Source organism: Palaemon carinicauda, chromosome 22 (assembly GCF_036898095.1).
Source record: "Palaemon carinicauda isolate YSFRI2023 chromosome 22, ASM3689809v2, whole genome shotgun sequence".
NCBI classification, from domain to species: Eukaryota; Metazoa; Arthropoda; class Malacostraca; order Decapoda; family Palaemonidae; genus Palaemon; species Palaemon carinicauda.
Window position 1 is genome coordinate 99,418,225 of NC_090746.1, and position 144,179 is coordinate 99,562,403.

The following is a 144,179-nucleotide window of genomic DNA, read 5'->3' on the forward strand; positions in this document are numbered from 1 at the left end:
ATCCCCCACCACAGCTGCACTTCCAACTCCTGCAGCCGATTTGGAGCCATCTGTAAAAACATGCTTCCCATGATGTTGAGCAGCATGATTTAAAAACTCACTTTTCATAACCCTACTAGGTAAGGTATTTTTCCCTCCTGCCGTAAAACATACTTTAACAGGTGGATTACACCAAGGAGGAGACTTGGGATATCCTACCTCTGCTATCTGTGCTGTTAACAAGCCTACTTCTCTAGCATCATTTTTCAGCTGTACTTCCAAAGGCTTAGGCACTCTAGATCTGTTAGGAGCCCGATCTAAAGGCGCCCTAACATATTTACAGTTAGGATTGTTTCTCACAGCAAGGGACCTAGCTAAAAACCTCAAACTCAACTCCTCTCTGCGAATGGAAAGGGGAGGTATGCCAGAATCAACATAGAGACTGTCAATGGGAGATGTTCTGTAAGCACCTGTGCAGATGCGAAGCCCAGCATTGTGAACAATATCAAGTTTTCCAAGTAAAGTCTTTGTAGCTGACCCATATATTTGGCATGCATAGTCTAACTTGCTCAGACACAAAGATGTATAAATTCTAAGCAAAGTTGTTCTATCAGCACCCCAATCAAAATGCGATATCACTTTCAGAATGTTCAGTGACTTCTTAACCCTGATAGATAGGTCATTTATATGGGGACCAAATGTCATTTTCTTGTCGAAAATGACTCCAAGAAACTTGACACTATCCTCATATGGCAAAATACAATCATTTAAGAAAAGGGTGGGGATCTCTTCCCTTTTACGAGTACGAGTAAAGCGAATGGCTTTGGTCTTCTGAGGAGAAAACATGAATCCGCGAGAATTTGCCCATGCGGAAGCAGCATTTATTGCAATTTGAAGATTTTGGCATGCTTGTAGTGCAGATGATCCACTACAATAAATTGCAAAGTCATCGACAAATAGTGATCCTTGTATGCCAGGAGGTATGTGACTAATGAGACTATTAATTGCAACAGCAAACAAGGTCACACTCAATACGCTGCCTTGGGGGACACCTTCTTCTTGCATGTAGGATGAAGATAGTTCTGACCCTACTCTCACTTTAATGGAGCGGTTTGATAAAAATTCTTCAATAAAAGAGAACATATGTCCTCCTATACCCCACGAGGCCAATTGCTTTAAAATACCACCCCTCCATGTGGTGTCATATGCCTTTTCGAGGTCAAAAAAGACACCCACCACCTGGTTTTGGTTAGAAAAAGCATTTGAAATTTCCCTTGATAACATCAGCAAAGGGTCTAGAGTACTTCGGTTCTTCCTAAAACCAAACTGTCTGTTAGATAAAAGATTTTTTGATTCTAGATACCACACAAGTCTGTTGTTGATCATTCTCTCAAATAGTTTGCATATGCAACTGGTCAAGGATATGGGCCTATAACTAGATGGCAGTTCTGGGTCTTTACCAGACTTGTGGCCTGGAATTACAATTGAAGTATGCCAGGAATCAGGAGATGTATGGGAAGCCCATAGACCATTAAAGGTTTCTAATAAAAATTCCTTGGTATCCACTGGAAGATGTGATATCATTTCATACCGGATGCCATCCTCACCTGGGGCAGTTAAAGAAGAGCTGGAGATAGCATTTTGCATCTCCTCCATACTAAAAGGCAGGTTAAAAGCTTCAGTATTTGAAGAAGCAGGAGGAACAACAGATGTTGATGCTCTAATTTGTTGAAATGCTGGGGAATAGTTGTCAGCACTTGATACATAAGCAAAGTGCTTAGCAAGAACCTCTGCTACATCTTTGGGGTCAGATATATATCTATTATTTTCCCTTAATATTGGTAGAGGCTTAGGGACGAATTTACCTTGAAGTTTTCTAATCTTGTCCCATATTTCCTTTGAAGGAGTTTTGGTATTAATATTAGATATATATTTCTTCCAAGATGCTCTCTTTGCTTTTTTAAAAATTCTTTTTTGTTTGGCACAGGCTCTGAGATATGCTATTCTATCTGCTAAATAGTTTGTCCTCAAGTATCTTCTGAAGCAAGTTCGGGTCACTTTTCTTGCGTTGGCACATTCTTTACTCCACCAAGGAACTACAGAGCGATGAGGTAAACCGCATGTTTTAGGTATAAACTTGCTAGCATTATCATCAATAATATTTTCAAGATGTTGATAGGCATGCACTGGAGATGTAAATTCATCATATTCTTTATCAGTGTGTGAACAGTTTTCATAAGCTGCCCAGTCTGCCTCATCTATCTTCCATTTTGGTGGACACTGAGAAGGAAGATTATGGACATAATTTAACATTATTGGCCAATGGTCACTGCCATGTAGGTGTTCATTTACTGACCAAAGGTAGTCCAATCGAATGGATGAGGAACAGATTGACAAATCAATGGCTGATGTAGAGTTGTGGACTACATCATACCTAGTTGGAGAACCATCATTCATTAGTATTACATCATTGTTGTCGATTAATTCTTCAACAAGATTACCCCATCTATCGCACACATTTCCACCCCATAAAGTATGCTTTGCATTAAAATCACCCATTAAAATAAAAGGGGCAGGAAGCTGATTGATCAAGTCTTGGAGGTCAGAAAGTCTAAGCCTTCTTGGATTACCAGCATGATCTAAGAGGAAAAGTTCTAAGGATGGTTCAATATATAGCGAGCATAAAGTAATTTTTTTCCCGATATGAGTTCTAACTGCACATGCCTGTAGTGGTGTATTGAGTGGGATTGTTTCAAATTTTACAGATTTGTGAATAATAAAACCTGTACCACCTTGAGCTCTTGCAGCTTGCAAAGGAGGGGATCTACAAAAATGATAATTGATTCCGGGATTAAATGGTTTGTCACTGATCTTGGTTTCCTGTAGGCAAATTACCTTCGTGTCTGAGTCCCTGGTTAAAGTTTTTATTTGCTCAATGCTAGTACTTAGACCTCTGCAATTCCACTGGATGATAGACATTATCTTTTGTTATTATTTTTCTTTGTCTCATTTGTCTTTTGGGACTTTTCAGATGAAGCCATGTAAGGCCTGGAGATGGAAGGCTTTACTAGGCCACCACTCTTCTTTTCTTTCTTTCTAGGATCTTTATAAGAGTCAACCTTAGTATCATGAGCAGTAGGGCACTTACCTGACTTAGATGAAGGTGAGGATGATGGGGACCTTTTCCTCTTTGGAAGATCTTGTTTTCCAATCTCCATCAAATCAGGTAGAGATTCTGCCTGAGACAATACATTTAAGGTGGTGGAAGCCACATTGGCTTCCTTGGAGGATTGTGCTAGAACTTCAACAGTTCGAGCACTTAACCCAGAAGGCTGGGCTACTACCTCTAGGGGAGATGCTCCTATCGGTGACAATACTTTTGGTGTGTTGGACACCATATTGACCTCTTTGGAGGTTTGTGCTCTGGCTTTTATAGCCTGAGCACTTGACCCAGATGGCTGGGCTACTACCACTAAGGGAGATGCACCTGACGGGCCAGGTGCTGCCACTGGTCCCCCTGTGGTAGTAAGGGGTAGTGGATTATAATCTTTTGTTGGCATCTTAACCGCGCGAGCAAAATTAAGTTGCCGATTGAGTAAATGCTTTGCATAACCTACACTTATATGTTCAGCATTTGCTTTCAAGATTGCAGCTTCTTCATTCTTGTATTCTCTACATCTTTTATCATTTGGTTTATGATTATCTTTACAGTTTGCACAGGTTGTATCTCTGTTGCATTGGCCATGTTCTAACAAAGAACAGTTAATACAGATCTTCGTATTATTGCAGTACCGGGAAGGGTGACCGTACTTGAAACAATTAAAGCATTGTAAAGGCCTAGGTTTATATTCTCGAACACGTACTCTTTCATTCTCAATAATTATATGATCTGGTATAACAGGGGTTTCAAATGTTAAAACTACCATGCTTGTTTGAGGGATCTTACTTACTTTCCAAACATTAGCAGGGCACATGTCCAGAATTTCTGGTTCTGAGAATTCATATAGATCTTTATCAAAAACTACTCCTTTACCATAGCTGAAGCTCATATGTGGTTTAATATCCTTAATAGGATCAATTTCTGCAATCTTCATGCCACAAAGCATGTGAGCTTGAGTATCTGATTTTGCATTAATCAAAACAGATTGCTTACCGTATCTACTAATATCCTTACTTTTAATTAAACCAACTTTTTTTTGTATAAATTTACTAATCTTATAATAGTTATAATTATCTATCTTTCCAGATGCAATTATCCATGTTGGGGGCTTGGGGGTTCTTACTTCTGGAAGTCTATGCTCTATTTCTTTTTCCATCCATTCTTCTGGTTTATATATCTCTAGGTGTCTTGGTGCTTTATCACATAAAGCCCCAGAAATCAAACAATTGTCAATTTTTATGCTCTCTAAATTTTTATTTGCTTCTAAAGCAATCTCAAAACTTGAAAATGATACCCAAGCTTCCCAAAAGCCTTTACTACCATTAAGCTCCATTAAAATTTCTTTGATTGCTCCAAATCTACAGAAGGCTTCATGAATTATGTCATAGCTACAACCAATTGGTATGTTTTTTAAGTGGAGAATTTTCAGATTTTTTGTTGGATCTGGTAATGAGCCAGAACCAGAGGGTAAAGTATTACGGTCATTACAAGCATCATTTTCCACCAGTGCCGATAAATTGTCTTTAACAACACTGGTCAAAGAAGTATTGTTGGAGGAATCCTTTTTATTGCCGAGGTTGTCAACAGAGCTTTCCCTATTTAAACAAGCAGAAGTCGTCAACGGTGTCTGGGGTTCGCCATTTGATCCAGGGGTACGGGGAATATTAAGTTTACTCATTAATTATTTTTTCAGGGGGAGGGAAGGGGTCATAATAACAATGGAAAAAAAAAACAATGGAAAAAAATATAGTTTAAGGGAGAGAAAAGATTAAGACTGTCTGAAATTCCAAAGAAGACACCGTTAGCCTTTCCTGGAATTAATTTCTCCACCAATGACACCTGTGAAAGCTGCTTACCAAATGTCCACTCCCTACCCTACCACAAAGGGATGGTACCACTATGATTAGAGTGGCTCAAGTGTATGCCAAACCCGCTTGATGGGACTGAGAGCATTTCAAGAATACAATCATCCCCACTCTAATCATAGTGGCAGGCAAACCGGACAGAATGCCGAGAGTCCTATCTCTATAAAATAGCCAACCCCTGGAATCCGAAGGCAAAATTTCCTAAGAGATAGTTCCGCGTGCCAGTATGGGAATACTGACACTCCTAGGTGTCCAAACATTTTCGGGCAGTTGGCAAGACCACCACAGCTCCCACAATTGATTTTGAAATAAAAACCGATCATGGATACAATGTCCCCTCTAAAAAACCTGGACAGTGAAATGGGTAAAAGAGTTTTGACAGCAAGGTTGGAGACAGCTGATAATTATGAAGGAGGAATAAGCAACAAGAGGTAATAGAAAAAGAATGAGAGAAATTTAGAGTCAAACTGAGGAAAAGAAATTCCCCAGTTCGAGAGCCCTCTTGCCCGTCACAAGCCTTCAGCACGGGAATGATATGCCGTGCTGAAGCCCAATGACTTCATCAAGGCATTCTCTCGTTAAGAGGGATGGAGAGGAAGAGCGAGGTTGTGCTCACCCAGGATCTCGAAATACCTCCTCTGCTGAAGACGAGGAGGAGGGATGAGCTTGTTCCCGGCAGTGGAACGACTGGAGGAGGCAAGAAGTGCGAGCTGAGCGTTGGCCCTAGCCCTGGCACTCTTCAGCCCCCGAGACCAGGGCAGAGCCGCACTGGTCTTAGGGGCCTTCCGAACGTCAAACACTTCATCCAAAATCGTGTCTTTGCCTTCACGGGGGGCGATGACTGGATCCATAAGCCCGTTAAGTTGCCTTATCAGGCTTAGGACCTGCCAGAAGGCATGTTCGGATTCTTGCTGTTCTCCTCCCTGCGGGCTGGCAGCTAAGTCTCCTGCCCCAGGGATCTCTTCCTGGGGTGACATGTGGACATTCCCCTGGGTAGTCGTGGGTTCCTGACGAATCCTTGCAGAGGATTTGGGGACGGTCTTGGAGTCCTTGGATTCCCTCCTGGGAGAGATACAGGATCCCAACAACGAGGTTCGAGGGGCCCCTTCCTCACGAGACGATTCTCCTGCATGAAGCGAAGTCTCCCCCCCTGGTGCCGAGGGGAAGACTACCGCCCCACTGGACTCACCTGAGGACGGAAAGGCCTCGTCCACGGGAGAAGGAGAGAGCACTCGTGCAGGAGAAGGGACCTTCGCGACCAACCTCTTGGGAACCAACTTCGCCCTGGGGGAAGTCACCACGAAGTCCACTCCTCTCTTTCTCTTCAGCGTAGGAGAGACAGCCGTTGGTTTGTTACCCTGGCCGGCGAGTGCTGGTTTCATAACCCTCACTAACGCCCGTGCCAGAGGACCAAACCAAGTCTGTTGCTCCAAGGACACAGAGTCCGAAATCCTCGCTAAAGGGAAAGGGATCGGGCGATCCTTTGGAGTGGACACCACGGTACCTGCCTGAAAAGAAGGTGGGGAAGAATGATGTACTAACCTCTCCTCGTCCTGCACTACCAACCTGTGTTTGGGTGGAGGTGATCCCGAGTGCCGTCTAGGAGCACGCGTTCCTGCTACTACCACCGGCTGCGGAATTCGCCGAGGGCGAATGGTCGCGCGGGTGCGCGGGCGAGCGATCGCGCGGGCGCGCAGGCGAGCGGTCGCGCAGGCGAATGATCGTGCGGGCGCGCAGGCGAGCGGTCGCGAAGGCGAGTGGGCGCGAGGGTGGGCAGGTAAATGAACGCGTGTCCGAGGCGACGAACGCAAGCGTTGGCGCGACGGCGAGGAAACGCGCAGCCGCGAGGGTGAGGAAGACCGCTGGCGATGTAGATCCACAGGCGATCGATGATGAGCTGGTGAGTGCGGTCCCTCAGGTTGGCGATGGCGCGATGTGGCATGTCGACACGTTGGCGAGCGATGGCGAGCAGCATGCGCAGGTGAATGACCGCGCAATGGCAAGCGATGGCGAGCAGCATGCGCAGGTGAATAACCGCGTGATGGGGAGCGATGGTGATCAGCATGCGCAGGAGGGCGATCGTGCAATGGCGAGCAGCATGTGCAGGAGGGCGATCGCGAGCAGCATGCGCAGGAGGGCGATCGCGTGATGGCGAGCGATGGCGAGCAGCATGCGCAGGTGGGCGATCGCGAGATGGGGTGCGATGGTGATCAGCATGCGCAGGAGGGCGATCGTGCAATGGAGAGCGATGGCGAGCAGCATGCGCAGGAGGGTGATCGCGTGATGGCGAGCTAGAAGCTGGCGAACCATGTTCCTTCAGGAGCGTTGGAGAACGTTGGCGCGCCGGCTGTCGCTGTTGAATAGGCAATACTAAGATCGCCTGTGCGCGCTGGCAAGCAGGTGAACGCTGGCGAGGAGGTAATCGCTGGCGCGTAGGTGATCGCTGGCGAGCCGGAGATCGCTGGCGAGCCGGAGATCGCTGGCGAGCAGAAGGTCGACGCGTGTCATGTGAAAGAACAGGTGGCGCGGCAGGTGGCACGGCAGGTGGTGCGGCGCGTTCACGAGCAGGAACTGGAAGATCGCTGGCGCGTTGGCGAACATGTGTTTTTGACACAAGCGCAGCACGGTGTTGCGTAGCCACAGGACCAGGCAGATGGTGAGCAGGGAGCTCAGCAGGAACTATAGGGTGGTCAGAAACCGCAGGGCGATGGTCCTCAAATGAGCGCCGACGCTCAGAAGAGAGCTGACGAGCAGGAGAGTGCTGGCGAGGAGGGCGAACATCAGGAGAGAGCCGACGAGCAGGTGAGCGTCGGCGAGCAGGAGAGTCTTGACGAGCAGGAGATCGCCGACAAGCAGGAGAGCGCTGAAGATCAGGAGAGCGCTGAAGATCAGGAGAGCGCTGGCGAGCAGGAGAGCGCCTGTGCGCTAGCACTGCTCGAGGAAGGGAAGGATCCCTTAGCCCCGAAGGGACCGTTGCCCGTCGGGTGACGAGTTCTCCAGAAGGCGAAGATCTGGCAGGAGATGGTGAACGGTCTGCAGAGAGGTTCAAGGAAGGCGGAGCTGTAGGTTGAGGCTGACGAGGAGAGTCCCCCCCGGAGGATGAAGACCCAAAAAGGCGCCTCTTAGTCCCCCTGTAAGGGGAAGGGAGGCCCTTGTGGCGTAGCGGACGGTGAGCCTTACGGCGGAGGCGGCCTCGGGGAAGATCATCGGGACCATCGGTCCTCCGAAGGGGAGTCTCCGTCAAAGCACTTCCCTCAGAAGGAAGCTGAGCAGCAGCAGAGACCGAAGGACTCACTTCCCCCTTCGAAGGATGTACGGAAGGGGGAGGAGAGCCTTTAGCACCATCATCCGCAACAGCACCTGCGGCGGATTGCCCAGCCACGTCGGAGGCGTCTGTCACCACGACGTCGACAATAGACAGAGGGTCTACCTCTGCTACCGCCGGCGACTGCTTAACAGCGGCCCCCAACGAGACAAGGTCAATTAAAGCGACCCTGGAGGGCAAGCCCTTAAGCCCCAGGGACGACCAAATCTGTAAAAGATCATCATTGGTTAAGGCATTATCAATAACCTCCCCCGGAGGAGGAGGGGGAACCGCCTCGCTATGGGAGGCGACGCCCTCTCCCCCCACCGAAGGTCGGGAAACAGAACAAGGGCCTGCGCTCCCACTCGGCCGACTCTCCTTAGGAGGCGGACGAGGGGGAGCTTCAGAGGAGGTTTGGGCAGCGGAAGAAGAGTCCCGAGAACCTTCCTCCTTCAAGGCTAACCCCGGAGGAGAACGGTCTCTCTTGGACTTCTTCTTACGCCGACGGCCAAACCTCTCCCACTGGGAGGCAGACCACTCCCTGCACTCACGGCACATGTTCTCCTGGTCACACCGTCGGCCCCGACATTGAGGGCAGAGGGTGTGTGGATCCGTAGTTACGTCCGACATGAAAGTCCCACAAGGACGGCCGGCAACTCCAGGGCATGTACGCATTGTAAAGAGAAAAAAAAATAAAAAAATAAATAATGAAGGTCAACTTCCAACCAACACACACGCTGAAAAGAAAAAGCAGAAAATTAAAGGCTGTCACGAGGACGATGAGCAGACACGTCTGATCACCGCCGAGCCAAAAGTGAAGTGAAGCAAGTCACCGGTGTGTGGAGGGGGGAGGGGTAGCAAGCTACCCTTCCCCACCCCCCACTAACTAACGCGGGAGTAATTAACCCTCGTTAAAACTATTGGCTCGTCATTTCAGCTGCGCTAAAAGGTAAACCCTCTGTAAATAGCGTGGTTTGTATTTCGGTTACGGAACAAAAATAAATTAATAATAAAATTGCCTATATTTAACATTAACAGTAGTAGGTAGGCTAAACTTTCCTACGTTCGCCAGTAATAACATCATTTCTCCTAAAAGGGGATGCAAGCCATAATCCCGCCTAAACTTACATTAATAATCTTAATAGCTACACTTATTTTAATCAATTTAACAGTTTAACACTTACATTAATCAATTTATCAGTTCCCACTTATGTAAATCAATTTCACACTTACACATATATCAATTTAACAGTTTCATGCCTATATTTATCAATTTAGCATTTACCCATTTATAATAATCCAGTTAACACTTCCACGCTTTTATTTACCATTTTTAAACTAACAAATTTATATTATTAAATCTAACATTTTTACAATTACATTAGTGAATTTAACACTTCCACATTTATATTAATCAGCGTAACACCTTCACACTTATATCAATCAACTCAATACTTCTACACTTATACAGTATTAATCAAATTAACACTTTCACACTTATATCAATCAATTTCATAATCCAGGTATGATGTCAGGTACACTTCAGCTTCATGTAACCTTCATTAACCTGTCCCTATCAGTTGTCAATTAAATGAGATTTTATTCAGCCTTTGTATTTACCTTCATGATATTGATGATTCTGAGGTATCAAAATATTAACCTTTTCCAAAATTAAAACAAACCAAGTGAGAAAATTAAATATCACAAATACACCAACTCACCTTGGCATCTACTGTATTTCCCCATGAAGACACTGAAGTGGACATTGTTGGAATGCATCTTGCCAGAGACCCTCGGGGTCCGGGAATGGAGAGCTGTACAACGGGAGCCTGAAGCTCAGGGCCGTTGCGATCAGAAACATCGTAGGAGACCCCTGCGGCTTCGATACATGAATAAATCGATTCGATACAACCAAAGTTCAGATATTGAAAAAAAAAGGCTCTTTATGCATATAGAACCATTTGGCTATTATAAAAAGCTGTTCATTCTATGGCTAACATGCGTGTTAGATTTGCTCTACTGATACGATAATTAACAGTTAATGAGTTACCGTTTCAAATGTGAGCTTAAAATAGTGTTGAACTTAAGCGATATGGAATTTCCTAACGATTCACTGCAAACAAAAACGTTATATCACATTATTGAGAAATTTCAAAAAAAATATTGACGGTGAATGCCGTGTAGCGCCATTAACAAGGTCATTAAGGGGGACATTTGATGAAAGAGCTTATTTGTACAAATGAAAATTTCAACAACGACGCATTTTAGAAATTCTTTGAGTAGTTTCTTTTCATGTCATTAAACAATTACTCTGAAAAATCTAAAAGAATAAAAATATTCATAAAGATTTGCAAAGTGCAAAAAGAGCATTAGTTAAATTTCAAATAAAATTACAAAATTTAATCATTTTACAGTATTGTATTATACATACATACATACATACATACATACAAACATATATATATATATATATACAGTATATATATATATATATATATATATATATATATATATATATATATATATATATATATATATATATATATATATATATATATATATATATATATATATATATATATATATATATATATATATATATATATATATATATATATATATATATAATTTGCATCAATTATAAAAAACTAACATCCACTGATTTTGAATAATGTTAATTACCGCTCTATGACGAAGTAATATTAGTTGAATAATTGCTAATGGTTAAGCTAAAAACAATGCAGTTAATAACATCATATTAGCCCTGCAATATTCGCAACATTTATTTTATGGGACTGACTAATAGTTTTGATGCTTTATCTAAATTTATATATCCAAGATAGGAAAGTAGTGATTAAAAACTTGAGTTGTATCGAATCGAGTTTAAAGATGTACCGAGAGGACTTAGAGCCCTTTGGCTTTAGAGTGATGCCTTATCTGGAAAAGAAAATATTCTATAATTGTTGTTATTCATGGAAAGAACTCATCCTTAATGATATTTAAGATATATTTTTGTCTTCAGAGACAGACTTAAGGGAAGTACATAAATATATTTTGAGATTTAGTGTAATTTCTTGTATGTTGGCAATTCATTATAATGGAAATGTTCTCCGTTCAATATAAAACTAATGTTACACATGTAAAATTAAAAAATAACCACGAAATAATGCCTCAAAGGTTCAATTCTGACTTAATTTTTAGGGAAGACCAGCACATTTTCTACTGCAAAGCTTCTGTAAAGATTACCAAGACAAAAAAAAAAAATGGTGTCAATCATAAGGTAATTTATTATTTATAATTTACTTTTTCATAATGCAAGGATTTATTCATGATTTACTTTTACTTTGTGACCTGGGAAGGGGGGTCCGGCTAACAGTCGTGACCTGGGAAGCAGGGTCCGGCTAACAGTTGTGACCTGGGAAGGGAGGTCCGGCTAACAGTTGTGACCTGGGAAGGGAGGTCCGGCTAACAGTTGTGACCTGGGAAGGGGGGTTCAGCTAACAGTTGTGACCTAGGAAGGGAAGTCTGGCTAACAGTTGTGACCTGGGAAGGGAGGTCCGGCTAGCAGTTGTGACCTGGGAAGGGGGGTCTGGCTAGCAGTTGTAACCTGGGAAGGGGGCTCTGACTAGCTGTTGTGACCTAGGAAGGGGGGCCCGACTAGCAGTTGTGACCTGGGAAAGAGGGTTCGGCTAGCAGTTGTGACCGGGGAAGGGGGGTCTGGCTAGCAGTTGTGACCTGGGTAGGGAGTCCAGCTAACAGTTGTGACCTGGGAAGGGGGGGTCAGGCTAGCAGTTGTGACCTGGGAAAAGGGGTCGGGCTAGCAGTTGTGACCTGGGAAAGGGGGTCAGCCTAGCAGTTGTGACCTGGGAAGGAAGGTTCGGCTAGCAGTTGTGACTGGGAAAGGGGGGTCTGGCTAGCAGTTGTGACCTGGGAAGGGGGTCCAGCTAACAGTTGTGACCGGGAAGGGGGGGGTCGGGCTAGCAGTTGTGACCTGGGAAAAGGGGGCGGGCTAGCAGTTGTGACCTGGGAAGGGGCGTCCAGCTAATGATTGCAACCTGGGAAGGGTCCGGGGGCCTTGCCCTCCGGCTAAGGGTTATGACCTGACTGCAAGCCGGCCCCTGGCTAGGGGTTGTGACCTGAGAACTACTAGGTTAGGTTAGATGGGTTTGTTCCATTCTATAACTTTTTAAAAACCTTAAAAGTTAAATATTCACGTTTTGGCCGGTTTTCAGCCACTAACATGAACTATATATTTTTCCAACTATTTATCTTGTACTTATTTTGCATTTCTGACAACTATCATTGCTGGAAATCACTCGTATGTGATAATTCCCCACCCAAAAAACTCCGGATTCCCACTGGGGTCTCCCATAATTGTCATAATATTATGGGGTCAAAAACCTCATGAACGGGTGGTTTGCCCCCCAATAATTAGTCAGAAATGCATAAAACGAGAGAGAAAGTAGGGAAAATAAATGGTTCATGTATCTGGCCAGAAATTGAGCAGGACTATTATCATTATTACTTGCTGAGCTGCAACCCTTGTTGGAAACGCAGGATGCTATAAGCCCGGGGGCTCCAACAGGGAAAACAGCCCTGTGAGGAAAGGAAAAGAAAAAAACTAATTGTGACCTGTAAAGATGCCTATATAACTACCAATACCATGACACAGGTTAAATGGGCTTACTGATAATGAAAAATATTTGTTATCCACAACATATCGCCGGTATTAATGCGTACTTTATACAATTCTCTAATTACGGAAAAATTGCCTTTATTTACAAAATTTCGACAGACGATTCTATCCTAGGTATCAAAACCCACCATTTCCTTCTGTTGATGTTCACTCAAAAATGAAAAAAAAAAAAAAATATTCGAAAGGTGTAATGGCCGTCAAACATTTTGACACCTCACAGCCTTTTTAAAAAATGATTCAAAAACTAGAATTTCGAGACCTCGATATCCGTCTGACGTTTATAAATTAAAGAATATTAAGTAGTTACAAGTATAAAACAATTACAAGTATAAAAGAACCCTTTTTGTGCTACCACAATCCATTATCTCACCTCGACGTCGTTAATTCTCTTGGAGCTCCAGAGTTACACATTGCTAGTTGCTACAGCGAACGACGTGCTAGCAGTGTTGCCAGATATGCAAGTTTATCTCTAGTCTAGGGATAAACTAGATTTGGGGAATTTGGGTGTCTGATGGAGATATTCTGTACAAATTTCTATGAAGAAGAAACCAAGATGAGTAAACCTTTATATTGTTGCAATTAATTTACTTGCCCTAATATGAATCATAGTGTGTAATTACTATGTTTTAAATACCTACATGATCAGAAGAAAATATATTTGAGGAAATGGGGTTTTGGGGGATTTTTCATCATGAGTTTTGGGGGATTCACAGACTAACCTATTTGGCAACACTGATGACCAGTGTTACCAGATAGGTTAGTCTAAAAATCCCTAAAACTCATGATAAGGAATCATCACAACTCAAAAATCCCAATGCTCACAAATTCATTTTCTACTGATCCTGTAGGCTTTACTGATATAGAAATTTCTCACTATACTTCATATAAGTGCAAGCAAACTAATTGCAACAATATAAAGGTTTACTCATCTCTGTCTCTTCTTTATAGAAATTTGTACAGAATATCCCCCAAAACACCCAAAATCCCCAAATCTAACAATAAACTTCTAAATCTGGCAACATTGGACGTGACACGAGTGACGTCACATGGGTTTCAAGAATTGGTGCTATGACCAATTAGAGACCGCCGCCTTCCCCATCTTCCTATAACCTTCTTTAATTGGCCAATAGCTTCAAAAACTGGCAAGTGGCTTTAAAAGCCACTTGTTTAATTGGCTAGTGGGACCAGCACTATTTTTTTTAAGGAAGCAGTTCTCTATTCTAAGATTATAATTTCTAACTTTGAGTGTCTACTTTTAAGATTGGTTAACGGAAAATGCTTTATATAAAAAACTAGAAAATCAATACATTCATGAATAATGAATGCAGATATGAAAATATACTATTATGAGATGAAAATTTGAAGAAACGCAACCAAATGTGCTCAAAGATATAGTCTTTGTCAAAGACAAATTCACGCTTAAATTTTACACATATATACACACTATTACAAAGACACTTAAAATTTTCACAAATATACGTACCCGATTATACGTTATGCATTTCACGAATAAGATTGGAGGAGATGAATCAGACAAGGATGGGGAAAACAAGTAAAAATAACAGGTAGCTCACACAGTTTAGAAAAAGTTTTCAATTGATTATGTCAAGAAGGTAGGCTGCAGGTGGAACTACCCACATCATATATTGAAATGTGATTTGAACCTGAAATTTTAAAAGCTATTGAAGAAAATAATGATAGGTTTATGTTAAGGTGGGGAAACTTGGCAAGAAGACTCACCTACTTCTTCTATCTTGGTAGATATAGACGTCTGGAAAAAAAGGTGTCGTCCGGATATTTTTTTATTTTTTAATTTACGAGCTGTTTCCTTGGTCCTGTATCACACGGAAAATTTCTGTAGCCTACAGGACCTACAAGATTTTTTTCGTAATATTCTTAAGTATTTAGCTTACCACATAGCACAATGCGTTAATTGATATGTCAACGGTATCATAACAGATAAAGTTTGAATTTTTCTTGAATGGTTTTATATTATCTGTCCATCTGATGTCTTGTGGGAGTTTATTCATTATTTTGTCAAGTAATTATAAAGCTCTAGAACTTAATGTTGAGTTCCATCTTGACTCCAATAATTTTAAACAAGAAGTAAACTATTTTGGTGTCAACACGATTTGTTGGCTGCACGATGTGTAACAATTCCCTTAAATATTTGCGACGTCCAGTTCTGATAATGTGATGAGTAATTGCACATATTTTAGAATTATTCTAGCTTTAATAGGCAGCCAGTGTAGTTCAATGAGTAGAAAGGAATGCTACTAGCAAATGCAAAATGACTTAAAACTAGTCAATCTTTAAGCGAAATTGATATCATTATTCAATGGATATGATTACCTGAATTAAATTAAAAATTAAATTTTAAATAGTAAGTCTGTTTTAATAATCAACACAATTACCTCATTTATATGATTTTAATTATTAGTCAAATGGGGTTATTTTGATATCCATACATTTCTTGAAAAGAAATTGGACGAAATTCAATAGGCCCGCATGTGATGACCATGCTTATTACAACGCCCAAAAGTGAATATATTATATATATATATATATATATATATATATGATCAGCGCCCAAACCACCTCGCCACCCAAACTAGGACCAAGGAGGTTCAGGCAATGGCTGATGATGCCTCGGCAAGGACTATTCATTGTCCTGATACTTCCTCTATATTAACTTTACAATGAAGCCTTTTTATGAAAAGGCTCTCTGATTATATACACTTCCAAAAATAGCAGTTATGACAATGCTCTTTACATGAATGCACGTCCGATTGCAATGTCCACAGATATCTAATCTAACTATTTCTTATAAATAAAACTCAGTAAAATTATAGCTTAAAGTTTACAACAGGAAATTCAGTTTTTATTGATTTTAAATACCAACGTCTGTGAAATCAAATTGAAGAAATCAAAGGAAACAGGGGTTAAAACAAAATTTAACGATTGTATATGTATATTTTTCTATCCAAGGCATACATTCGTACTTGTCGATTATTTAAAGTAAATTATTTTTTTTTAATCCAAGACGTACATTTGTACTTGTCTGTTTTTAAAGTAAATCAAAACTACGGAAATTCGTATTGTCGAAGTTTCAACAGCCATTAGAAGCTTCCCAGTCTCCACCCTCCTTATTTCCAGTTCTGTTTTATACTCCCTTTCCAGTACCAGCTTTTTACAATTCCTTCAATATCACAATCTCATCGTGGTAGGCCTACTTTTCCTGATGTTTCGACGGACATTTCTCCATGCCCTCAAGCAGCAGATAGCCCGGAATAGGGCTATGCTCATACAAGCAAACTATATATGTTCTTGTCTGTACTGACGACACAAGTTACTAACTATTTACATTATTCTATCCAAGGCATACATTCGTACTTGTAGGTTATTAAAAGCAAATTAAAACTACGGAAACTAGTATCGCCTACGCTTCAACACAGCCATTAATTGCTTCAAAGTCTCCCTCTTCCTCATTTCCATTTCCTTTTGATACTTCCTTTCCAGTTCCTTCATTTCCAGCACCAGCTTCTTACAATTCCTCCGCAGTTCCACAATCTCGTCGCGGTACTTCTTCTCCCGCAGTTCCAGATATGCGCTGGACTCATGTCCGGTTTGAAAAATTGCATTGTCAGCACCTCGAGTGGAAATAAGGTATTTCGGGTACACCGTCCGTTGAGAACAAGATATGGTAATCCATTCTTCTGCAAAGCAGTCTGCTTTTAGTCCCTCGTGTTCAAATTCATTGTTGTTCTCCATAAAAGGAAAATTATTCAGGTATTTGTTGACCTTGTCCTTTTCCTCGAGATTTTTCGCTTTTCCGTTTTGTTGACCCATAGTTTCTTGCGGTACTTTGAATCATTTATGTTCTGCCAAAAATAAAAGTTAAATGTTAGCGACTTATTCAACACTGTGAGACTTAGCTCGATCAGTATTTACACTTATGAGAGAGAGAGAGAGAGAGAGAGAGAGAGAGAGAGAGAGTGGGTACATAGATTATAATTACAGATAATTCCTGTTTAGGATTCATAATAAGGATAATTTATATTTGTATACATGCATATATATACCGGTGTATATATATATATATATATATAACACATACAAATACATATATGCATACGTATGAATGTAAATAAATAAGTACATATATACATACGTATAAATATAAATAATATATATATATATATATATATATACACATACAAATACATATATGCATACGTATGAATGTAAATAAATATGTACATATATACATACGTATAAATATAAATAATTATATATATATATATATATATATATATATGATTCTAGAGATACATTAAGAATACAAAGAATCCTCTGTGATGACTTAAAAACTAACAAATTACAAATTACTTAAAAGCCAATTGTTTAAAAATTTTGTTTTCAGTAACCATCCAGTTTGTACATACCTGAATTGGTGTTTAGCAGATCTTCGAAATGTTCCTTAAATAAAAGTTTCAATGATATTTCGTTTAACAAAATTCCAAAATTTACGTTTTTTAGCAGCATTCATATTAATATGGTAGTTGCATTCATGCATATGCTGAAAAACACTGTTGGTAATGTTTCCCGTTCTTATATTACATTTGTGCTATTTTAATCTAGTTTCTAGTGTTTTGCCACTTTTCCTAATATATCTTTTATTACACTGAGTGCACGGAATTTCATAAATACGTTCACTTGCTTCGAGGAATTTTTATCAATATATTCTTGAGTGTGCTGTTTTTAGAAATTACGTTAATGATTGCAACCAAACTATTAATTGGAAAGCTGCTGAATGACTAATATTTTGCAAAGATTTTGTTAAACGAAATATGACGTTTGCATAGTACCAAAAATAGCATACATACATACATACATACATACATACACAAATGTTTAATGAGCTCAAAAGGTCGTATGGAATAATGGACCAAATTTCAAAACAAGATTCCACAGAACGTGATAAAATTGGTTCTATATCAAACATAGGGGAATTGACAAGAAACATAATGGAATTAAAGTAATAAGTTGTAAATGTCACATTAAGAAAACATTATTTGAGAGAGAGAGAGAGAGAGAGAGAGAGAGAGAGAGAGAGAGAGAGAGAGAGAGAAGGGGGGTATAATTGATTTACTTGTTATTGACATTTGCATTAGTTATATAAGTGTAACTACTCTCTCTCTCTCTCTCTCTCTCTCTCTCTCTCTCTCTCTCTCAAAGACACCAGCTGACAACTTATAATACCTGAATTTATTACCTTAAAGATGAATGGACGACGTCTGTACTGAGTGACACTAGACGTGTTGGCCTAAGTACAGCTTCGTTGCTAGTAATTTGAAGAGACTTCAAATGAACTAGTCAGCTTTAAGTATCAGTTCTCAAATTATTGTAGTTGTTAGGCAATAACAGGTTCCCGGTGTTAACACAGAAAACGGGTTTTCCTTGAATGAATTTATCTTAGTCTACCCTGATCTGTAGATAAAGTTGCCACTTTGTCAAAATTTTATGTACCGTTGGTTTGAACAAACCAGCTTCATTGCTAGTAATTTGAAAAGACTTCAGGTAAACTAGCCTGCTTTAATTTCAAACAAGCAGCTGAACAAACAAAGTACGAGGAATGACAAACACAATTGATAATGAACAAATATGGGACACCTGCTGGAGTTTGGATTTTAATCTCCCAGTGTCTTAATTTAGAACGAAATACTCTCAAATCTAGGGTAATTACATTAAAAGTGTGAGCAATAATCACGGTACACAAAAATCGTACCGCAAAAAAGGGAAATGTACCGATTTTTTTTTCGAAAAAGGAGGACCGTAGTACCATCAGCTTCGATTATTTTTTTTCTTTTCTTTTTTGTAAAATTATAGTACCGCAGGTGGCAGCACCACTCACTCCGCAAAATAATTTTGCGGGCACTCTATTATTTATTCGATATTTGCAAAGCTTCTAAGTCTAACCTTATATTTATTATCAATATTATCTTTTTTACCTGTACCATAAACAACATTATTAATAAACATCTTTATCTTTATTTTATTCCATTCTACCTTGAAATAATTTGTGATCATACCTTGCTTTCATCGGTTTGGACACCCTATTGTGGTAAGTTTAGTAATCTTAGATTTTTTTTATATGTAATTTATTGTCCTATTTATGTATACAACCAGATCCATGCTTGGATTTTGCACTTTGTCTTTTTTCATTAACTGTCCTAATTTTTAGCATAATGATAAATGTTCTGTATTATCTTCTTTGCATAGGTCACAAAAATCATCTGTATAGCTCCCTTTAAATTTGCTTATGGCTTGAATACATTTAACCTTGCTTTCATTAAAAGGATTTATTTATCCATATTCATTTCTCTGGTAGATGACTGTGAGTCATTTCCTTCAACGAAGCTCTTTTTTTATTTCTTCTTTTTTCAATTGTTTCATCTATATTTTCCATTACCCTTCTCTTAATTTCTTTTTTTTTCAGAGTTTTTTCCCACCAGCTTCTTATTTCTTCTATTTTTATTTCATATTTATAATAAATTTCTTTAATTCTGCTACTCCAGCAGTTTTTTATAAGGGTTATTCATAGTATTTGTCTGGATTTCTCCCTTAATAAAAAGTAATTAAAACTCAGTCGAGTTTAATATCTTAGATCAGTGGTCTGACGTATCGGAAACAATTATGATTACCGAAACGGAACGAGATATTTTTGTATAAAATATTCTTTTAAAAAATATTGTCTATGTACTAGAATGAACGAGTTTTACTTTTGATTACAATAAATGGTTACTAGAAATAAAAAAAGTAACCAAATATATAGTGTACTCTGTTTCACAATCACATGAAAACAGAAAATTTATTTTCTAGGTTTTTGTGGTATCGGTTAAAACCGACATCTCTCGGATTCTTAAGGTATCTGTGAAAAAGTTATAATAGTTCAATAGCTTTTATTTTTTTTTTAATTCATTGTTCAATTTATCAGTACTATCACTCAAAACTCTACTGATTTCATAGTAACAAAACTCTACCGATACTTTACCAATTCTATAGTATCATATGTCAAACTGTTCCGATATTTTCCTGATTTTATAGTATAAAAACCGATATTTCACTGATTTCATAGTATAAAACTCTCATATTTAACTGATTTGATAGTACCACGTGCCAAAATCACCGATACCTTCCTGATTTTATAATACAATCTGTTAAAACTACCGATATTTTACTGATATTATAGTAACAAAACTCTGATACTTTCCTGATATCATATAACAATCTGTCAAAACTCTGACACTTTTCTGATTTCATAACACAATCTGTCAAAACTACCGATATTTTTTTCTGATTTTATCATATCACCACTGATATTTTAACTGATATTATAGTAACAAAACTGACACTTTCCCGATTTTATGATACAGTCTGTCAAAACTACCGATATTTTACTGATATTATAGTAACAAAACTATGATACTTTCCTGATATCATATTACAATCTGTCACAACTCTGATACTTTCCTGATTTCGTAACACAATCTGTCAAAACTGCCGATACTTTCCTGATTTCATAATACAATCTGTCAAAACTACCGATATCCTTCTGATTTTATTTTATTATATCACCACTGATATTTTAACTGATATTATAGTAACAAAACTGACACGTTCTTGATTTTATAATACAGTCTGTCAAAATTACCAATATTTTCCTGTTCATAGTATAAAAACTGACTTTCTACCGATTTTGTAGCATAAAAACTGACATTTCACTTATTTCATAGTATTCAAACTCTTATATTTGACTTATTTCATGTACCCATACGTCAAAACTACCGATACCTTCCCGATTTCATAATACAACCAGTCAAAACTACCGATATTATCCCGATTTTTAACGTAACGTCCCCGAACCCGTCCGGGAAATTCCCGTTCGTCCGGATCATCACCATCGCACTGACAAACAAACCTTGTTTTCGTGGACATGTAAAAGCGAACGAAATAATTCCTCGAAGATGATGTGGCCCCGTGTGTTTCCATTCTTGTGTGTGTTATTTATTGTTACCGAGTCACTTAACACCGTGTTAAATCTAGACGAGATCAATTCCATACATTATGCCATCGATATCCTTAATAAACCCGTTATTAAAGACCAGGTAAGAGGCCTCTACCTTGATCAATGTCAGGGTTTTACTGTTTGTTGACGTCTTACTACGTATATATAGATTCCTTTGAATAAATCTATCAGTAGAATTTTTATTTTGAACGTAATTCCTTCCTTTTTTACATATAAAAAGTGTATAGGCTTAGGCCAGTAGATACCGCACAGGCCTACGGCTGTATTTTATAGTCGAGGCTCATATTTATAACATTTGTGACTAGGATTAAATAATACTACTTTAAAAATTTAAACCATTAGAATTATATACTAAATTGGCTACAGCTTATATTATAAGCTATAGAGCCTTTTATCGTATTACAATTAAGCTACAGTTAACTTAGGCTAGGCTAGACTAGTTTCTCCAATAAAAGCTTACCGTACAATATTAATATGACTCGGAAAGCTCTCTTAATCGAAATGTATTATCGAAAAATTGCATAATATAAAATTATCATTGAAAAACTATCTAAAAGAAAAGTATCATCCAAAAATTACCTAAGCCTTTGAATTTCAGCAGCCAGTTGCTCCCTTGTGCTTATTAAATGGAAATTTTTTTCCCATTTTCTAGTCGCTCGTAAGACGTGGCCGCTGTACTACATAAACTGTGTCCGTTGTTCCGCAAAACCTCTGCACAAGGAAACCACTTGGCCTAAACTTTCCAACCTAACCTAACCTGCAAGCCGTGTCCTTCCCTATTTACAACACGGGGCGGGGGGGGTTAATGCTCCCCTGCGAACCCCTTTACACTGACGTATTCATAGCTTAGCTTGTGTTTGATTTGTGGGCATAACCGTCACCATATATAAAGGTGGCCGCAATCATACATAAACCCCGAATTGCCCAATTGAAAAGTCGTTGAAAAATTGCCCAAACAAAATGTATCTTCGAAAAATTGCTTAATTGAAGTGTCATAGAAAAATTGCCTAATTGAAGTGTCATAGAAAAACTGCCTAATCGAAAAGTGTGATTGAAAAATTGTCTAATCAGAAAGTATTAGAGAAGATATTGTGGTTTTATCTTTAAAAGATATGTGGACTGAAGCAGTTTGGCTCATTTGTAGATAGACACTGGTCGGTTTTGGCAGAAAAAAATTGAAAGTTCAATTGCAGTTTACTAAATTATAAGAATATGACCTAATACAATAATCCCACCTAACCTTACCTACATGTGCCAGCCCTTACTGAGGTGCTGACCCCCCCATGCTAACCCCCTATTATCTCTCTTGGGAGTATATAGTTGGTAGGTGAGTCAAATAGTCTACAAAGTATCTGATAGTTTAACAGGCAAGTTTTAGGTTTCGGCATATAAATAATTTGGTAAAAAATATAGATTAAGCCTATGGTAGTTGCACAACCACTTCTAGCAAGTCGTCCTTTGAAAATATGTCAAGAATCTAGCATTTGCTATCTCTATGGCCAATTCAAAAGCATAATGTACAATACAGGTACATCCTAACTCAACAAATCCCTACCTAACCTCACTTAAGGCCCTGTGTCCTAATCTAGCCGTGGGAGCTTCACTCCCCTGGTCCTCCCCTTTGTATATTCTTAACTAACAAAGCTAAGTCTAAGGTTCTTGAATTTCTAGCCAAATATAAGAACCATATATTTTTCCTTCTCGCTATCTTATGTTTTATCCATACTAGAAAAAATACAGTGGAACCTCTACATCCGAATTTTCCAACATCCGAAGTAAAATTCGAGCAAATTTTTGACTCTACACCCGAATTTTATTTCGACACACGAAGTAAGCAATTTTCGTCGTACCGGTTGTATCCGAATTTTTCGACACGCGAAGTACAATTCGAACACGTTCCTACTCTACACCCGAATTTTTTTTTTGACACCCGAAGTAAATGATATTCGTACGGGTAGTCGGTGCTCATAGCGCCTGATGTGTTTTTTATTTCCGCCGATAGAAGGCAGCACTTCGACCTCGGAGGGACCCTCAATTAGCGTGGCTTGGGACATTCCTCTGTTCTCTCGGCTTCGTGTGGTTGTGCCTTGTGCGTTCTGCTATTAACTGTGTTTTAATCGTGATTTTTTACGTTCATCCTTTTACGGTATTTTACGTAAATCATGGGTCCTAAAAGGCTTAGTTTTGCAAGTGGTAGTGGTAGTGGAGAGAAAAGGAATAAGGGAATGCTTTCTTTAGAAGTAAAGCAAGGAATTATTGAAAAGCATGAGTGAACTTGCAATAGGTTCGGCGCAAATAAAAGAGGTGTTAGGAAAATATCAAGACGTGGTTGACTTCATCGACAAACACCATCCAAAGAAATTGCAGGTTTGTCGTGTAGTTGCGCAGTTTGATGATGTTTCCCTAACTTATTTTCGAAACATTCTGAAAAGCTGTACCAAGCAACTTTCTATCGATAGCTTCTTTAAAAAAACTACGAAGCGAACTCATGATGAAGAGGAAGGAAGTGGTTCAAAGAAAACAGCAAAGAGTGAAGAGGAAAAAATTCAATCAATTTTAAGTGTACAGTGAACCCTCGCTACTTCGCGGTTCGACCATCGCGGATTCACCACTTCGCGGATTTTTTCCATAACCCATATATATACAGTAATATATATATATATATATATATATATATATATATATATATATATATATATATATATATATGTATGCATGTATTTATGTATATATGTAGGTATGTATATGTGTATACATATAAATATATATATACATACACACACACACACACACACACACATATATATATATATATATATATATATATATATATATATATATATATATATATATATATATATATATATATATATATATATATATATATCTAAAGTAGGAAGATGTGATGTAGTTCTAAGGGAAAAGTATGGGAAATATGTCTGGGTAATAAGCAAAGCTCTACCTCCAGTTTGTTTCTACATTATGATCAGAGATAAATGTAAACAAAACATTGGTTGCCATTTTTTATCGGGCTTTTTAGCATGTTTAGGAAATGCATGATATAAAATCACCTTTAATATTTGTGCCTGTTTTAGTTTAGGGTACTGTAGTACATGCATTAAGTGTTCTGTACATTAAAGGGTAGTTTGTTAACAGTACTACGTACAAGGGAAGGTTTTAAAAGTCTGAATATACATGTTGAATAAATAGGTAAATATGGTGTCACTACTTCGCGGATTTTCACCTATCGCGGCCGCGACTGGAACCTATCTACCGCGATAAACGAGGGTTCACTGTAGAGAGTGAAACTGATTAAAATTAATCATCAAAAAGAAAAAAAGAAAATGTAAAAAAAAAATATAAAATATAAAAATAAAAAAAAAAATAAGCTAAGTTATGTTAAAGTTCACTTAGTGTAAGTTAGAATAAGTTACGGTAGTGTACGTTTATCGTAGTTAACCTCTCTACCTCCTCGCCGCCCGTCCGTCTCCTCTCTGCGTAGCAAGACCAACAACACCTGCGCTGGAGTTTCTAAGGTAAAGTGACGCGAAAAACCCGTTTCTTATTTATCATTTTTTGATAATTCTTCTTTTTTACATGTCTATTATCTAATTTAGTGTGCATTATTCTCATGGGAAATTATGTGTAGTAGTTTATTAAGAAGTTATAGGTTTTTGGGCTCAACCACGGATTAATCCTATTTCAATGTATTCTTATGGGAAAATTCGTTTCGACATCCGTACATTTTCTACATCCGAAGTCGGTTGTGGAACGGATTAAATTCGTATGTAGAGGTACCACTGTAGTCGTATTTCATAATATACCGTAGTTCTCTAAATAATTACAGTACAGTAACTGAGAATGTCTGTCCATATAAAACTTCCATCATTTACATGCAATTCACAGACATTGGGAAATTTCCTCAATATTGGAAATACCGATATAAGGATAAATAAAATTCTTGCCTGTAAGTAGGGAAAGTGTTCAAACAAGGCAATGGTCATAATCAATGGCAAAGATGTTAGCATTAAGGAGGGACAATGAAATACACAAGTTTCTCGGCATTTGTTCCTACGCTTATGCAAATTTTTCGTCCTTTGGAATAGGGGATATCTTTAGTGGAGTTGGAACCGTTAAAAAGAATCATTACTGTAGTTAATGTAAGGTGGTGAGCTTATGCAAGACCTGTTTAATCTTTTTCTCACACTTTTTAGTTTGTGTGGTTGGTGTTGGCTTCGGAATTTGCATGCGGATGAAAGGTTGGCCACTATACTGGGTTAAGACTATACTGGCAATAAGTCCAGTCTCACTCTGTGCTTTTTTAAAGGCACAACTGGTCACAATTATTTCCATGTGCCGAGTGTAGATCATGGCCTCCTGTTGAAAGGCGAACGTATTCTTTGAGAAGGAAGGCGAACCCAGTCATCTTCTGCGTCATTCTGTGCAATGCCTAAGACAATACCGAAGCGATTTGTATGACATTTTGCTCTCCTTATCAAGTTCGCTGATCACTGAAGCTTCTGGGTATACATTAAGCCCATGGCTTTGCCACTAACAACTTTAGTCTAGCCATCATTATGTCTTGGAGTGGGCCCTCTATGTTATTTTTAAGAGTGCTTGTAGCTAAGGTACTTCGCCCACAGTACCATCAGTGGTGATTCCCGCTGTGCATCCAAAGCTAAAGAAAGCTTCCGCTCTGGTGAAAGTGTCATTACCTAAGCTAGTAAATGGTATGAGAAGTCCAAGTATATATTATCCTTGTGCCTGTGAACTAAGGGTCCTCTGCTCCCATCATCCATATGCCAGTAATCTGAGCCGCTTATGTTGTTGCTACCAGTGCCAGTGATAGTGCCTACCACTTCTCCTGTGACAATGATCTCCGAAGCCCTAGGTGATAGCAAGAGGAAGAAGCTAGTTTGCTCTTCCTTCTCTTCCAACTCTTCTCCCGCTAATCCAATTCTGATTCTGACCCATCTTCTAACAAAAAGAAAAAGTTGAAGAAATTTAGGAAGTCCAGGAAGTACAGTACTATACTGTAGTCCATGAGGACTCATAACAACACCACTTCTCTTTCAGGGAAGGTGGACTGCTCCCAGGTGGTTCCTTGCCATGCCTGGGACAGGGATCCTGGTAGCTGGCCTAACTACACTAGTAGCCAGGCTAGTCAGAGATCCTCAGCCCCATGCTCAATCATACACTTTTTCCATTGGCCAGGTTAGCTTACATACCTAGTAGACAGGTTTGCCATAGATGCACACCCCGTATGGGGCTGTGCACTCTTTCCGTCGGCCAGGTGTTGGAGGAGGTTGAGTGCCCTCCTTCACCTTTTTTTTTTTTTTCCCCTTGGATAGAGGAGTCTGACACCTTTCACTGTTCAGGATACTTTGGTGGCACCTCTCAAGGATGTTGTGCGCCAACAGCCACAGGTTGGTGGCGGAGGTGACATAGCAGTATGGCTTGCTGCCACAATTCACAGAAAAAAGTTACATGGTAGATATGTGTGGTTTAATCGGTATTAGAGATATATCTTCCCGATGAACACCAGCTGGTTTATCATCAGCCCCTGATTAAGCTCGTATTCGTTGAAGGGGAGTAGATCTCCAGATCAGCCTGCCAAACCTACATCCATTGCAAGGGATGAGTGCCGCTCAGGCTGACCTTGACCCAATACCAATGAAAACAGGGAACCAAGAGTCGAACTGCCCCTTTGTTAAGGTTCTTACACTCGTTTGCGAGTGCAATGAACCGAGTGTCGTGACCATGGCGACGCCTTCAAGTAGGACCTTGTTCATAGATAGACTATTATCCCTCAAAGATCAAAACTTTCTCTGGAACTTACATTGTTGGATCTTCCTACTTTTACGCTAGATCAAGTTCACTATCAGATCTTTGGATCTGAGAACTCTTTCACTGACAGTTGGTCCAATAGAATTCTTTTCCTCCCACCTGCACTTTATTGGCAGTGAAAATTAAGGTGAATCAAAAATATTAAAATTCATTAATTTGCTCAGTCATAATTATTGTGCTTTGATTCCGGAGGAACCTCCTTGCCAAAAACTAGGCATTGAATATCCAACTAGGTGCAAAAATAAATTAAATTTTCTCATTGATCACAAAACTCACCAAGTAATATGAAAAGAGAAACAACACACAAAAAAAGAAAAATTACTATCATATCTTATAATGAGTTTTTTTTTTCTAACTGTTCCAGTAAGACCCTTCTTAATAAAATAAACATATATTATGCAATTAAAATCTTCAAGTTACGAAGAATAGGTATTAGAATATCTTTGTTATGGTTAAAACTTACTGAACACATTAAAAGTGCTCTAACAGTTGCAAAACCTTTAATGCAATGAATTATGAGTATATATTGAAATAATACATTTTGATTTTGAAAATTCTATCATTTTGTAAATGGCTAAAACTTCATGGAATCTTGAATGGGTTGCCGTCACAGGGAAAGAGGTCAAAACCATCGTTGGAGTATGGCATTCTTCATATCAAAATGAGAATGATACTGAAACAATTATTTGTTCCGTAACCGAAATACAAACCACGCTATTTACATTGGGTTTACCTTTTAGCGCAGCTGAAATGACGAGCCAATAGTTTTAACGAGGGTTAATTACCCCCGCGCTAGTTAGCGGGGGGTAGGGGAAGGGTAGCTTGCTACCCCTCCCCCCCCCACACACCGGTGACTTGCTTCACTTTCACTTTTGGCTCGGCGGTGAACAGACGTGTCTGTTCATCGTCCTCGTTGACAGCCTTTAATCTTTTTTCTGCTTTTTCTTTTCTACAGCTTGTGTGTTGGTTTGAAGTTGACTTTCATTATTATATTATTATATTACAATGCGTACGTGCCCTGGTGTTGCCGGCCGCCCTTGTGGGACCTTTATGTCGGCCTTAGATACGGACCCTCACACCCTTTGCCCTCAGTGTCGGGGCCGACGGTGTGACCAGGAAAACATGTGTTGTGAGTGTAGGGAGTGGTCTGTCTCCCAGTGGGAGAGGTTTGGCCGCCGGCGTAAGAAGAAGTCCAAGAGAGACCGTTCTCCTTCGGGGGTTGCCTTGAAGGAGGAAGGTTCTTGGGATTCTTCTTTCGCCGCCCAAACCTCCTCTGAAGCTCCCCCTCGACCGGCTCCTAAGGAGAGTCGTCCGAGTGGTAGCGCAGGCCCTAGTTCTGTTTCCCGACCTAGGGTGGGGGGAGAGGGCGTCGCCTCCCATAGCGGGGCGGTTCCCCCTCCTCCTCCGGGGGAGGGGGGAGTCCATTGATAACTCCTTGTCTAATGATGATCTCTTACAGATTTGGGCTTCCCTGGGGCTTAAGGGCTTGCCCTCCAGGGTCGCCTTGATTGACCTTGTCTCGTTGGGGGCCGCCGTTAAGCAGTCGCCGGCGGTAGCAGACGTAGACCCTCTGTCTATCGTCGACGTCGTGGTGGCAGAGGCCTCCGACGTGGCTGGGCAATCCTCTGCAGGTGCAGTTGAGGATGATGGTGCTGATGGCTCTCCTCCCCCTTCCGTACATCCTTCGAAGGGGGAAGTGAGTCCTACGGGCTCTTCTGCTGTTCAGCTTCCTTCTAAGGGAAGTGCTTTGACTGAGACTCCCCTTCGGAGGACTGATGGTCCTGATGATCTTCCCCGTGGCCGCCTCCGCCGTAAGGCTCACCGTCCGCTGCGTCGCAAGGGCCTCCCTTCCCCTTATAAGGGGGTTAAGAGGCGCCTTTTAGGATCTTCTTCCTCCGAAGGGGACTCTCCTCGTCGTACTCAGCCTACAGCTCCTGCTCCTTTGGACCTCTCTGCAGACCGTTCTCCAACTCCTGTTAGATCTTCACCTTCTGGGGATCTCGTCACCCGACGGGCAACGGTTCCTTCGGGGCAAAGGGATTCTTCCCTTCCACGTGCAGTGCTAGTGCACAGGCGCTCTCCTGCTCGTCAACGCTCTCCTGATCGTCAGCGCTCTCCTGCTCGTCGGCGCTCTCCTGCTCGTCGGCGCTCTCCTGCTCGTCAATGCTCTCCTGCTCGTCGGCGCTCACCTGTTCGTCGGCGCTCTCCTGATGTTCGCCCTCCTCGTCAGCGCTCTCCTGCTCGTCAACGCTCTCCTGCTCGTCAGCGCTCTTCTGAGCGTCAGCGCTCTTTTGAGCGTCAGCGCTCTTTTGAGGATCATCGCCCTGTGGTCTCTGACCATCCTGCAGTTCCTGTTGAACTCCCTGCGCGCCATCAGTCTCCTGAGCTCTCTCATCCTGTGTCTACGCAACAACGTTCGTGTTCTCTAGCGCGTGTGTCAAAATCACATGTTCGCCCACGCGCCTGCGATCTTCCTGTTCCTGTTCGTGAACGCGCCGCGCCACCTGTTCCTTCACAGGATCTCACGCGTCGCCCTCCTGCTCGCCAGCGATCACCTACGCGCCAGCGATCACCTGCTCGCCAGGGCGCACAGGCGATTTTAGTATCGCCTATTCATCAGCGTTCTCCTACGCGTCAACGATCACCTACGCGCCGGCGATCACCTGCTCGCCAGCGTTCACCTGCTCGCCAGCGCGCACAGGCGATTTTAGTATCGCCTATTCATCAGCGTTCGCCTACGCGTCAGCGATCTCCGGATCGCCCGCGTTCTCCAACCCTTCGTCGGCCAGAGGTTCTGAAGGGACATGGTTCGCCATCTATTAGCTCGCCATCGCGCGATCACTCACCTGCGTGTGCTGCGCACTATCGCTCGCCAACGCGTCACCATGCGACAACGCGCCATTGCCCACCTGCGCGTCAGCGCTTGCCAGCTCAGCACCGATCGCCTGTTGATCTACATCACCAGCGATCTTCCTCACCCACGCGGCAGCGCGTTTCCTCGCCATCGCGCCAACACTTTTGTTCGCCGACTCGGACACGCGCTCATTCACCTGTACACCCTCGCGCCCACTCGCCCGCGCGACCGCTCACCTGCGCGCCCGCGCGATCATTCATCTGTGCGCCCGCGCGATCATTCATCTGTGCGCCCGCGCGACTGCTCGCCTGCGCGCCCGCGCGATCATCCACCTGCACGCCCGCGCGACCATCGTTCACAGCGAATTTCGCAGCCGGTGGTAGCAGCAGGAACGCTTGTTCCTAGACAACGCTCGGGATCGCCTCCACCCAAACACAGGATTGTAGTGCAGGACAAGGATAATACTGAGGAGAGGTTAGTACATCATTCTTCCCCACCTTCTTTTCAGGCAGGTACTGTGGTGTTCACTCCAAAGGATCGCCCGATCCCTTTCCCTTTAGCGAAGATTTCGGACTCTGTGTCCTTGGAGCAACAGACTTGGTTTGGTCCCCTGGCGCGGGCGTTAGTGAGGGTTATGAAGCCAGCACTCGCCGACCAGGGTAACAAACCAACGGCTGTCTCTCCTACGCTGAAGAGAAAGAGAGGAGTGGACTTCGTGGTGACTTCCCCCAGGGCGAAGTTGGTTCCCAAGAGGTCTGTCGCGAAGCCCCCTTCTCCTGCTCGAGTGCTTTCTCCTTCTCCCGTGGACGAGGCCTTTCTGTCCTTGGGTGAGTCCAGTGAAGCGGTAGTCTTCCCCTCGGCACCAAGGGGGGAGACTTCGCTTCATGGAGGAGAATCGTCTCGTGAGGAAGGGGCTCCTCGAACCTCTTTGTTGGGATCCTGTATCCCTCCCAGGAGGGAATCCAAGGACTCCAAGACCGTCCCGAAGTCATCTTCGAGGATTCGCCAGGAACCCACGGCTCCCCGGGGGAACGTCCACGCTTCACCCCAGGAAGAGATCCCTGGGACAGGAGACTTAGCTGCCAGCCCGCAGGGAGGAGATCAGCAGGAATCCGAACATGCCTTCTGGCAGGTCCTAAGCCTGATAAGGCAACTTAACGGGCTTATGGATCCAGTCATCGCCCCCCGTGAAGGCAAAGACACTATCTTAGATGAAGTGTTTGACGTTCGGAAGGCCCCTAAGTCCAGTGCGGCTCTGCCCTGGTCTCGGGGTCTGAAGAGTGGCAGAGCTAGGGCCAACGCTCAGCTCGCGATTCTTGCCTCCTCCAGTCGTTCCTCTGCCGGGAACAAGCTCATCCCTCCTCCTCATCTTCAGCAGAGGAGGTATTTCGAGATTCTGGGTGAGTCCAGCCTCGCTCTTCCTCTCCATCACTCTGTGGAGGAGCTGGCGAAGGGAGTTCCCTTTGAGAAGCTCTCTGCCCGGCAGGTTTCGTTCTCGGCGGCAGAGATCCTTAGCCATGAGAAGGTCGCTAAGTGTGCCATGCAGGCCACTACGTGGCTGGACTTTTGGCTAGGATCTCTGGGCATCCTATTGCGCTCGGAGGACTTGTCCAAGGAGACCAATAGGAAGGCCCTGGAGACCTTCTTGCTCTCGGGCACCCGCTCCATCGAGTTTTTGGCGCACCAGGTTACCACCCTGTGGGCCAACTCGGTGTTGAAGCGTCGCGATGCTGTGTCCGAGAGATTCCATCCGAAGGTCCCCGCCGTGGATGTGTGTAGGCTCCGAAATGCTTCCCTTCTGGGGGAGAACCTGTTTGAGCCTCAAGACATGGAGCGAACAGCTGAGAGGTGGAGGAAATCCAGCACAGACTCCCTCCTCCATAGGGCCCTTACAGCTCGGCCCTATAAGCCTCCAGTTCCGCCGCAACAGCAGCAGCAGCCTCGTAAGGCTCCAAAGCAGGCACCGGCAGTTAAGAAGGTGGTGTCTAAGCCCCAGCCCTTTCCAGCCAAGGTCAAGAGGGGCGGTAAGTCCTCCAGGGGAGGCAAGACTCCTAGGGGTGGCGGCCACGGCCGCAAGCCCTAGGGGTGGCAGTCCCCCTGCGTGTCCACCTGTGGGGGGATGCCTTCAGCGTTGCGTCCGCAGGTGGCAGCAACACGGAGCCGATGCTTGGACGGTCTCAGTGATCGGCCAAGGCTATCGCGTCCCGTTCACAACATCTCAACCTCCCCTGACAGCGAATCCAGTGTCGTTGAGCTCCTATGCCACGGGATCGGCAAAGGGGCTGGCCCTTCAGGCCGAAGTCGAGACCATGCTCGAGAAGGGTGCTTTCCAGGAGGTCGTCGACGGCTCCCCAGGCTTCTTCAGTCGACTTTCTTGTAAAGAAGGCTACTGGAGGCTGGAGACCTGTCATCGACCTCTCAGCTCTGAACGGGTTTGTCAAGCAAACCCGGTTCAGCATGGAGACAGCAGACACGGTCAGACTTGTGGTGAGACCACAAGACTTCATGTGCACACTGGATCTAAAGGACGCGTACTTCCAGATCCCAATCCATCCGTCTTCCAGGAAGTACCTGAGAATTTGCCTAGACGACAAGATCTACCAGTTCAAGGTGCTGTGTTTCGGTCTCTCCACAGCTCCTCAAGTGTTCACCAGAGTGTTCACCCTGATTTCATCTTGGGCGCACAGGAACGGCATTCATCTCCTTCGTTATCTGGAGGATTGGCTGATCCTAGCACCGAGACAGGCTTCTGGATCTTTGCCAGGATCTGGGGATCGTGGTAAACCTCGAGAAGTCCTCTCTGCAGCCGTCCCAACGACTGGTTTATCTAGGCATGCTAATAGACACCAATCTCCACAAAGCCTTTCCATCAGACGGCCAAATAGCAAGGTTGAGGAGGGTGGCGGAACCCTTCCTCAGGCGAGAAGAACTCCCCGCCCAATCGTGGTTGTCTCTTAGGTCACCTATCCTCCCTGGGTCGTCTGGTTCCAAACAGCCGCCTCAGGATGAGATCCCTTCAATGGCGGCTCAATTCCCGGTGGAATCAAGGATCCGATTCCCCGGACATTCTGATCTCAATGGGGTCTCTGGAACAGACGGACTTGGGATGGTGGCTGGTCGACGAGAACCTACGAAAGGGAGTGAGTCTTCTCGTCCTCTCCCCGGAATTGACTCTGTTTTCGGACGCGTCAAAAGAAGGGTGGGGGGCGCACGTTCTGAACCAGAGGGCCTCAGGCCTTTGGTTAGAATCAGAAAAGTGCCTACACATCAACCTGCTAGAATTGAAGGCCGTCTTTCTGGCTCTTCAGCAGTTCCAACGGTCCCTGGCGGGTCACTCCGTGGTGGTGATGAGCGACAACACCACAGTAGTGGCTTATATCAACTAGCAGGGAGGCACTTTTTCGCAGCAGCTATCCCATCTTGCAGTAGAGACTCTGAGGTGGACCGAAATCCACTCAATAACACTATCAGCTCGCTTCATTCCTGGCAAGAGGAATGTGCTCGCCGACAGTCTGAGCAGGGCCTCGCAGATAGTGAGTACCGAGTGGTCTTTGGATCCTCAGATAGCCAACAAAGTCCTGACTTTGTGGGGTTCCCCGACTGTGGACTTGTTCGCGACAGCTTTGAACTTCAAGCTGCCCCTGTACTGCTCCCCAGTCCCGGACCCCAAGGCACTCTGGCAAGATGCTTTCCAGCAACGGTGGGACAACATCGACGTGTACGCCTTCCCACCGTTCTGTCTGATGAGAAGGGTGCTCAACAGGACCAGACTATCGGTCAACTGTTCGATGACTCTGGTAGCTCCGCTATGGCATCACACGGAATGGTTTCTGGACCTTCTGCAGCTCCCGAGGGAGCTTCCTCCACGACATGAGCTTCTCAGACAACCCCACTCCGGCGTCCCTCACAGGGCCGTAGCCTCGCTTTGGCTTCACGCCTGGAGACTATCCAGCGTCTCCTCGCGGAGAGAGGCTTTTCGCAACAGGTTGCGGAGAGAATGTCTCGGCACCTGCGAAGGTCCTCTGAGGGAGTCTACCAAGCAAAGTGGAGAGTCTTTTGTGGCTGGTGTCGTGGAAGGGGTATCTCTCCACTCGATGCCACTATTCCAGCAATAGCGGACTTCCTTGTTTATCTGCGGGAAGAAATGCGCCTTTCTGTCTCGGCAGTGAAAGGCTATCGCTCAGCCTTAAGCTTGGCCTTCAGACTGAAGGGCGTGGATATTTCTTCATCGCTAGAACTCTCTTTACTCATACGTAGCTATGAGCTTACCTGCCCCCAGTCGGAAGTGAGACCTCCTCCTTGGAACGTGGTTCGAGTCCTCAGGTCTCTTAAGAGACCTCCCTTCGAACCATTACGCCAGGCCTCCGATCGCCACCTGTCTTGGAAGACGGCTTTCCTACTCGCTTTGGCTTCGGCCAAGCGGGTTAGTGAACTTCATGGTCTCTCGTACGACATCGCCCATTCAAGGGGATGGGGGGAGGTAACGTTCAGGTTCGTCCCTGAGTTTGTTGCCAAGACTCAGAATCCGGGAGTGCCGGATCCTCGCTTCGACTCTTTCAGGATCGCGAGTCTCCGTTTTGTAACAAGCGACCCAGACCAGCTGCTACTATGTCCAGTGAGGTGTCTGAGGCACTACTTGAAGAGAACGGCTGCAGTCCGTCCTCAAGTGCGAGCTTTGTTTGTGAGCACAGGCAGGACTAAGAGGAGGGTCACCAGGAACACCATCTCAGCTTGGATTCGAAGGGTTATCCACCATGCCTTGAATCCTGACCCTCCTCCGTCACGTCGCCCTCGGGCCCACGATGTCGGGTATTGCTACATCCCTGGCCTTCAAGAGAAACTTCTCTGTGACGCAGGTACTTCAAGCTGGGGTCTGGAAGCGTCAGACGACCTTCACAGCCCACTACCTGCAAGACGTGACCCACAGGAGCCTCGATACGTTTTCTATCGGCCCTGTGGTGGCTGCACAACAGCTGGTCTAACCTCAGGCTCCTTTTCGGACAAGTAGCAGTAGGTTGAGGGTGTTGTTACCCGGTCTTAGTCTGCGTGAGTGAAAGAGTATGTCTGACCCTTACTTCTTTCTTCATTCTCCCCTCTCTTGGTGAAGCAGCATCCTGGTCCTCGCATAGCTGACCTCGACCTCTGCAGGTAACCCATGCTTCTTTGTGCTACTAGTATTAAGCTTAATACTGTTGCGTCTCCCATACCTTTGACGAGGTGGTATTGGGAACGTCCTATCCTAGAATTCCTATCTGAAAGTCTCAAGGTCAACTTCATAGGACGAGTCACACTCTCCTCCACACACTGCTTATGTAGGCCACTCGTTCCTAGCGATGCTAGGAACTTGTGAGGTACAGGGGCTCCCTTTCTCTAGTGCTGCTCACTGAGGGATCGAGCCCCTGGGCAAGCCGAAGTCAGTAAGGCTGGGGACTTTCCACCCTTCCTAAGGGGTAAGTCACCCAATGTAAATAGCGTGGTTTGTATTTCGGTTACGGAACAAATGACAAATTCGAAGATAATTTGTATTTTTCCTAACCATACAAACCTTAGCTATTTACACATATGTGCCCGCCATCCCTGACCCCCAAGTCAAGTCTTACCTCTAAGTGAAAGTGAAGCAAGTCACCAGTGTGTGGGGGGGGAGGGGTAGCAAGCTACCCTTCCCCTACCCCCCGCTAACTAGCGCGGGGGTAATTAACCCTCGTTAAAACTATTGGCTCGTTATTTCAGCTGCGCTAAAAGGTAAACCCAATGTAAATAGCTAAGGTTTGTATGGTTAGGAAAAATACAAATTATCTTCGAATTTGTCATATTTCTTCAAATCGATTGTTTATTAAATGGAACTTGTTGCTATATAATGTTGTACAACATAAGGAATGTGTATTTAAAAGTGTTGATGTAATATTGTTCAAATTTTCAGGTGTACGAAGGAGACGTTATGACTGTAATCAATAAATATGGGCAAGAGTATATTTGTTCCTTGCCAAAAATAGCCCCTTCAGATGCAGATGCAAAAAGTGAAGAGAATATTCTAGATCAACTTGTAGATATATCAGGTAAGTTTGATATGTGTGACTGTATTTGTTCAGTGGCTACTTTCCCCTTGGTAAGGGTAGAAGAGACTCTTTAGCTATGGTAAACACCTCTTCTAGGAGAAGGACACTCCAAAATCAAACCATTGTTCTCTAGTCATGGGTAGTGCCATATCCTCTGTACCATGGTCTTCCACTGTCTTGGGTTAGAGATCTCTTGCTTGAGGGTACACTCTGGCTCACTATTCTATCTTTTTTCTCTTTCTTTTGTTATTTTGTAGTTTTTATCCTCTTGTTATTTTCAGATTTTATATAATTTATACCGGTATTTGAAAGATTTACTGTATTTTAATGTAATTATTGTTCTTAATCTTCCTTAATTTTCCGTATTTCCCTTCCTCACTGGCTATTTTGCCTGTTGGAGCCCTTGAGATTATAGCATCCTGCTTTTCCAAGTAGTGTTGTAGCTTAGCATGTAATGATAAGAATAATAATGCATGTTTGGGCTTTTGAGGCTTCATATTCTGTTATTTTAATGTAAAAGTAATATAACAATATATAAACAAGCAATCTGCATATCTCGTATGTTGTAACCATACTCTGATTATCCAGCCTTTCTTATGCAGCTCAAATTTTCATACAACTTTAACATTGACAATTTTTCCCTTGTTATTTTCTACAATAATGATATGAAACATAGCTGTGATAAATTTTATAATTTAAATGCTCCCCTGTTGGTCACCCTGCTTATTCAGTCAAAAGCCACTGGTTTTCTGATCTCTAACAAAAAAAATTTTTTCACACTCTCCCTCTTGTGTTATATTTAGATATTTAGTAGCTGGAGGAATCGGTCAACACTTGCTTTCATTAACCTTACACCAGCATAATTTTATTAATAGAACAAATTCAACACATAGTTGCACATATGTGTGCGATAGGCCACCTCATGAAATCACCACATATAAAAGCTCGTCAGTTTCTATTTCATAAAACCCTGCCTTAAATACGGGAACTGTTTGAATCTAATTATTTGATTGGTTAAGAACTAATGGTCTTACTCAATAGTCCAAACACCAAAATACCTACGTGGGCTGTGACAGATGAAGATAAAGGGCTTCCTCTTTTTATCAGATGCCACCAACCAACAATCCTATTCAGGATTCAACTGCCATTTTCACATTCGTTATCAATTTACTTCTCTCTATCAATAACTCTTGTTGTACCATCTTAACTTCTGCCACAAATGAATTTATGCATACCTATCATATAACCAGACGAAGACACCAAAATCCTTCAAATTTTACTACCAGACTACTCATTTTTAAAATTCCAAACCAAGTCGGAGCAGCAGAGACCGTATCACTCGACGTGAATGACAAAGACTTTGAGACATTCTTGGAGAGACATATGCTTGTGGTAAGTTTTCCCAGTGGCACCACTAAAAGGTCTAATAGGCATCAGATGGGAGAGTGAAATTGAAGAGAACCAGTGGTAAAGAAATGTTTGTTAAGAGCTCAGGAAGTCAGTGGTTTCTATTGATTAAAGCATGATGACTACCTGGTAACATTCATCTAAATAATGCAGGAATTTAACCTCGATTCAAGTTTTTCAATGTTTTGAATTTGTTTAATATTTCTATTTTTGTTCAAGGTCTCTTGAAACCAATGGAGACTGCCCCATGTCTTATTAAAACTGTGGACTGGTGGACCTATGAATTCTGCTATGGATCTGTGATCAAGCAGTATCATTTGGAAGGTATGTATTGTTTTCATATATAGCATAGGTTTATAGAATTTTCTATTTAGGGAAACTGATGATATTCTTTACAGTATTATGTAAGTAACATTTATTTAATTCATTACAGTATTTGTATACAGTACTGTGTTGCATACTGTATAATCAAGTACAGTACTTTATTATTTTTAACCATCAGATCTGAATTTGAAACCATAAACTTGATACCACAACACAAGCCAGAAATTTTGGGAATTTATAATTTCTCATTTTATGATGTCTAGATGACACAACTGATTTTTGTACTAAGTTGTTAATAAAGGGCAGAAGGTTTTTATGCCTCAAGAGAAACCACGGTCTAATAGAGGTATATTAGTCAAATTATCTGTTTCAATCACTGGTAGTTGTGGGATGCCACTCAAATTGAGCTTTCAAATAGTCAGTTAGATTAAATTAAAACTGTAGACATCTGAAAGTTAGAAACTAAGCTAAATATAATTAATAAGCAAATTGACATTCATCATGTGATTATTTGTTTCCCAAATATAATTAAAGTAATATTTTTGTTTTTCAGATAACAAAGCATCAGGACCAATTCTGATCTTGGGTAAATATGAATCTGAATATAACTGGAAGAATAGTTCTGAAACGAAAAATAGGCTACAGAGGTTCCACAGTCAGTTTTACGTAAATGGAACGAAGTGCGACGTTACGGGTCAGCCCAGAAGAACAGAAGTTCGAGTGAGTCCCTCTTTTGTAGGGTTAGATTTTACAAGCTTTGAGGGTACCAATGATGGGGTTATAATTTAACAGTTTTTATATAATTATTCCAGTATTTTTTGCTAGCCATTTCTGTACTTACAGTATTTTAATTCAAAAATTAAGGCTTGAGATATTTAAGATTATTATCGTAACTCTTTAGCCTGACATTTAGAGAGCAACCCACAGCTTGGTACCTTTCTGGTATCGGACTTTATAGAGTAGGTCCAATTCCTTTCTGGCAACCTAGACGTTGCAATAAATTAAGACAACAGAGGTTTATATAACAGGATGAGACGTCAAGATGAATTTTTTAATTATCCCTAATAAGATAACCACTTTTCCATTTTCCACATAATTGTATGAGTCAACATAATGATTACAGAATTGTTTCAGTGAAATAAGCAAATTTTCAGACTTTATTATTTCAGTACATAGCAAGGAAGTGCCCTTTAGATCCCACACACCTCCCCACTTCTCGGGGGAATAAGAATCAAAGACGGAGGATTCCATTGAACTAGCTGATGACTATTCTCTACTTAAAACCACTCTTTGATTCAATTTTTATTTTATTTTTCAATCAAGAATGCACTTCAAAGCATTTAGCTTAATGAAACTTGGCTAATTAAGCAATTATCGTGCATGCTGATTATCAGAAACATAATCCAATGAACTGCTGATTTCTGTATGCTTCTTTCTGAAGTTTTAAGGTATTGGGCCAGGCATTCACATCTTCAGATTTTGTGCAAAGGCATCCAAAATCCATTAATACCAGGATTTTCTTTCAAGTCATTTACAAAATTTATTAGCTCAGTTGTGTATCGGAAAATAAGGGTTACAATTACTCGACACCTATTTGTTTTAAAATTCACCAACCCTGTATGAAAATTTAACCCCTTGTTTTTCATAAACTGGAAGAAGTATATTATTCATAAACTTTGCATTGATAAAATTAGTGTTGCCATTGTTAATAAAGCTTTTAGGATAGAATCTTGTAGAGCACTGATAAACCAAAGTTTTATATAATTGGGCATGCTGTTCTATCTTATTTCTCTTTTTCTTGTTTTTTTTTTAAGTTTTATAGTTTGTGTGAAAAATCTAATTTAATGTTGTTACTGTTCTTGAAATATTTTACTTGTTATTGTTTATTCTTCTCTTGTAGTTTATTTATTTCCTTGTTTCCTCACTGGACTATTTTTCCCTGTTTGAGCACTTGGGCTTATAGCATCTTTCTTTTCCAACTAGGGTTATAGCCTAGCTTGTAATAATGATAATAATAATCTCATAAAAACTTTATTCCCATGATTTTTCATTTTTGTTTTTTACAGTTCCATTGTGAAGATGGTGTTGGTGACTACATCCAAAGAGTGGATGAACCCGAATCATGTAGGTATGTTGTTACTGTAGCCACTACGAGAGTTTGCCATCATCCTTACTTGCGTCTGCAAACTGTAAGGACGCCGCATGCCATCACATGTGCCCCTGCTTTAACCGAAGATCAATATAATCGATATCTTACGTATCAAGACAGTGAGTTTCAGTCACCATCTTTACTAGTCTTTAAGGAACTCTTTAATGATGATTATACGTTCTTCAAGTTATTTTAATCCGTCTTCATAAATCTTTTTCTGTTTGATGCTTCTCTTATGATTATTTTCTCAATCTATATTAATGAGTTGGTTTTGTGATAGTTCTTGAAAATAATCCAAGTAAATTTTTTGTTTAATTTAAACATCTTAAATTAGGATAAAAAAGTTTACTTGGATGCTGCTTTGTCTCTAAGTAAAAGTATTGTTAATTTATTTTGCAGTGGATAATTGCATGAGCCCTTTTATTTGTAATACTACAGTAAAAATTACTATTGCCATGCACTGAAGAAAATAGTATTGCAGCTTTGTGTGCCTGGAGTAGAATTTAATCTCATTATGGCTAATGCTTTTAGCACCTTATTACCAATCCTTATAAGGGTACTGCTATACGTACATATATACAATACATAATTTCTTAGAAGAAGAGAATAGATACACAGATTTTAGCATTTATCTTGCCTTGCTTTACATCTAAGTGAGTAGAATTTAAAAAAGTTTTTGTTCATTTTCAACCCTTCTTATTGGATGTAAAGCCTTGAAGATGGATTAAGTTGGAGAGTCAGGGGTTACTGTTTACACAAGGTCACTTATGAATCATCGCTCGGCAGTAATTACACAGCCCATTTTATCGGTTGTCTCTTTCCTACACATTTCAGCAAGGGATGTCTTCGAACATTGCTCAAGCTGTTTAAAACCTACATACAGTATTCGTTGACATATCAGTCAGTTTTATACATGCCTTAAGTCATTCACTTTTTCCCCAAGTTAGTACTGATAAGTTTTCCTTACAGCTACTTGTCTTACTGGCTCCCTGTAACCATTTAGCTTATTAATGCTATATTAGATTTGTCACTTGTTCTGATGAGTCCAATATTCAGGAAATATCTTTACCTCTTGTTTACAATTAAGTGATTTTTTTATAATGATTTTGTGTGTGTAATTAACTACTGCACAAACATATTTGTATGATTAGTAGGGGTACGTTTGTTAATTAATTTTAGCTTATCATGTATTAAGTGCTAGAGATTATTTTCCTTTAGATATGTTTTTCAATTTGTGTTGATTTCCTTTCTTTTTTTTTCTTTCTTTTTTCTAAATATCAAGTATGGCTCGTTCTTGTTCCTATAATTGATATCTATGACAATAATTTAACAGTTTATATAATGATTCACTGATAGGGATTTAAGCTAATTTTGCTTTGTGGGATTGGGATATGTTGTGTTGCATATCTCATTTTATCCTTTTTCATTTGTTAAAGTGTGCATAAGTAGATCTACATTTTGCATAAGTTTTATATATATATATATATATATATATATATATATATATATATATATATATATATATATATATATATATATATATATATATATATATATATATATATATATATATAATGTGATTAAACGTGAACCGGGTTGGTTTAAAGTTCAAAACCTCATGATGCATTGTCATTTCATGAGCTTATGGGTAAAGATTTTCTTAGCTTGTGTTTGAGGACTTCTCATACATAAACACCCATTGTAAGATATTCATTTTTGGGAAAGAATGTATCTATTTTAAATATTATCTATTTGATTAGGTTTTAATCTTATCTGGGGTTTGCAATTTGAGAGTTCATACCCTAATTACTTTACCTCTTCTTTGTTATTATACGACAATTGAATTTATTCGACAGAAAAGGCCAAGGAGGAAGAGTCATTGAAGGAAAAATGGCTGAAAAAGAATGCTGAAATTTTAGGGGAAGCAGATCATCAAGAAAGTCAGTCCATACTGAAGCCCATCGTCATAGACGAAGACGACGAGTTAAAGATGAACATAAAGATTTTTAAACTGGCTCCTCTTAAGAAAAACAAAAACTCGCAGTCAGCAGAAATGAGGGACGTTATGGAGGTTGAAACTCAGATCACACTGGAAGAAAATGGTATGTTTATATTTTTACAGGGTTGATATTCCAAATAGATTTTAAACAATATTTCATACAGAAAGTCCTCAATTTGCAAACTTAATAGATTTCAAGAACGCGTTTGGAAGTTGAATTTTGTTAAATTTTGGCCTAAGGTAGGGTTCACCTGACTTATTCCTACGATTTTCGTCTGCAAACGTCTACAAATTATCTTTCATATTACAAATATCGCCTTGCATCATCATCATCTCCTCCTACGCCTTGCATACTACATTAAATTAAATATTTTATTACAGTACTGTATTTCATTATAAGCTTTTGATACAATACCCAAGATTTTGGTTGGATTTGTGTTTTTGTCTCTGAATGTTTGTAAGTTGAGGACCTGTACTAATGTGTAGGGGAAAATTTATTTCTTAGTGTTTAACTTAAAATAGTCAGGTCATCAACTTTCACTATAGAAAAGTTTGTTTACTATTACTGTAGTATGAGAAGAATTGTTATTTCAAAATCAGTTTTCAAATGGAGTTTGATGTGCTCAGAAGAATGGAGATAACCATTTTTAAAATTTAGGTAGGCTTCTTCATGGATTGTTAATGCCATGTTATTGCTTAATCTTTCTTGGCTGTATGGTATTTTCTCAGTCCCCTTGACTTGAAAGAAGTACGTTTTTAATGTTCTTGTTAATGGTAACAATTTACCATAATTTATTACTGTTAGTTGAAATTTTTGTAATTTTTATAAGCAGATTTCCATCCTTTATGGATTTTGTACAAGTAGTTTTTCAGATGACGACACATAGGCCAGAAACATTTATTTATTCCAATTAATACTTCTTGAATAGTAGTTTTACTGTGGATGTAGATTAACATGCATGTTGTTATATAGTTTTAGAATAAGAAAGTTAACATTTTATTTTTTGGTAGATTTTATGCAAATGTTTCAAGTTTTTTGCTTCCTATTTATGATACTTGTCTAGAATTACTTTTATTTAATTGCTTCATTGACATTAAGTTATCACGGGATCTTTTCTAAGGAATATTTTTTTAAAATTAGATCCACAGCTGAAGGTGGAAGACTTGAAGCTGTCGACAGAGACTGAGAGATCTGCAGACAGTCTTGAAAATAATCAGAATATTTTGAATAATGCAGATGATATTATGGAGGCATCTGATTCTGATGGAGACTTAGAAAACATGATTGACGATAGTGAAGTCATTGGCAAAGACGGGGAAGAGCTTATATCAGATGCACAGACTCAAGATCTTCTTCATTTGTTAGATGTGAGTATTCTCTATGGGTCATATAACCTATTTTGATGGATGTTATTCTTATTACTTTTGTGTGTTACTGCTCTTTCATGCTCTTTGGTTCAACATATCCCACCTTGATTATCCATTTTTAATAACCCGTGAAGCACACCCAGAATTTTTTTCTATTAAAAGTTCCTTGGAAATTTTTTGCATATATCACTTAATGTGAATTTTAAATTTTTTTTCTATATAAAGTATAAACATATACTGTTTAAAGAGATATTGAAAGGATAAAAAATATTAAAATTAGTAATTTATATAGGAAAAGATTGAACAGAAGGAAATAATGAAAACAAGAAAAAGGTAAATTAACAAAAGCAATTAATGAAAGGAAACAAAGAAACATAAAGTGTTACTAAAATCTCATGAGTACACGTCAGCGTGCACTTAGGATCAAGTTATGAGCCAAGTCCATTATGAAAAAAGATAAAAAACTATGCTGAACTACCATGAGTGATTGAGAATTTGTAAGCATAATATACCTTGAGTTACAAGTTTTATTCTGTGTGCAAGCTCGCAACCTAAAGTACTCGTATCCTAAAAAATTTTTCCCATAAGAAATAAAGGAAATTCACTCAATGCGTTCCACACGTCCCATAAACACAGGTATACGCTAGTTTTTAAAGGTTTTGTATTGGCAATTATTGTACAAATTATAGCCCCCAAAATCAGAAATACATACATATACCAAGGCATTTCCCCCAATTTTGGGGGGTAGCAGAAATGATTAGAAATTAATAAATCACAATGAAAAATATAAATATCCTGTTGTTAAAAAATGAACTTGCATTTTACCTGTGAGGAGAGTCATACCTGGCAAGAGGGATGACGAGAGAGGGGGAGGAGGAGGGAATTACTACTTGGAAGGAGAATCTCCCTCCATGAGAACTCTGAGTGAAACATCAGGAGTTCTCTCTCTTGGATGACATTCACTAATACTAACCGAATAACTTAATTTACGCTTTATGGGCAGTTGGTCGTCATTTTACACTCTTACGATCAGTTATCACAAAGGTTTAAAGGCCGCTTATGAATGGCAGAGGCAAGAGACAGTGACATTGCCTTATCAAGCAGAACAATGCCCTAGAGGTTGACCATATTACATATGATCAATGCCCAAGCCCCCTTCTCCATCCAAGCTAGGACCAAGGAGGGCCAGGCAATGGCTGCTGATGACTCAGCAGATAGACCTATAGGCTCCCCCAAAGTCATTGCCAGTCACAGTTCCTGGCCTATGACCCAAATTTTATAATAGAATCCATTATGAACATAAACTCAATTCAGTACTGTATTGTAATTCCACGGAAGTATTGAAAATATAGAAAATAAATAAAATAAATGCCTGTTGTCAAGTTACAAATTACAAATAAATGACCAAGACTTCTTTATGGTTAAGAAAAGAGTTTTTTTTTATAGTTTTATCTGGCATCAAAAGGGATACAAAAAGCTAATGCCTTTCAGATCATACTAGGACTCTTAAAACCTTACACGTGTTAAGTACGTCTGCCATTTTCTCTAATGACAGTTGTGGGTAGTCTGTGTTTAAATTGTAGTTCTGCTATTTAGCAATATATTTTCTTTCCAGAGTGAAGATTCATATTTAAAAGAAGGTGATGAGTTGGAGGAGATAGGTGATGATGACGAGGACGGTGAAGACGACGAAGATGAAATAGAAGATGAAGATGAGCAAATGATGGAAACAGTACCCCAAGCCTCAAAATCAACAAATAAAGATCACTTCTTTAATCTTCATCAGAAGTTGAAACAGCTTGGAGAGAAGTTTCTAAAACCTGTGAGTTAATTTACATTTTGAAAGTTATTTGGATTTATGTTACCAGACGTTAGATGTATTTTCTATTTCCCTTTTGTGTATTCATAATGCAATATAGAAAATTCTCTTAACAAAACTAATGATTCATATATCTCTTGAAGCAATAAAAGTAGTTATCAACTGGAGAAAAATCATAAAGAAATTTGTAAAAGATTGGTGTTGCTTCACAAAAATTATCCTAGATGTAAAACTTGGTAAAGACCCAAGCAAGGCTAACAGTCGTAGACCATTTTCTTAAAGCAATGTTATGTGGAGATTACAAGGAAGACAATTAATGTAGGCCAGACTTGGTTCACACAGGTCTTAAGTTATTACAAAAACTCCCCAACTAACCTTAGGTCTCAATAGAACATTACCTGAAATAACTTCCAAACTCTGTAACTAACGTTGGGTCTCAAAAGAACATTACCTGAAATAACTTCCAAACTCTGTAACTAACTTTGGGTCTCAAAAGAACATTACCTGAAATAACTTCCAAACTGTAACTAACTTTTGGTCTCAAAAGAACATTACCTGAAATAACTTCCAAACTCTGTAACTAACGTTGGGTCTCAAAAGAACATTACCTGAAATAACTTCCAAACTCTGTAACTAACGTTGGGTCTCAAAAGAACATTACCTGAAATAACTTCCAAACTCTGTAACTAACGTTGGGTCTCAAAAGAACATTACCTGAAATAACTTCCAAACTCTGTAACTAACTTTGGGTCTCAAAAGAACATTACCTGAAATAACTTCCAAACTCTGTAACTAACTTTTGGTCTCAAAAGAACATTACCTGAAATAACTTCCAAACTCTGTAACTAACTTTTGGTCTCAAAAGAACATTACCTGAAATAACTTCCAAACTCTGTAACTAACGTTGGGTCTCAAAAGAACATTACCTGAAATAACTTCCAAACTCTGTAACTAACGTTGGGTCTCAAAAGAACATTACCTGAAATAACTTCCAAACTCTGTAACTAACTTTGGGTCTCAAAAGAACATTACCTGAAATAACTTCCAAACTCTGTAACTAACTTTAAGTCTCAATAGAACATTACCTGAAATAACTTCCAAACTCTGTAACTAACTTTGGGTCTCAAAAGAACATTACCTGAAATAACTTCCAAACTCTGTAACTAACTTTGGGTCTCAAAAGAACATTATCTGAAATAACTTCCAAACTCTGTAACTAACTTTGAGTCTCAAAAGAACATTACCTGAAATAACTTCCAAACTCTGTAACTAACTTTGTCTCAAAAGAACATTACCTGAAATAACTTCCAAACTCTGTAACTAACTTTGTCTCAAAAGAACATTATTTGAAATAACTTCCAAACTCTGTAACTAACTTTGTCTCAAAAGAACATTACCTGAAATAACTTCCAAACTCTGTAACTAACTTTTGGTCTCAAAAGAACATTATTTGAAATAACTTCCAAACTCTGTAACTAACTTTGTCTCAAAAGAACATTACCTGAAATAACTTCCAAACTCTGTAACTAACTTTGTCTCAAAAGAACATTACCTGAAATAACTTCCAAACTCTGTAACTAACTTTTGGTCTCAAAAGAACATTATTTGAAATAACTTCCAAACTCTGTAACTAACTTTGTCTCAAAAGAACATTACCTGAAATAACTTCCAAACTCTGTAACTAACTTTGTCTCAAAAGAACATTACCTGAAATAACTTCCAAACTCTGTAACTAACTTTTGGTCTCAAAAGAACATTATTTGAAATAACTTCCAAACTCTGTAACTAACTTTGTCTCAAAAGAACATTATTTGAAATAACTTCCAAACTCTGTAACTAACTTTGGGTCTCAAAAGAGCATTACCTGAAATAACTTCCAAACTCTGTAACTAACTTTGTCTCAAAAGAACATTACCTGAAATAACTTCCAAACTCTGTAACTAACTTTGGGTCACAAAAGAACATTACCTGAAATAACTTCCAAACTCTGTAACTAACTTTGTCTCAAAAGAACATTACCTGAAATAACTTCCAAACTCTGTAACTAACTTTGTCTCAAAAGAACATTACCTGAAATAACTTCCAAACTCTGTAACTAACTTTGTCTCAAAAGAACTTTATTTGAAATAACTTCCAAACTCTGTAACTAACTTTGTCTCAAAAGAACATTACCTGAAATAACTTCCAAACTCTGTAACTAACTTTGGGTCACAAAAGAACATTACCTGAAATAACTTCCAAACTCTGTAACTAACTTTGTCTCAAAAGAACATTACCTGAAATAACTTCCAAACTCTGTAACTAACTTTGGGTCACAAAAGAACATTACCTGAAATAACTTCCAAACTCTGTAACTAACTTTGTCTCAAAAGAACATTACCTGAAATAACTTCCAAACTCTGTAACTAACTTTGTCTCAAAAGAACTTTATTTGAAATAACTTCCAAACTCTGTAACTAACTTTGTCTCAAAAGAACATTACCTGAAATAACTTCCAAACTCTGTAACTAACTTTTGGTCTCAAAAGAACATTATTTGAAATAACTTCCAAACTCTGTAACTAACTTTGTCTCAAAAGAACATTATTTGAAATAACTTCCAAACTCTGTAACTAACTTTGTCTCAAAAGAACATTACCTGAAATAACTTCCAAACTCTGTAACTAACTTTTGGCCTCAAACGAACATTATTTGAAATAACTTCCAAACTCTGTAACTAACTTTGTCTCAAAAGAACATTACCTGAAATAACTTCCAAACTCTGTAACTAACTTTGGGTCACAAAAGAACATTACCTGAAATAACTTCCAAACTCTGTAACTAACTTTGTCTCAAAAGAACATTACCTGAAATAACTTCCAAACTCTGTAACTAACTTTGTCTCAAAAGAACATTACCTGAAATAACTTCCAAACTCTGTAACTAACTTTGTCTCAAAAGAACTTTATTTGAAATAACTTCCAAACTCTGTAACTAACTTTGTCTCAAAAGAACATTACCTGAAATAACTTCCAAACTCTGTAACTAACTTTTGGTCTCAAAAGAACATTATTTGAAATAACTTCCAAACTCTGTAACTAACTTTGTCTCAAAAGAACATTACCTGAAATAACTTCCAAACTCTGTAACTAACTTTGTCTCAAAAGAACATTACCTGAAATAACTTCCAAACTTTGTAACTAACTTTTGGTCTCAAAAGAACATTATTTGAAATAACTTCCAAACTCTGTAACTAACTTTGTCTCAAAAGAACATTACCTGAAATAACTTCCAAACTCTGTAACTAACTTTGTCTCAAAAGAACATTACCTGAAATAACTTCCAAACTCTGTAACTAACTTTTGGTCTCAAAAGAACATTATTTGAAATAACTTCCAAACTCTGTAACTAACTTTTGGTCTCAAAAGAACATTACCTGAAATAACTTCCAAACTCTGTAACTAACTTTGTCTCAAAAGAACATTACCTGAAATAACTTCCAAACTCTGTAACTAACTTTGTCTCAAAAGAACATTACCTGAAATAACTTCCAAACTCTGTAACTAACTTTGTGTCTCAAAAGAGCATTACCTGAAATAACTTCCAAACTCTGTAACTAACTTTGTCTCAAAAGAACATTACCTGAAATAACTTCCAAACTCTGTAACTAACTTTGGGTCACAAAAGAACATTACCTGAAATAACTTCCAAACTCTGTAACTAACTTTGTCTCAAAAGAACATTACCTGAAATAACTTCCAAACTCTGTAACTAACTTTGGGTCACAAAAGAACATTACCTGAAATAACTTCCAAACTCTGTAACTAACTTTGTCTCTCAAAAGAACATTAGCTGGAAATAACTTCCTTAAATTATATTCAGACATTTAAAACAAACTGATCATTTCAGCTCATCTTTCATAATCAAAAGAAGTTTTCTGCTACCTCGAGATACTCTAAGGAATTTAGAATAATGATTTATAAGGTGTTTGGGTTATACTCTACTATAGTAGATTTTGGTTAAAAAATATTTTACTATTTTTAAGGACTGAGCTACAGCTGTTTATGGGATAACAGTTCACTTCACCGAGCTCGCATTTCCAAATATCAAGATTTTCTTTTGAGATCTGGTAATGGATACAGTATTGATATACTTGAAGAACCTCATAAATATTTGAAAATGAATGTAGATCTTTTCTGTTGCAGCTCAGATACTTATTTGGCTGATTTTAGATAAGTGGTATTTCTCATGAATTCATTTTCCACTTTCACATTCAGTTGGAAATAGATTTTTTTCTACCTGTCCCCTTAGTTTCCATTTCTTCTTATTGATAGAAACTATTAGGATTTTCTGATCCACATTGCTGGGCAATGATAACCTTTGTAATTTCAATACACTTTAATTTTTGTAACATTGATTTAAGAAAGTTTTTTTTAATTTAGGTAAACAAAATTCCTTGGTAGGTTTTTGGCAGCACTTTTCAAGTACCTTGATTATTTCCTGTTGGTTTGCTGTTTTCTTTTAAAGTTTGTCTTATTATTTTCTTTTATTTTGCAGAGAAATTTGGTACAGTATTTGACAATCTCGTAATAGACTCGATTATGGTGGAGTGTTTTGTTTAGGTGAAATCTTACACCGACATGGTTTTTGTAATACCACTAACCCTTAATCCAGGATAATATGGTACTCAGCACATGAATCATTGCCTTACATTGTTGGGGATAAATCGAATTCCAATTTTATCATAGAATTGGTTACATATATTTTTATACATATCAGAGATTGTTCCTTTCCTTCTTCCCATTTCTATTGGGTTTATGGTAAATTCCCAGTGGTTTTGTATTTGACGAATAACTATTTTATATTGCTTTTCGTAGGAGGAGAGGAGGGAAGTGGATGATGGAATGATTGAAGAGATTAACCACATGGTAAACAACATGAAGGAAGGCCAAATCAAGCAGCTCGAGAAAGAAGTAAAGGAATGGACCAGGAAGATGATGAGCAAGGTATGATGGCCTTTCATCTTTCATTATTAGTATTAGTACTTATGCTACAGTCGGCCCATAACGTACATTTGGCTATTTCTGGAAAGGTTAGAGAACTTCCATTAAATATAAGTTCTAGTTATTCCTGGTATTTACAATTCTATAGTATCAATACAGAAGAGTATTCACAATTACATAACACCAATGTTAATAAATCTCTGTTGAGATATAGATGGACCTTCCATTGTCTGTAAATATCAAAAGTTTACACTATATTTATGTTTATTTATGTTTTCATTTTATATACTGTATGAATATATATACTAAACTCATGTATTTATCCTATTGGAAACTAACCCGACTCATGGGTTATTGGTTTGGAGTTCAGTCCCCTTTCAAGCCCAAATAGTTTTTAAGTGTCCACAACTTCATCGATCATGTGACTTAAGAGTTATGGGGGCGTTTTGGTGAGCGTATAGGTATATCTACTGAGTCATCAGCAGCCATTGCCTGGTCCTCCCTGGTCCCAGTTTGGATCAAGTTGAGGCTTGGGCGCAGATCACATGTATGTTTGTTCGCTCTATTGGATAGTGTCCTGTTTCTGACACAAATGAGTAAAAAAATAATTAATGCCCTTCTTTACGTCGTTTCACTTTGTCATTTCCTACTTTACTTCACTTGTCCTTGAATATTAGATAAATAAATCAAATCCACATCATGTCATTTTATGTCTTCATCGGTGTCTCTCGTACAGTAACAAAGAAAATGTCTTAGACAAAATTACATACACTCAGGAAAATTATGGCTGAATCTCAAATTGCGTGGCTAAGTGGTATGGTACTTTGCTGTTCTGTTGCTTGGTGGCCCACTGAATGTTAGCCCATCTTTCGAGTCTCAAAAAAAGTGTTTTTGTTTGTTCAACACTAACCAGTTATTGCTCTGTGGAAATAGTAAAATTGTGAACTATTTATACCTCTCATGCTGCTAAGAAACTGCCTACAATAGCAATGGAAATTATAATAATGGAGTGAAAAAATTATAGTCTTGTCTCGCCAGCTGTTCTATCTTAGAAAGTAAATTACTTACTAAATATTTTTTTCTTTATTAAGGATTATTTTCCTTTAATCTAACTTGTAGCTAGTTTTGAAAAGATTGGGCATGAAACACTGTCTTTCTTCTTTATTGATAACATACATTAGTTTGAGTGCGTAATTATAAAGAAAATGATGCCATTTAGCTTCGTAAAGAAAGAAAATTTGTACGTACACAGCAAGAAAGAGTAACATCAAGAGAAAATTCTTTAAATGGTTGATCATTCAAAGTAATGGAAATGAAATGAAGGGCAAATTAATCTCTTTTTAAATCTTTTTACATATCAATAACCAATAGCTGTAGGAATTCTTGATATGGCTGTTGTTTACGTTGATTAACATACGTAGTCTGAGCTGTGGCAATCAGGAGACTGAAGACTTGAAAATGTTTGTTCATAAAATGTGAAGAAAATGTATTATAGATTATAGAGTTTTAATTAAATTGATATCTAAATTCAGGCATTCTTGTTATATTCATAGCCTAGTTAGCTAGCTATAACAGGAACTGATGATGGAACATAGTTTTGGGTTGCAAGTTGTTTAACCCTAATGATGTTGGACTGGCAAACTTTCCAGCTCAGAACTCACTCTCAAAATGCATCTGGTTCGAATGGTGTTAGGTTGCTGTACGGGTACCACACAGGAAATGTAAAGAAAAACATGCAATGTGTCTGAAGACTCAATTTCAATCCTTCTCGAAGGCATACAGCAGAGGTATGGGCATGTTTCCAGATTAAAGTGTTGTTGGCTTCATTACTGTAAGTTAAACAACTGATTTGTCGAGCATTTTTTAACAGTGTATCTTCATTGCATAATCTGTGGCTGTGAAAGATGAATTAAAAACCAGCTGAAATATCTCATAAACTCAAAATAAAAATTACAATATGATAAAATAAATATTAAATTTAGTGTGATGAGTCTCAAACAGTTTCCCGCTTGTGTCAGCCAGAGGGTCCACCGCCTACGTACGGAGTTAGGCATTTATAACTGTTTTGCTGTACATTGCATATGCATTGAATTTATCCTTTTGATAATTGACATTGAATTAAAGTTAATAATTCCATGTGTCATGTTATAACAATGCTAGATAAATGGATCATGATCAAGCGATATGAAAAGGAAGAATGATTTATATCCACTGCATGCGCCATAGTCTCGGCTAGAGCAACAGCGTCCATCATAATCTGTGACAGAAGACTGCATTGTTCAATATGTTATTAAAAAGGTTCTGTCATCACTAGTTTGTCACTTCCAACTCCACCTTGTTTCATGTCCAGCAATCATAAGAGTTGCCAAGCTTGAAATAAAGTGACCTTTGGTAATATGTTAATATTAGTGTATTGTACAGTAGCACATTTTTTAATATTTCATCTAGTTTGTATAAAATTAGAACAGGTTGTAAGCACTTTGATATCTATTGTGCCGTTGGAGGGAACACATAAATCCCTTTCTAGGGCACATTTCTGTCCTACCTCGAAAATCGACGTGACGCTTCTTTGGGAAGCAACTAATAACAAAAGTGTTTAATCGCATAAGGATTGTGAGGCTTAAATCTAGTTTTCTCTTATTGTGCTTTTTTTTTCTTATGGCTGTCATAATGATAAACATCCTGTATTACTAAAATCTACAATAAAGATGGTTATTTTAAGTATCGCATCATGGTTACCTCACAAACAGTGCAAACAGACCTATCACAAGAGGTGTGTACGCATTATGAAAACTTTTCAATAAATGTACACTTCTTATTTTTTTAAGGCACTTAATAAAGATTTCTTGAGCAAAATACTGTATATAAAAGTGAAATTAAAATAGTTCATGCTTGCCTAGATACATAATCGATTAGTAAAATATTGTGAGAGAAAATGTTTTGATATTCAGTTGTATAATGGCTGAGCAAATGTTGACAAAGCTGCTATTCATTTATGTATTTATAAACTTTAATACCCCCCTTTAAATCAATTGCAGCTAAAGTACCACATACAAATATTTAACTTGTAGAGTATTTTATAATAGTTTAAGTGTTTAGATTGTGCAATATATGATTCTTATTCTAAGAGAATACAAGGTGGTACTTAGCACAAGAATTTTAAAAATAAAATTAATCAAGTTAGTCCCCCCCCCCCACCTCCTAATAGTGGCTTTAACTTTTCTACAGTGCTTAAACTAATGAAGAATGAAAAATCATTATGGCATATACATACTGTACTTCATATTAAAATTAATCATATTATTCCCCCCCCCACCTCCCCAATAAGATTTTTTTACACAATGCTTAAACCAATTTAGAATGAAAAATAAAAATGATGTCTTGGAGAGAATGTTACTTACGTAATGGCTCTTTTCCAGCGCCTTTTACCAGCAGGAAAGAATTATTTTTACAAACTTCATGACTATAATTACTTATATTTTTGGCCAAAGATTTTAATTTGAAGAGTGATTGCACATGAATTTCAGGTTAAGTATCAGGACATTATTAGCTAAGAAATGAAGTTTTCAGAAGAGTAGTAATGTTTTTATACACTCCCAAAACTAGGTTACTGTATCATGCAAAAATTATAATGTTTATTTTATCTTTGCAGGATGTTGACCATGATATGGATGATGAGGAGTTGGAAGAAGAAGAACAAAAGTTTGAAACTGCCTTTTCATCTTTCATGGATGCATTAGACAAAGCAGAAAATAAGCTCTCTTCTGTAAGTGTAATCTAAATTAGTTTTAACTGTATACATTTTGCCATTTGCATTGGTTGACGAGAGCCTTAAATAGCCTAGGTTGTATACATTATGCCGCTTGCATTGGTTGACGAGAATCTTAAATAGCCTAGGTTATATACATTGTGCCGCTTACATTGGTTGACGAGAGCCTTAAGTAGCCTAGGTTGTATACGTTGTGCTGCTTGCATTGTTTGACAAGAGCCTTAAGTAGCCTAGGTAATAGGTTGGCCAGGGCACCAGCCACCCGTTGATACTACCACTAGAGTTATTGGGTCCTTTGACTGGCCAGACAGTACTACATTAGATCCTTCTCTCTGGTTACGGCTTATTTTGTCTTTGCCTACACATACACAAATAGTCTGGCCTATTCTTTCCACATGCTCCTTCATCCTCATACTCCTGACAACACTCAGATTACCAAACAATTATTTGCTGAGGGGGTTAACTACTGCAATGTAATTGTTCAGTAGCCACTTAATTCTTGGTAAGGGTAGAAGAAACTTTTTAGCTATGGTAAGCATCTCTTTTAGGAGAAGGACACTACAAGATCAAATCATTGTTCTCTAGTCATGGGTACTGCCATCGCCTCTGTACCATGGCCTTCCACTGTCTTGCGTTACAGTTCTCTTGCTTGAGGGTAAACTCAGGCATACTATTCTAATTGCTTCCTTAATTCCTTTTTCACTGGGTTATTTTCCCTGTTGGAGCACTCGGGGTTTTCCAAGTGGGGCTGTAGCTTAGCAAGCAATTATAATATTGGTATTAATAGTCATAATAGTTAAGGGAATGGTATAAACTCTTTAGATATCAAGTCATAGCAATTTGTGTAATTTTGTAGATGGAATGCGCAATTATACACTATTATTTTTTTCTTTACTTACAAAAGAGAATGCAGTAAATTACTGAGAATAAGTATGTACTTGGAAATAGAAGTGGAAGAGTTATAGACTTGTAAATATTAGTCCAATTATTAAAAACTAAAATTGTAATTATTTTATATTTATGTATTTGTTTTCGTTTCATTTGTTGATGTCGGCTACCCCCCAAAATTGGGGGAAGTGCCTTGGTATATGTATGTATGTATTGCAAAATTTTTCTCCCAGTTCACCAGTTGCTGTAAATGACCACATTTATCCTCTACAGGCAAAGAAAGAGATGGAAACTTTGGAGAAGCTGTTGGATAATCAACTCAAAGAAATGGAAATTTTGAAGCTCTTTGAAAATGAAAATTCTGATACCGAGGATCCATCCAAAGGAGATGTAGACGGTGATTCTTTAGAAGCTCAAGAGAAAATAGCAGAAACTGTTCAGGATGATGAAGGTAAGTATCACAGCTAGTTGGAAAGCTTTCTCTGTGGCACTGTCAGGTGTCAATTGTGTCTGTTAAGTTTTCTCCTCTCTTTTATTTCCTCTCTGATTTTACTGGATAGAATAAGACATTTAGTCTAGCATATTTGTGGTATAACTATATGCATGGTTTATACTGATGGATCAGTCCTAGTTTGCTGAAAAGCTGAATAATTATGAAATATCAACCTTTTTTTTTATTTCAGATCATAGCAGTAAGTCGCCGAAGAAGAAAGCTGATGACCTAGTAAGTGTCCACATTTCAGATTTTGTTTTCACCTCTCTCAAGAGATGCAAAAATCAAGCCATGTCAAAGTTTTTAGAAGTATGCAAGATGTTGTAAAAATTTATCTTTTAATTATTGTCTTTAAATTCCAGTTCAATTATTCTCACACATTAAGGAGTGTGAAATTAACTGTACCATAATTTTACAAAACTTAAAAGTTCTACTCTTCATGTCAGTTTTCAAGATTTTATAGATGGTAAAATTTCTCATTACTTGCCGAAGTGGCAATTCAAATCTATTATTCCGTTTGTATTTTGACTTTTATGTTCTATACACTATGTTTACTGACTTGTATGGAAATTTCCTTGTTTCAAGAGGTTCATTTGCTTCGAAAGCTCCATGGAAAGAAAGATCATGGAGAAATATCTAGATTTTATGATTGAAAAGAGACAATTATGAACACTAGCGCTAACTTGTGTTAATGTTTGTCTTTAAGGAAAGAGAATTGAGTTAATGAAGATTTACTTGCCACACTAACTTTCAGGCTCAACTAGTTAATGATTGTTAGTGGCATAGACTTGAGTTTACACATTCGCTAAAAATGATTTTATATACATTAACAAGGTCATCCTCATGAAATTTCAGATTTTGACTTTAGTCCAGTTAAACTATCCGGTAATAATCGTCATATAATTTTTGCAGACAGGTAAATAGTCTGTCATAAGCATTAGGTTTGTAATGAAAGATATATTAGCAAAAACAAACTGATATTAGCGCACCAATCATTTTATATGAATTTCTCTGAATATATATTCAGTCAGTCATGAGTAAATGCGATGGTTGCAAGAAAGTAACCCATATTCTAAGTGCTAACAGTTGGCATCATAAATTGTTAGAATTACAGCCAAGAGGTAATCCATGTTGACACAATTGGAAATAATTCGATGGAATCATCTGCAATACCATATTTCGCAGCTTGTTTTTATGTTTAAGCTTATCCTTGGCCGTTATAAATTATTTTTCTGCCAACCCATTTTTTCTAATAATCTTTTTTACCCGTAAAACTGGTTTGGCTGACTGTGAATAAGCATAATAAGACTTGCTGCTTTCTCTAATAGCAGCAGAACAGAAAACATTTTCTGATGCATGATTACACTTGCATATGATTTTATAAAAAATTGTTGAATGTCACGAGATGTCTGCATATCATTCATCAATATCTTATGCAGAATCTTCAGCCCTTTTATATGCGTGGAGTACTATACAGTACCCTCATTTCAATGACAAGGTTCTTTTCTACTTAATAAGAGCATTAAAACCTATATGCTTATGTTATGGTAACATGTATTTGAGCCATGTTACATTATTTATGATCATAGTTCTGTGAAGTTGTGGTACTTACAGACATTCTCGTCCTTGAGGTCACGACTTAGAAATTTGGTAAGTTCTTGAGGTAATTTTGAGTGCTGCAGCATATGTAATGTATCATGAGTGACGATGGTTTTGCTTTCATTTTAGCTGCATTTTTAGAGATATTCACTGATAGTAATTTTCAGCTTTTGTAAATATGAATGCTCAGCATTCTTTGATTTTATTGGGAATTGGGTTTGGTTATTTATTGAATTTGATTGGGCTTTATTAGCGCACCAGAAATTACCTTGCTTTGTTAGGTTGCTTGCCTGGTTTCAGAAGAATCGTAATTTTGTTTTGAAGTTGATTGGAAATGCGAACTGCGTGGAGAGTTGGAGAATCTTCATTAACATTAATTGTTGATGTATATTTGAGAGACCAAAATAGCGAAATGTAACTTTTTAATTTCATTATCATTTCAACAACAGTGTTTTTCCCTAGTTAGTGATAAGATATTCCGTAGTGTATATTAGTGAGGAAAGATTACTGTAGATTGCAGTTAGGAGATGCTAGTTGAATTGACCTCCCTCCTATTATAGGCATGGTATTTTGTCAGAGCTTGTCTTTTCTACGTAACCTAATCCAGTGCAGAAGTGTTTATTAGTTCTTCAAGTGGTTTTCAAGTCATTTTCTATTTTTACCTCTGCCAACATAGTTGGAAAGAGATTATGTTTTTGCCCATTTGTGTTTGTTTGTGAACAGCTTCCTGGCCAGTCTTAATCATAGAATAATGAAACTTGCAGGGATTAACTGTTATGTAATAAGCTGGAAATTATTAAATTTTGGAAGGTCAACGTCACGGTCAAGCAAAATGTCCAATTCACGTAATCAGCGCAATAAGTTTGGACATCGTTGTCACAGAGACTTCAAATTTGGTTCATATTTGAGTGTATGAAAATCCATGCCAATTAATATATATTAAGGTCAAAGGTTAAGGTCAAGGGCGAGCAAAAGGTCGAGAAATAAGCTCCCACCGTGGAGGTCTGTGCTCTACTGAGTGCCCCTCTAGTTATTTCAGCTTTTATCTTTTTTTAGTTTTGAAGTGTCATTACAGTATTTTTATCTCTAGATATGTTATTAACTGTTCAAATATATCTGCATAATAATTGTAATACCATTTGTACATTGTTAAGTCAATGTACTGTACGTCCCATTTTTGCCCTGTAAAGTGCCCTATGAAATTATTTCATTTCTAATACACACAAACATGATAAAGTACTTACAGCTTGCTGTCATTTTATAAAAACCAAATACAATAGTAAGCTTCTATTCGAAGTAAGTACTATACAGTACAGTACAGTCAACTCTTGTCATCCGTGAGTTTGGAATTTACAAAATTCTTACGATGTGAAAACGCTAAATTTTCAATATTAAACTTACCCGATAATCATGTAGCTGTCAACTCCGTTGCCCGACAGAATTCTATGGAGGGATACGCCAGCTATCACAATACTAGAAGGGGGTGTACTTACCAGCGCCACCTGTGGCCAGGTACTCAAGTACTTCTTGTTGACACCTCCTCAATTATTCCTCTGTCGTGCTTCCGGCAAGACGTTCTGGGATACGCTTATGGTCTTCGAGTTTATTCACAGATATTTGGTGAAGTATTCTCTCAGATTAACGGCTGTCGCTTTACTGGAAACCTTCTTATATTAGCTAGATAGCTTTTATATAGTCCTGATATAACGGTTAACGATTTTTGCTTGTTTTTGGAACCCCCTTTGGCTAACTCTTTGGATTACAAGATGTCTGACATTTCGCAAGCCCCCTCCCATAGACGATGTAGGTCTTGCAATAGGCGTATTCCGAAGGCCTCGGTAGATCCTCACACCGCTTGTTCTGACTGTAGGGACAGGCCCTGTCAGTTAGAAAATCGATGTGAGGAATGCGCCGGACTTTCGGAATTGGAATTTGTCCGTCTTTTAAAATATTCAACTAAGTTAGAGAGAGGTAGAGTTAGGAGGAGTTCTTCTCACTCTTCACTGTTTTCCTCACCTCATGATCCCCTACCTTTTCCTACCCCTGTAGTGGCTACCCCCGAACCTACTGTGTGCCCTCCGCCTGATATGTCAGTTGTTTTGCGTGCTATTCAGGCTTTAGGCGATAAAGTAGAGTCAGTGGTAAGTGACCATAAGTCTCTGATGGCCGAAGTTAAAGAACTGAAGGTCAAGAGTGCAGTGGGTGGAGTTAGTGCCAGTGCTGTGACGAGTGCTAGTGTCGGTGCAGTGCCAAGTGCTAGTGTTAGTGCCAGTGTGGTGCGTGAGGATTTTTCTGTGCGAGCCAGTCGTCCTCCCAGTCCGGGACCTCTTGCAAGCTCCCATGCCCAGGGGAGAAGCAATGTCGAAGGGCATAAGGGTTCGGCAGGCCTTGTTAGGCGCACAGAACTATCCTCGGTGGTTGCGGGCATGTCTTCCAAAGACCGTCACTCCCACCTGCAGACGATTGAGCCCGTCTTATTCTCGTCCGCTGATCAACTGTCAGGGAAGAAACGTTGGTCTCAGGTCTCGAGACCGCTTAAACGTAGAGTCCAGTCCGCGAGTGCTCAGCCAGGTTGCAGTCATTGGCTCAGCTCTGACTCGCCTCAGTCTTCTGTCGACTGTACTCCGCCCAAGAGGAGTAAGGTTCTGCCACAACAGAGCTCGACTGTTAAGGCTTTACCTCAGTCTACTATCGTTTCTGCCGATCCCAAGTGGACTCTGCTTCAGTCCATGCAAGCACAGCTTTCGGACTTGATGCGCGAGTGTCGGGCTGAGAGTGTTGCACCTCCGCCTCCGCCTACACTCCCTCCGCCTGTTCTCGCTCCGCCTGCGCTCGCCCCGCCTGCGCTCGCTCCGCCTGGTCGCAGCACCATCTGCCAGGCGTACGATGTTGAGCCACTTTCTGAGTTCGCTGTTCCCAGTGGTGTTCAGCCTCAGCCTTCTTTAAGGCAACCTTTACTTTGGGATCAGGAGGATTATTCCACTCTTCCTCCGCCTCCCCTTGCTGCTCCACCAGTGGTGCAACTCTCGGTTGAGGTACAACAACCTCTCCCGTCCATGAGTCAGTCTGCTCAGCCATCGCTGCAGCGAGCTCAACCCTCCTCAAGGCAAGCTCCTCTACACCCTGGACTTGCGCCTCAGGAGCCTCAGCTTGCGAGAACTTTACCTTGTTCTGCGCAGCCTCAACCTCATCATGCTCCGCTCATATCACAGGAACAGGAACGTGCTACTCCGCCTCCGTCCTCCGCTCAGCAAGCGCAATCCTTGGGTTCAACCTCTCTTGCTAGGAGTCAACCTCCTCCACCCATGCGCCTTCCTTCTGCTTCGTCTGTTGTTCAGCCTTTGCAGTCTGAGCCTCAGGTTTTCCCTCAACAGTTACTGGAAGAGGAAACCACTGTTATTGTTCCTACCCGTTCTGACTCTGCGGTTCAGCATTCTTGTCCGATCTCTTCGCTACAATCTGGTGATGAGGTGTCGGATGATGAGGAGGCACACCTTGATCCCTCATCAGACGTGGACGAATCCAAGCTTTCTCCACAGTCTATTGATTTTCGTAAGGTCTTGGCTCTACTCAGGGAGATTTACCCAGACCACTTTGTCTCTGCTATTCCCCGCTCTCCGCCATCTGAGTTTTCGCTGGGCGTACAACAAGCTAAGTCCACCTATACTAAGCTTGTCCTAGCTAGATCCTCTAAGAGGGCTTTAAGGATCTTAGGGGAGTGGCTGCAGTCTAAACAACATCTTGGCAAGACTTCCTTCATGTTCCCTCCAACGAAGCTCACTTCGAAAGCGAGCGTTTGGTATGCCACAGGGGAAGCACCAGGCTTGGGAGTACCTGCCTCTGCCCAGGCTGACTTCTCAAGTCTGGTGGACTCGCCTCGGAGAACTGCTATGAGGCGCTCGAAGGTTTGTTGGACCTTCTCAGACCTGGATCACTTACTGAAAGGGATGTTCAGAGCATTTGAAATGTTCAACTTTCTCGACTGGTGCCTGGGGGCCCTCAGCAAGAAAACCTCTCCTGCGGACAAAGATTCTGCCATGCTATTAATGTCCTGCATGGATAAGGCCATCAGAGATGGATCGGGCGAGCTAGCGTCGATGTTTGTATCAGGGGTGTTGAAGAAAAGGGAACAACTGTGTACCTTCCTTTCCGCCAGCATTACACCTTGCCAACGGTCACAACTCCTTTTTGCTCCACTCTCGAAGTTCCTCTTTCCCGAAGAGCTAGTTAAGGACTTGTCTGCTGCCCTGATACAAAAGGATACGCACGATCTTGTAGCCTCATCGGCTCGTAAGTCTAAGGTTGCCACCTCAGTCCCCAAGACTTATCGCTCCCCAGTGGCTGATACCCCTGCTACGAGGTTCATACCGCCCTTTCGTGGTAGAGCCCCCAGCCGAGGAAGCTCCCGTCCAGACTCTCACAGGAGCAAGTCTAGGAAAGGATCCAGGACATCTAAAGGAAAAAACTGACTCTTCGTTTCTCCAGACAACAGTAGGAGCCAGACTCAAGATCTTCTGGCGAGCCTGGGAGAAGAGAGGTGCAGACGCACAGTCTGTCAGTTGGCTGAGGAACGGTTACAGGATTCCATTCTGCCTCAAACCACCTCTGACCACATCGCCCATCAACCTCTCTCCCAACTACAAAGAAGAGGACAAGAGGCTAGCATTGCAACAGGAGGTGTCGCTACTTGTGCAGAAGAAGGCAGTGGTTATAGTCCGGGACCATCAATCCCCGGGCTTCTACAACCGTCTCTTTCTTGTGGCCAAGAAGACAGGAGGTTGGAGACCGGTGCTGGACGTCAGCTCTCTCAACGAGTATGTCACCAAGCAGACGTTCACGATGGAGACGACCAAGTCGGTCTTAGCAGCGGTCAGACAGGAGGACTGGATGGTCTCGTTGGACTTGAAAGATGCATACTTTCACGTTCCCATTCATCCAGACTCCCAACCTTTCCTGAGATTCGTTTTCGGAAAGGTTGTCTATCAGTTCCAAGCCCTGTGTTTTGGCCTAAGCACAGCTCCTATGGTCTTTACTCATCTGATGAGGAATGTAGCAAAATTCCTACACTTGTCGAACATCAGAGCCTCCCTCTACCTAGACGACTGGCTGTTGAGAGCCTCCACGAGTCGTCGTTGTCTGGAGAACCTCAATTGGACTTTAGACTTAATCAGAGACCTAGGTCTATTAGTCAATATAGAGAAATCTCAACTCATTCCCTCCCAATCCATTGTGTACCTGGGAATGGAGATTCGGAGTCAGGATTTTCGGGCTTTTCCATCGGCCCCCAGGATAAGCCAAGCCCTAGAGTGCATCATGAGCATGCTGAAGAGGAGCAATTGCTCAGTGAGACAGTGGATGAGTCTCACAGGGACCCTCTCATCTCTGGCCCTGTTTGTCGAGCTAGGAAGACTCCACCTCCGCCCTCTTCAATTCCATCTTGCAGCTCATTGGGACAAGGGTTCGACTCTAGAAGCAGTCTCTATCCCTATCAACCAAGAGATGAAGACCACTCTCCTGTGGTGGAAGCACAACCTCCTTCTCAAGGAGGGTCTATCATTGGCCATTCAGACCCCCAATCTTCATCTCTTCTCAGATGCATCGGACTCGGGCTGGGGTGCAACCTTGGACGGACGGGAATGCTCGGGAATGTGGAACGAGGAACAAGGATTACTCCACATCAACTGCAAGGAACTGCTAGCAGTTCATCTAGCCCTGTTGAACTTCAAGTCCCTCCTGCTAGGCAAAGTGGTGGAGGTGAACTCAGACAACACCACAGCCTTGGCTTACATCTCCAAGCAAGGAGGGACCCATTCGAGGAGCCTTTACGAGATCGCAAGGGACCTCCTCATTTGGTCAAGAGGTCTAAACCTCACTCTGGTCACGAGGTTCATCCAGGGCGATATGAACATTTCAGCAGATCGCCTAAGCAGAAGGAATCAGGTCATTCCCACGGAATGGACCCTCCACAAGAGTGTGTGCAACAGACTTTGGACCTTGTGGGGTCAACCTACCATAGATCTGTTTGCCACCTCCATAACCAAGAGACTTCCGCTGTATTGTTCCCCTGTTCCAGACCCTGCAGCAGTTCATGTGGATGCTTTTCTACTGAACTGGTCCCATCTCGACCTGTACGCATTCCCTCCGTTCAAGATAATAAACAAAGTTCTGCAGAAATTCGTCTCGCACGAAGGGACACGGCTGACGCTGGTTGCTCCCCTTTGGCCTGCAAGAGAATGGTTCACAGAGGTACTTCAATGGCTAGTCGACTTCCCCAGGACTCTACCTCTAAGAGTGGACCTTCTACGTCAACCTCACGTAGACAGGTTGCACCCAAACCTCCACGCTCTTCGGCTGACTGCCTTCAGACTGTCGAAAGATTCGCTAGAGCTAGAGGCTTTTCGAAGGAGGCAGCCAGTGCGATTGCCAGAGCTAGAAGAGTTTCCACTCGTAGAGTCTACCAGTCTAAGTGGGAGGTCTTCCGAAGCTGGTGTAGAGCCAATTCAATATCCTCTACCAATACCTCTGTGATCCAAATAGCTGACTTCCTTCTACATCTTAGGAATGAGAGATCCCTTTCAGCACCTACGATTAAAGGATATAGGAGCATGTTGGCTTCAGTTCTCCGCCACAGAGGTTTGGACCTGTCTTCCAACAAGGACCTTCAAGACATTCTCAAGTCTTTTGAGACGTCTAAAGAACGTCGTCTTTCCACTCCAGGCTGGAATCTAGACGTAGTCTTAAGGTTCCTTATGACATCTAGGTTCGAACCTCTCCAGTCAGCTTCCTTCAAGGACCTTACCCTCAAGACTCTTTTTCTCGTTTGCCTTGCAACAGCTAAGAGAGTCAGTGAGGTTCATGCCTTCAGCAAGAACATTGGTTTCACAACCGAATCTGCAACATGTTCTTTTCAGCTTGGATTCCTAGCAAAGAACGAGCTTCCTTCACGTCCTTGGCCTAGATCGTTCGAAATACCTAGCCTCTCCAACATGGTAGGTAACGAACTAGAGAGAGTTCTTTGCCCTGTCAGAGCTCTCAAATATTATCTTAAGAGGTCTAAACCTATTCGAGGACAGTCAGAAGCCTTATGGTGTGCCATCAAGAAACCCTCGAGACCCATGTCTAAGAATGGGCTTTCGTATTATATAAGGCTTCTGATCAGAGAAGCACATTCTCACTTAAAGGAGGAAGACCTTGCATTGCTGAAGGTAAGGACCCACGAAGTAAGAGCTGTAGCTACTTCGATGGCCTTTAATAAAAACCGTTCTCTGCAGAGCATAATGGATGCAACCTATTGGAGGAGCAAGTCAGTGTTTGCATCATTTTATCTGAAAGATGTCCAGTCTCTTTACGAGAACTGCTACACCCTGGGACCATTCGTAGCAGCGAGTGCAGTAGTAGGTGAGGGCTCAGCCACTACATTCCCTTAATCCCATAACCTTTTTTAACCTTTCTCTTGAATACTTTTATTGTTGTTTTTATGGTTGTTACGGTAGGCTAAGAAGCCTTCCGCATCCTTGGATTTGGCGGGTGGTCTATTCATTCTTGAGAAGCGCCTGGGTTAAAGGTTTGGTAGAGGTCCTTTAGTAGGGGTTGCAACCCCGTGTACTTTGGCACCTTTGGGTTGATTCAGCCTCCAAGAGGAACGCTGCGCTCAGTAAGGAAGACGAACTTTAAATAAAGAGGCAGAGTAACGGTTCTATTCGACTTCCTTACCAGGTACTTACTATTTCATTGTTATTTGAGATAACTGTTATATGAAATATGGGATACTTAGCTATCCTTTAATCTTGTACACTGGTTTTCACCCACCTCCCTGGGTGTGAATCAGCTACATGATTATCGGGTAAGTTTAATATTGAAAAATGTTATTTTTATTAATAAAATAAATTTTTGAATATACTTACCCGATAATCATGATTTAATCGACCCTCCCTTCCTCCCCAGAGAGAACCAGTGGACCGAGGAATAATTGAGGAGGTGTCAACAAGAAGTACTTGAGTACCTGGCCACAGGTGGCGCTGGTAAGTACACCCCCTTCTAGTATTGTGATAGCTGGCGTATCCCTCCATAGAATTCTGTCGGGCAACGGAGTTGACAGCTACATGATTATCGGGTAAGTATATTCAAAAATTTATTTTATTAATAAAAATAACATTTTTACCCCCAAATTTCTTAACCGCAAAAAATTGCAAACCAACGTGAAGTAAAATGAGAAATTTAGAGTTAGAAATTGCCAAGTGCAGTCAAAACAGGAAATTTCACATTAGAAATTAGCCAATAATATTGTACAGTAAGCAATAAAAATTGCCAAAGCACACGAGTCAAAGCTAGAATTTTAAATTTACCGATCACCAAATACAGTTATAATGGAAAAGGCAAAAAGGAAAACCAGCATTTTATCAATGAATAATACTGTATATCACTGTATTAAAAATCACCAAAGAACATATGTCATAACGCGAAACAATGAATTATTGTGCACATATTCTTGAGATCAGCTAATCACAACCAAAATTAAAAAGTAATTATAATACTTTATTAAAGTGACCCGAAATTGAAAACAAAAGTACTAAAATGATTTAATAAAGTTCAATTAACTATTTGAAAAATCATGTTTTTTAGAATGCAATAATGTTGTGTGCTAACACTAGTGGTCAGCTGACAAAGTTGAATTCCATATTTTAAGATCAAGTAAAATTTGAAAATCAAATTGCCAGAAATTACATATAAAAATCAGACTATACATCAGTTTAGTGAGATTGGTGTTATTTATGGACATGAGTCATGGTATGAAAATGAAACAATCTCCTATAGATTTAGTAGATTTGAGAACAAAGCCTTCAGAACGATATTGGGAGTTAAATGGCAGGACAGAATTAGAAGTGAAACTATAAGAGAGATTACTCGAGTGCCATATTTGGATGAGATCATGATGAGGGGTAGATGGAGATGGTTTGGGCATGGTCTTTGCACTCCCCAAGAGAGATTAGTTCACCAAAAGTTCAGCTGGGCTCCAAAAGGCACTAGAAGAGTTGGAAGACCCAGACTTACATGGCTGAGGACTATGAAGTGCGAAGTAGATGATGAATGGAGAAGTATGAATTAAAAGCTCAAGATAGAGTCGACTGGAGAAATCTAGCTGACACCCTTTGTGTCAATAGGCGTAGGAGGAGATGATGATTTTAAGCTATGATTTAAAATGGATTTATGCAGAGTATAAATTTTTTTGTGTCAATTGATTGACACTTTTTAAGGAAGGAAAGATTTTGGTTTCTTTTGCTATATGTATGTATTGTTTGGCACCTGAAAGAGAGTGGGATCAGCTGATGAAATCGAATACTGTACTTATTTTTATTTAAGTTTCTTTCACCGACATGAAGCAAGAAATTGCTCTCCAAAATTAACAGTACCGTGATGTTAATTTTATTCTTAAATTCTGGGTTATTAAATATAATAATGCATAGTTAATACAGTTATTTATTTAAGGCAAAATACAGTTAATTTAGTTAAAATGTGAAAAAAAAGTTGGGGATGTGGGGTCTACTTTAGACAGACTTGCCGTGTATTCTTATGCGAAGAATGTGTTTTGTATGTGCAAATTTGGTATACGCAGCCATTTTCATAAACTAATTTATCGCAGAAAACAAGAATTGACTGCACTTAATTGTCATTGTATGGCTTAGAGACTGATACGAGGGGTGTAAAATGATATAACTTGAATTTAATATTTGTATTTATTTAAGATAAAGAGAACTAAAGTCTTGTTTGGCATATGTTGAACTGGTATGAAGTCTTAACTGACGTACAGTATGTTGAACTGACATAAAGAGGGATATTACCTTATGATCATTCGGTTTGTTTGTTGTTGGTGGTGGTGTTTGTTTGTTGGTGGTGGTGTTTGTTTATAAGAGTAAGTAAAGTTAATTTTTTAAATATCATGTAAATACTATAAGATTACAAAGTAGATAATAAAAAGAGATAGGAAAACATAATAGGGGAGCAGAATCATAAAGTTTAAACAATCTATATAACAAATATCAACTCAATGGTGCTCGACCACCTCTTTTCCAACTTCGTGACTTTTACTTCGTAGTGCAACCAAAATTCATAAATCCTGATCCAATACACAAGATAAAGAGCAAAGCAGACAAATTCCCAAGAATATATGAGGATCCCAGCTTGGGACCTGTCAATAGCTTATGGTGTTTGACAAGCCCAACTTCACTAACCCTCTTTAAGAGTAAATTTCATCTTACAGCCAGAAGAGGGAAAAGTGAGAATGAAAGTGAAAGTAGGGATAATGATGGACACAAGCAAATTGGTGGATTAGATATTTTTTTCATTGCACCTTGTTGCCTACTTTCATTATTCACAGGCCAATCCAATGATAACGCCCTGCAAAATTTAATGAGCTTGCTACATTAGCTCAATATTTACGCTTTCAGCTTCACAAGTTACCAGTTCATTACATAACTGACTGTAATGACAAACTTGATGATGAAGTGAATTTACCAAAATGGCGCCGGCAATCAACACCCCACCCTTTTACGTTACTCAAGGTAGTAGGTTGGCCACGGCACCAGCTACCCATTGCGATACTACCGGTAGAGAGTTATGGGGTCCTATGACTGGCCAGATAGTACTTCATTGGATCCTTCTCAATGGTTACGGTTCACTTTCTCTTTGCCTACACATTCACCAAATAGTCTGGCCTATTCTTTACAGATTCTCCTCTGTCCTCATACCCCTGACAACTCTGAAATTACCAAACAATCTTCTTCACCCAAGGGGTTAACTACTGCACTGTAATCTGTTCAGTGGTTACTTTCCTCTTGATTAGGGTAGAAAAGACTCTTTAGCTATGGCAAGCAGCTCTTCTAAGAGAAGGACACTCCAAAATCAAACCATTGTTCTCTAGTCTTGGGTAGTGCCATAGCCTCTGTACCATGGTTTTCCGCTGTCTTAGGTTAGAGTTCTCTTGCTTGAGGGTACACTTGGGCACACTATTCTATCTAATTTATCATCTTATTGTGTTAAAGTTTATATGGTTTATATAGGAAATATTTTAATGTTGTTACTGTTCATAAAATACTTTTGTATTTTCTTTCCTTTCTTCACTGGGCTATTTTCCCTGTTGGAGCCCCTGGACTTATAGCATTCTGCTTTTCCAACTAGGGTTGTAGCTTAGCAAGTAATAATAATAATAATAATAAGAGGCAAATTGTCTAGGACAGTAAAAGTACAGTACTTAATAAATTATAGGAACACAACAAACTAATGTTTAAAGGGGAAGTAGCAAACAGTTACTTAAATGCCAACGCTATTCAAAATTCTGTATATTCGATAATTAAAGGAAGAAAAAGAACCCATGTATTGATACTAATCTTAATAGTGATTTTGATCACACGAGAATACAGTACTGTATGCTTGTTTAACCCACCGACAACGATGAGAGAATGGCGGTCGAGGATTTGATGTGACATAGGTACACCAGCAAGGACTGGAATAATACTGTATTCCCTTTTTGGGATGCCGTGCGTGATGTCACTCATAGAAGACGACTCACAGCTACTGAGGTGCTGTGGCAAGTTCAAATGAGCCTGAACTTGCGAGGTCTCCCCCATACACTCCGAGCCTATGCCTTGCATGTTGATAAACTGCCTCCTAGAGAAGGGGAGATGATATTTCCTTGGTATTCATGTCATATTTGATTCCATATTCTAGCCTTTCACAGGAAAGTCATTGAAGACCACACAGCATTTTAACCCTAAAAATAAGTTTTTTCTTCATCAAAACTCCTTTATTATGCTCTCTTCATGTACTCAGTTTTGACAAAAGGGGTTTAGCATTTTTATTTTTCTATGCTTATGTTTTTATTATCTCCGACAATCATGTTGCACTGTTTTTGCTATGCACAAGGGAGGGAAGTATTGCAAGACATCGTTGTATCCAGTCTCAAAGAACTGCCTATGGTGAGCTTACCACAATTGACTCACTAAAGGCTCTTTAGTATGTTAGGTTACAGTATTTTTCATTGTTGTTATTCTATTCATCTCTTATTTTACCTGTTAATACTTGACTAAGTAATCTCTCTAATAAAACTATGAACTACCGAGCATACAAGAATGAGGAATGTTACTCTTTAATCACTTATAAAGATGATCTTCTACAATGATTAATTTTAAGCAAAGTAATTAAACTAAAAAATTGAAATTGTTTTTATTGGTAGTGCTGTGGTATATTGTTTTGTTTCTTTGATTTTTTAAGTACATTTTGAAAATATGAATAATTTTGTTTGTCTTCTGATATCACCATTAGGAGAAATGGATTTTAGTTATATGTACAAGATTTTAATTGCCATTCTAATTTTGAGTAATGTCAGGCTCAAGTAAAATCTTGATTATCAGCGACTCTTGCGTATACTGTATAGGATGTTAGTTAGTTCTCTTTTTTTTCTATATTTATGACCCCTCAAGTCTAGAACTTCAGTAAATAATTGTTGAATTAATGCTTTACAGAGAATGAAGAATAGGTATCAACCATTGCATAATTGGGTAAGTGTTTATGTACTGTAGACTAGTCCAAATTTGCACAATGCTGTAGGTTGCACAGGTAAAGGTGATTATTTTGTACGTTTGGTGAGGTGTGTTTGGTTATGCTTCATTTTCTTACATAAGTGTGACATAAATAGAATAATGCTTATAGAACCTTTGTCTACGTTTGCACACAAGGACATCAGGTAACATATATAAAATGTATCTTGTTAGTTTGGAGCTCTCTGAGAAGTTTCATGGTCCAAGTTTTCACACAAAAATTTAGCTATTACTTAAATCTATCTTGCAAATGTGGAGCATATTATGGTTTTATGCCCCATACGAATGGGAAAAAGGCACGCTAATAGATGATGATGTGTCATCTTTGTATATAAAAGATGTTGGCATGTGTTGAGGATGTATGGTAGGGAGGAAGTGAGGAGGGCTTGGGCAGAACCTGTTGGGGAGAAGATCAAGAGGGAAGCAAAGAATTAGATAACCAGATAAGGTGAAGAATGATAAGGAGAAAAGAGGTTTGATGGAAGAGGATGCCATTAATAGAAATCATTAGAGAGGGCACATGAGGTAACCGACCCCCTTAATGTATGGATAACAACGGGAAAGAAGATTTTAAACTAGTACATTAGTTTCTCACAATGTAAACAGAAATCCCTCGATTCTGGTGAGGAAGTTTTTATTATTGGCCTTCCTTTGACTGTAATAATCATCAAGCCTTTGTTTTCAAACTCAAACAGTTTGGAGTGTTTGGTTTTCGTAGCATCATTATTGAATTCTTAAGTAATAGATCGCAAAGAGTTGTTGCTGATGGGCACCATAGTGAGTATAGGAATGTCATATCTGATGTTCCTCAGGTTAGTGTTCTTGGCCCATTACTTTTCATACTATATACACGACATGTGGTGCGGCCTAGAAAACAAGCTCGTTGCATATGCAAATGATGCTACCCTCTTTGCATCCATTCCATCTCCTGAATGTAGATCTGGAGTTTCTGAATCCCTTAATAGAGATCTACCTAAAATCAGTGCATGGTGCAAATTTTGTAGACAATTTTTTTTCTTCAAGAACCTTAGGAAATATTCACTTCGGATGGTTTTTTTATATCACAGCGCTTTGGGACAATATTTTTCTTTAGGTTTTGTGTATTTTAGGGTATTAGATGTATTTTTATAAGTATCCACTTTCATACCTAATACGTACTGTTGGAATCCACACACCTGTGGTGTCGCTACACTAAGACCATATACAATACATTGTAACCCAAATTTTAAGCTTTTTTAGTCATGGTGATTAGAGCGTTGCACATGTAAGGTGGAGGTCTCAGTTTTCAATCCACAGAGTAGCAATAAATACAGCAGATTTAATGTATTGCTTTGAAGGTTTGTAGGTCTTAGTATGCACTGCATTTACATATGATTACTATATCTCATATATATATATATATATATATATATATATATATATATATATATATATATATATATATATATATATATATATATATATATATGGATATATATACATATATAAATATATATATATATATATATATATATATATATATATATATATATATATTATATATATATATATATATATATATATATATATATATATATATATATATATATATATATATAAATAATAGTTGTTCCGTAACCGAAATACAAACCACGCTATTTACAAAGGGGTTACCTTTTAGCGTAGCTGAAATGGCGAGCCATTAGAATTTAACGAGGGTGTATTACCCCCGCGCTATTAGCGGGGGGGGGGGGGGGTAGGGGAGTGGTAGCTAGCTACCCCTCCTCCCCCTCACACACAGGTGAATACCCACTTTCACTTTTGGCTCGGACTGTGACAGACGTCTCTGTCTTGGTCCTCTCTTGGCAGCCATTGTTTGTTTTGTCTTTACTTAATCGCTTACTTTTCATTTACTCAATATATATGTAAACATGTTTTCATGTTTGTATATATATTTGAGTATAGAAATAAGTAAGTTTCCTTTTCAGATTTGTGTGTGTAGTGTACGATATCTACGTGGAGTCCTCGGCAGTTAGGCCACCACGGCGTAATTTTATGGGTGGCGATCGAGTTTGACTTATGTCTTTCTATCTCTCTCTCTTGAGGTCGTTCACCCTTTTACTACGTTTTACTACGCCCTTGTAGCTTCCTTTCCGTGTGGGGGGGTTGCTACGCCGTACGTTTGTCTCAATTAGTTATGAATCTAATTGTAGTTGTTTTTTGTAGAACGATTCCTTTCGGGGTTTTCGTTCTTTCTTTAGTGTTCATTCTTTTTTAAATTACATTATTACATAGTTACATAATTATAATTGTTATAATTCTGTTTTGGTTACAGCTCTCCTTCTGTGAGTGTAAGTGGTTGTGAGGGCACGTGCCTGTTGTGTAATTCTTGTTCCTTTCCCTCGGGATTCCTCTTCGGAGCCTTCCCGGGGGAATGAATGTGTACTAATATTATTTTTTTTTTTTTTTTTACAGTTACCGATCTAGTTCGTTTCTGTAATATGGCAACGGTGTGAGCTGTCTGGTTGAGTCCTGGGGATTCGGCTGTTGCTGCCTCCCCCCTTGTTTTTTCGTCAGGGGCGTGTCTCCTTCTACTGGAAGTACTCCCGTGTCGACGGACAGCTCTCCAGTTCATTTTAGAACTCTCAGGAGGCTTGCCTCCTTGGGCGGGTAACTTTCCTTCCGAGGGAAGTTTTTCCTGTCCAGGCATGAGTTTTTCCCCTTTTGGGGGGTTCTTCTCTTGCCTTTTTTTTTCGTGCGACTATGCTCTTGGTGCTGAGCGGTCGCACCTGCAGTTTCGTTCAAGGGGCTGGGCAATTGCAGGAGCTCCTCTTCGGAGGATTGCTCCTTTTAGGTCACTGGCTGACTAGTCTCTTCCACGAAGTGTTTCTCTTTCGTTCGCGAGAGAGTACACTCATAGAGACTCCTCTTCGGAGGTTTTCTTCTGTTGCGGTTGCTGTTGGCCTCCCTCGCCGTAGGCCCACCGTCTGCCTCGTCGTAAGGGCCTCTCATCTCCCTATAAGGGTGCTTGAGGCGCCTTTTTGGATCTCCGTTTGCAGCCTACAACTCCTTTTTCTCGATCTTCCGCCTTGGTGCAGATGGACAGCAGTCTGATCTCGTCTTCCGACAGGCAACGGTCTTCCCGACGGACAGCGGTCTTCTGACGGACATCAGTCTCCCGGCGGACAACGATCCCTTCGGGGCAAAGGGTTGCCCCCACGGGGGTTCTTCCCTTGCGTGTCAGGGTTTCCCTGCGCGCCCTTCTGCTGTGTTCTCTCCTGCTCCTGCTCAGTGTTAACACACAGGCGCTCTTCTGCTCATCAGCGCTCTCCTGTTCGTCAGCGCTTTCAAGATGATCATCCCTGCTGTTCCTGTTGGTTCCTGTTACGCGCCCTGTGCGCCCACGTTCGCCCTCACGATCTAGAACTTCGGTTCAGGTTGGGGTCAAGGACTCTTCTTCTATGCACAGGCTTCCACGCGTAGCCTTCTGCTCGTCAGCGATCATCAGCTCGCCAGCGATCACCTGTCTCTCGGCGATCTCCGGATCGCCCGCGTGTGTTACACCCGGCACGCCAACGTTCTCCAACACTTCTGAAGGAACATGCTTCGCCAGCTACTAGCTCACCTGCGCATGCTGATCGCCATCGCGCGACCCTCAACTGCGGATGCTGATCGCCATCGCGCGACCCTCAACTGCGGATGCTGATCGCCATCGCGCGACCCTCAACTGCGGATGCTGATCGCCATCGCGGATGCTGCTCGCCATCGCGCGACCGCCCACCTGCGCATGCTGATCGCCATCGCGCGACCGCCCACCTGCGCATGCTGATCGCCATCGCGCGACCGCCCACCTGCGCATGCTGATCGCCATCGCGCGACCCTGGCATGCTAATCACCATCGCACGATCGCCCTCCTGCACATGCTGCTCGCGATCGCTCACCTTCGCATACTGCTCGCCAACGCACGATCGAACACAACGCGCCATTGCCAACCTGCGCGTTAGCGCTCACCAGCTCACCACCGATTGCTTGTTGATCCATATCGCCAGCGGTCTTCCTCGCCATCGCGCTAACGCTTGCGTTCGCCGCCTCGGACTCGCTCTCATCCACCTGCCCACCCTCACAACCGCTCGCCCGCGCGACCGCTCGCCTGTGCGCCCAGGCGGCCATTCGCCTGCGCGCCCACACGCCCACGTGCCTGCACGTCTACGCTCATGCGCGTCAGCGCCCATGCTCTCCAATGTTCGCCCACGCGCGAACCAACGGTTTTTCCATCGCGCGGACGGATGGTGTTCCGTCGCGCGAACCTACAGTGTTTCTTCGCACAAACGTCGGCTTATTTCTTGCAGTATCCATTGCTCGTCTATGGGTTATCGCTCGCCGACCACCAGCTCTCGCCCTTCCTACCACGCTCGCCCTCCTTCTGCGCTCCTTCGCTCACCTTCGTTTGCGTTACCACGCATGGGCGCTTCCACGTTCGCTCACGCGAAAATCTTTGAATTTCCGTCGCGCAAGCTCCAGGGCGATTGCGACCACGATTCCCAATGGGTTTTTTCGCAGCCTGGCGAGTTCTTCTGGAGCGTATTTCCAGAACACGGCCTCACCCTGTAAACGCAGAGCATGGCACTTGCAAGAATAGGAGAAACTTAAGGGAGATCTGAGCAACACTCCTCTTTCCTGAACCTGGGTTAGCCTTTCCCCGTCATTCCCTGGAAGGATTTTTGGCGGGGGGGGGCTTTCCGTTCGAGATTTCTCCATCGGACAAGGGGTGACTGCTTACCTCTTCCTCTGGGAGCTTACCAGGTTCTTTCCCTCCTCGGTTACGGCCCGAGGTTTGGGTCAAGGAAGCTACAGGAAGATCAGGGGTACTTTCCTCCTCTCGAGCTCAGGCACCTTGGCCCTTTCGTCGTTAAGTATCTAACTTGCGGACAAGCTCGATGTTGTACCATCTGGACGCGCTGTCCGAGGGCTTCCTTCGGGTGTCTCATCTTTGGAGGTCGACGACCTCAGACACCCTTCCATCCTTGAGAAGAGTTTGTTGGTGCCCAAGGACAGAAACTTAGACAGCTGCTGTGCGGAGGAAATCGACTTCCGGTTTCACTCCTCCAAGGCGCTTTCTTCCAGACTCTGCAGGGCTCCAGCACCCTTTTTCTTTCAACCACGTCGGCCTAAGTTATCGGCTACGACAACTGGGACAAGGTGTCCAATTGCAGTTTCCTCCTGTCAGGAACAGATGGCACGGGAGACTCCCCCGGGGGCGCATAGTCCTATAAGGAGTTCACGAACTCTATGATTGCAGGTTTTTCGCTGGAAGGATGCTTAAAGTTACTCATCCGAATGACAGCTTCCCGATGCCCATTCCCGCACAATCTCTGTGATTAGCCAAGGATATCGCGCCTGCCGTCTCTGTCAGCGAATTCAGTGTCTCCTAACCTCTATGCCATAGCGTCAGCAGAGTTGCCCGGTTGGGCAGAATGATCCATACCTTAGGCGAAGGTCTTTCTTAGGATCATCGACGGCTTCACCCCCGGCCCCCTCAGTCGATCCTTTCTTGTAAGGAAGGATCTGAGAGGGGATGTCCGTAGTCGACCTCTCAGCCCTGATCAAGTTTGTCGAACAAACTTCGGCCAGCGTAGACCAGCAGAATCGATCAGACTGGTAACGAGGCGACAGGACTCCTTAAACCCTGGATCGGAAGGACGGGTACTTTCAGTTTCCATTCCATCCATCTTCCAGGGTGCTCGTCGAATTCAGCCTAGACTGCAAGTATTCCTGCTTATGATGCAGTGTGGCTATCCCGCCGTGGCATAGCAGGTTTGTTTCCCCAGAGAACTCTCCCTGCCTTCCTCTTGGCCGCTCAGGTGCAGGCTTCCGCCTCCTCTGCTGTTTGGAGGGCTGGTCAACTCCGGTAGGCTCGGGTCGACCTTCTTCAGCACCGGGACAAGATTCCGGATGCTTACCATGAGTGTGGGCTCATGGTATTTTGCTTGGAGCCTTCTCTTCCTCTGCCTCAACATCTGGAGTATCTGGCCATGATAGTGAGTCAACGGCCTTACCACGTTGGGAACCCCGCTTCTCGTCCGTCCAGCGAGGTTATGCAACGTCGGTACTTGGATGGGTGACCACCTGGGGACGCCAGATTCTGTTACCACATCCTCCGAGCCTTCCTTTCGGTTGACTGTGGCAAGACTGAGGAGAGTCGCAGTACCTGTTCTCAGTCAAGCAGAGCTTTCAGCCCTACCTTGGAACGTTTCCTAGTTCTCCTTTCCTCATTGACCCGTCTATAGTCCGAACGGTCGCCTCAGGATAAGTTCCATGTGGGGCGATCCAAGTTCCGGTGGCTTCAGGCAATGTTTAACCGGACTCCCTGGCCCTATGGGACCAGCGGAACTATTAGACCTGCAATGGGTGTTGACCTATGGAGCCTCTTGATGGTAGTGGATATTCTCGTCCTTTCCCCACATTCTTGATGCGGTTCTCGGACTCGTCAAAGGAAAGGGGGGGGCATGTTCCGATCCAGGCCTATGGTCAAGACCTGAAGGATACCTCTCCATCATTCAGGCAGGCTTAGGGGCCTTAGTCTGGCCCCTCTACAGATCCTACAGCTCCTGCCGAGTCGCCCCGTGCCCGTCGACTTCATGATTCTGGCGTATTCTAACCAGCAGGGGACGCATTTTCACACCTTCACATCTTGCAGTAGAGATACCGGGATGATTGAGATTCTCTCAATACCACCATCGGCTCTCTCGTTCCAGGCAGGGGAATGTTCTCTCAGACTATCCGAGCAGAGCCTCGTAGAGAGAGTGTACCTGGGGGTCTTTGACCTTGGGTAACCAGCAAGTGCTGGTCTGGGGGACCTGATCGCGACAGCTTGGAACCTCAAGCTTCCGCTATTTTTCCCCCCAGTCTCAGACCCCGAGACTCTGGCAAGATGCATTCCGGTGATGGTGGGACAACTTCGACGCCTGCGTCTTCCCTCCTTTTTGTCTGTGGACAATGGGTCTCAACAAGACCAGGTTGTCTGTCAACCTTTCAATGGGAGAGCTCCACTGGGACTATGCGCAGAACGGTTTCTGGACCCTCTGCTTCCCCTGACGGAACTCCCGGGAGAGCTTCTCCCACGGCGCAAACTACTCAAGCATCCACACTGCGACATCTCTCCCGAACCGGGGCGTCGCTTCGGCTTCATGCCTGGAGACACTACGCTTCCTCCTCAAGAGGAGACAACCCGCTACAGTCGCGGTACGGAGGTCGCGTCATCTGCGGTAGTCATCCACAGGGGTCTCCCAGGCAAAGTGAAGAGTCTAAGGTGGTTGGTGCCGTGGGAGATATACCTCTTCCCTTGAGGCCTCTTCTCCAGCAATAACGGTCTTATTGCCTTTCGGCGGGAGGAAACTCCTTTCCGCTCTCGGCAATGAAGCCTGTCGCTCAGCCTTTCCCTGACCTTCAGGCTTAAAGGAATAACTTTTTCCTGCCCGCTGGATCTATCCTTGCTCATGCGAAGCTACGATCGTACCTGCCCTAGTCGGAGGAAGATCTCCAACTTGGAGCATGGCTCGGACTTTTAGTCCTTTAAGAGATCTTCTCAAGACCCTTTACGACAGGCCTCGGATTGTATTCCGCCTTGGGTCTCCTGCTCACTCTGGCCACGGCCAGTGTGTAAGCAATCTTCTTGGTCTCTTACGACTCCCCCCTTTCTAAGGAAGAGGGGAAGGCAACATTCAGGCTCGCTCCTGAGTTGTTGGCTAGACTCAGAATCTGGGGGTCCCGGCCCTTCGGTCCGATTCATTCAAGGTTTCGAGTCTCCATTCTGTATCTGATGTCCCAAGACCTTCTCTTTCTTGCCAGTAAAGGAATCGAGAGGTTAGCGCTGGGAACAGCTGCAGTTTGTCCTCAGTTGCAGCCGATTTGGGAGCACAAGGAGGACATGGGGGGAGAGTCACCAGTATACCTCTTCAGCCCGGACTCAAGGACATTCATCTCGACCTGTCTCCAGACCCTCCCCCGTCACGTCGCCCTACAGCACGATGTTGGATACATCGCAACGTCCCTCGCCTTCGAGTAATACTACTCTGTGACGCAGGTGCTACAAGCTGGAGTCTGGAAGCGTCTAATGACCTTCGCAGCCCGCTTCCTGCAGGGCGTGACCCACAGGAGTCTCGATACGTTTTCTATCGCTCTGTGGTGGCTACACAACAGCTTGTCTAACCTCAGGCTCCTTTTTGGACAGGTAGTAGAAGGTTGAGGGCATTGTTATCAGGTTTTAGTCTGCATGAACGAAAGAAGTATGTCTGGCCCTTACTTCTTTCTTCATCATCCCCTCTACGGGGAAGCAGCATCCTGGTCTCTGCATAGCTGACCTCGAACCTCTGCAGGTAAACCATGCTTCCTTGTGTTCCGAGTATTGAGTCAATACTGTCGCGTCCCCCATACCCTGACGAGGTGGTATTGGGAACGTCCTAACCCAGAGTTCCTTCTGGAACTCCAGGTCAACTGCCTAGGACGGGTCACACTTCTTCCTTCACACACAAGCTTACGTGGGCCACATGGTTCCTTGCGGAGCAAGGAACTTGTGAGGTGCAGGGACTCCTTTTCTCGAGTGCGACTCACTCGGATTCTGAGTCCCCGGGTAAAGCCAAAGCCAGTATGGCTGGGGACTTTCCACCCTTCCTAAGGGGTAAGTCACCCTTTGTAAATAGCGTGGTTTGTATTTCGGTTACGGAACAAATGACAAATTCGAAGATAATTTGTATTTTTCCTAACCATACAAACCTTAGCTATTTACACATATTTGCCCGCCAGCCATGTCCCCCAAGACAAGTCCTACCTCTTAAGTGAAAGTGAGTATTCACCTGTGTGTGAGGGGAAGGAGGGGTAGCTAGCTACCACTCCCCTACCCCCCCGCTAACTAGCGCGGGGGTAATACACCCTCGTTAAATTCTAATGGCTCGCCATTTCAGCTACGCTAAAAGGTAACCCCTTTGTAAATAGCTAAGGTTTGTATGGTTAGGAAAAATACAAATTATCTTCGAATTTTTCATTTTCAATGTATCAAATACATGCACACAGCATCTGTATTGTTTGTAAGTACTTGTAAAAGATTTTAAGCTCAGTGAATGTATTGCAATTTTTTTTTTTTTTTTTTAGAAATTGGAAGAATGTAAATGAATCCAAATCATGTTATAATTATTTGTAGCTTTCAAAATGCTCATCATTCTTATCTTGCCTTATGGACATATCTACAATGGATTGAATCAAGATATGAGTCTGCAAGACTCATAATTATATACTAAATGCACTCTATATGAATGACATGAAAGATATTCTTACTGAAAATTACCAATAGCTTTAACATACTTTGCAGAGATTGAAGAACAGGTTTCGACCTAGACGTCGTTTGGTAAGTGCATTTGTAATTTTATTTCTAAATGGAGTGGCCGACAATGATAGCCTAAAGAAGAATTAGTAGAACATGAAAGGACAATAATTCTTTGAGGAACCACATTTTCGTGTTCGTAGTTGCTTACATACGTTAAACGGCAAGTAGTGTAAGCAGGTTTTAGTGTTTTATATGAGTTGGTTTTTTAAGGTACAACCCTTGATCATTGACTAAACTTGTTATATATCACAAATTAGCCTTTGTGTTGGTTAAGATCTTACAAACCAAGACTTTGGGGAAAAGTCAATCCAGTTCACAACTCGAATTTCTTCCTCTCGTTACATTTTTATTGCCACTAATAAACACAACTGGATGGAATACTCTTATGTTTATTATTTTACTAATTTTGTTAGCCCTTAATGTTATAACCATAATGAAAAGTCAGATATGCAATATTGATTTTCGTATTAGACAATTAGAAGTGTAAGCTGTACATATTACTGAACTCAAGGACATCAGTGAGGTAAAAACTCTGGTGTTAAATTTAAATTGGTGATTTGAAAGGTTAATTCACTGACACCTGACATTGAAAATGTCAGTGCTCTTTGGAATTCAAAGGGTATGTTTCTTAAGAAAAAAAAAAGATTCAATACACAATAGTCTCTCAGTATTCCATAGTAATCCCAGTCTCAGGGTGAGAATACATTTTTATGTAACATATTAATTTTTTTTTGTGCTCCCATTCTTTTATGATTTACCTTTTTCTGGGTCGACCTGTGACGCCCGGTGAAAAGAGTCCTTTTTTTACACTTTTCTGATATAAATAAGTATTTATATCAGAAAAGTGTAAAGAAGGACTCTTTTCACCAGGCGTCACAGGTATCTTCCCAGAAATAGATTGTTCCTTTGTCAAAATCCCTCTTATGGTACATGTATAGAATATATAAGAAAGATAATAAAGTAGCTTCAATATTTCGTATACCCGGCATGGAAGGGTAAAAAGTTTCCTGATTGAGTATTGTAATGAGTGTGTTAATTTTTATTGAAGCTCTGATGAAAGAATTTTTCAAGTATTCTATCAGTTTATAAGGGAGAGAATAGAGAGATGCTATGGCTTAAAAAAAAAGGGTGGTTCTTGTTTCAATGTAAAGTAATATCAAACCTTAGACTTTCCCCCTTATCAGATGTAAGCCAGATAAGTTGATGTCAAAATCTAAATCAGAAATTGAATATTGCTTCAATAATTTTGAAATTTTCTTATTTTGAATGTTTAAATTTAGTTTGCTGTGCTATTTACCTGATATAAATGACACCATAGCCAGGAGAGTTTTTTTATAATTTGGAGATTAATCATAAGATAATGAAGTTATCATATGACGACTCTAACTTGTGTTAGGCCATCTATAGATCGAGAGGCCAGACCTGTTTAAAGATTTCTAATGATTGGCAGAATTAAGGGATAGGACAGTGCTTTAGAGACTGATCACATATACAATGTACGTATGATCAGCGTCAAAGCTCCCTCTCTATCAAGCTAGTAAGGTGCTGTAAGTATAACTATTAAAGAGTGAAGTCTTTGAAATGGTGAATAGGATAGGATAAAGCCAGGTCTATGCCTTATCCTTATACTGGCTTATCTTATCACTGTGAACTTGATGTTATTAGTTGATAATTCTTGTGTTTAAAAGAGGAAGCCAATTCACAAAACAAATCATCAAAATTTGCGAAAAAAGCGCCCCCAAAAATCAACCTCATTGTAGCCATCAGCTGCGTTCAAAGGAATGAGAAGGAGGACCATAAAGGGTTACTGGAAGGTGATAGGATGTGTAACGGCTCCTTACTTATCCTTCCCCTTAGTCGATTAGACTGGGTAAGGTCTGTTTGGGGTGCAGATATCTATGGTTATCTTAGGATGCGTCCCTAATTATACACGATATCTTTGGATAGTCGTTTCCGGAGGTTGGAACCCCGTGATACCTGACGGTAATTCTCTTGTGATATCAATCGCAGAAATATTATACTGTAGAAGTTGCCAGAAGGAACTTCCATCAGGATGACATGGCTATCTCACCCAAAAATAGATTTTTCCTACATCAAAATCCCATTGTTGAATCTTTCTTTTTTATACGAGTAACTTGTAAATATTGGGTAAGTACTATACAGTACTGGTATAATCTCATTTCAAAAAGTATATTCCTATCTGGGTTATACAAGGATAGATGTGAGAGAGGCAAGGGAGAATGCTAGAAATAGGAATGAATGCTGAGCGATAGTGACGCAGTTCCAGTAGGCCCTGCTGCTGCGTCCGGTCGCCTTGGTGACCGCTGAGGTAGCAGCAGTATGGGATTCAGCATATGAAACTTCATTTCTGGTGGATAACGGGGAAGGTTGGGCTGTGGCACCCTAGCAGTACCAACCAAACTTGACTGAATCCCTTGTCAGGCTGGGAGGAGCAAAGAGGATTTTATTCTTTTTTTTCTTTTTTTTTTTGGGGGGGGGGGGGTAACCGGCTTTGTAAATGGAAGAGGATTCATTGAACTTGTGTGGTGAATGTTATTTGCAAACGCATTAAATATGTGTAATATTTGCAGTAATTCTTCTGTTCTTAAAAATTCGCTGATTTATTAGCTGTGTAAAAAAGAACCACTAGTACTGACATTTTCAGGTAAAATGGAACCACAGTCCATTCAGAGTTACGTATTTTTAAGGTATACTTTTATAATTAGTTTGTGCTTGCAGTTATCGGTCAAGACTTAACAGGACTCATGTACTGTGTGTTTAATATGTAAGTGGATAACAGTGACTGATAATAATTTAGGGTTAAGAAATACTTCTACAATGTTGCTGAACATATTTTTCAAGAATAATGTCTTATCTTAAGTTTTGCTTCAAGATTTTAATGTATTCTTTATTTCACAGGGTGTCACAAATACAAAACAGCTACGTATTATGAAAAATAAATTGGATGATGAATCTCAAAAATCAAAGTTGGAGCAGACAATAAAGGATCGTCTTCAAAAGTTAGGCTTGGAGAAAATCAGTAAGTAGACACAAAAGTGGTGCTTCCAAATAACTGGTACCCTTACTCATTTATACAATTCTTCATAAGGTCTTGATTCTGGTCAGGACCTCTGTCTCCTCCGTAATTTTAATATCCGTACATCTAAAATTTTTGCCAAAATATTTGGTATAGTAATTCCTACCCCTTGTCAACAGACAGTATTCTCGAAGAAATTTTTTGTTTATCTTACAAAACGTCATGTACTTGAGACTTTTCATCGTATCCTCTAACCTAAAAAATATATATAAATTCAGTGAAAGTCAAGTGATTAAATTGCCTTAAAATTTTCAACTGTAGTAAACATATTATTATTATTATTATTATTATTATTATTATTATTAATATTATTACTATTATTATAATAATTAATTGCTAAGCTACAACCATAGTTGGAAAAGCAGGATGCTAGAAGCCCAGGGGCCCCAATGAGGAAAATAGCCCAGTGAGGAAAGGAAACAAGGAAAAATAAAATATTTTAAGAACAGTAGAAGATTAATAGAATACATTATAAGTTTATAAGGCTATAATAGCTATCATTAAAGTAATCCATGAAATTAGTAGGCTCCATGATAGGGCTTACTGTAGTATATTTCCAATACTTTAATCAGAAATTCCTTGTCTTTGACATGCAGCAATGTGTTCTTGACAATATCCTAATATGTGTTTGACAGTGTAATCAGATTCTTACAATTCCCTTATCTAATAGGAATCCACAAATCAAGCAATTGTAAATAATTTGTAGCCAAGACTATAGAATTTATTTTTACTCTTTGGGTAATAAACTGATGGCAACATCTCAATGTTTGGACAAATTTTCTTGTATGTTTTTATTACTGGCCCGCATTTAAAAGTTTAAAGGCCGCTCATGAATGACAGAGGCAAGGTACAGTGACTGTACCCTATAAAGCAGGACAATGCCCTAGAGACTGACCATATTACATATGATCAGTACCCAAGCTAGGACCAAGGTGAGCCAGGCAATGGCTGCTGAAGACTCAGTAGATAGACTTATATGCTCCCCCAAACCCCCTATCCTTAGCTCACAAGAATAGTGAGGTTGTAGTGACCAAAGGAATTAACGAGTTTGAGCGGGACTCTAAACCCAGTCTGGCAATCACCAGGCAGGGATGCTACCACCAAATAACTTAGAAGATCAAAGTACCTGTTAATTTTGCTTAATATACAGTAAGATTAATAATTTGTATCATACCTGTATGAGGAACATCATACATATACCAAGGCACTTCCCCCAATTTTGGAGGGTAGCCGACATCAAACAAATGAAACAAAAAAGGGGACATCTCTCTACATTCCTCCCAGCCTGACAAGGGACTCAACCGAGTTTGGCTGGTACTGCTAGGGTGGCACAGACCACCCTCCCACATTATCCACCACAGATAAAGCTTCATAATGCTGAATCCCCTACTGCTGCTACCTCCGTGGTCATCCAAGGCACCGGAGGAAGCAGCAGGGCCTACCGGAACTGCGTCACAATCGCTCGCCATTCATTACTATTTCTAGCACGCTCTCTTGCCTCTCACATCTATCCTATCACCCAGAGCTTTCTTCACTCCATCCATCCACCCAAACCTTGGCCTTCCCCTTGTACTTCTCCCATCAACTCTTGCATTCATCACCTTCTTTAGCAGACAGCCATTTTCCATTCTCTCAACATGGCCAAACCACCTCAACACATTCATATCCACTCTAGCTGCTAACTCATTTCTTACAGCCGTTCTCACCCTCACTACTTCGTTCCTAACCCTATCTACTCGAGATACACTAGCCATACTCCTGAGACACTTCATCTCAAACACATTCAATTTCTGTCTCTCCGTCACTTTCATTCCCCACAACTCCGATCCATACATCACAGTTGGTACAATCACTTGCTCATACAGAACTCTCTTTACATTCATGCCCAATTCTCTATTTTTTACTACTCTCTTAACTGCCCCCAACATTTTGCATCCTTCATTCACTCTCTGACGTACATCTGCTTCCACTCCACCATTTGCTGCAACAACAGACTCCAAGTACTTAAACTGATCCACCTCCTCAAGTAACTCTCCATTCAACATGACATTCAACCTCGCACCACCTTCCCTTCTCGTACATCTCATAACCTTACTCTTACCCACGTTAACTCTCAACTTCCTTCTCTCACACACCCTTCCAAATTCTGTCACTAATCGGCCAAGTTTCTCTTCCGCGTTTGCAACCAGTACAGTATCATCCGCAAACAACAACTGATTTACCTCTCATTCATGGTCTTTCTCGTCTACCAGTTTCAATCCTCATCCAAGCACTTGAGCATTCACCTCTCTTACCACTCCATCAAGATACAAGTTAAACAACCACGGTGACATCACACATCCCTGTCTCAGTCCCACTCTCACCGGAAACTGCTTGCATCAACCTTCGACCAATTCCATATAACCTCATCACATTCCACATTGCTTCCCTATCAACTCTATAATACGCTTTCTCCAGATCCATAAACGCAACATACACATCCTTACCATTTGCTAAATATTTCTCGCATGTCTGCCTAACTGTAAAAATCTGATTCATACAACCCCTACCTCTTTTAAAACCACCCTGTACTTCTAAGATTGCATTCTCTGTTTTATCCTTAATCCTATTAATCAGTACTCTACCATACACTTTTCCAACTACACTCAACAAACTAATACCCCTTGAATTACAACACTCATGCACATCTCCCTTACCCTCGTATAGTGGTACAATACACGCACAAACCCAATCTACTGGTACCATTGACAACACAAAACATATTAAACAATCTCACCAACCATTCAAGTACAGTCACACCCCCTTCCTTCAACATCTCAGCTCTCACACCATCCATACCAGATACTTTTCCTACTCTCGTTTCATCTAGTGCTCTCCTCACTTCCTCTCTTGTAATCTCTCTCTCCTTCTCATCTCCCATCACCGGCACCTCAACACCTGCAGCAGCAATTATATCTGCCTCCCTATTATCCTCAACATTCAGTAAACTTTCAAAATACTCCGCCCACCTATTCCTTGCCTCCTCTCCTTTTAACAACCTTCCATTTCCATCTATCACTGTTTCTTCAATTCTTGAACCAGCTTTCCTTACTCTCTTCACTTCTTTCCAAAACTTCTTCTTATTCTCTTCATATGAATGACCCAATCCCTGACCCCACCTTAGGTCAGCTGCCCTCTTTGCCTCACTTACCTTGCGCATTACTTCCACATTTTTCTCTTTATATCTTTCATATTTCTCTACACTATTACTTTGCAGCCATTCTTCAAAAGCCTTCATTTTCTCTTCCACTTTTACCTACACTCCTTCATTCCAACATTCACTGCCCTTCTCCATGCTGCCTCCAACAAACTTCTTGCCACACACATCACTTGTAATCCCAACAAAATTTTCTTTTACTAACTTCCACTCCTCCTCTAAATTACCAGTTTCTCTTACTTTCACTTCGTCATATGCCATTTTCAACTTTTCTTGATATTTACTTTTTACCCCCGGTTTTATTAGCTCTTCAACCCTCACTAGCTCCCTTTTACATCCACCTACTCTATTCCCCCACTCTTTTGCTACAACTAGTTTTCCTTCCACCAAAAAATGATCAGACATACCATTAGCCATACCCCTAAACACGTGCACGTCTTTCAATCTTCCAAACATTCTTTTAGTTATCAACACATAATCCATTAACGCCCTTTCTACCACTCTTCCATTTGCCACTCTTACCCATGTATACTTGTTATCTTTATTTTTGAAAAAGCTAGAACTTATCACCATCTCTTGCTCAACACACATATCTACCAGTCTCTCACCACTCTCATTTTCACCTGGTACGCCATACTTCCCAATGACACCTTCTACCTCTCCAGCGTCCACTCTAGCATTTAAGTCACCCATGACAACTACATAATTCCTTCTACCCAGTCCTTCTACACACCTAGTTAATTCATTCCAGAACTCATTCCGCTCTTCTTCACTTTTCTCACAATCTGGCCCATACGCACTGACAAAAGCCCAACATTCCCTACCCAATCTAACCCTTACCCACATTAACCTAGATGATATCTCCTTCCATTCCACTACTTTACCTGTCATCCATTCACTCAGCAATAAAGCCACACCTTCTCTCGCGCTTCCCCTTTCAATCCCAGACACTCTACCAGACATTTCACCAAACATCACTTCACCTTTCCCTTTTATCTTTGTCTCTCACAAAGCCAAAATATCCATCCTTCTATTCCTAAACATACTTCCAATCTCACATCTTTTACTCTCTATTGTACTACATCCATGCACATTTAAACACCCCAAAATTAGAGTGCAGGGAGCAGTCACTCTCCCGCCCAGCTCCCCTTCTTTGATGTCTCACAGGATTATAATACTGGAGAGGGGGTTCCCAGCCCCCTCGTCCCGTCCCTTTTAGTCGCCTCGTACGACACGCAGGGATACGTTGGCGCTATTCTAATTGTTTATGCCCCCGCGGCCACAGGGGGAACATGGTCAAATATAATAATTTTTCTAGTTATTACTGCTCATACAACATTTTTAGACAGCACATTAGTTACCTGGGATCCCTACGTAAATAGGGACCCGGCAGAAATACAAGGGAAATTTAAACGTGAGCTAATAATTTATTTTTTTATATCTTTTATGTCATGAAGCTTGTGTTTGTAAATTAATACCTCATGATTAGTTGGTAATTATAGAAATTATAGATTTCCTATATAAATCATGTTTTTCTTAATTTTCAGGCAAAAAATTTGAAGTGAAAATTCTGACTCCAAATTCATTAGAAGATGAAGACACAAGTAATCCACTCCTTTCTCAAGAGGAAACGGAAGCATTTCAGAATATGATTGTTAATCTGTTGGTAAGTACTGTAATTTTTTTTTAAAGTATTGTACAGCAAACCCTTGCTATAAGAGACTTAATCCTTCACTACGAGACAGCGGATCCATTACCCAAGCTACAGTACGAAATTATATGTATATGATTTTTGGGCTCAGCCATGTCCTGATGGAAGGTTCCTCAAGGTAGCTTTCTAAGGGATATTTTGCTACAGTGGTACTCCCAGAGAATTAACCATAGGTCTCCAGAATTATAACTCCTGGCGCGAGTATCCTTGATATATCTTTAAGGATATCGCATAATATCAGGGGACATATTTTTTTATACGACACATAGCAATCTTCACCCCAAATAGATTTAACTCTTTGAGGGGGAAGAGTGGCAAATGAAAAGGGAGCCGTTATCAAGGTACCCGGTGGACCCCCTCCCTGTACTGCTACGGCCCATCATTCCTTTAATCTATAGCATTTAAGCTAAGTGCTCTCCCACGTTTCTCTCGGTGTTGTTACTGTTTATCGGAATATTATCATGCAATCTCAAGCATCTTCATCCTCTACAAAGTTGAGTATTTAATCTTTCCTGTGTATAATTTTCAGCTCCCTTCTCACAGTTGAATTAGCATAATTTAAGTGTGTTAAGTGGAGCACATCCAACCCCAGAGGCGGCCATTTTGAGACCGCTGTCGCAAGTCATAATGGAATTATTTAGATAGTAGTGCGACGCTCCCGGTATTTAGCTATAAAGAAACTTTTTAGCTAATTAGGCAAAATTATACTAGTGAAGATTGCATATATATATAATATTTCCTCTTCCAAAATATAACGTTTCTTTCGTATACGATAGGACCTCGGTTGTATTACTTGTAGCTGCGGTCCCCACCCGTTTGGTATACGTTAGTAATGTTAATCCCATTGTTTAACCTCTAGTATCATTACTATTAATTCGGTCGGGGATATATATATCCCCTAGAATTATTGGTATAATTCGATATGCTTCTCTTTTAGAGAAAAGAGGATAAACCTTTCTTCTCCCCTGAGTGCCGCCATCCCAAGCGGCAACCCTATCTTCCGTCATCGCCATCGAGTAGTTAACTCCGGCTTGACTAGGATAGCTTTTTACCGTCTATCTTCTTTGCCGCCGAGTATCCCGGCTTTGAAGTACAGTATGACAGTAACTCAGGGTGTATTGTCTTGCAGCTGACAATATCATCGACAGGGGAATCATGATTCCTCTGCCGGCCATGACGTCGGCAAAGGAAGCTATGCTTCCCTAGTTTACAACTGGAAGTAGGCGGCCGCCTTTCTCCTTTGTAGACTATAAGACATGTCTTATAGCCGACAGAGGAATACTTATTCCTCTGCCAACCACGACGGCGTCAGCACAGGGAGCCATGCTTCCTTAGTTTACAGCCGAAAGTAGGCGGCATGCCTGCCGCCGCCTTTCTCCCCTGCAAACTATAAGACTCTTTCCCCTCCCCCCCACTGTCCTTTAGTGTTGGCCTAGCCATCACAACATTCTTTTGGCCGATATTCTACAATCATCCCGGCTTGCTGGGTTAACTAGTTGCCAGCCGGGACCCTACCAGCGGCGGTTAGGTTGCCGCCTCGGCCAACTCCCCCTTATGTCTTTCCTTCACCGGAAGCGAATGCCCCGGGGGGAAGACTGAGCCGGCCCTGACGACTGCCGGTGGGAAACCCAATATTCTGTTAAGAATTCTTCAGTCCTCTCTTGGACTGCCATCCACAGACCTCGCAACCAGCAGTACAGCCGGCGGCAAAAGTTGTGGCTGGATGGAAGCTAGAATCAGATACATTCCTCCCCTTCCATTAAAATTCTCATTCTGGCAAGGAGACAGTAGGCAGCAGTAGCCCTCCTACACTTCCATTTATTGTGTTAAACCTTAATAATAGGAAACCCTCCTTTCCATTCTTTCCCTCTCTCTATCACTTAGCCTAACCCCAGTAGTGTACCGGTAAAACTACAGTATACAACAATACAGTAGCCAGTAAAACTACAGTATATAACAATACAATAGTTGGAAAACTACAGTATATAACAATACAGTAGTATAAGTATTTCTAACACACTCTGTGTATCCTTTCGCAGCCTATTGTTGGGACCGCATAACATGCTGAGGTTGAAGCATTCCCTCAACACCCTGATAAATCCTTTGATTATCGGGACACTCATGAAACACCGTTCAGTATTGATATTTTTACAGGTGGAGGAGTTAGTATAAATATTTACTAGCTCTGGCTTTACGTACGAGAGTTATTCCACTCTGTATTTTCCCTTATAAGGAAATTAAATATTAATATTGACAGAGGTCTCAGCAACTGCCTGTGAGAGGAAACAATGATATGGGTCTTTCCTATTTCCTTTGTAGCTTACTATCCTAAGCTATTAAATATAATAGTATGCATTACTATTTTTTATATAAGCATTATATCAATGATATAAACAACTGAGTACTCAATTCACCCTTTTTCTCCCTTACAGGAGCCAATGGTGAAGTGTACAGTTGTGTTATGCAACCACAAGAGTAAGAACTTTGTGGGCCTACGATGTACAGGTCTCATGCCCCCTGCTGCATCGTATCTGGATCCCTGAGGTATTGGGACCCGAAGGGTCGCTCCAATCGCTTGACCTCGCTGACCGACGGCTTTGGAAAAGATATTCCTGACACTACGGAGTCCAGCAAGGGAAACCCTTCAAAGGTGAGTATGAGGCTTCCAGAAGAACTCTCCGGGACCTTTCCTACCTAACAAATCTCTGAAGTGCCTACTGTTCCCTAAGGCTCAATCGAATACGTTTGTGCCTCAGGTACAGGTCCAGCCTCCCTTTATCCAACGGACAGTGGATGCGGATATCAACAAGGCACTGCAAGGCTTGGACATCCACCAAGAACGGATGTCGGAGGTGTCCATTGACACCGGACAGGACTTACTGCAAGAAGGCCATGAATAAGAAGTGGTTCAACCACCCACAGAGGAAGAAGGATTCGTTTCGACGGTGACTGAGGTCCCTAAGCTCACTGTGTGGGCATATCAACCTATGCCGTCAACCTCTTCAGCCCCAACTCTCGAATTGGCTAGACAGGTCGGCAGGAGCGAAGCGCTCCTAGAGTCAATTCAGCAGATGTTCACACTGTTCCGGAAGGAATAAGAGGAGAATAAGCAAGATCTCAAAGAGATGAAGAGAGAGGTACTGGAAGGGAAACGCCCTGGCGCTTTGCTAAGCCCCTTAAAATATTTGCTAAGCCCCTTAAAATATCTCACCTCCCTCACTGCTCCAAAACCAACCCCTGGAGATAGACAAAACACATGCCCATGTTGAATGGGAAGCTTTATATCTCCGAGGAGTTGGGGTCCAAACCCCTTGAAGAGCTTCAATTCTGGCCCAGCTTTCAGCTTACCCAGATTGCTACGTGACACTGCAAGATGAACCTGCATCCCGCGAGGAGACTTTACCGAAAGAAATCATGGTCTTTGAACATGACAAGGCACAAGCCATCCTTACCAAGACCCAGAAAGGAGCCGGGTATATTAACTCCAAAGTCTCAGCATTGAGCAAGAAGCACCCAACCTTCATTGCTCCTTCCTCCAGAGCCTTCCCCCTTTCAGGGAAAGCCCTAGACTGTGTCATGAGAGCAGTCAAAGAGGGCAAACCCTGCCCAATCCTAGAGAAATGCAAACCATTATCTCTAGCTATGCCCACCTGCGAGGAGAAGTGGAAAGAGGTACATCTAACCTTCTCCGTTTCGAAGTTGGATCCGGAGATAGCAGGCCAGCAATTTAATGAGAACCTTCCAAAGTTGCCAAACCATCTTTTGAGAAGGGAACAGGAGACAACAGATAGTCTTGCCGCCTCCCTGTCTCATCAGAACTGCTTGGAAATATGTGCAGGCCTTAAATAACGCCCCACCCTTGTGATGGATTTGTATGCTTTTCTCAGGTCAAAAAATGACCTGTAGAGAGCATGTGTTTGCCACAACATTGGTGAAACACAAAACCAGAAAACTGATTTCATCATGTATCTGGGGCGAAGACCCTTTCCCACAGGAAGTGGTTCAAGAAGTCATTGCCAAAGCCACCACGGAAAATAGGAACCTTCCCCAAAAGTGGGGCATGTCCTCAAAGAGGAAATCTTCATTAGAACTGCACAATTTCCGACCGTGACCATGACCACGGTGCCTCAAATGGTAGCCCAGCCGCAAACCACCTTCCAGATGGTCTCTCAACAGCTGGTAGTAGCCAGTCACCTGTGTTTAATCGAGGCTTTGAAAGGCACTTGAGCACCTTTCGGCCCTACAAAGGTAAGGGCCCAAAAAGAGGATCCTCCGGAAACCCCCCAAGGGTGGAGGAGGACGCGGTCATGGAAACAAGTCCTAAGGAACCTCTAAACAATGAGAGGTTCCAGGTAGGAGGCTGACTTTTCCACTTTCAGGATCGTTGGACCTTCGATCCCTGGTCCACAGCCAAATTACGATTGGACTTGGTTGGAAATGGAACAAAAATCCACCCCCCTTTTCCAAAATTCTTCCAACACTCCACCCCCTTGTTGGAAGAATATACCTCAGAACTCTTGAATAAGAAGGTAATGAGAAAAGCGAAGTCCATCAAAATTCCAGGGAAGGCTGTTTTGTGTTCCCAAGAAAGACTCGGACAAACCCAGAGTCATTCTAGACTTGTCTTCACTCAACAAGTTCATTGAGAACAACAAGTTCCGGATGCTTACGTTGCAACACATAAGGACCCTTCTACCAAAAAGGGGCGTACACAGTCTCAATAGACCTGGCAGATGCTTACTGGCACCTACCAGTCAGTCGCCCCCTCTCCTCCTACCTAGGATTCAGGCTACAGAAGACAAAATATGTCTTCACAGCCATACCCTTTGGACTAAACATAGCCCCAAAGGTATTCACAAAGCTAGCGGACACAATCATCCAGCAACTATCCGACGAGGTATCGGGAGAAGCAAGCGGCGAGGAGAGGCTCGGCTTCCTAGGTGACCTCTTGGACGCCTTCTTCTTCTTGGTGCCGTAACGCACCCACTGCACCTCGTTCCAGGACTTGCACTCCGGACACGTGGCTGTAGGAGAACATAAGCTGCCCCTACACGACGAACACAGAGGGAAAGGGTATGGAATGAACACAATGGAACCGCGTGAGACACAAAGGGGGTCGGGGACACAAAGGGTCGCACTGGGTAAGGAGAGAGCGTTGAGATTTTATCGCGACGCGACCAGAAAACTTACTGGAGCTCGAGACCTGACCAAGCATGCTCTCTGACCCCGGGTCACCTCATGGCGCGTATCACTCCGCCAGAGGTTACCCCGCATAGAAAACGGGAGTAGGGTAAACTACACAAAATTCTGGTCGGTTGGGAGGAGATCCCAGATACTCCTAAGAAAGTAGTTCGGGGTAAGTACTGTTAGGAAAAATACAAATTACTTAAAATTTGTGATTTTTGGGTGAGATAGCCATGTCGTCCTGATGGATCCACCCTTCTTTCTTAAAATGACCCCACCCGAAAGTACTTTATCTGCGGCTATTCCTGCTTAAATGCAACAAGGAATGATGGGCCGTAGCAGTGCAGGGAGGGGGTCCACCGGGTACCTTGATAACGGCTCCCCTTTCATTCACCACTCTTCCCCCTCAGAGAGTTAAATCTATTTGGGGTGAAGATGGCTATGTGTCGTATCAAAAAATACGTCCCCTGATATTATGCGATATCCTTAAAGATATATTAAGGATACTCGCGCCAGGAGTTATAATTCTGGAGACCTATGGTTAATTCTCTGGGAGTATCACTGTAGCAAAATATCCCGTAGAAACCTACCTTAAGGAACATTCCATCAGGACGACATGGCTATTTCACCCAAAAAGGGATTTTGACAACGGAAAAATCTATTTCTGGGCTTAACCTGTGTCGCTCCGTGAAATGCTTCTTATAGCACCATTTAAGGTATAAATACTGCTAGATATACCAGAGAAAAAGTTGCATGGAATGCCAGGAATATACCCAGCTCGCTTATCCTTATAGGGTGTCGGTATAGAAACTGGGGCGTGTTAAAACCACTACCAGAGGTCCCTTACCAATCAGACTTCTTCCTCAATATCCCCTGATACTACGAGGTGCCGTTCTACATCCGACTACTGCCCGCTACCACGGCTACTAACCCCCTCCCCCCCCCCCCCACCACTACCACTACCCACGCTTCCTCCATCATTCCTTCTATAGCACCGTGATATTAACACGCGTTCTTGTGTTCGGAACCTTTATTTTGTGTTTAGTGAAGATGTCTGAGCTTCTGGAGACTCCTACTCCCAAGTTAAGTATTGCAATTATCAATTTTGATGAGCTGAGGTAGCGACACTCGTAAAATTTTGATAATATTGTTAATTTTAGTCTCGTACAGTGTCGTATGATGCCTCTCCCCTGGCAGCCATTTTGGTGTCGCTACCTCCAAGAGCTTCATGCTTACTTGACGACTTCCAACTAGTTCCTTATACTAATTGTAGTCTTGTTATTTAGCTCTAGACATCTTATACAATGATTAATTATAGTTATTTAAGTTTATTAAGGTTTGGGTATTAGTTAGGCTATTTTAACGTTTATGTGGTTAGCCTACCCGACCGGGCCGTTTGCGGTAAAACAAGAGGAAGAGAAATCAGATAGAATAGTGTGCCCAAGTGTACCCTCAAGCAAGAGAACTCTTAACCGAAGACAGTGGAAGACCATGGTACAGAGGCTATGGTACTACCCAAGACTAGAGAACAAAGGTTTGATTTTGGAGTGTCCTTCTAGAATAGCTGCTTACCATAGCTAAAGTCTCTCTTCTACCCTTACCAAGAGGAAAATAGCCACTGCTCACTTACTCTGAAATAACCTATATTTGCATACTGCTGATTACAGAATAAATTTTTCAAGTTTTCTTCATTTTCTATTTTATTTCACTCTAAACAACCAAAATATTTTTTCCTTTAATAGTGAAGTGATTATAGAATAATTTGGTAAACACTGATCTTATGTGTAAAAAAAATTTATATTCACTGAAATGACTATGTTATTCTGTAATAATTTCATGATGAATAGCCGTCGAAAGATATAAAACTACTCGTCAGTAATAATGGACTTAACGTTATACAGAAATATAATGAAAATATCCATTTCTTACCTTTAATACAAGTATAATTTATAAGGTACTGTATATGATAAACAAAAAATGGATGACAAAAGAAACATTTCCAACAGAGAGAGAGAGACGTAATTTAAATTTAGTTCATTAGGTAAAGGTTTGTTTTTTCTTCAGTCATTCCACATGGCGTTTGATTATCACTGTGAAATGGATAATTCCTGTTTTCGTTATATCCCGGGCTTATCTTGGAAATAGAGACTGTGCATGTAAGAACATGACAAATACTTCATTGAATGTTATTAAATGGAAATAACAGTAGATGAATTTTTACTCGTGAAAATTAATGAACAATACTAATATGAAATGTATAAGATATGAAGAGGATATTATTTTATAGAAATGATAGTTGAGAAAAAAGGGATAATATATGAAAAAAATAAGAAACAAATCTCGTCATGTGTCAACAACTTGCATTACTGGTAAAACGTTTTGGTGACGTGGGTGGAACTGGAGTCGAGTTGGAGAACCAATGATGGTTGAAGTATCTAATACTTTCTATATGATTGGAACATGTATGCCAACATAGAAATACACTAAAAGACCTTACATAACCATGAATAAGGACTAGAATCCTAAGTGTTTCAGTTGGTGGTGAGGTTAGATATGAGGATCTCTACATATCTAAGCTGGAGGATGTTTTTGGTTTGAGAAATGCCTTAGGTAGGGAATGTTGCCATTGGCTAGAGAGAGTGGTGTGATTTTATATGGTAATATAAAAAGACTAAGATAGCTCTTACACAATCAGAAATAAAAGCTTGAATCCTAAATACTTCATTCGTTGGCTGAAGAAAGGAAAAGGAGGGCTAATATCAGGGAGGGGATTTTTTATTTTTTTTTGTGAAATTTTCCGAGTGTGAACTATGTTTGATATACGACCATTTGCTATACAGGACTCATTTGTAGGATATACGAGTAATTTTAACCTTCATGTGGTTTATATTTGTAAATGACGTATCCTGACGTCATCGTCTGTATCACCGGGCATTTTTTGACGTCATCGTAGCGAAGGGGTTAATTGGGGAATAAGGGTGAGCATTATGTTCCAAGGTTTTTTGTATTGAATGATCAGTAAAAATGTATGCTTTACTAGCCAGAGTTTTTCCATGTCACATAATATTCTTTGGGTAGTTGTTTTGGTCATGTGTTCAAACAGGACATTTACATAAGTACTTATACTTGTAAGTACAATACAGTACCTATTTCAAGAATGCTGCACATGGGCATATAATGGACTCTTTTATGGTCTCCTATTATCCACAGATTTCCTTATCTGCAGTAGGGGCTCGGATGCAATACCCTCATGTGAGGAGAGTCAGCTGTACTGTACAATATTATTGTTACAGTTTTGTATTGTATTACTGTATATGTGAGCATAATTTTTAAATATACTTGGATTTTAGGGGTCGGCCAGTGCCTGCAGATAGGAGTTCTAACAGTATATCATTGTGGATTGATTTACTATTTTATTTTGTTGATGTTTATTTTATAATTGTTAGATGCATATTTTTTCTGATTACTAAAAAGATACTTTTTTACAGAGTGCAAACGCAGAAGAACTTGAAGAAAGAGAGAATCATAGGAAACTTGAAAAGAATTATGGTTTTAAGTGGGATGACAGTCACTTTGCGGATGATGAAGAAGAATGAGCACAACAGAAAACATAGAAGCATAATGTTGAATCCTGAGTTTGTGGGCTTATATCAGTGCATAATTGAAAAGACACTTATTACTCTAATAGTTTTAAATTAACAGACAAAAGATTTCATAGTAATCGGAAAACTGAAGACCGACCTGTGGCAGATAGTATTCATTATAAACAGCATACTTTAAAAGAAGTAAATTATACTTCCATATAAACTGCCTCGGCTTTATATTTTGTAAAGGATTTGCAAAAGTTTTGAAGATTTTGCTTTTCATCAAGCGCTCACTTGGTTCAAGGATACTTATTCAAAGCTGCAGAATATTATTTCAATTTTCTAAATACCATGTTTCCTAAATACAATGAAAATAAAGTATTAAGAGTAGATAATTATGTTATACCAGTGTTTTGTCTTGTTGCCATGACATGAAGATTTTGCTCAAAATTTTCTTGCAGAGAAAAGTCCGGAGACTGTTCATAGTATGCACATGTAGAAAATGTGGTTAACTGAACAAGTATTAAAAAATATAAAAAATTCTGTTATTTTTCTATATAAACTTTAGAAAATGCTAAAATCTGGTTTTCATAGATATAATCTTTTATTGTTAAAACTTATTTATTCATAGTTTACTTATGCAAAATCCTAAGGATAATGAACTTCAGGGCTCATTCTTATTTTTATTTTAGGGAAAGTTTCTCTATTGGAGTCTGCTGATGATGATAATTACTTTGTACATTGTATGACTTCTCTATTATCACAGTCTCTAGTTTGTTAGCATTTTATGTGAATCAAGTATAATGGAAGCTCGCTTATCTGGATGGATTCTAGATTTGGAAATGTATTTTCAAAATTAACAATTGACAAGTCATTAGAGGGAGATGATAGTAATTAAAATACAGTGGCAATAGCATTTTATACAAGGTAATTGTTTATAGTATTTTTATTTATTATTGAAGAAAATAAAAATTTTCTGTTATGCTCATATATGTTCAGTAGTAACTTACAATCTCAAATCAACAATATTGAATATACAGCAATGGTGGCTGTTGAAAATACAATCTCATGTAAGTTAATTTAAACGATGGCATTCCAAATGCACAAGTTTATTTAAACGATACATTCTAAATGTCCCAACCTGGGATAGTTAAACTACTTTCCTTTGCGATAATGTTCTTTACGCATTTAAAAAAATAGCAAGTTTTCATTTCATTATTGTTCATGTAATTGGTTGCATAACACTTTAACAAAAACTAGCCTGTAATAACTTAATGGTTAAAAACCTTTTGAACTAGCAAAGAATATTCAAATAGGGTCACCCCAACCCATCCTAATTTGGGGTGATAAGCGAGCATCCACTGCTACTTCATTACAGTAATGTACTTAATTTTTCTAAAAGTATTGTGTCAATAGTGATATCAAATATGAAGGTTGATATATACCTTAAAATGATGAAATTTGTAATATCATCTTGAAGTGCCATTCTGCCCATCCATATTCTAAATAAAGGAGTGTTGATGGAAAGATGGTTAGAATTACATTTTAGTGAGATTTGACATGCTGGAGATTATTATGTAATTGCAAATGCTGTTGATATTTTTTGCCTATAGAGATTCTCATATATAAAGGTAACTTGAAACCATCTCCTTATGCTTAGTGTGTGGATTTACCAATTTGACAGAATGTTTATGGAGTACCTTTATTTATTAATATTGCAGACTGTACGTTATGGGAAGAGGTAATGATGCAAATATAAGGCCTCCGTCATTGCATTGTGGTTCTTAAGAATACTAGTCATTATCATAATTTTACATATTTTTAGTGAAATCTGTTGCCAACATTTTCAACCAGGAATCTTTCCTCTTTATCACCAGCTGTTATTGATGTGTGAATTTAGAACATTGTAGTGCATTATATATTACCCATACCTCTGAAAAGTGATTCCCTTTAACAAAAGGATCCCCCTGAACATATATATTAAATGTTGCAGTTTCTCCGATCCTCATTTTATTTACTTAGAAATCATGTGGAATACCTTTAATGTGTTCAGCTTTTGTGACGAATTTTATATACACCGGGTATCTTATATATTCAGTGTAATTCTGAAAATAAATAGTCTGATATACATAGGGTTTTTATAAGCAAAGTCATAAGCACCTCCCATAAATTATACATACTGTAGTGAATTCATTGAGGAACTAAAACACTTTTCTGCTATCAAAATATATGCTGTTAGCAATATAATTGTAAATCCTTTAAAGAAATCAATATTAAAAATGTATATTATACTTTAGCAAACATTTGTCAAAAATAACAACTTGTAAACTTAAATGTTCACACAATAACTTGTAAACTTCATGTTTATACATCCCAGATAAAACCTTGTTTTTATAAAATATTTTAGCTGATGACCATTGTACCTGCCTCCAGTAAGAATGAAATGAATCAGTGTGCCAAAAGCTGTTCCTACACGTAATAAAAAGCTGGAGCGGCCGTTTAAACTATTAACGAGGTAGTTTTAGTAGGTGGAGGGCTACCTTTACTTTTACTTCTGCTGCTGAAGAGTATAAAAGTACTTCTCAGTGACTTCCTCTGGCTCTTTTAATCTTTTGATTTTTTTTCTCAGGTTAAATAAATGGTCTTACAGTCATGTTTAAGGGATATTGTTGGAAGAAGCCAATGATATGCAATGGTTCCTGATAACTGTAATTGTCTGAAAATTTTCTATGCTACCTGCCTTTATCCAACATACTTGTTCCGGTCTGTTGCTGTGCTATCCCTCATGTATGTGGATGTACGAAGACAAAATCATGAACCTAAGAAAGTTGGTTTTCCTTGGACATCGCTAGTGCTCTGTTGCAAGAAGAGTTTCCTCCATCACCAAGTGTGAAGGGGAGGAGCAATGTCCTTCTTTCCTTGAGTGTCTGCCAAACCTGGAGGACACTTAAGGTTGTGCTATTGTCGTCATCGGACTGTATGACTCTGGAGAAGACAAACTTCAAGTTCTCCCTTCTCCCAGGCCTCACCTTCACTGAATCTTTGCAACTTCTGAGACAAATCCGATCCATAGGAGTCATGTACACGTAACTGCTAGGGTTTTTTCTTATCTTGGGAGAGTGCAGTACCAGGAACCTCCCTTTTTGAGTGAGTGGCGAGAGTTGTTCCATTGTGGGAAGAAACATCGGCGCACTTGACACTGGAGAGATCCCTGGGTACTCAGTATGAGTGTTCTCACACTTTACCTCTGCTTGGCTTTGTGTTGGAAGGAGCAAGAGCTGAAAGTTGTTTCACAGCAGGAAGAAACATCAGTTCTCAAAACTCTCGTTCAAACTGAGGATATGCAATGCTGGTCGGGATGAAAGGGAGGAGGCAATCTTCCTTCCACCTTTGGACAATCTTTTGCTCTCTCTTTTGAGGAAAAGAGAGAAAAGTGGTGCATGCCATTGATATATCAGTCACTGCCACTGTTCACGGGAAGCTGGAAAGTTACGGATGTTACTGGTGACCTCTGTGGTGTTTGTATCATTGGCCGACTTAGTAGAGTTTGTAATGCTTTTCCTTATCACCTGTGGTGCTTTGTAGATTGTCTATCTGATGTCCTCTTTATCACCATAACTCTCCATCGCAGAATGAACCATGCTTTCCTCGCATGCCACTGAAAAATAGAGAGCAGCTGACTTCCTTTGATCTTTTGAGGACAGGGCTTCGGGTATAAAAAGGCATTAGGGATCTTTTCCTTCGGTCCTTTCTATTGAATGTAGGTTAAGTGATTTACTAAGTGTTCTGTACCAAGTATATTGCCATGTGGTTTTTATATCTTCCATAAGTAGGTATGTTTGTTTCTGTGTTTGGACATCAATAAGTTTAATCAGCTCGAGCAGATTTGCTCACAGTAGCTAGGGTTCTTTGTGGCCTGTTCTGCTTCAACTAGTGCTGGCTTCTCGTAGTCATGGAAAACATGCTTTGTAAAGCAGGTTTTATGGTACTAAACTTCAACTGAATTGCACATCTTGTGCAATAAATATGTTTAGCCTTGTTTTCAGTATGTCATTATTATATCTTTCAACAGCTTCAAGATATATCCCACCGTTGACTGTCCTCACCTGATAGAACTGCTCATCTTCATCTTAATGACAAAAGAAGCATTGTTCCTTATCCAGCGGACATGTATGGGAGCTGGTTAATGACTAATTGTATAAAACTCATTAGACATTAGAAATTCTATATCTGATTCTTGATTGCAAATTTACTTTTGAGAAAAGCATTCATTAGCACAAAATAATCACAAAAGTTTTAAGCAATTTGTATTTTTACTATCTGTACAAACCCGAGTATGATTTTGGCAAAACTGTAAACAACCGTGTAAACTTTCAACAAGGTGGTTGAAGTTGCTGGCGATTGGAGTGTAGGTCCCAACCACCTTCATTTTGACCTTAGAACGTAGGAGTTGCAGGATGGTTAAAGCAGTCGTGTAACAAATATGAGATTTGTTCCTACTCAAATACAAACTATCATCTTTTAATATGAGACTTATCCATAAGAAGTTACTATAATCAAACCGAGTGGTTCACTTTCCCGGGAAATGTAAAGGCACTCCTACCAACCTCCTAATGACCTGACCACCATTTCGCAGGTGCTAGGCCAAGTCCCTACCAGGGGACTGGTAGATGGTCGTGGAAGAACATATCCTGGAAGATATGTTGTCTGAATGTATTGTCACTTTTGAGAAAAGGTTTTGCATACATTCTGTTCATCCTCCCCTCGTCTGGGGGTGATGCTTCAATACAAACTTTGATGTGAAGAAAATTTACCCCATCATCTAGCTCCCAGTCCAGCATGTAACAGCATGATCACTGCACACCAAGGGAGGTGAAGGAGGAAAAAAAAAAGGCAAAACATTCTTATCTCATTTTGGTATTATTTTGCAACTGTCACTGGAGAATATCTTTCATGTCCTTGTGAAGGTTATCTGGTGTTCCAGACTCATGCCTTCAAGACTTGCAACACCGACACTGAAGACTAGGGTAGATCCAATACCTCTGGTGCTCACGCCCTGGATGGTTCTATCCTGTCACTGGTTGCAGGGTAGGTGCGTTTGACTGTCTCGAGAAGCCAGAACGAGATTGCTCTTGGATATCTTTTCCTTCATGTTCCTGGTGATGAGGTAGGATCTCTGGTGCACCAGCCTGAAGTATTGAATTCTCTTCACATAGCATCAGAGTGCCCTCACAGGACAGAGAAGTGGGTCATCCCAATCCCCACTAGTCACCTATAGTGAAGAGATGGAGAAGGGCTACAACCTGGAATTGTGAACAGCCGAGTTCTGGATCTTGGACCCCACAAACTAAAGAAAAAAGGTGAAGGAGACCTTCCATTTTACTGAATACTCGTGACACACGAAATGCCATACAGCTCACCTACTCCCTTTGCTGAGGTTAAGGTTAACAGGAAAACATTCTTGTTGGTCAGATCCCTATCTGAGGCCCTTCTCAAGGGCTCACTTCAGAGACCCGAAGACTCAAGTGACATCAAATTCCAGGAGTTTGAGTTACATGGTAAGCCATGAATGCTCAAAAGCTCATAAACCTTGACAATCGCCTGAAGAGGAAAGGTCTAAGCTTTTAAGTCTAAAGACTGAGCAAAAGCCTTTTACCCCAGAGAAATTTGGACAAGCATCCCCCAACAAAAGTAAAGGAGGAAATCCACAATCCATTGCAGAGCCTCTGACTGGAGAAGTATCCCTTCTACAGCACCAATTGCAGAAGGTAGGTAGTTCTCCCAGTACCTCGACAAGGAAGATCAGCAGATCTAGATACCATTTAGCGACTTGGGAGTCATATAGGACCGATGTCATCAACAGTCTACTGATTACCTGGCGAAACAAGTAGAAAGGCAGGAAGGCTTATGTGTCTGGATTGTACCGTTGCTTTCCTGGCTGGTTCGATCCTCAGTACTGCACTATCTCCCTCTCTTATATGAGGAGAGATATCATTAGGAGCCTCACAAGACTTATGATTGGTCTTCCTACATTTTTTTTTCTACCTACTAGCACTGTATCAGAATTGGTCGAAGATGAGGAGGAGCACAATTCTTCCCCATGCCAACATATTTTTTTTTTTTTTTTTTTTTTTTATAAACGAATCTGGTCACCCACAAAGGTATTCCCACGGAGGAAGAAGCCAGAGACTAGATCCTAACTAATTTGGTAATTGACTTCCATGAGAAATCAATTACTTGGTGTTGATATGTCAAGTCATACTGACCGTTTCTCCCTTCGAAGGGGAGGGATTGGATTCTTAGCCTCAATTTCTTCAGGAGTTGGTGTCTGGTCCATTACCTGAGCTGGTGCAAACAGCCACCAGTCTCACCTTTTACTGCCCAACCCCAAAGATACCTATAGTAGTTAAAAAAAAAAATCCATAAGTGAATAGAGAAGTAACGATCAAAATCCACCTGAGCACCTCTAATCTCAAAGAGAAACATGACCATACCCTAATAGGCTTTTCACCCAGCTCACAAATGCTAAACAACCCCTAAAAGTAAAGTATGGTAAGGGTGAGGAACAATCTAACATTGTCATGACAACAAGTGATTTGTATTATTTCCAACTATACAAACCCTCACTCTTTACATAGGAGAATGATAACAGCAAAGCTGGAATACAGCCATTAAAACTTATAACGAGGTGTGAACAACTGACTAGTTGTTACCTGTCGTCAGTAGGTAGGCACTGGCCCCACACTCGCTCACTAACTAAACTTTGATTGCAGACGGGACTTACAGGGGTAGGCGTTGGCTGGTAAATTTGTGTAAAGAACTCGGGCTTATTTAGTTAGGAAATATACAAATTACTTCCAAATTTGTCATTTGTTTCTACACAAATACAAACCCGTTCTTTACACAAGACACTCGTCACTAGGAGAGCGGGAGTCCCCTTTCCAACTGGCTGGAACTTTTACCTGGGATCTCTGCACTCATGCATGATGATGCACAAGAGCAAAAATTCTGACACCTAGCAAACCAGTGGCTTGACAATACCAGGTCAACATCTCGGCTGTGCACTAGCGGATAGCAAGGGTAATAAACACTTCTATGACAATGTCTAAGGCAAATTTTAAGCAAAAGGTTTGTAAAACACACGCAATTGGTTAACCAGACTCCCTCATGAGTGAGGGGATGACACTACTATATTTCAACACAGAACAGCATTGAGCTACATGGAGCTTACCTGTAGTCAGACTCAGTACAGCTGACAGTGTTGGATTCTGTACCCCAAGAGAGGGAAAGGTGAAGAAAAGAAAATGCCAGTCATTCTTATATTTACCCAAGACTAAAAATGTGTCTAGAGACCTATGGGTCAAGTCCTGCAGGTAGTGGGCCGTGAAAGTTGTCTAGCATTTCCAGACGCCCGCTTAACACCTGCATCACTGAAAAGTTTTTCTTGAATGCTATGGACATGCTTTAGCCCCTGATATCATGAGCTCTGGGTTGCACTCTTCTTTGAGAAGAAGAAGGATTGACTGCCCGGTCAATGACATCTTCAATCCATGTAGAGATTGTGTTTTTAGTCACCTTTTTCACCCTTCCAATGCTAGCAAAAAGATGTTTCAACTAGGGATGAGCTCAACATGTATGTTTGAGAGTGCCGTAGTGCTCTCACAGGACACAAAAGCAGCCAATCAGGATCATCGGTTACCTCCATGAGACTTGAAATCTGAAAGGATGTGAACCTAGCATCGGCTAACAATGGATTTTGGGTCTTTGCAATAAACTCATGGACTAAGCTGAATGATACCTGCCTCCATATCTTTGAATGAGCGATGTCGTAGGAAAGACTATGGAGCTCACTGACCCTCTTATCAGAGGTAAGAGCAAGCAGAAAGGCCATCTTTAACATGAGTTATGTTCTGCAGCCATTGTTAGTGGCTCGTTGGGAGGTATTTTCAGGAAACCGAGAACTTTACTCATGTTATTCACGTTCCAAGGAGGTGGCCTCACTTCTAACTAGGGGCAGGCTTGATCAAAACTCCGTATGAGCATTGCAAACTCTACTAACGAAAAATGTCAATTCCTATTAGCCTAAAGACCTAACTTAAGGTCAAGATATAGTCTTTCACTGCTGATACCAAGCAGAGTTTTTCCTCCCAAACTTAAAAGTAAAATTTCAACTATAAGGGGTGTATTGGCTCCAAAGGGAAAGACACCCCTTTCATGACACCAACCACAGAAATGGCCCATTTTGCTTGGTATACTGAGGATGATAACCTACCGAGGTATCCAGGTTTCATCATTCAGCAAAAACCCTCTCTGGGTGAGGAGATGCTGGATAACCTCCAAGTATAAAATCATAAGGAACCTACCGAGTTGTGGAATATTTAGGCGTGTGGCTGCTGTAGCGAGTCGGAAAGGGAAGGGAACTCCCCTGAAACCTCCATTAGCATCAGTAGAAGGTCAGGGTACCATTCTTCCTGCTATCATAATGGAGTTACCCAGTGTCGTGTTCAGGTTATTCGACAATCTGACCCTGTTGAAGACTTTCTACACAAGACAGAAGGGGTGGAAGGTATACACATCCCACGGATGTTGGAGGGTATCTTCGAATGCTGCCTGTGGGTCTAGTACTGGGGTACAGTACACCAGAAGCTTCTAGTTGAGGGACATCACTAACAGGTCTAGCATTGAGAAACCCCACAGTTATTATCCTGTTCACTATCTAAGGATTCAAAGACCACTCAGATCAAACTACAGTATCTGCATTTTCTTGCCCAGATTGTCTGCCAGGATGTTCTTGTTTGATATGAACTGTGCTGACAGGGAGATTGCGCTGTCTTCCGTTCATCACAGAAGTTCCATAACTAGAAGGCAAAGCTGCTGTAAAATAATACCTCCTTGTTTGTTTAGATATGCCACTACAATTGTGTTGTCACTCATCAACACCACCGAGTGGCCTGAAAGGAGGGATTGAAAATGCTGGAGGTAGGAGATTGAAGTGGCATTTCTGATGTAATTTAGACCTCAGTCTGGATGACTTGTGCTGAAGCAGGTGTGGCCCTTTAGGAAGGTTGGAATCTTCCTCTCCCCTGTTCTTCCTCCACCAGAATCAGCATTCCGGAAGGATCCCTTCAACTGCCTTTGAAGTGAGCATATGTAAAGACACCAGTTCAGAACCAAGCACTCTAATCAGGCCAGGTGACCTAGTAGTCGTTACCACTGATGGGCCTGCAAAGATTCCCACAATAGGAATGATTGCAATCATTCTCTGAGTGTAAAGATGTAATCCTGCGACAGGAAAACTGCCTTTTACCGTATTTATCTGCATACCCATGTATACCAGGTCTTGTTTGGGCTTGAGGTTCAACTTCTCCAGGTTCACCACAATCCCCAGATCATGGCAAAACTAGATAAGTCTGTCTCAGTGAAGCAAGTCTACCGATATCCGCCAGTCGTTTAGGTATACTGTAGAGGGAGAAAAATGACAAATTCGAAGATAATTTGTATTTTTCCTAACCATACAAACCTTAGCTATTTACAAAGGGTTATTACTTTTAGCGTAGCTGAAATGGCGAGCCATTAGAATTTAACGAGGGTGTATTACCCCCGCGCTAGTTAGCGGGGGGGTAGGGGAGTGGTAGCTAGCTACCCCTCCTCCCCCTCACACACAGGTGAATACTCACTTTCACTTAGAGGTAGGACTTGTCTTGGGGGACAGGGCTGGCGGGCAAATATGTGTAAATAGCTAAGGTTTGTATGGTTAGGAAAAATACAAATTATCTTCGAATTTGTCATTTGTTCCGTAACCGAAATACAAACCACGCTATTTACAAAGGGTGACTTATCCCTTAGGAAGGGTGGAAAGTCCCCAGCCATACTGGCTTTGGCTTTACCCGGGGACTCAGAATCCGAGTGAGTCGCACTCGAGAAAAGGAGTCCCTGCACCTCACAAGTTCCTTGCACCGCAAGGAACCATGTGGCCTACGTAAGCTTGTGTGTGAAGGAAGAAGTGTGACCCGTCTTAGGCAGTTGACCTGGAGTTCCAGAAGGAACTCTGGGTTAGGACGTTCCCAATACCACCTCGTCAGGGTATGGGGGACGCGACAGTATTGACTCAATACTCGGAACACAAGGAAGCATGGTTTACCTGCAGAGGTTCGAGGTCAGCTATGCAGAGACCAGGATGCTGCTTCCCCGTGGAGGGGATGATGAAGAAAGAAGTAAGGGCCAGACATACTTCTTTCGTTCATGCAGACTAAAACCTGATAACAATGCCCTCAACCTTCTGCTACCTGTCCAAAAAGGAGCCTGAGGTTAGACCAGCTGTTGTGTAGCCACCACAGAGCGATAGAAAACGTATCGAGACTCCTGTGGGTCACGCCCTGCAGGAAGCGGGCTGCGAAGGTCATCAGACGCTTCCAGACTCCAGCTTGTAGCACCTGCGTCACAGAGTAGTATTACTCGAAGGCGAGGGACGTTGCGATGTATCCAACATCGTGCTGTAGGGCGACGTGACGGGGGAGGGTCTGAAGACAGGTCGAGATGAATGTCCTTGAGTCCGGGCTGAAGAGGTATACTGGTGACTCTCCCCCCATGTCCTCCTTGTGTTCCCAAATCGGCTGCAACTGAGGCCAAACTGCAGCTGTTCCCAGCGCTAACCTCTCGATTCCTGTACTGGCAAGAAAGAGAAGGTCTTGGGACATCAGACACAGAATGGAGACTCAAAATCTTGAATGAATCGGACCGAAGGGTCGGGACCCTCAGATTCTGAGTCTAGCCAACAACTCAGGAGCGAGCCTGAATGTTGCCTTCCCCTCTTCCTTAGAAAGGGGGGGAGTAGTAAGAGACCAAGAAGATTGCTTACACACTGGCCGTGGCCAGAGTGAGCAGAAGACCCAGGGCGGAATACAATCCGAGGCCTGTCGTAAAAGGGTCTTGAGAAGATCTCTTAAAGGACTAAAAGTCCGAGCCATGCTCCAAGTTGGAGGTCTTCCTCCGACTAGGGCAGGGACGATCGTAGCTTCGCATGAGCGAGGATAGATCCAGCGGGCAGGAAAAAGTTATTCCTTTAAGCCTGAAGGTCAGGGAAAGGCTGAGCGACAGGCTTCATTGCCAAGAGCGGAAAGGAGGTTCCTCCCGCCGAAAGGCAATAAGACCGTTATTGCTGGAGAAGAGGCCTCACGGGAAGAGGTATATCTCCCACGGCACCAACCACCTTAGACTCTTCACTTTGCCTGGGAGACCCCTGTGGATGACTATCGCAGATGACGCGACCTCCGTACCGCGACTGTAGCGGGTTGTCTCTTCTAGAGGAGGAAGCGTAGTGTCTCCAGGCATGAAGCCGAAGCGACGCCCCGGTTCGGGAGAGATGTCGCAGTGTGGTTGCTTGAGTAGTCTGCGCCGTGGGAGAAGCTCTCCCGGGAGTTCCGTCAGGGGAAGCAGAGGGTCCAGAAACCGTTCTGCGCATAGTCCCAGTGGAGCTCTCCCATTGAAAGGTTGACAGACAACCTGGTTTTGTTGAGACCCATTGTCCGCAGACAAAAAGGAGGGAAGACGCAGGCGTCGAAGTTGTCCCACCATCACCGGAATGCATCTTGCCAGAGTCTCGGGGTCTGAGACTGGGGGGAAAACTAGCGGAAGCTTGAGGTTCCAAGCTGTCGCGATCAGGTCCCCCAGACCAGCACTTGCTGGTTACCCAAGGTCAAAGACCCCTAGGTACACTCTCTATGAGGCTCTGCTCGGATAGTCTGAGAGAAACATTCCCCTGCCTGGAATGAGAGAGCCGATGGTGGAATTGAGAGAATCTCAATCATCCCGGTATCTCTACTGCAAGATGTGAAGGTGTGAAAATGCGTCCCCTGCTGGTTAGCATGAAGTCGACACGCAACGGGGCGACTTGGCAGGAGCGGTAGGATCTGAAGAGGGGCCAGACTAAGGCCCTTACTCCTGCCTGAATGATGGAGAGGTATCCTTCAGGTCTTGACCATAGGCCTGGACCGGAACATGCCCCCCCCCCTTTCCTTTGACGAGTCCGAGAACCGCATCAAGAATGTGGGGAAAGGACGAGAATATCCACTACCATCAAGAGGCTCCATAGGTCAACACCCATTGCAGGTTTAATAGTTCCGCTGGTCCCATAGGGCCAGGGAGTCCGGTTAAACATTGCCTGAAGCCACCGGAACTTGGGTCGCCCCACATGGAACTTATCCTGAGGCGACCGTTCGGACTATAAACGGGTCAATGAGGAAAGAAGAACTAGGAAACGTTCCAAGGTAGGGCTGAAAACTCTGCTTGACTGAGAACAGGTACTGCGACTCTCCTCAGTCTTGCCACGGTGAATTGAAAGGAAGGCTCGGAGGATGTGGTAACAGAATCTGGCGTCCCCAGGTGGTCACCCATCCAAGTACCGACGTTGCTTAACCTCGCTGGACGGACGAGAAGCGGGGTTTCCAACGTGGTAAGGCGGTTGACTCAATATCATGGCCAGATACTCCAGATGTTGAGGCAGAGGAAGAGAAGGCTCCAAGCAAAATACCATGAGCCCACACTCATGGTCAGCATTCGGAAGCTTTTCCCGGCGCTGAAGAAGGTCGAAACCCGAGCCTACCGGAGTTGACCAGCCCTCCAAACAGCAGAGGAGGCGGAAGTCTGCACCTGAGCGGCCAAGAGGAAGGCAGGGAGAGTTCTCTGGGGAAACAAACCTGCTATGCCACGGCGGGATAGCCACACTGCATCATAAGCAGGAATACTTGCAGTTTAGGCTGAATTCGACGAGCACCCTGGAAGATGGATGGAATGGAAACTGAAAGTACCCGTCCTTCCGATCCAGGGTTAAAGGAGTCCTGTCGCCTCGTTACCAGTCTGATCGATTCTGCTGGTCTACGCTGGCCGAAGTTTGTTCGACAAACTTGATCAGGGCTGAGAGGTCGACTATGGACATCCCCTCTCAGATCCTTCCTTACAAGAAAGGATCGACTGAGGGGGCCGGGGGTGAAGCCGTCGATGATCCTAAGGAAGACCTTCGCCTAAGGTATGGATCATTCTGCCCAACCGGGCAACTCTGCTGATGCTATGGCATAGAGGTTCAGAGACACTGAATTCGCTGACAGAGACGGCAGGCGCGATATCCTTGGCTACTCACAGAGATTGTGCGGGAATGGGCATCGGGAAGCTGTCATTCGGATGAGTAACCTTAAGCATCCTCCCAGCGAAAAAACCTGCAATCCTAGAGTTCGTGAACTCCTTTTAGGACTATGCCCCCCGGGGGAGTCTCCCGTGCCATCTGTTCCTGACAGGAGGAAACTGCAATTGGACACCTTGTCCCAGTTGTCGTAGCCGATAACTTAGGCCGACGTGGTTGAAAGAAAAGGGAGCTGGAGCCCTGCAGAGTCTGGAAGAAAGCGCCTTGGAGGAGTGAAACCGGAAGTCGATTTACTCCGCACAGCAGATGTTTAAGTCTCTGTCCTTGGGCAAAGACAAAACTCTTCTCAAGGATGGAAGGGTGTCTGAGGTCGTTGACCTCCACAGATGAGACACCCGAAGGAAGCCTTCAGTCAATGCGTCCAGATGGTACAACATCGAGCTTGTCCGCAAGTAGATACTTAACGACGAAAGGCCAAGGTGCCTGAGCTCGAGAGGAGGAAAGTACCCTTGATCTTCCTGTAGCTTCCTTGAACCAAACCTCGGGCCGTAACCGAGGAGGGAAAGAACCTGGTAAGCTCCCAGAGGAAGAGGTAAGCAGTCACCCCTTGTCCGATGGAGAAATCTTCAACGGAAAGCCCCCCCGCCAAAAATCCTTCCAGGGCGGGAGAAGGAGAGAGTACTCGTGCAGGAGAGGGGACCCTCGAGACCGACCTCTTGGGAACCAACTTTGCCCTGGGGGAAGTCACCGCGAAGTCCACTCCTCTCTTTCTCTTCAGCGTAGGAGAGACAGCCGCTGGTTTGTTAACCTGGCCGGTGAGTGCTGGTTTCATAAACCTCATTAACGCCCGTGCCAGCGGATCAAACCATGTCTGCTGCTCCAAGGACACAGAGTCCGAAATCCTCGCTAAGGTGAAAGGGATCGGGCGATCCTTTGGAGAGGACACGACGGTTCCTGCCTGAAAAGAAGGTGGGAAGAATGCTGTACTGACCTGTCTTCGTCCTGCACTACCAACCTGTGCTTGGATGGAGGTGATCCCGAGTGCCGCCTAGGAGCACGCGTCCCTGCTGCTACCACCGGCTGTGGAATTCGCCGCGAACTATGGTCGCGCGAGGGCGAACGGTCGCGCAAAGGCGAATGGTCGCGCGGGCGCACAGGCGAGTGGTCGCGCGGGCGCGCAGGCGAGCGGTCGCGAGGGCGCGCAGGCGAGCGGTCGCGAGGGCGCGCAGGCGAGCGATCGCGAGGGCGCGCAGGCGAGCGATCGCGCGGGCGCGCAGGCGAGCGATCGCGCGGGCGCGCAGGCGAATGGGCGTGACGGCGAGGGATCGTGCTGCCGCGTAGGTGAAGAAGATCGCTGGCGGTAAGCGATGACGAGCAGCATGTGTAGGTGAATGATCGCGTGATAGGGTGCGATGGTGATCAGCATCCGCAAGAGGGCGAGCGTTCAGGGTTGTGCGATGAGGAGCAGCATGCGTAAGCGGGCAATCGTGCAGGGTTGTGCGATGGCGAGCAGCATGCGCAGGTGAATGATCGCGTGAAAGGGTGAGGGCGATCGTTCAGGGTTGTGCGATGAGGAGCAGCATGCGTAAGCGGGCAATCGTTCAGGGTTGTGCGATGGCGAGCAGCATGCGCAGGTGAATGATCGCGTGAAAGGGTGCGATGGTGATCAGCATCCGCAAGAGGGCGATCGTTCAGGGTTGTGCGATGAGGAGCAGCATGCGTAAGCGGGCAATCGTTCAGGGTTGTGCGATGGCGAGCAGCATGCGCAGGTGAATGATCGCGTGAAAGGGTGAGGGCGATCGTTCAGGGTTGTGCGATGAGGAGCAGCATGCGTAAGCGGGCAATCGTTCAGGGTTGTGCGATGGCGAGCAGCATGCGATGGCGATCAGCAGTTGAGGGTCGCGCGATGGCGATCAGCATCCGCAGTTGAGGGTCGCGCGATGGCGATCAGCATCTGCAGTTGAGGGTCGCGCGATGGCGATCAGCATCTGCAGTTGAGGGTCGCGCGATGGCGATCAGCATCCGCAGTTGAGGGTCGCGCGATGGCGATCAGCATCCGCAGTTGAGGGTCGCGCGATGGCGATCAGCATCCGCAGTTGAGGGTCGCGCGATGGCGATCAGCATCTGCAGTTGAGGGTCGCGCGATGGCGATCAGCATCCGCAGTTGAGCTAGTAGCTGGCGAACCATGTTCCTTCAGAAGTGTTGGAGAACGTTGGCGTGCCAGCTGTAACACACGTGGGCGATCCGGAGATCGCTGACGAGCTGACGATCGCTGGCGAGCTGACGATCGCTGGCGAGCTGATGATCGCTGACGAGCTGATGATCGCTGACGAGCTGATGATCGCTGACGAGCAGAAGGCTACGCGTGGAAGCCTGCGCAAAGAAGAAGAGTCCTTGACCCCGACCTAAACCGAAGTTCTAGATCGCGAGGGCGAACGTGGGCGCACAGGGCACGTAACAGGAACCGCAGGGAAGATCATCTTGAAAGCGCTGACGAACAGGAGAGCGCTGACGAACAGAAGGGCGCGCAGGGAAACCCTGACACGCAAGGGAAGAACCCCCGTGGGGGCAACCCTTTGTCCCGAAGGGATCGTTGTCCGCCGGGAGACTGATGTCCGTCGGAAGACCGCTGTCCGTCGGGAAGACCGTTGTCCGTCGGGAAGACCGTTGCCCGTCGGAAGACGAGATTAGACTGCTGTCCATCTGCACCAAGACGGAAGATCGAGAAAAAGAAGTTGTAGGCTGCAAACGGAGATTCAAAAAGGCGCCTCAAGCACCCTTATAGGGAGATGAGAGGCCCTTACGACGAGGCGGACGGAGGGCCTTACGGCGAGGGAGGCCAACAGCAACAGCAACAGCAACAGAAGAAACCTCCGAAGAGGAGTCTCTATGAGTGTACTCTCTCGCGAACGAAAGAGAAACACTTCGTAGAAGAGACTGGTCAGCCAGTGACCTAAAAGGAGCAATCCTCCGAAGAGGAGCTCCTGCAGTTGCCCAGCCCCTTGAGCGAAACTGCAGGTGCGACCGCTCAGCACCAAGAGCATAGTCGCACGAAAAAAAAGGCAAGAGAAGAACCCCCCAAAAGAGGAAAAGCTCAAGCCTGGACAGGAAAAAAAAACTTCCCTCGGAAGGAAAGTTATCCGCCCAAGGAGGCAAGCCTCCTGACTGTTCTAAAATGAACTGGAGAGCTGTCCGTCGACACGGGAGTACTACCAGTAGAAGGAGACACGCCCCTGACGACAATACAAGGGGGGAGGCAGCAACAGCCGAATCCCCAGGACTCAACCAGACAGCTCACACCGTTGCTATATTACAGAAACGAACTAGATCGGTAACTGTAAAAAAATAAAACAAATAATATTAGTACACATTCATTCCCCCGGGAAGGCTCCGAAGAGGAATCCCGAGGAAAAGGAACAAGAATTACACAACAGGCACGTGCCCTCACAACCACTTACACTCGCGGAAGGAGAGCTGTAACCAAAACAGAATTATAACAATTATAATTATGTAACTATGTAATTATGTAATTTAAAAATGAATGAACACTAAAGAAAAAACGAAAACCCCGAAAGGAATCGTTCTACAAGCTGAAAAATTAACAACTACAATTAGATTCATAAACTAATTGAGACAAAATGTACGGCGTAGCAACCCCACCCACACGGGAAGGAAGCTACAAGGGCGTAGTAAAACATAGTAAAAGGGTGAACGACCTCAAGAGAGAGAGAGAGAGAAAGACCGAAGTCAAACTCGATCGCAACCCATAAAATTAGGCCGTGGTGGCCTAACTGCCGAGGCCTCCACGTAGATATCGTACACTACACACACACATCTGAAAAGGAAACTTACTTATTTCTATACTCAAATATATATACAAACATGAAAACATGTTTACATATATATTGAGTAAAAGAAAAGTAAGCGATAAAGTAAAGACAAAACAGACAATGGCTGCCAAGCGAGGACCAAGACAGAGACGTCTGTCACAGTCCGAGCCAAAAGTGAAAGTGAGTATTCACCTGTGTGTGAGGGGGAGGAGGGGTAGCTAGCTACCACTCCCCTACCCCCCCGCTAACTAGCGCGGGGGTAATACACCCTCGTTAAATTCTAATGGCTCGCCATTTCAGCTACGCTAAAAGTAATAACCCTTTGTAAATAGCGTGGTTTGTATTTCGGTTACGGAACAAACCAGATTTTGAAGCGAAGCGAAAAATCTATTTTTGGGTGGTATAGCCATGTCGTCCTGATGGAAGGTTCCTATTGGTAGCTTTCTAAGGGATATTTGGCTACAGTGATATTCCCAGAGAATTGACCTTTAGGTCTCCAGAATTCTAACTCCTGGCATGAATATCCTTAAAATTTCACTTAAGGATATCGCATAATATCAGGGGACGTATATCTTGATACGACACATAGCAATCTTCACCCCGAATAGCGTTTTGGTTTCGAGGGGGAAGAGTGGCGAAAATAGAAGGGGAGCCGTTATCAAGGTTACCCTTCCTCCCGTACTATTACGAGTATCCAAGATGGCGCTCATTCCTTGTAGCATTGAGCATGGTGCTACAGATATACTGTAGTAGTTTTTGGGAGGGATCTTGCCTATGCCTTTTCTATGGAAAAGGAGGGTGGGTCCATCAGGACGACATGGCTATCTCACCCAAAAATAGATTTTTCGCTTCACTACAAAATCCGTTTTTTGGGCTCAAGCCATGTTGTCCTGATGGAAGTTTACCAGAGAATTACTAGAAAGTCTGTATCTGTGGATTTTCATAGGTGCCTTAACCTTGGGACAAATTTTTCTATGGTCATCCGGACCATTGAGACATCTGACGTTACCGTTATACGTCATTACCATTAATCATGGACAATGTTAGGGCTTCCTGCCCCCTGCAGGGAAGAGTCATACTAAACAGTAGAAAAGGGGTCTCAAGGTTTGCATATATTGTATGAACAAACATAAGTATCAACTAGATATACAAAGGTCTCACGGTTTGTATATGTTGTCAGAACAACTAAGTATCAACTATATCCATAGTTTGTAAGCATACAATAATATGAGGTTTACTTAGTTGAATAAGTAAGAGAACTAAATTAATAAATGACCAAATAGAATAACGAGTGTAACATGTTACGGGAATTATACGTACAACGCATACAGAAAAAGTTTTTCTCCCTGAGAGGAAAGGAATGATTCGTGCCACTCTGAAATTTGAAAATTTTGATAAAATTTTCTAATATAATTTTCTGTAAATTTTGTATACTATCAACACTGTGTACTATGTACACACGGCACAAGTGTTATCTGTATAATTCCACACCTGAGATTTTGAACAGTCTTAGTGTCACCATGGTGACACCCACTTACAAGGTATCGCACTGGAAGTGTCAACACCTTTTCACCCTAATTGATAGTCCCAATCAATTCACTGTTCATCGCAGCACTAGACGACAGGTTTTTCAATATTTAACTTAGCCGGTGATTATAATAGCTGCAACTCTGTTGCTCGACAGAAAACTCTACGGAAGAAATTCGCCAGCGATCGCTATACAGGTTGCGGGTGTGCCCAACAGCGCCATCTGTCGTCCAAGTACCCAGTACTCAATGTAAACAAAGAACTCAATTTTCTCTCTGTCGTGCTACCGGCAAGACCTACTAATTCGCTGTTGCTAACTGGATTTGTTTTCACAACTATTTGGTGAAGTACACTATTCTAGTTTTGAGCTTTCGCTGTGCAGGCTTTCTCTTCAAAAATCCTTGCATTCTTTTGTTGATTACGGATTATTTGTTGATGACTTTGGATAGTTTTTGAATTCCCCTTTGACCAATTCAAAATGGCTGACCCTTCTCAAGTCCCAAAATTTAGGAAGTGTAATGCTAGGGACTGTTCAAGGCGTCTTCCGAAGGCCTCTATCGACCCTCACACTGTTTGTTCCAATTGTCGGGATAAAACCTGTCAATTGGAAGATCGATGTGAGGAGTGCGTTGGGCTTTCGGAATTCGATTTTATCGAATTCCAAAAATATACACGTAGGCTAGAGAGAGATACAGTTAGGAGAAGTTCCTCTCGATCTATTGACATTTCCTCTCCTCATGCCCCACAACCTATTCCTTCCCCTGTAGTGGTTGCTCCTAACCCCCCTTCTGGCACTCAGGAACCTTCGATGGCTGATATGATGCGTGCCATCCAAGCTCTGGGTGAGAGAGTTGAGTCACTGGCTAGTGACCGTAATCAGCTCATGGCAGATGTCAAGGAGCTGAAGTGTAAAAGTGCAGTGGGAAGTGACAAAGTGAGTGATAGTGTTGTGGATAGTGTTGCGCTTGAGGGTTCGTCTGTTCGTGCCTGTCGTCCTCCTAGTCCGGGACCTCTTGCAAGCTCCCAAGTCCAGGGGAGAAGCAATGTCGTACGACAAATGGGTTCGAGAGGCTTTAATCAGCGAACAGACGTTCCCTCTGTGGTTTCGGGCGTATCTACCCAAGATCGCCCCCACCACACAAAGACGAGAGAGCCCATTTATACCTCGTCTGCGGAAGAGGTTTCTCGCAAGAAACCATGGACCAAGGTCTCACGACCGTTGAAGCGCAAGTCGGTCCCTTCCGCGCAAGTCCAACGGCCCAGTTGTAGCCACTGGGTCAGTTCGGACTCGCTGCAGTCATCAGATGACTGCTCACCTCCTAAGAGAGGTAAAGCGGTACCGCCTCAGACAGTTACACCGTCTGTCGCCGCACCTGCTCCTGCAGACCCTAAGTGGTCTTTGCTGCAGAGCATGCAGTCCCAATTAACGTCTCTGATGCAGGACTTGCGTGCGGAGAAGGTTGCTGCTGCACCAGCTAGTACAGCCTCTTGCCTACAACCAATCACACACTCGGTTGTGCGTCCCGTGGACGCTGAGGCGACCTTCTTGCGCACTCCAGTTGAGAGAGTTCCGCCACCCATGCGTTCCAGTGTGCCCTGCCAGCCGCATGTTGACGTTCAGCGACGCACGGAGCCTTCCGTTGACGTTCGTGAGGTACAACAACCGTCAGAGTTGTTTTGTTTTGACGCGGTGCGTCAACCTCCGCAACCCAGTGTGGTTGCCACTGCTCACCCACATCAGGCTAGACAGTCTGGAGTAGACGCTGTGCGTCCCCGCGCTGCTATGGTTGTTGCCAGCTCACAGACTGGGCAACAGTTCCATGACGTTGCGTCCGGCTCAGTCACGCATGCACCCGTGCGACCGGACTCAGCTAACCAGCCGTTACCTACTCCATTGCCGCTTCCTCCTCAATACTCGGATGATGGTCTTTCTGATGATGATGGTGCTGCTCACGTAGATGAACCACATACGGATCTTGACGAGCCTAAGTCTACGCAACCCTCTTTGGACTTTAGGAAGGTTTTAGCACTGTTCAAAGAGATGTTTCTGGACCAGTTTGTGTCTGTGGCTCCGCGCTCTCCTCCGTCAGAGTTTGTTTTAGGTTTGCCGTCATCCTCGCCTGCCTTTACTAGACTCGTCCTCGCACGCTCGTCCAAGAGAGCTTTACGAGTGATAGGAGAATGGATGCAGTCCAAAAAGAGTCTAGGGAAGACAGCCTTTACGTTTCCCCCTGCTAGACTCTCTTCTAGATCGAGCGTCTGGTATGCCACGGGAGAAGTTCTCGGCTTGGGAGTTCCTGCCTCTGCCCAGGGCGACTTCTCAAGTCTTGTAGACTCCCCGCCGGCTAGCCATGAGACGCTCAAAGATATGTTGGTCATCTTCGGACCTGGACCACCTTTTGAAAGGGATATTTAGAGCCTTCGAGGTCTTCAACTTTTTAGACTGGTGTCTGGGAGCTCTAAGCAGGAAGATCTCTCCGACAGAGAAGGAGACTTCATTGCTCATCATGTCCTGCATGGACAAGGCCGTACGTGACGGATCTAATGAGCTTGCTGCATCTTTCGTGTCCGGAGTCCTCAAGAAGCGTGAGAACCTTTGCTCTTTCCTGTCAGCTGGAGTTACACCTTGCCAAAGATCCGAACTTCTGTTTGCTCCTCTTTCCAAGTGCCTCTTTCCAGAGGACTTGATTAAAGAGATTGCTGCTTCTTTGATACAGAAGGATACTCATGATCTGGTTGCGTCCTCTGCTCGCAAAGCCACCCCTTTGCCTACCTTGTCAGCTAGACCAAGGATGGACACTCCAGCGTCCCGATTTATTCCGCCCTTTCGTGGCAGAGCCTCCAGCAGAGGAGGTGCTCGTGCCGAAGGGAGACGTGGAAAGAAGAAAGGAACCAAGTCCTTTAAAGGCAGAGTCTGACTGCCAGCTTCTTCAGACAGCAGTGGGAGCCAGACTCAAGAACTTCTGGCAGACCTGGGAGAGAAGAGGCGCAGATGTACAATCTGTGAAGTTGCTCAGAGAGGGGTACAAGATCCCGTTTGTACGAAAACCCCCTCTAGCAACATCTCCCATCGATCTCTCCCCCAGGTACAGAGAGGAAGACAAGAGACGAGCATTGAAACAGGAAGTGTCTCTCTTACTAGAAAAGGGAGCGGTAGTCAAAGTCCTGGACCATCAAACCCCGGGCTTCTACAACCGTCTCTTCTTAGTGGCAAAGAAGACAGGAGGGTGGAGGCCGGTGCTAGACGTCAGTGCGCTGAATGTCTTTGTCACAAAGCAGACGTTCTCCATGGAGACCACAAAGTCGGTTCTAGCAGCGGTCAGAAGGGAAGACTGGATGGTCTCGTTAGACCTAAGGGACGCCTACTTCCACGTCCCCATCCACCCGGACTCCCAACCTTTTCTGAGATTCGTTTACGAAAAGGTTGTCTACCAGTTTCAAGCCCTGTGCTTTGGCCTAAGCACAGCTCCTCTTGTGTTTACGAGGCTGATGAGGAATGTAGCCAAATTCCTTCATTTAGCGGATATCCGAGCCTCCCTCTATTTGGACGACTGGCTTCTCAGAGCTTCTTCCAGTCGTCGCTGTCTGAAGGATCTAAAGTGGACTCTAGATCTGACCAAGGAATTGGGTCTCCTTGTCAATATGGAAAAGTCTCGAGTGGTCCCATCCCAAACTATTGTGTATTTAGGGATGGAGATTCACAGTCTAGCTTTTCGGGCTTTTCCGTCGGCCCCCAGAACAAGCCAAGCCCTGTTATGCATCCAGAACATGCTGAAGAAGGAACGATGTTCAGTCAGGCAGTGGATGAGTCTGATAGGGACGCTATCATCCCTGGAACAGTTCGTAGCATTAGGAAGACTACACCTCCGTCCTCTTCAATATCACCTAGCATTTCACTGGCAAAAGGACAAGACGCTAGAAGCGGTCTCGATTCCCATTTCCGAGAAGATGAAGTCTTGCCTGACATGGTGGAAGGACAGTATCAACCTCAGAGAGGGTCTGCCCCTGGCTGTTCAGACTCCCAACCACGTTCTCTTCTCGGACGCATCGGACGTAGGCTGGGGCGCGACATTAGACGGTCGGGAATGCTCGGGAATATGGAACTCGAGTCAAAGGACAATGCATATCAACTGCAAGGAGCTACTGGCAGTACATCTGGCCTTGGAAAGCTTCAGGTCTCTCCTTCAAGGCAAAGTGGTGGAGGTGAACTCGGACAACACCACGGCTTTGGCGTACATCTCCAAGCAAGGAGGGACCCACTCACTGACGCTGTACGAGATCGCAAGGGACCTCCTCACCTGGTCAAAAGATCTAAACATATCGCTACTTACGAGGTTCATCCAAGGCAACTTGAATGTCATGGCAGATTGCCTCAGTCGGAAGGGACAAATTCTTCCAACAGAATGGACCCTCCACAAGGATGTATGCAAGAGTCTTTGGGCCACCTGGGGCCAGCCGACCATAGATCTCTTCGCAACCTCGATGACCAAGAGGCTCCCAATTTATTGCTCACCAATCCCGGACCCAGCAGCAGTTCATATAGATGCCTTTCTCCTAGATTGGTCTCATCTAGATCTATATGCATTCCCTCCGTTCAAGATTGTCAACAAGGTACTGCAGAAGTTCGCCTCTCACGAAGGGACAAGGTTGACGCTAGTTGCTCCCCTCTGGCCCGCGAGAGAATGGTTCACCGAGGTACTTCGATGGCTAGTAGACGTTCCCAGAACACTTCCCCTAAGGGTGGACCTTCTACGTCAGCCACACGTAAAGAAGGTACACCAAGGCCTCCACGCTCTTCGTCTGACTGCCTTCAGACTATCGAAAGACTCTCGAGAGCTAGAGGCTTTTCGAAGGAGGCAGCCAGAGCGATTGCTAGAGCAAGGAGAACATCCACCCTTAGAGTCTACCAATCGAAGTGGGAAGTCTTCCGAAACTGGTGCAAGTCAGTATCAGTATCCTCGACCAGTACCTCTGTAACTCAAATAGCTGACTTCCTCTTATATCTGAGGAAAGAACGATCTCTTTCAGCTCCCACTATAAAGGGTTACAGAAGCATGTTGGCATCAGTCTTCCGTCACAGAGGCTTAGATCTTTCCAACAATAAAGATCTACAGGACCTCCTTAAGTCTTTTGAGACCACGAAGGAGCGTCGTTTGGTTACACCTGGTTGGAATTTAGACGTGGTACTAAGATTCCTCATGTCAGACAGGTTCGAGCCGCTACAATCAGCCTCCCTGAAAGATCTCACCTTAAAGACTCTTTTCCTGGTTTGCCTAGCCACAGCTAAAAGAGTCAGTGAGATTCATGCCTTCAGCAAGAACATAGGTTTCTCATCTGAAAAGGCTACATGTTCTCTACAACTTGGTTTTCTAGCCAAAAACGAGCTACCTTCTCGACCTTGGCCAAAATCGTTCGATATTCCAAGCTTATCGAATATGGTTGGAAATGAACTAGAAAGAGTCTTATGCCCTGTCAGAGCTCTTAAGTTCTATTTAAAACGAACTAAACCTTTAAGAGGCCCGTCTGAAGCTTTATGGTGTTCAGTTAAGAAACCATCTTTGCCTATGTCAAAGAATGCCTTATCCTATTTTATCAGACTGTTAATACGAGAAGCTCATTCCCATCTGAATGAGGAAGACCAAGCTTTGCTGAGGGTAAGGACACATGAAGTTAGAGCTGTCGCAACTTCCGTGGCCTTTAAACAAAATAGATCTCTGCGAAGTATAATGGACGCAACCTATTGGAGAAGCAAGTCAGTGTTCGCGTCTTTTTATCTTAAGGATGTCCAGTCTCTTTACGAGGACTGCTACACTCTGTGACCATTCGTAGCAGCGAGTGCAGTAGTGGGTGAGGGCTCAACCACTACAATTCCCTAATTCCATAACCTTTTTAATCTTTCTCTTGAAATGTTTTTATTGTTGTTTTTTGGGTTGTCCGGAAGGCTAAGAAGCCTTTCGCATCCTGGTTGATTTGGCGGGTGGTCAAAGTCATTTCTTGAGAGCGCCCAGATTAGGGGTTTGATGAGGTCCTGTTGTATGGGTTGCAACCCTTGATACTTCAGATCCTAGGGGTCGCTCAGCATCCTGAGAGGATCGCGAGGCTCCGTAAGGAAGACGTACTTAAAAAGGCAGAGTAATTGTTCAAGTCGACTTCCTTACCAGGTACCTATTTATTTTGTTTTTGTTATTTTGATAACTTCTAAAATGAAATAAAAAATTCTTAGCTCATAATAATGTAAACATATAATGCTGGTCTCTACCCACCCCCCTGGGTGTGAATCAGCTATTATAATCACCGGCTAAGTTAAATATTGAAAAAATGTTATTTTCATTAGTAAAATAAATTTTTGAATATACTTACCCGATGATCATATAGCTGTCAGCTCTGCTGCCCGACAGAAAAAACCTACGGGCGGAATACGCCAGCGATCGCTATACAGGTGGGGGTGTACATCAACAGCGCCATCTGTCGAGCAGGTACTCAAGTACTCGATGTCAACACAGAACCAATTTTCTCCTCGGTCCACTGGGTCTCTATTGGGGAGGAAGGGTGGGTCCTTTAATTTATGATCATCGGGTAAGTATATTCAAAAATTTATTTTACTAATGAAAATAACATTTTTCAATATTAAACTTACCCGATGATCATATAGCTGATTCACACCCAGGGGGGTGGGTAGAGACCAGCATATATGTTAACATTAAGAGCTAAGTATTCCGTATTTCATTTTAGCAGTTATTCAAAATAACAAACATAAAATTAATAAGTACCTGGTAAGGAAGTCGACTTGAACAATTACTCTGCCTTTTTAAGTACGTCTTCCTTACTGAGCCTCGCGATCCTCACAGGATGCTGAGCGACTCCTAGGAGCTGAAGTATGAAGGGCTGCAACCCATACTAAAGGACCTCATCAAAACCTCTAATCTAGGCGCTTCTCAAGAAAGAATTTGACCACCCGCCAAATCAACCAGGATGCGAAAGGCTTCTTAGCCTTCCGGACAACCCAAAGAACAACAATAAAAAGCATTTCAAGAGAAAGATTAAAAAAGGTTATGGGATTATGGGAATGTAGTGGCTGAGCCCTCACCCACTACTGCACTCGCTGCTACGAATGGTCCCAGGGTGTAGCAGTTCTCGTAAAGAGACTGGACATCTTTAAGGTAAAATGATGCGAACACTGACTTGCTTCTCCAATAGGTTGCATCCATTACACTCTGCAAAGATCTGTTTTGTTTGAAGGCCACTGAAGTTGCGACAGCTCTAACTTCATGTGTCCTTACCTTCAGCAAAGCATGGTCCTCCTCATTCAGATGGGAATGAGCTTCTCGAATTAAAAGTCTGATATAATAAGAAACTGCATTCTTCGACATTGGTAACGAAGGTTTCTTAATGGCGCACCATAAAGCTTCTGATTGACCACATAATGGCTTAGTTCGTTTCAAATAGTACTTAAGAGCTCTTACCGGGCATAGTACTCTTTCTTGTTCATTTCCAACCAAATTAGCAAGGCTTGGAATATCGAATGATTTGGGCCAAGGACGAGAAGGAAGTTCGTTTTTGGCTAAGAAACCAAGCTGTAAGGAACATGTAGCCGTTTCAGATGTAAATCCAATGTTCCTGCTGAAGGCGTGTATCTCACTGACTCTTTTAGCTGTTGCTAAGCAGACGAGGAAAAGAGTTTTTAACGTGAGATCTTTTAAAGAGGCTGATTGAAGTGGTTCGAACCTTGCTGACATAAGGAACCTTAGTACCACGTCTAAGTTCCAACCTGGTGTGGCCAACCGACGCTCCTTCGAGGTCTCAAAAGACTTAAGGAGGTCCTGTAGATCTTTGTTGTTGGAAAGATCTAAGCCTCTGTGGCGGAAGACTGCTGCCAACATGCTTCTGTAACCCTTGATCGTGGGAGCTGAAAGGGATCTTTCCTTCCTTAGGTATAAAAGGAAGTCAGCTATCTGAGTTACAGAGGTACTGGTTGAGGATACTGATTTGGACTTGCACCAGCTTCTGAAGACTTCCCACTTCGACTGGTAGACTTTGAGAGTGGATGTCCTCCTAGCTCTAGCAATCGCTCTGGCTGCCTCCTTCGAAAAGCCTCTAGCTCTCGAGAGTCTTTCGATAGTCTGAAGGCAGTCAGACGAAGAGCGTGGAGGCTTGGGTGTACCTTCTTTACATGCGGCTGACGCAGAAGGTCCACTCTTAGAGGAAGTGTTCTGGGAACGTCTACTAGCCATTGCAGTACCTCGGTGAACCATTCTCTCGCGGGCCAGAGGGGAGCAACCAACGTCAACCTTGTCCCTTCGTGAGAGGCGAACTTCTGCAGTACTCTGTTGACAATCTTGAACGGGGGGAACGCATAAAGGTCTAGATGGGACCAATCCAGAAGAAAGGCATCTATGTGAACTGCTGCTGGGTCCGGAATCGGTGAACAATAAATTGGGAGCCTCTTGGTCATCGAGGTTGCGAACAGATCTATGGTGGGTTGGCCCCACAATGCCCATAGTCTGTTGCATACATTCTTGTGAAGGGTCCACTCTGTTGGGATGACTTGACCCTTCCGGCTGAGGCGGTCTGCCATGACATTCATGTCGCCTTGAATGAACCTCGTTACAAGGGATATGTTTCGATCTCTTGACCAGGTGAGGAGGTCCCTTGCGATCTCGTACAACATCCTCGAATGAGTCCCTCCTTGCTTGGAGATGTACGCCAGGGCAGTGGTGTTGTCGGAGTTCACCTCCACCACCTTGCCTAGAAGGAGGGACTTGAAGCTTCTCAAGGCCAGATGAACTGCCAGTAGCTCCTTGCAGTTGATGTGTAACTCGCTTTGAACCGCATTCCACGTGCCCGAGCATTCCCGACCGTCCAACGTCGCACCCCAGCCCGTGTCCGATGCGTCCGAGAAGAGAAGGTGGTCGGGGGTCTGAACAGCCAGTGGCAGACCCTCCCTGAGGAGAATGTTGTTCTTCCACCAAGTCAGTGACGATTTCATCTTCTCGGAAATAGGAACCGAGACCGCTTCCAGCGTCTTGTCCTTTCTCCAGTGAGCAGCTAAGTGAAATTGAAGGGGGCGGAGGTGGAGTCTCCCTAACGCGATGAACTGGTCCAGTGATGAAAGCGTCCCTATCAGACTCATCCACTGTCTGACTGAACATCGGTCCTTCTTCAGCATGGACTGGATGCATTCTTGGGCTTGACTGATTCTGGGGGCCGACGGAAAAGCCCGAAAAGCTTGACTCTGAATCTCCATACCTAGGTAAACTATAGTTTGGGATGGGACGAGTTGGGACTTTTCTATATTGACCAGGAGACCCAATTCCTTGGTCAGATCTAGAGTCCACTGTAGATTCTCCAGACAGCGACGACTTGACGCAGCTCTTAAAAGCCAGTCGTCCAAATAGAGGGAGGCTCTGATGTTTGCTAAATGCAGGAATTTGGCAATATTCCTCATCAGTTTGGTAAAAACCAGAGGTGCCGTGCTTAGGCCAAAGCACAGGGCTTGGAACTGGTAGACAACCTTCCCGAAAACAAACCTTAGCAAAGGTTGGGAATCTGGGTGGATGGGGACGTGAAAGTAAGCGTCCTTTAGGTCTAACGAGACCATCCAGTCTTCCTTCCTGACCGATGCTAGAACCGACTTTGTCGTCTCCATGGTGAACGTCTGCTTTGTGACAAAGACATTCAGAGAACTGACGTCTAGCACTGGTCTCCACCCTCCTGTCTTCTTCGGCACTAAGAAGAGGCGGTTGTAGAAGCCCGGGGATTGATGGTCCCGGACTATGACTACCGCTCCCTTTTGTAGTAAGAGAGACACCTCTTGCTGTAAAGCTAGTCTCTTGTCCTCCTCTCTGTACCTGGGAGAGAGGTCGATGGGAGTTGTTGCTAGAGGGGGCTTGCGTAAGAATGGAATCTTGTACCCCTCCCTGAGTAACTTCACAGACTGTGCGTCTGCGCCCCTGTTCTCCCAGGCCTGCCAGTAGTTCTTGAGCCTGGCTCCCACTGCTGTCTGAAGAAGTTGGCAGTCAGACTCTGCCTCTAGAGGACTTGGAACCCTTCTTCTTACTCCCACGTTGACTTCCGGCACGAGCACCTCCTCTGCTGGAGGCTCTGCCACGAAAGGGCGGAATGAACCTTGACGCTGGAGTGTCCATCCTGGGTCTAGGTACGGAGGGCAAAGGGGTGGTTTTGCGTGCAGAAGACGCCACCAAGTCATGGGTATCTTTCTGGATCAAGGAGGCAGCAATCTCCTTAATCAACTCTTCAGGGAAGAGACTTCGAGAGTGGAGCAAACATAAGCTCCGACTTTTGACATGGGGTGACTCCAGCTGACAAGAAGGAGCAAAGGTGATCTCGCTTCTTGAGAACCCCAGACACGAAAGAAGCCGCAAGCTCACTAGAACCATCCCGTATGGCTTTGTCCATGCCGGACATGACGAGCATGGAAGTTTCCTTATCAGAAGGGGAGGTCTTCCTGCTCAACGCTCCCAAACACCAGTCCAAGAAATTAAAGACCTCGAATGCGCGGAAAACTCCCTTCATAAGATGGTCCATATCCGAAGGAGTCCAGCAAATCTTGGAGCGTCTCATAGCCAGCCTGCGGGGAGAGTCTACCAGACTTGAGAAGTCGCCCTGGGCAGAGGCAGGAACTCCCAAGCCGAGAACTTCTCCCGTGGCATACCAGACGCTAGATCTGGAAGCAAGCTTGACCGGGGGAAACATGAAGGATGTCTTCCCAAGTTGCTTCTTGGACTGCAACCACTCTCCCAGTACCCTTAAAGCTCTCTTGGACGAGCGAGCGAGTACGAGCTTCGTAAAGGCAGGTGCTGCTGACTGCATGCCTAAAGCGAACTCAGAGGGAGGCGAGCGTGGTGCTGCAGACACAAACTGGTCCGGATATAAATCCTTGAACAGCGCAAGCACTTTCCTAAAGTCTAAGGAGGGAGGCGTAGTCTTGGGTTCTTCGATGTCCGAGTGTTGGTCGTCAAGATGTGCAGCTTCGTCATCATCAGAGATACCATCGTCTGAATGTTGAGAAGGAAGAGGCAACGGAGTGGGCTGGACGGCTGAGTCTGGCAGCACGGGTGCATGCGTGGCTGCACTGGACCCAACATCATGCCACTGTTGGTCAGTCTGAGAACTGGCAACAACCAAAGCTGAGTGGGTGCGCAAAGAGTCTACTCCCGACTGTGGAAGGATAGCGGAGACCACCGTGGGTTGCGGAGGCTGACGCACCGCGTCAAAACACGGCAGCCTAACTCCACCCTCCTGTTGTTGTGGTAGCTCACGTACGGCAAAGGAGGGTTCCGTGCGTCTGTGAACGTCAGCATGCGTCTGGCAGGGTCGACTGCGCATGGGTGGAGGAGCTCTCACAGCCGGAGTGTGGGAGCAGGCAGCCTCAGCGTCTGCTGGGCGCACAACCGTGGCAGGTTGTAGGTTAACGGGTGCAGTGTCAACCTTCTCCGCAGCCGGAGTGTGGGAGTAGGCAGCCTCAGCGGCAGCTGGGCGCACAACCGTGGCAGGTTGTAGGCTAACGGGTGCAGTGTCAACCTTCTCCGCACGAAACTCCTGCATAACCGCAGCTAACTGAGTCTGCATAGACTGCAGTAAAGACCACTTAGGGTCTACAAAAGCGGCAACAGACGGAGTTACTGTCCGTTGTGACCGAGGGTCTAAAACAGCGGGTGCGGCAACAGACGGAGTTACTGCCTGTTGCGGTACCACTTTGCCTCTCTTAGGAGGTGTGCAGTCGTCGGAGGACTGCAGCGAGTCCGAACTGACCCAGTGGCTACACCTGGGCCGTTGGACTAGCTCGGAAGGGACCTTACGTTTAAGAGGCCGTGAGACCTTGGTCCATCGTTTCTGTCGAGAAACCTCTTCCGCAGACGAGGAATGAATGGGCTCACTCGTCTTCTTGTGGGTGGGACGATCTAGGTAAGATACGTCCGAAACCACGGAGGGTACGTCTGTACGCTGATTAAAGCCTGTCGAACCCTTTGGTCGTACGACATTGCTTCTCCCCTGGGCTTGGGAGCTTGCAAGAGGTCCCGGACTGGGAGGACGACAGGCACGAACAGACGCACCCTCATGCGTAACACTGACACTTTTCACTGCACTGACACTCACTTCACTTCCCACTGCACTTTTACCTTTCAACTCTCTGACGTCAGCCATGAGTTGATTGCGGTCATTCGCCAATGACTCGACTCTCTCACCTAGAGCCTGAATGGCACGCATCATATCTGCCATTGAAGGTTGATGAGAGCTAGCAGGGGGGTCGGGTGCAACCACTACAGGGGAAGGAATAGGTTGAGGGGCATGGGGAGAGGAAAAATCAATTGAGCGAGACGAACTCCTCCTGATCCTATCCTTCTCTAGCCTACGTGCATATTTCAGGAATTCTTGAAACCCGAATTCCGAAAGCCCAGCGCATTCCTCACATCGATCTTCCAATTGACAGGCTTTACCCCTACAATTGGAACAAACGGTGTGCGGATCGATAGAGGCCTTCGGAAGACGCCTTGAACAGTCCCTAGCGCTACATTTCCTGTACTTGGGGACTTGAGAAGGGTCAGACATCTTGAATTAGTCAAAGGGGGGAATTCAAAATCTATCCAAGTCGTCAACAAATAATCCAAATCCAAAAAAGAATGCAAGGAAGTATTGAAGATAACTTCTGCACAGCGATAGCTAATAACCAGAAATTAATACTTCACCAATAACGTGAAAATCAATCCAGAAAACAAGAGCGTATTCAGTAGGTCTTGCCGGTGGCACGACAGAGAGAAAATTGGTTCTGTGTTGACATCGAGTACTTGAGTACCTGCTCGACAGATGGCGCTGTTGATGTACACCCCCACCTGTATAGCGATCGCTGGCGTATTCCGCCCGTAGGTTTTTTCTGTCGGGCAGCAGAGCTGACAGCTATATGATCATCGGGTAAGTTTAATATTGAAAATGTTATTTTTATAATAAAATAAATTTTTGAATATACTTACCCGGTGATTATAAATTAAAGGACCCTCCCTTCCTCCCCAATAGAGACGCAGTGAACCGAGGAGAAAATTGAGTTCTTTGTTTACATTGAGTACTGGGTACTTGGACGACAGATGGCGCTGTTGGGCACACCCGCAACCTGTATAGCGATCGCTGGCGAATTTCTTCCGTAGAGTTTTCTGTCGAGCAACAGAGTTGCAGCTATTATAATCACCGGGTAAGTATATTCAAAAATTTATTTTATTATAAAAATAACATTTTAATACACTACCTGCCGCCACCACGTAATGCTTCAGTTCGTGCACTTGCTTTGCATAGTGTTTGTAGAACACTCTGGATGACTTCCATCCAGTATATGAGCGAAGACGCTCAAAGTCCATATACTGAAAAAAGTTCAGTGATGAAGCAATTTTTCTCGGATCATGACCTGCGGGTGTACTGTCAGGATCCGCTCTGCGAATGAAGTAGGTGAGCTTCGCCCTCAGTTGTTTTAGGGATAAGTTTGATCCTGAAGTTTTTCCTTTGAAGAGCTGTCCTCCCCTGAAGTCTGAAGTTCTTCGAAGATAGACCTTTAGACACTCTACTGGACACAGAGACATCTTCCTTTAGAGGGCAGATTCTCCAGGGACCCCATCTTTTAGTGAGTAGCTCGTTCTTGGCAAGAAAGGTTGGATCAGGAAAGAGATTCAGTTCTCCCACTTCTGTGAACTGAATGTGGCCCTCATTTCTTGATAGGGCTACTATTTCACTAAGTCTAGCCCCTGAGGCTATAGCAAACAGGAAAATAACCTTTTGGGTTAGATCCTTGAGAGAACAATCTTCATTGTTCACAGATGAAGCATAATGTAGGACCTTGTCCAAGGACCATGAAATGGGCTTCGGAGGAGCAGCATGCCTAAGTCTAGCGCATGCCTTCAGGATCTTGTTAAAGATTTTGTTTGTCAAGTCTACTTGAAAGGTGTATAGAAGAGGTCTAGTCAGGGCTGACTTACACGTAGTTATCGTGTTGGCGGCCAGACCTTGTTCATGGAGGTGGATAAAGAAGGACAGACAGAAGTCTATTGAAATTTCTTTCGGTCCTTTTGCTTTAACGAAAGCAACCAACTTTTTCCAAGACGATTCATATTGTCTTCTAGTTGACTTAGACTTGTATTCTTCTAAGAAGTCTATACTGCCTTTTGAGATCCCAAATCTTTTCTTAACCGCTAAGGCGAGAAAATCATGAGATGAAGGTTTTGGATTCTCTGTGATGAAGCGAAGACAGTCGACTTCTGAACCCGTTGAGATAGTGCTGGGTTCGGTAGAGGGGCCGGCCTCAGCTTCAGTTCCATCACTAGAGGGAACCAGTTGCTCTTGGGCCATTTGGGGGTCACTAGAGTTGCCATTCCCTGGAAGGATTTCAGCTCACTGAGGACCTTCAGCAGGAAGTTGGATGGAAGGAACAGAAAAATCCGGGTCCATTCGTTCCAACCGAGGGACATGGCGTCCATTGTCTCCGCTAGAGGGTCCTCGTATGGGGCTACATATCGAGGTATTTCTTGTTGTCGCTCGTCGCGAAGAGGTCGATCTGCAGTTCCAGGACTTGTTCCAAGATGGAGGAGAATGAGTCTGCGTCTAGGGACCATTCTGACTCTATCGGCTTGAGCCTGGATAGAGCGTCTGCTGTCACATTGGACTTTCCTTTGATGGGAGAGAACTCCCCATCCTTCCGTCGAGGCATCAATGTGGATGGTCACCGACGGCAGAGGTGGTTGCAAGGGCACGGTCCTCATTAGGCTCTTGGCCTTCGACCACGGCTTGAGAAGTGATCGTAGTAAGGCCGGTATCGGTCATTTTAGATCTCTTCGAGTGTTTGATGCATATCTTCTCCAGGCTCCTGACGCATCTTTCAGCTGTGCTCTTAGCACTGGGTCTGTTACTGCTGCGAACTAGAGAGAGCCCAGTACTCTTTCCTGTTGGCGTCTTGAGATCTTGTAGGATTTCAGTAGTCTCGTGACAGACCCTGCAATCTCCCTCCTCTTCCCTGAGGGAATGGAGAGGTGGTGTGACCTCAGGTTCCAATGGATTTCCAGCCATAGAAACCCTTGAGCTGGAAAGAGTCGAGACTTCTTGAAGTTGATCTTGCATCCCGGATGTTCCAGGAACTGGATCACTTCTTTGGATGCTTGCAGACAAACCGTTTCGGATGCTGCCCACACCAGCTAGTCATCCAGGTACGCTGCTACCTGAACGCCTTCTAGGCGTAGTTGTTGCACGACTGCATCTGCAAGTTTCGTGAAGATCCTTGGGGCTATATTTAGTCCGAAGGGTATGGCTCTGAAAACATACTTTATCTCTGTAACTTGAATCCTAGGTAGGAGGAGAGAGGGCGACTGACTAGAATGTGCCAATAGGCATCTGCCAGGTCTATCGAGACTGTGAACGCCCCTTTGGGTAACAGGGTCCTTATGTGTTGAAGGATTAACATCCTGAACTTGCTGTTTTCTATGAACTTGTTGAGTGGCAACAAGTCCAGAATGACTCTGAGTTTGTCTGAGTCCTTTTTGGGAACACAAAACAGCCTTCCCTGGAATTTGATGGACTTTGCTTTCCTTATAACCTGTTTGCTCAAGAGCTCTAGGGTATATTCTTCTAATGAGGGGGTGGAGTGTTGGAAGAATTGAGGAAATGATGGTGGAGACTTGTTCCGTTTCCATCCTAGTCCAATCTTGATTAGGCCGTGGACCCAAGGATCGAAGGTCCAACGATCCTGAAAATGTTGGAGCCTCCCTCCTACCGGAAGCATCTCCTAGCTTCGATTGTCCGGAGGGTTTACCTCCTCGACCGCGTCCTCCCCTACCTCTTGAGGGATGTCTAGAGGAGCCCTGTCTGGATTCTTTACCTTTCGGTCGAAAGGTAGTGGTTAGCCTCTCAAACCCGGGGTTGAATGCTGGTGACTGGGCAACCAGCTGTTGAGGCACCACTTGGAAGGTGATCTGTGTTTGGGGCACTGCGGTCATGGTGACTGCGGGATGTTGTTGAGCAGGCCGAGGGAGAAGTCTAGGCTTCTTCGTCTTCTTTTTAGGTTGGGGACCCGCATCCGGGGAAGACTTCCTCTTTGAGGAGATGCCCCACTTCTGGAGAAGGTTCCTATTCTCCGTGGTGGCTTTCTCAACTACCTCTTTAACTACTTTGTTTGGGAAGAGGTCTTTACCCCAGATGTTAGAAGATATCAGCTTCCTGGGTTCGTGTTTCACTATTGCAGCAGCGAACACGAACTCTCTACAGGCTCTCCTAGCCTTCATGAAAGCATACGGGTCCTTTACTAGGGTGGCCATATGCATTTTGGCCAGGACCATGAGCATGTCTGGGGTACTTCTTTGGCCTGCACACATCTCTATGCAGTTTTGTAGGGATAAGGATGCAGCAAGTCTCTCTTTCGTCTCTTGTTCCTTGCGCAAGAGAAAGTCAGAAAGTTTAAGGAGATTCTCGTTAAACTGTCATCCAGCGATGTCTGCGTCCAGTTTCCCTACTGAGAAGGTTAGGTGGACTTCCTTCCATTCCTTCTCTTCTATGGGCAAGGCTAACAACAGAGGCCTGCACTCCTCTAGTGCAGGGCATGGTTTGCCTGCCTCCACTGCCTTGGCAACAGTTTTAAATGCCTTCGACATAAAGGAGAAGGCTATTGAAGCAGGAGCAAGCAAGGTAGGATGTTTCTTGCTCAAGGCGGACACTTTCGAATTTGAATAGCCCGCCTTTTTTAGGCTACTCGACAAGAGAGCCTGTGCCTTATCGTGGTTGAAAACCATGACCTCCTTCGGTTCCGTCTCCTCTTTTGGCGTTGGTTCATGCTTCAGTCGAATGAAGCAATCAGAGTAAGCGTTAAAGCTTGGCCAAAATTGGATGTCGTCTAAGGGGACGGCTCCCATGTTCTCCGAGATGTAGAGTTTGCTGTTAGTAATCGGCATAAACTCTGCATACCTCCAGGGACTGGTTTTGGAGCAGGTTGGGAGGTCTTGGACTCTGGGTCGCTTGTATGACCTTCGGGAGGCGGTAAGTGGAGCTTCACGGAGCTCTCTCTCGAGTCTCACTTCCCTTGCTTCGCCTTGCTTGTGAATGTTCTCCATTAAGGCTGTAAGATGGGCCAGTGCCTGGCTCATGTTGTCCAATGGAGGGGTAGAAGCTGAAGATGTCGAGGGTAACGGCTCCGGTGCCAGCACAGACGGAAGGAACTCCGACTCGACATCATCATCATCTTCTCCTCCTCGGGATCATCCTTTAGTAGATTCTTTTCAATGTCCGTAGACACTTCCAACATCCTTTCCTCCTGGTGGATGTCCATGCTTTGCAATGCCTCACTGACATCCGTCTCGATGGCAATCTGGATGCAGGGAGGTCCGGGTCATGCTTGGTGCACGACAATTTCACTACCCATTTTCGGGAACAGCAAGCTACGCATCCTATCGTTAGGTAGGTATGGTCCTGGAGAGTTCCTCTGAAACCCTTGTACCCACTTGCACAGCTTTTTTCGTGCCGCATCCCTCGACTCCGTTGACTTGGGGTCGTCGAAACCTTCGGTCATCACGGTCCAGCAGATATTGCAGACATGGGGGTCCCAGTACTGCAGGGTTTCGGTAATGATGGTGCAGGGGGCATGAGACCTGCACGCTTTGTGACCGTAGAAGTTCCTACTCCTATGGTTGCAGAAGATTGCATCGCATTTCATCTGGGGTTCCTCCTGTAAAGAAAGGAAAATTAAATGAGTATGCAGTTGTTTATCACACATGATAATCAGATTATGCAAAATATTAATATTAATATTTTAACCATTATAGCTTAGGATAGTAAGCTAGAAAGAAATTAGAAAAGACACATACTTGTGTATCCTTTCCAGCCAATTGCTATGACCTCCCCTCAATATTAAGATTATAGTTTCCTTGATCAGAGCAAACTCAAAAGAGAAGAGTTCTAACCTCTAGGGATAGAAAAAGTGTACACTACCACTGACCCTTCTTAAATCATTTCATATTGTGGGGTAAGTTATTAACTGATTTCTAATCAGAGTATTGAAGGAATTCTATTTTTTCAATATAGGATTGGTCTCAGCAATAGACTGTGCAAGGATACACAAGGTACGTTGGAAATAACAACTGAATACCTGTAATACTGTAGTGTATACAGTGAACCCTCGTTTATCGCGGTAGATAGGTTCCAGACGCGGGCGCGATAGGTGAAAATCCGCGAAGTAGTGACATCATATTTACCTATTTATTTAACATGTATATTCGGACTTTTAAAACCTTCCCTTGTACGTAGTACTGTTAACAAACCACCCTTTAATGTACAGAACACTTAATGCATGTACTACAGCACCCTAAACTAAAACAGGCACAAATATTAAAGGCGATTTTATATCATGCGTTTCCTAAACACCTAAAAAGCACGATAAAAAATGGCAACCAATGTTTTGTTTACGTTCATCTCTGATCATAATGAAGAAACAAACTCATTTAGTGTACAGTACACATATATGTATAGGTTAGTTTTTGCATCGATTATATTGATTATACAGTACTGTTTGTTGATTTTTTTATTACCAATGTTTTAGTTTACGTATTTTTCTTAGGACTTCCAAATGAAATGTTTTTCTTTATGACGCCGCCTGAAACGACGGCGTGTACGCTCAGTAAACAACCACGCTCAGAACAAACAAGGCATTTAACGCGCATGATGATAGTGATAAATAATGATACAGTACATACAGTATTTACAGTAAAAGCATTTACAAAATATGTTACCTTACAAATATAAATTATACAGTATTGTACGTAGCAAAGCAGGAAAACAATTTACGAGAGAGAGAGAGAGAGAGAGAGAGAGAGAGAGAGAGAGAGAGAGAGAGAGAGAGAGAGAGATTGTTTTACGTACGTAAATGTAAATTTTAAACAAAAAAAATATGATAGGTTACAACATGTAGACTTTTAAAACCTTCCCTTTAACTTAATGCATACAGTACGTACAGTACTAAACTATAAAACAGGCACAAATACAGTTTTAGAATGTACAGTAAGAATATTAAAGTAAAAAATAAAGATTGTTACTGTACTCACCACGAAAGAAGTTGAAGAAAAACTTGAATGGTGATGGCGATGAATTTGCTGCACAGTAGAAATGATGATGATGAAGCTGATGATGTGTTCTACTGTGCAGCCAATGATAGTATTTTACGTCTCTTCAGACGGAGGTGTCTTTTCCTGGGACACCTCTTCAACTTCTTCCTGGGAAACTTCTTCAATTTCTTCCGAAGGCGTACTAGCAGGAGGAACTGGCTCTTTTTTGCGAGGCTGGAAGAACATTGTGATCGGAAGTTGTTGCCGCTGCTTCTTTTTTCGATCCAAGAGCATTTTGTAGGGAGTCATGTCTTCATCGATCTTGTTGCAGAATTGCATCGAGCGAACCATATCCTCGTCCCACTCTTGCAACATTTCTTTCAACTCCTTCGCATGGTTGCAGGCCTTGGCAAGCCGTTCTAATGTTAAGCCCGTTTCTTCAACATTTTCTTGGGTCTCTTCCTGGGTATCACTCTCTTCTTCACTTGCCAATTTCGTCAGGTCTTCGAGGTCTGCGTCAGTTAGGGGCTGGGAATGGCAGTCCAACAACTCGTCGACGTCTTCAGTCGTCATGTCGCCAAACCCGTCACCTCCAATTATGGCAGCCAACTGCACAGATTTGCGTATTGCAGAGTGTTGGATTTCCGACGGAGTAAATCCCTTGTCGTCGTAAACAATATCGGGCCACAACTTCTTCCAGCTCGCATTCACGGTTGCAGGTTTCATCTCTTGAAGTGCCTTCTGAATATTCTGCAGGCACGTGGCTATGGTGTACTGCCGCCAGTACGCCTTCAAGTTAAAATCTTCATCCTCGTCATCTTGGGCAGCATCCACACACGCAACGAGGTCCGCCAAGGTGTTCTTCGTGTAGAGGGCCTTGAACGCCCTGATAACCCCCTGGTCCATCGGTTGAATTAATGACGTGGTGTTGGGTGGCAGGAACTCAACCTGAATGCCCTCATGCGACAGGTCAGTTGCGTGTCCACCAGCGTTATCCATAAGGAGAAGGATCTTGAATGGCAAGCCCTTCTCTAAGAGATATTTGCTGACTTGCGGGATAAAACACTGATGGAACCAGTTGGAGGTCAGCATCTTCGTAATCCATGCTTTTTGATTATGCATCCAGTACACGGGAAGGAGATTCTTATTTTTATTTTTCAAAGCGCGAGGATTTTTCGACTTATAAATAAGCCCAGGCTTTAACAAAAATCCAGCAGCATTGCCACACATCACGAGGGTAACGCGATCCTTGAATGCTTTAAAGCCAGAGGCTTTGGCTTCCTCTTTGAACAGGAAAGTTCGCGACGGCATTCTCTTCCAAAACAAGCCAGTCTCATCCATATTAAAGACTTGTTCCGGCTTGTATCCACCTTCGGCGATAATATTCTTGAACGTCTGGTTCACGTAAGTTTCAGCAGCGGCAGTGTCAGCGGAAGCAGACTCCCCATGCAGGGAAACGCTTTTCAGGGCGAAGCGTTTCTGAAACTTCGCGAACCATCCTTTGCTTGCGGAAAAACGTTTCTGAGGCTGGGAATCAGTGGATGTCCCTGGTTGAGGATCATCTGCATCATCATCATCTTCAGCATGGTTGCCGTCGTCGTCTTTAGGTTCCTTTGCAGCAAAATTCTCATATAAGCTCAAAGCCTTTGTTTGGATGGTGTTCGTATCCAACGCTATGTTCTTCTTCCGGCAGTCGGCAATCCACACAGCTAAAGCACCTTCCATGCGTACGATCGTTTTATTACGCGTTGTAACGACTCGCTTCGCTGATCTGCTAAAGGTGATTGCAGCCGTCTTTCTAATGTTCGCCTCGTCCTTCTTGATATAGCGAACAGTAGATTCGTTGATGCCAAAATGGCGGCCGGCGGCCGCGTAACTTCTACCATCTTTTAACATGTCGAGAAGCGTAACCTTCTCAGCTATCGTCATCATCCTTCGGTGGCGTTTAGGCTCACTACCAGCCTTAAGAGAAGCAGAACGCTTGGGAGCCATTACAGTAGGATTTACAGTAACAAAAAGTTCAACTTAAAAAAGTCGCACACAGCACAGATTCACACACTTAAGAACGTCTACTCAGCGATACGCGGTAACAGAGAGTGGACGATCCAGCCCCGCGAGAACTTTGATGCTGCGGGTAGGAGATGCGGGCAAAACACCAATCACAGGCTAGATAACAAAACTTGAGTTCTGATTCGTCATCTATCAGCGCTTGAACCAATCACAACCCGTCTTACAGTACTATGATGCGTTGGTTACCTACTCATAGAAGATGGCCCGCGCATACCGAACGTACGTAGATTAAGTAAATACCGTAATAATAATAAATAATGATAATAATACTTTACAGTAATAATAATAATAATAATGATAATAATAATAACAATAATAATTTTATTAACAACAACAATAATAATAATAATAACAATAATAATAATACAGCTTTACGTACGCTATTTTACGCCTCTCTCTCTCTCTCTCTCTCTCTCTCTCTCTCTCTCTCTCTCTCTCTCTCTCTCTCATACGCTTATTCGAAATGTGATTTTTGCAACAAAGAATATTATTGGATGCAGTACTACGTACGTATACATACAAAAGATTCATGGAAAAGAAGCACATCCATTACAGTACACACCATTCTAATATGGTATGACTGCATCTGATTTGCGTTTCATGTTCGATTTAATTTTACTACGTACTGTATACAGTACTGAATTATCGTATGATCACATTCTCTTTTCGTGTTTTATTTCTTTCTGTGCTGAATTATATATCATATGTAATGCAATGAACAATCAGTAAGAACAGATATTACTAATTACAGTATTAATGGAATTACAGGTAACAAAATATCGTATTTGGTTGTCTTCAGATTTCGCGGTATTTTCGAATTTTCCGGAAAATCCGCGATATGTATATATATATGGGTTATGGGAAAACCCCGCGAAGTGGTGAATCCGCGATTGTCGAACCGCGAAGTAGCGAGGGTTCACTGTATACTATAGTTTTCTGTCTGCAGTATATACTATACTGCAAATATACTGGCTACTGTATAATCATATACTGTAGTTCAGCCGGCATATTGCCGGTAGGGCTAGCACCTGGTGACACAGTCCAGCCGGCAATATGCCGGCATATTGCCGGCAGGGCTAGCACCTGGCGGCACAGTCCAGCCGGCGACATGTACTTGACGGCACCGGTCCAGCCGACATGCTGCTGGTTGGGTTAGTACCTGGCGGCACTAGCTGACAGAGAGAGAGAAAGCATTGAGTGAAGGGCGGCCTTATTAAAATGTGTTTACAATAAATAAGGGTATAAGTATATAACCTTACTGCCTTCCTCTAGAATGAGGGTTCAAATGGAAGGGGAGAATACATCATTCAAGCTTCCATCCAGCCACAAGATCCGTTGCTGGCATTGCCGGTTTCAGGAATGATGATGGCAGTCCAAGAGAGGACTGAAGAACACTCAGCAGCGGAGGGGTCTCCCACCGGCAGCCGTCACAGCCGGCACAACCTTTCCCGGAGCCTTGTGTCCATAAGGGAAAGACTGAGTGACTATACAGCTGCTTATGTAGGAGCCCGGCCGGCACCACAATCTACCCGGCAAGCAGTGAGATTGCAAGACAACGGCCACAGGATTGCGATAGCTAAGCCATCACTAAAGGACAGAGAGGGAAGGGAAAAGGGTCCTGTATCAAGTGTAGAAGAAGGCGGCAGGATTGCCGCCACTTCCACACAAGAGTGAAACATTGTTTCAGTATCGGCGCTATCCTAGGCGGCAGAAGAATATCTATTCTTCAGCCTAGGGTCTGCCAAAACAGGACTAGTCTTCTAGACCGCAGGGGAGAAGGTGGCGGCATCATACTACCACTTTAAGTGTGGCCTGGGGAGGTTTAGCCTCCTATGCCGGCAGCACTAAGCCAGCAGGGGAGTGACTACTCACCCTGCCGCTCGGCCGCCGGCAGAAAGACTGAATACTCTGAGGTTCTGTTGAAAACCCAAGCCGGCATACTCGCCGGCAAGGGTGGGAGACAGAAAACACTAGCCTAGTCAAGCCTGAGTGAACTACTCTATGGCAAGACTAAGATAGGGTTGTTGCCTATGGCGGCACTCAGAGGGAAGAAGGGATTACCCTTAAATCTCCACAGGAGACAAGTATCGAGTCATATAATCAATTCTAGGAGATATACAGTACTATCTCCTGTTGAATTGATAAAACGATACACGAGGGTAACCGGGGATAATGAAAGTATACTAAAGCGCATAGGCTAGGTATCCTAGTGCAAGGCGAGATCTCAGTTACCTAAATCACAGAAACTCTAACGTATTCAATCGACATAAGGAAGAGGAAATTTGTATGCATAATAACGGATTTTGAGCGAAGCGAAAAATCTATTTTTGGGTGAGATGGCCATGTCGTCCTGATGGAAGTTCCTATAGGGTAGCTTCCTAGGGTATATTACAACTACGGCGATATTCCCAGAGAATTTACCTTAAGGTACCCAGAATTCTAACTCCTGGAGCGAATATCCCTAATAAAAGAACCAGGGATATCGCGAAATATCAGAGGACGTATTCTTGACACGCCACATGGTAATCTGCACCCCGAACAGAGATAACACTTCAAAGGGGTCAATTGGCAAGAAAACGAAAACGAGAAAGAAAAAGGAGAGCCGCTCGCAAGGCTCTCTCTTCTCCCGTTTCGTAAGCGTGCATTGCGCCGATCCTGGCGCCATCTGTATTCCTTGTAGCGATACACGAGGTGCTACAGATACTGTATGTAGGGAGGGGACCTACAGCCATTTCATAGAAAGGGAAGGGCGGGTCCATCAGGACGACATGGCCATCTCACCCAAAAATACATTTTTCGCTTCGCTCAAAATCCGTTTTTTGGGCTCAAGCCATGTCGTCCTGATGGAAGTATACCAGAGCATTACTGTATCTGTGGATTCTCAAAACGTGCCGTACTCCCCGGAGGTATTTCCCCGGTCGACTAGACCTAGATACCTAAGATGTTACCGTTATACATCTTTTCAACTTACCATAAACCATGTTATAGCTTCCTGCCCCCTACAGGGAAGAGTCCTACTAGACTCTGGAAAAGTCTCGAAGAGTACATATACCTATGTATGAATAACAGGCAAGCCAATATAGTGGTCTCACCCTATATTATGTAAAGCATAGTTTGTAAAGAACCACTGCGTCAATATGAAATATCGACCAGTTCTCCGTTCAATACTGTATTGGACAAAGGTTTATATCCGCGTAGGAGGAAACTTGTATATCCGCCACCGTCCCCTTAGGGGATGGAGTCCTCCCGCTAAGGGAAAGCATAAACCAATGCAAAATTAGCTTGCATAAAGGAACAATCTATTAGAATTATCCCAGATAAATATACATAGAATGAATGCTCAATTATTATCAATAAATTGACACAGGTGAAGGAGACGCAAGGTTCTCAAGAACAAGTTTATTGACAGACAATAAATAAACAGGTTAACAACAATTATATATATATATATAAGAGGAGGATAACCAAAAATTTAAGCATAAGCATGATAGTAAACAGAAACTTGTTTATCTGAAAGAAAAAACATTAGTGCCACTTTTAACATACCGAGGTATTAAAGTTATAAAAGTCTGTATTACTAATCAGTCACATTAGCGTTAGAAACGCTCGGCACACATGTCTGCACCTATGCTAAGTTCACCTTTAAAAGTGGAACAGTCAACATGGGCAACCTGGTGCCCTCACACTTAGTTTGTAGCACAGTATGTAACTACACACTCACCCTGGAATTAATCGTCCCAATTAAATCCACTGTTCCTCGCAGAGTTAAACAGCAGGGTTAACGACGCAACCCACTGCTACCACAGACCTCTTTAGTTGCTCCACTTGCTTCGCATAGTGACGAAAGAACACTCTGGAAGACTTCCAACCAGTGTATGAACGAAGATGTTCAAAATCCATACAATTAAAGAAATTTAAGGATGAGGCAACTTTCCTCGAATCGTGACCTGCGGGTGTACTGTCAGGATCCGCTCTGCGAATAAAATATGTGATTTTCGCCCTGAGTTGTTTCAGTGATAAATTTGAGCCTGATGTTTCTCCCCTGAATAGTTGACCACCCTTGAAGTCTGAAGTTCTACGAAGATAGACCTTTAGGCATTCTACTGGACATAGAGATGCATCTTCTTTCAGAGGGCAGATTCCCCCGGGACCCCACCTGTTGGTGGGTAACTCGTTCTTGGCGAGAAACGTAGGATCCGGAAACAGGTTCAGCTCTCCCCCATCCAAGAACTGAACACGACCTTCCTCTCTCGAGAGGGCTACAATCTCACTAACCCTGGCCCCGGACGCGAGTGCAAATAGGAAAATAACTTTTTGGGTCAAATCCTTTAACGCACACTCCTCATTGTTCAACAGTGAAGCGAAATGAAGAACTTTATCTAAAGACCATGAAATGGGCTTTGGAGGTGCTGAAGGTCTGAGCCTAGCGCAGGCTTTCGGAACTTTATTAAAGATCTCGTTAGCGAGGTCGACCTGGAAGGCATATAGAATGGGTCTTGTCAAAGCAGACTTACACGTAGAAATCGTGTTAGCTGCCAGCCCTTGACCATGTAGGTGGATGAAGAAAGCTAAGCAGAAGTCCGTCGAGATCTCCTGCGGATTCTTCGCCTTGACAAAGGCCACCCATTTTCTCCAAGATGACTCATATTGCCTTCTAGTGGATTTGCACTTATATTCCTCTAGGAAGTGTATGCTGTCTTTCGAAATCCCGAAACGCTTTCTCACTGCTAGGGAGAGAAAATCATGAGCTGCAGGGTCCGGGTTTTCTGTAATGAAGCGCAGACAGTCGACTTCTGGACTCGCTGGGTCAGAACTGGATCTGGTAGCGGTAGAAACTTCAACCGTAGTTCCATTGCCAGAGGGAACCACACGCTGTTCGGCCACTTGTGGGCCACTATTGCCGCTACCCCCTTGAAGGATCTCAGTTTGTTGAGGACCCTCAACAGAAGGTTGTGAGGAGGGAACAGATAAATCCTGGACCATCTGTTCCAGTCGAGGGACATTGCGTCCACTGCTTCCGCCAAGGGGTCCTCGTACGGGGACACGTACAGGGGCAACTTCTTGTTGTCTTTCGTCGCAAACAGGTCTATCTGCAGTTTTGGGACTTGACTCAAGATGAAGGAGAACGATCCTGCGTCTAGGGACCATTCCGACTCTATCGGTGTGAACCTGGATAGAGCGTCCGCTGTCACATTGCCGACTCCTTGAAGGTGAATTGCCGACAGGTACCACTTCTTCTTTTCCGCCAGTCGGAAGATGGCCAACATCACCTGGTTGAGAGGTGGCGACCTTGATCCTTGTCGATTCAAGCATCTCACAATCACCTCGCTGTCCAGCACCAACCTTATGTGGATCGAACGACGCGGGGAGACTTTCTTCAAGGTAAGGAGCACTGCCATAGCTTCTAGAAAGTTTATGTGAAATGTCTTGAATAGATTGGACCAAGTCCCTTGGGCCTTCTTCCGATGAGAATGACCTCCCCACCCCTCCTTCGAGGCGTCTGTGTGAATAGTCACTGACGGGGGAGGTGGCTGAAGAAGTACCGACTTCCTTAGTAGTCTGGCTTGGGACCAAGGCCTGAGAAGAGTACGTAGACGAAGCGGAACTGGTCTTCTCAGATCTCTTCGCGCGTTTGATGCATAACTTCTCCAAACTCCGGTTGCATCCTTTAGCTGTGCTCTTAGCACCGGGTCTGTTACCGAAGCAAACTGGAGAGAACCCAGTACTCTCTCCTGTTCGCGTCTTGATATCCTTTCGGAATCCAGAAGTCTCTTGACAGAACCAGCTATCTCCTTCCTTTTCTTCGCCGGGATGGAGAATTGGTGTGACATTAGGTCCCAGTGGATTCCCAACCACTGGAACTTTTGAGATGGAGAAAGTCAAGACTTTTTTCTGTTGATCTTGAAGCCTAGATACTCTAGGAACTGGATCACCTGCAGGGAAGCTTGCATGCATTCTGTCTTGGATGCTGCCCACACCAGCCAGTCGTCCAGGTAGGCTACTACCTGAATTCCCTTTAGGCGTAATTGTTTGAGAGCTACACTCGCAAGCTTCGTGAAGATCCTTGGGGCTACATTTAGCCCGAATGGCATGGCTCTGAAGGCGTATAGTCTTCGTTGTAGCTTGAACCCTAGGTAGGGGGAGAGTCGACGATTGATTGGAACGTGCCAATAGGCGTCTGACAAATCTATGGAGACGGTAAATGCCCTCTTGGGCAGTAAGGTCCTTATGTGTTGCAGTGTTAGCATCTTGAACTTGCAGTTCACTATGAACTTGTTGAGTGGCGACAAGTCCAGAATGACTCTGAGTTTTTCCGAGTCCTTCTTGGGAACACAAAACAGCCTCCCTTGGAATTTGATGGACTTAACCCTTCGGATCACTTTTTTCTCCAACAGATCTTGGATGTACTCCTCCAGAACGGGGGTGGAGTGTTGGAAAAACCGAGGGCACGGGGGTGGAGTGCTGTACCAGCTCCAGCCCAGTCCATTCTTGAGTAGGCTGTGGGCCCAGGGATCGAAGGTCCACCGATCCCGAAAATTCTGAAGTCTCCCTCCTACCGGTATCATCTCACTTGGACTGTTGTCCTGAGGTCTTGCCTCCCTGACCGCGACCACCCCTGAATCCCCTTCCCCTTGAGGGGCGCCTAGACGAGCCTCTGGCTGCTCCTCTAGGCTTTGCTCGAAAGGAAGTTGACTGCCCTTCGAACGTTGGGTTGAATGCCGGGGACTGTGTCGACACGGCTTGGGGTACCCACTGGAATGTGGTCGGGGTTTGTGCCACCACCTGGGGCACTGAAGGCATCGGCAATTGCTGTTGCTGTTGCTGTCTAAAAGGCTTGGCCGGCCGAGAAGGTAGCCTAGTTCTCTTAGTCTTCCTCTTTGGTTGGGGACCCTCATCCGGGGAAGACTTTCTCTTGATAGACAGGCCCCACTTCTGGAGAAGGTTCCTATTCTCCGTGGCGGCCTTATCAACAACCTCCTTGACCGATTCGCTAGGGAAAAGGTCTTTGCCCCAAATGTTGGAGGAGATTAGTTTCCTTGGCTCGTGCCTCACCGCAGCCGAGGCAAACACAAACTCCCTACAAGCTCTCCTCGCCCTGACGAAGCTGTAAAGATCCTTCGTCACTGTGGCCAGATGAGTCTTGGCCACTACCATGAACATCTCATGGACCTTGGGGTCACTTGCGATCGTCTCAAGAGTGGTCTGAAGAGACATTGAGGCAGCCAGTCTTTCTTTCGTCTCGAGCTCCCTCAGCAAAAGAAAGTCAGACAGCTTAGGGAGGTTCTCACCGAACTGACGTCCGGCAATATCAGCCTCCAACTTCCCGACTGAGAAGGTAAGATGGACGTCCTTCCAGTCCTTGTGGTCCATAGGTAGGGCCAGCGACAAGGGTTTACACTCCTCCAAGGAGGGGCATGGCTTGCCAGCCTCGACTGCTTTTAACACAGCCGCAAACCCTTTCTGCAAAAAGGGGAAGGCTCTAGCAGGAGAGGACACAAAGGAAGGGTGCTTCTTACTCAATGCAGCCACCTTTGAGTTCGTGAAGCCCCTCTCTTTCATTGAAGATGAAAGCAAAGCTTGAGCCTTAGCATGGTCCATCACTATGACCTCCTTCGGCTCTGTCTCCTCCTTTGAAGCTGGTTCCTTCCTCAAAAGGACATAACAGTCCGGATATGACCCTTTGCTGGGCCAGAATTCCACCTCCTCTAGGGGAACTGAACCCAACTTATCCGACATGACGATCTTTCCGATCGTCATCGGCATGTGCTCAGCATATCTCCACGGGTTAGCATCTGAGCACAAGGGAAGGTCTTTCACGTTGAGCCTCTTTTGGGGCCCACGTGATGCTGCAAGCTTCTGCATCTGCAGTTCCATTGCAGCCGCCTTCTCATTATTCTCCTTCTGCATTTGTTGGATCATTCCAACAATGGAGGAGAGGGCCTGTCCCAGCTCTACTGGGAGAGCGGACGATGTTGAGGGAATAGGTTCAGGGACCTGAACCGGAGCAGCCGACGCCTCGTCGGCCTCTTCCTCTACAATGTCTGGGGCTTGATCTTCATCCTGGCCTTCTGCCAGGAGGTCTTCCTCCAGACGCTCGGACACGTCTGACATCCTGTCGTCCAACTGGATGTCCTGCAAGGCGACCGCGACTTCAGCACCCACCGCGATCTGAACTAGGGGGATCTCCTCTTGAGGCTGGGGAATCACTGCATCAGCTGATGCCCTGGGGAAAAGGTAAGCCCTCATCTTCTCACTTGGAAGATAAGGTCCAGAGGTGTTCTTCTGGAAGCCCCTTACCCAGGCACGAAGCCTCTCCCTTGCTAAATCCCTTGATTCCGCCGTCCTAGGGGAATCAAAAGCCTCAGTAATCAGGTTAGAGCACACGGTACATACCTGAGGGTCCCAATACCGGAGATCACCCTTGGAGACAGCGCATGCTGCGTGCCTCCTACATAACTCATGTCCGCAGAAGTTCTTGCTGCGGACGTTGCAGAAAACACTTCCGCACTTCGGATGGTCCTCCTGTAAAGAGAGGAAATTTCCATGAGTATCAAGTGAACTACGTATCACTGGATATGCACAGTTTAGCATAACAAAACAGAAAGGAAAGACACACACTTGTGTTTCCCGCTCAGTCAAATGTTGCAGCCTTCCAGATAATAAAATCGTATGGTTAATCTGTCGTAGAGTAACCAATGAAAAATTTCCAGAGGAAACAGGTGTAGCTCACACCTAAGGTATGATTTTAAAATACCGGATAGTAGACAAGAAAGAACTCACTTTCTTATCTGTAAGACAACACCAAAGGGCTGTGCAAGACAACTCAAAAGTGTTAGAAAACACAGTGTTGTAACAATACTATACTATAGTTTTCTCCCTACAGTATATGCTATACTGAAGAATACTGGTACAGTATAGAAGGTAATGTCGGCCGGCACTCACCATAACTAGCTTTAAAGTATACTACTTAACAGCCATAAGGCGGCAGAACGCTGGTTCAAATGCATGTGCCGGCCGGCAGTAACTGCCGGCCGGCAAACCAGAGAACTCCGACTGTCCGACTGCCGGCCACATAGGCCGGCAGCCGGCTAGGGTACAACACTAGAAGAAAACAGAATGGATGCCGGGATAAGAGAGTGTACTACCTCAAAGCCCGGCAATCCAAAAGAG

The 144,179-nt window shown here is 42.9% G+C and overlaps 1 protein-coding gene and 1 long non-coding RNA gene across 8 annotated transcripts; one reads left to right on the forward strand and one right to left on the reverse strand.

Annotated features, from left to right (window-relative positions):
• Window positions 1–15,957: 15,957 nt before the first annotated feature.
• On the reverse strand, window positions 15,958–18,412 carry LOC137616200 (uncharacterized). The gene is made up of 2 exons (XR_011039335.1): window positions 18,280–18,412; window positions 15,958–16,885 (listed from the first exon to the last, which is right to left on the reverse strand). It is a non-coding gene; the product is annotated as an uncharacterized lncRNA (long non-coding RNA).
• A 2,495-nt stretch (window positions 18,413–20,907) lies between these two features.
• Window positions 20,908–97,497, forward strand: LOC137616644 (protein OS-9-like). Of its 7 annotated transcripts, none has more exons than XM_068346564.1 (18): window positions 20,908–21,172; window positions 35,715–35,850; window positions 37,477–37,581; window positions 38,135–38,301; window positions 39,648–39,849; window positions 41,587–41,832; window positions 42,967–43,097; window positions 44,713–44,919; window positions 49,772–49,900; window positions 53,550–53,663; window positions 54,828–55,005; window positions 55,238–55,278; window positions 56,662–56,697; window positions 69,165–69,200; window positions 78,583–78,618; window positions 81,517–81,637; window positions 86,438–86,556; window positions 95,274–97,497. In XM_068346564.1, the coding sequence occupies exons 1-18, from the start codon at window positions 21,032–21,034 to the stop codon at window positions 95,379–95,381; spliced, it is 2,253 nt and encodes a 750-aa protein (XP_068202665.1). In that variant the 5' UTR covers window positions 20,908–21,031; the 3' UTR covers window positions 95,382–97,497. The 7 variants fall into 7 exon arrangements, with proteins under 7 accessions (XP_068202665.1, XP_068202660.1, XP_068202662.1 ...); XM_068346559.1 differs by having other exon boundaries at window positions 20,909–21,172; window positions 42,871–43,097; XM_068346561.1 differs by lacking the exon at window positions 78,583–78,618 and having other exon boundaries at window positions 20,910–21,172; window positions 42,871–43,097.
• Window positions 97,498–144,179: the final 46,682 nt, after the last annotated feature.

What these genes read in the sequence shown, in the direction of transcription:
- LOC137616644 (XM_068346559.1), top strand. Translation starts at nt 21,032, where the DNA reads ATGATGTGGCCCCGTGTGTTTCCATTCTTGTGTGTGTTATTTATTGTT. An exon ending in CCAGGAAGATGATGAGCAAG is followed by an intron (nt 49,901 to 53,549) that starts GTATGATGGCCT and finishes TTATCTTTGCAG; the next exon opens with GATGTTGACCATGATATGGA. An exon ending in ATCAACCATTGCATAATTGG is followed by an intron (nt 69,201 to 78,582) that starts GTAAGTGTTTAT and finishes CATACTTTGCAG; the next exon opens with AGATTGAAGAACAGGTTTCG.